The 144179-nt window shown below is 40.1% G+C and overlaps 5 protein-coding genes across 6 annotated transcripts; 1 reads left to right on the top strand and 4 right to left on the bottom strand.

Moving 5' to 3' along the window:
• Window positions 1-60071: 60071 nt before the first annotated feature.
• LOC128358343 (protein phosphatase 1 regulatory subunit 3E) lies at window positions 60072-61485 on the bottom strand. The gene has a single exon (XM_053318588.1). The coding sequence runs from the start codon at window positions 61194-61196 to the stop codon at window positions 60288-60290; it is 909 nt and encodes a 302-aa protein (XP_053174563.1). The 5' UTR covers window positions 61197-61485; the 3' UTR covers window positions 60072-60287.
• A 3384-nt stretch (window positions 61486-64869) lies between these two features.
• Window positions 64870-73197, bottom strand: atmin (ATM interactor). Its single transcript, XM_053318091.1, has 4 exons — window positions 72962-73197; window positions 70149-70274; window positions 68687-68886; window positions 64870-68583 (listed from the first exon to the last, which is right to left on the bottom strand). The coding sequence occupies exons 1-4, from the start codon at window positions 73190-73192 to the stop codon at window positions 66798-66800; spliced, it is 2343 nt and encodes a 780-aa protein (XP_053174066.1). The 5' UTR covers window positions 73193-73197; the 3' UTR covers window positions 64870-66797.
• A 1778-nt stretch (window positions 73198-74975) lies between these two features.
• cenpn (centromere protein N) lies at window positions 74976-78706 on the bottom strand. The gene is made up of 10 exons (XM_053320964.1): window positions 78465-78706; window positions 77985-78030; window positions 77824-77883; window positions 77302-77375; window positions 77005-77178; window positions 76787-76888; window positions 76129-76183; window positions 75882-75991; window positions 75604-75727; window positions 74976-75117 (listed from the first exon to the last, which is right to left on the bottom strand). Exons 1-10 carry the CDS (start codon window positions 78633-78635, stop codon window positions 74996-74998), a joined length of 1038 nt encoding a protein of 345 aa, XP_053176939.1. The 5' UTR covers window positions 78636-78706; the 3' UTR covers window positions 74976-74995.
• Window positions 78707-82145: 3439 nt separating this feature from the next.
• cmc2 (C-x(9)-C motif containing 2) lies at window positions 82146-84161 on the top strand. Of its 2 annotated transcripts, XM_053319151.1 has the most exons (5): window positions 82146-82399; window positions 82674-82747; window positions 83108-83178; window positions 83272-83343; window positions 83463-84161. In XM_053319151.1, exons 2-5 carry the CDS (start codon window positions 82711-82713, stop codon window positions 83544-83546), a joined length of 264 nt encoding a protein of 87 aa, XP_053175126.1. In that variant the 5' UTR covers window positions 82146-82399; window positions 82674-82710; the 3' UTR covers window positions 83547-84161. The 2 variants fall into 2 exon arrangements, with proteins under 2 accessions (XP_053175126.1, XP_053175134.1); XM_053319159.1 differs by lacking the exon at window positions 82674-82747 and having other exon boundaries at window positions 83062-83178.
• Window positions 84162-89115: 4954 nt separating this feature from the next.
• On the bottom strand, window positions 89116-117314 carry LOC128357093 (chromodomain Y-like protein 2). Its single transcript, XM_053317338.1, has 7 exons — window positions 117082-117314; window positions 101814-102414; window positions 96860-97077; window positions 90795-90967; window positions 90490-90700; window positions 90196-90339; window positions 89116-90107 (listed from the first exon to the last, which is right to left on the bottom strand). The coding sequence occupies exons 1-7, from the start codon at window positions 117103-117105 to the stop codon at window positions 89949-89951; spliced, it is 1530 nt and encodes a 509-aa protein (XP_053173313.1). The 5' UTR covers window positions 117106-117314; the 3' UTR covers window positions 89116-89948.
• Between the last annotated feature and the right edge of the window lie 26865 nt (window positions 117315-144179).

Genomic DNA, 144179 nt, shown 5'->3' with positions numbered 1-144179 from the left:
TCTGTCTGACTGTAATGTGCAGTGTGCCTGCATGCCTAAGAGTAAGCATGCTGTGTGTGTGTGTGTGTGTGTGTGTGTGTGCGTGTGTGTGTGTGTGTGTGTGTGTGCAAGCGCCTTTATGTCTGTCTGTCTGTCTGTCTGTCCACCTGAGGCTGGAGAGAATTCCCTGCTGCAGTTTTGAGCAATGATGTTTGTAGCACAAAGTGTGCTGGGAGCCAATCAGAGCAGGGCATCCAGCTGATGACAGAGCTTTTGCAGACCATGAGTGAATGGAGGGTGGAGAGCAGCCGAGCACGTGTGTGAATGTGTGCTTGTGTAAGGGTACCTGTGTGTGTGTGTGCGAGTGTGTGTGTGTGTGTGTGTGTGTGCAAACTAAGCACAGATTCCCAGTGGTGACTGCTCTGTTCTGCATCAGAGATCAGACAAAAACACTTCCACACATGCATGTAGAAAAAAAGTGAGTCATAGTGGCACCTGGTGGAACGAAAAGAAAAGCAGAGAGGATATAGATGCTGGATAAGATGTGAATCACCATAGGGAATATGTACACATTTGCAAATGTCACATCATTAGCTGTGGAGTAACACTGGGAAAGAGCGAGTCTGTCTGAGAAAAGTGAAGACACACACGCACGCACGCACACACACACACACACACACACACACACACACACACACACACACCAGAAAGATGAAAAAGAAAGAGGATAGGGAGAGAAGAGAGAGGAAGGGAATGAGTGATGTTATGAGTGAGATGAGTGAGTCCAGACTCCATCAGCAAACAGATGTTCAGCCCAGTATATATATAGGCTGTGACACTGTCACTGTAAACACACATTGTTTCCTCATGGGAACTGATCTCGCTCATGTTCATCTATTTAAGGCTTTGTAATCCCCCAAAATTTTACAACCGCTGTTCATCACAAAAGAAAATTCAACCGAATGACCCTCAGGGGTACATCAGGCTCAGGGAGTGAGGCTGTAATAGGTGGTGACCTGGTGGGTGGTTTTTGGGGGGTCTGGTGAAGGTTTAAGGGGCCAGGGTCAGGAGGGCATCTAGGGTTAGCGCTGAAGTAGAAAGGTCTAGTAGAAACCAGAGGGTGCTGCTGGGTCAAAGTGCACCCACCAACAGAATTAGTTACCAGTGCGGCACAGACACAAACTGAGCATGTTGCAAAGTGGACCAATAAATATACACCTCACATGGTGGAACAAGTCCAAGGAAATTCATATTGGAGAAAGGGAGTACAGTACTGTAAGTGAGAGAGATGAAAATCAGTAACTGTGTCAGTGATGTGTAATCTGGACCAATTTACTTCCATCTGCAGCATTTTACAGGTATTTACAGGTGTTGAGTCTGGTAATGATAGTGTTCTTTCCAGACCAGTTATAGCAGTCAACCTAGACATTTACTGAAAATATCAGCAAAGTAGAGCTCTCAGAATGAAGATGGCTAAAAGATTTTCTGCATGAGAGGGGGCCCAAATACAATATCAGCTGCAGGGCTTTAATTGCATATAGTGTATTAAGTTAATATGGCACACAAAGTCCAAGTGATTAGAGTGTATCCACATGAAGCTTGCTTGGACCTTTTTCCTGTGCAATAGGAGTCTAAGTCTCTGTGTCCCTACCTACAGCTGCTCTCTTGTAAAGAACTGTACATACCGTAAAAAAATCTCCCTTCTCCAAACAGACAATAAAGGCTAGCTAGCCCCAGGACGCGGCACCATTCACACTTTAAAATAACTAGCAAAGAGCTGTTTAAACAGGACCAGGTTACAGCCCCTCATAAAAACAAATGCACACAGGAATAATTGTATCGACACGGCAACCTGGCAGCAAAAAAAGAAAAACCCTCTCCATGGGGGGTACAAGGATGCTACGCCGAAGAGTAGTGGCGGTGTTGAGGGGTGGAGTGTGGAAATGGTGGGAGGGAAAAGGAAAAAGGGGGGAGGAAGAAAAACAGGTCCCACAGAGCTACCGTGCAGGCGCCAGCAAAGACAGCGAGGGTGGAAAGGAGGGGAGGAGGGGAGGAGGGGAGAAGGAGGGGGAGAAAGACCCTGGTGAAACTCTCAACAGATGCGTGAAGCCCTTGTCAGCATTCCTGCTAGGTAACGCAAGGTCAGGAGCAAGCAGGAAGACAATATGAGGACTATTTGGGCTCCCTGAGCGCCAGATGTGTTTTAATAAGACGGCTGCCCTCCTAGCTAATAAGGTCAGCCTCTGGCTCCAGCCAGACGAGCAAACAAGTAGACTCTTGGCAGGAATTCAGCTCCAGCTTGGCACAGCCTCCCTCCCTGCTTCCTGCCTCACTCTCTCACTCACTCCCTCACTCTCTCTCACACAACCTCAGAGAGATCGAGGGAGGCCGACTCTTTCTCTCTCTTTCTGTGCGTGTGTGCATGACTCACTCCATCTCATACACCCGCCTTTTATTAGACACTTCCCTTTTTCTGCAAGGGGAGAGGGAGAACTGCTGGCTAAAATCTGGAGCCTTTGAGAACATCTGTGCTTGGGTCGTGCATTTACGTGCACACACAGATGCAAGTGCACACACACACACACACACACACACACACACACACAGGCATGAACACACATTTTGTACCCAGTTCCCCTGCTGTCAAGTTCACACTGCTGACTACCTTTTACCATTGAAAATAAAAAAAGCCATGTTAATAGATAAGTAATGAAAAACAAAAATTAGTTGTAAAAATAAACATTGGACCAATAAATCTGACTTCTCCAGGGAGGAAAATAAAGAAGAAGCATTGGCGCCAGAAAGATTGGCTTGCTCTGCACTGCAAGGGAGGTGAAGAATGAGGAGGAGGAAGAACAAAAAGATTTAGAGTTAAGAGTGAGAATGAAGGAGACAGAAACTAAGACTAAAAAAAGAGAGATCAAGAGTGAGAACAAGGAGTTTTGTCAGTTCTGGTGGAGGTTCTGTTTACACATGCTGCTGCCAGTTGATCATGGGGTATAAAAAAGAAAGCCAGTGACAAAGCGAGTCCAAACAATGTCTGGCATTTAATTTTTTTTAATTGGCCAATAATATTGTTGAGAGAGAGAGAAAAAAAGTAATGGATCCAGAAAGTAACTGGAACCATTGTTCTTCACCAAATTAACTTTCTAATGCTATCATTAAAAAGGTGCCATGGGAATTTGCGGAGGAAATGTGATTGAGGGGATGTCGTAAGCAAAGTGCCAAGAATTTCACTTCCAATAAGACACAAACCTCTCACTCAGTTATGAATGTAGGAAAAGAGTTTGCTATTACATGCACTGCTGTAGATACACTCACTACACACACACACAAATTTTACTCCTGGCTCTGTCTCTTTCTCTGCGGCCCTCTGAGGTAAAGTTGACGTCATCCTCTGCCTCACACGAAATCAGCCCATCAAAGACAGACTCTCTCCTAATGGTGCCTGCAGTCCTCAAATATTTACCTCAGGGCTGGGCCACACGATACCACACACAGGAACTCTGGTCCTTCATACACATGGCCTCTGCTCTCACTTATTGCCTCCTATTCACACACACCAGGTTTACACACATGATCAGCAAGTGTTTAAATATGTAACTGACAGAAAAAAGGAGGAAACGCTCAGATGAATTTCACCAATCTTTGCATAAAAGATATTCCCCTTTCATTGCACTTTGTATGGACTGTGTAGGTTGCACAGCATTGAAACAAAATTACATCAACTTACCATTACCGGTAGGCATACTAGATTACTGATGAGACAAATAATCAGTATAGCAATATAACCCGAACCTCCATAAAACTGCAAGCATCTCATAAATTCAATATATGATACATTTCTGATTCAAAAAAATAAAGTTTCCCTCTGAAGTTAAGCAGAAGTTGTATTGGGGTGATAAAATAATTATTATGAACTAAATATTGTGATAATATGATATCATGTGTTATGTTACCCTCTGATTCTGTGAGTGTGTTTATCAATTTGTCTCTGTTTGTTGGACATACGGTTGGACAGATGACCATCATCCATCACTGGGTTAGAAAAGGTTTCTGTTTCAGAGGTTACACCTTCCTGTGTTAATGCTAGCAGACAGGGAACATTTGGCTAGGTGTAACTTGAGATGACCTCGTCACACTGAGCGAGAGGTTACAAGGTCAGCAGGCCTTATCGTTCAACAGCAGGCCCTGTTTCTGCTCCACACTGACCCCTGCTACTCGCTGACTCTCTCACATACACACTTACATATGTGTACATATACACATACATGCACACACATGCTCAAACACAAATGTGACTGTGTTCCCACGGTTGCAGCAGGTCTACAGGTTGACGTATAGCAGCTTGTAAAGCAAAGCTGTCAGTCAGTTTTAACAGCCTATCACAGAGATCCAACAGGACCACAGCCATGCATGCAAACATAGGCCACTGACCGACTCAGCAACACTTCATAAAAGCAGTTCAGTCTTCATGCGCACTGACTCAGCTGAGTACAGGAAAACAGAGAAAGACAGCTTTGATCTAAACTGACAGATGCTCACGCTCAAGATGCTCCAGCGCTCAAACCATTGTCATATGTGTGTGCACACAAACATGAAAGCTCACAATGTCTTCCTTACACAATCACAAGCTTATACATAACCCTGAACAACTTTGACACCTGTGGAGCTGTACAGTGTAGGAGCCAATCCAAAGCTTGCTATTAGTCCAACACTGAGGACACATGTTCCATATTGAGTGGAAGTCCAACAGCGTCTAATCAGTCCTCGGCCAGCGTCAGTCTGTCTGAGGTGCTGGTTTGTAGAAATTGCTGTGGTTACCACTCTCCTCAGGCAAACCAACAGGTGGACAACTGGCTCACAAAAAACCTCATCTGTCCTGGACCAATCATGTAGTATTATCATATACACAGGACAGAGGACAATAATGTCTTATTAATGTCATTCCCTAAAGTATCCACAATACACACGGACCACATGTTTTTGCCTATGGTCACAATGTATTCACTGATCCACAGAGGTTTGATCTACTATTGGATAGTAGATCAAAGATGACACTGGGTTATTTTAGTTAAAAAAGCATGTATGGTAAAATACTACAAGGACTGGTAATAAATCACACAGAACAAAGTAATGCACTGCTAAAAGGATACAATATCTGACTGGTATTACAATTACAGTTTGCAGTTCAGATGTTTTCTACATGGCTTTAACATAGATACAACCTTCTTTTAAAATATATGCACAGTATATATTGATTACAGGGTGGTTTAGCAACTGCCAGGCTTCCCTACTATAATATCAAACTGCTGGACACTAAGAATTCAATAGGCACCTTTAATTTCTACTGAAACTAACATTGTGTGACACTACAGGTTATACGCAAGGACATCAACTAAGAGTTGATTTTGTTTAAAGCTGAAACAATAAGTCAATTCATCAATGAATCAGTTAGTCCGGCAGACAGTTCCAGCTCCTCAAATGTGACGATGTTATGTTTTATTTCACTATATATGAAACATTTTGCATTTTAAGTCATTTTGAGATTTCACCCTGGGATACTGGACACAGTGATGTTCAGTTTTCATTACTTTCTGGAATTTTATCAACCACACAAGTGGGGAATTAATTAAGAAAATAATTGGCAGACTAATTAATAATAATAATAATAAAAAAAACTAATTTACTTTGGATATATTGACATATTTCTTTATCAAATTAAAACAGAAACATATTTCCAAAACTAAGAAGAATATACATATATAATGAGTGGACATAAGCACACTCTGCTAGTCTTAGTAATAAGACTAGCAGAGGCACATCTGTGTCAGCTGAGTCCAACCTCCAACCTTCCCAGATAAATATTCATTAGCAGGCTGCTAAACCACCTGACCTGCGACCCACTCACTTCCTCTCCTCCAAGGTTATCAAGGAGCAGAGCTGCAGACAGATATGAGGCCTAAAAACGAATTCTATCTTCTTAATTGTCTCCTTTTTGTCCTTTCTGTTTGATGTATAGCTTGTCTGCATTTGAAGTCGTTTCCAAGAAGACGTGTGCAGTTGCAGAGAGTGAATGTCACACAGAAAGAACCCCCAACACATCACAGGAACAATAATTGTTGATTGCAGTAGCAATTTCAATTGGATGAACTAATCTAGCCCCTGGTTCTATAGGATTCAGCACAAAGGTAGCATAATGTAGTTCTTTTGTCTTTCTAAAGCTATGGATGATCATCAGTCTAAAGCTATTGTACTGTCAATTTAGCAAACTACCACACTGTGCAATTGGTACAGTGTGTGGTAGGTATTATTGTTCAATCGTCATCAGTCAAAATATATAAATATATATAGAGGACTACTGTATTGTCATATATATATATATATATATATATATATATATATATATATATATATATATATATATATATATATATATTTATCTTATTTTTTTATTATCTTTTTTGATCTAATGAGTGTATTATTTACTACATGACACATTAAGAAGGTTACAGAATTATTCACTGGATCACGGGTGGTAGACAATTTTACCATCTCTGTCTGAAAATGTTAACCTACTGCTGGTGCTGTAAGGGGAAGTCAGGGGATCACCAAAGTCATTAAGATTCATCCCATGGGAACCACAAATGTCTATACAGAATTTCATGGCAGTCTATCCAATAGTTGTTAAGATATTTCAGTCTGGAATAAAGTGGAGGACCGACAGACCGACATTGCCATCCCTAGAGCCATGCTGCTAGCATGGCTAAAAACCAAGACTTGAAAACAATGGCTCTATTATTTTCTGGAGTGATTCTACTCATATGTTTTAAATATCACTGGATCTCTTAGTATTTGGACATGAGCTATACTGAAACTAGGACTACTGTATTGTCATGATCATTGAATTGATCTATTTCATAGATAAAGGCTTCATACCATAATATATCATACATTTACATAGTATGAAGCCCATAATCCAAGAAAGCTGATTAATGTTCTGTAAGCAGCTGAAGCCTCTTATCCTTAAACTCTTTCAGGGTTAGACAACACATAACATATCCAAGGCACAAAAAATACTAAAATAACCTATCTTTCGTTAGAGGAAATAAGCATCTGTGGCAAAGCACAGTGGCCCTGGCAGTCCCCTTAATTAGTCATAGGTACACATTACTCATATAAGAATGTCCTGTCCCACAATGTACTGCAAGGGTCTAGTGGCTACATAAAAGTGACCTTCCTTAGTCTATCTAATACAATACTGCAAGTAATACTGGTAGTAGAGTTTAGAATCACAGTTACTGAACTGTAAAGGCCACTGATGGAACTGGGAAGAGGATAGAAAAGATATAAATAAGCCCATAGAGAAGAGGAAAAAGATGAGGAAAAAATACATGAAAGGAAAAAGGGTTTTATTGATAAAAGAAGAAAAAAATAGTGAATGAGGAACATGTGAGATGTTTCTTTCAGGGTAATGTTGAGAGAGAAGAAGAATTAGTCATGCAGTGAGGCATACAGACACAAAAGGACAAACACATTACGCATCAGACACACACTCAAACAATCCCTTTTATCTTTGGCCTGAGTTTGTTACAGTCTGGCAGTAACCTGTATGTATCCTAAACAATATACAGATATGGGAAAAAGCCTGGTCAGGCTCTATAAGTTGACAGAAGCCAGAAAGTAGAACATTTAAAAAAAAATACTAGCTGGATTACGCTGATCTTTTGATTATGATACACATACAAGATTTGATATTTCTTAAAACAGTGGATGAAAACGTTATAGAAAAAAATGAACAAAACAAACTTAGCCTGAAAAATCTGTAAATAAAGTTATTGATTCTATACTAGATATTGACATAATTGTTTTCCCAAACCTCACACATTCTCAGAAACTCTGTCTCTGTCTGCTTTGATGTCTGCTGCTTCATCCAATTTAAACATGACCTTGAATTTTTGTTGCTGAACTCCATGTCTAGAAGAAGAATATATAGAGTAGGAACAGACAAGCAACAGGCCAAAGAGTGAGAGATAAGGTAGAAAAACGCGAGTCTGACTTATAAAGAAGGAAGTCAAGAGTTATCACCTGGATGAAGTACACTGATGTGACAGGACTTGTTGTCACATTCACAAAAAGAGAGCAAGAGCAGTGAAATCAACTGAAACATACTTCATAAACCAACTTGTGCATCATCTGCATGTGTTTATGCTGTAGAGTTCCTTGTCTTATCCAGCGTGAAAAGCAAAGTGTTGGTCATATGGTTGTATTCAAAAGCCCTCCATGAGAATGGACACCTCCTCAGTCTTTAATGCCCCCTCCTGAGGTGTGAGATCATGTCTGCACCAGGGACGTTGCCAACAGAACCGAGCAGCATGCACAATGTAATGCACCAATGTGTGTGTGTGTGTGTGTGTGTGTGTGTGTGTGTGTGTGTGTGTGTGTGTGTGTGTGTGTATGTGTGTGTGCGTGTGTGTGTGTGTGTGTGAGTGTGTGTGAGTGTGTGTGTGTGTGTGTGTGTGTGAGCGTGCATATGTATGTAAGCATGTGTGTGAAGCAGATGGGAGGAAAGAGAGAAATAAGAGAGGGGTAAAAGGAGAGTAGCGACAGAAAGTCTGCAAGAGTGTGTGTGTGTGTGTCTGTGTGTGTGTGTTGGAATACGGGGGCTATGAGGGGTTGGAGGCAGAATGGAGAAGAGAGGGGGAGTAGTGTGGTTAGGCATCCAGAGTCAGTGAACATTTTTCTGGCAGGCCCTCTCTATGCTCCTGGCTGCTTGCCCAGCTCTGAAGCAAACTTAAACAAACTCCTGTTGCAGCCATCTGCTGGGCCTGCGGGATAAATCACAGCACTGCTCTACTCTGTACTGTTCAGCCACACCACTATCAAGTTACTGTGTTAGCTAGCGTGCTCTCACACACACACACACACACACACACACACACACACACACACACACACACACACACACACACACACACACACACACACAAAGCACGCTCACTCTTAGGCATGCAGGCACACATTACAGTCTCTCTCTCATCCACACACACGCAGACACACACACTGAGCTACGCGTCAGCCTGGAGCCAGGGCCTGCCATGGGGCTCACACCACCAGGAGAGGCCAGCAACATGTGGCCCCGCTAATACCACAGGGATAGATGAAGAGGAGGGGGCGGGGGGAGAAGGGGGTTGCAGAGAGGGGAGGAGGACTGAGGTGATGGGGGGACAGGGGAGAGAAGGAGAGAGACGGACAGAGGACAGAGCTGAGAGGAGAAGAAAGAAAAAGAAGAGAGAGAGGAGAAGACCTCTGACACCTGACTTGAGCCAAGTGCTATTTTTATAGCCCCCTGTAGAAGAGAAGAACATAAAAACATCTTGAACCCCTCTGCCTCTGTGGGCTTTCATAACAACTTAAGCATTTTATAATAGGGTTCTCTTTAAGAAGGGAACACGGGCTTTTAACATCTCATTCTTCTCCCAATAATTTTCCTGGTAAAGGGGTTTCGAACCTAATATATTGTCCTCCTGTTCACTACTATTAGTCTGGTTAAGACATACACTGTCTCTATAACCTTGCCAATAAATCTTTATACAACTTCATGTTATTGTCATATAGAGTACCAGTCAAAAGTTTGGACACAATTTCCCTTTCCATTGAATGAAAAAGTGTGTCCAAACTTTTGACTGATACTGTAGACTCATTAACAGTCCAGCTGTGCAGGTTAAAACTAAGCTGGTGGCTTACCACTCTGGCTACTTCACTGTAGCCTTGAGGCAGTGCCCTGCACATATACCATGACTTGTGCATCGCTCCACATTGCACTCAACTATGGACTACTATGGACTATTCCCTGTGGGAAATGCCGCCGACCAAGTTGGTGGGTCGTATGTTAGCATACTGGTATAGCCTTGGATTAGTTCAGGCATGTTTTCAATAAGTTACAGACATAATCAGCGGTGGTGAACAGCTACATGAAATCTATATTAATAACATGTCAACAGTGCAGATGGCATATTTGAAAGGGATAGCAGGAAAATAAATAATGGCAAGCCTTTGGGAAGTATCTGTGGTCTCTATCTGTCACACAGATGGAGAAACTGTATTAGCTGATTTCTGACTCATAGGATGGTCATGTCAGTGTGGGAGACTCTCACCAATGGAAACTTTTCACAAAGTCCCAGTAATTCCTAACTATGTCTGTCTGTTTGTGTGAGCTCATGCATGCATGTTCATGTCTATGTGTGCATGGCCAGTGAGACCATCTCTATTGATGTCCACACCCCCTGGCTAACCTTTCTTTGTTTGCAAGATGCTCTGGATTACTACCAAGCTAACTAGGCAACTGGATCACAACCCCAACTAAGGCTTTACCAAGGGTAAAATGTCAACCTCTAGCATGTCAACTACATACATACATACATATAACTAGTACAAGTCATAAGCACCATCATTATGTGTTCACATTGAAAACCTATTTTTAGCACACAATGTGAATTGCTAAACATTGTTTGTATATTGTGTGTATATTGCTAAATGTGTCATGGCTACTGTTTAGTTTGTGAATTGCATTCTATCACAGTGTATTTCTAGCTTCATGAGAGGCTTGGTCCAAAACTCCCTCCCTGTCTCTTTCTTCCCAGCTGTCCTGGGGCTGGCAGGACAAGCTGAGTATGTAAGAGACCAGGTGGCTGGACGGCATGTGGGGGTGACTGGGTGGGCGGGGGGTCAGGGCCAGGAGGGGATGCTAATGGAGGGAGGGAGTAATCCAAGCAGAGAATGTCTTCCTCAGCCAAAATAAGGTCCCTGAAGATGACCAGTAATGCAAATCATTATCTCTCCTGTGGTTGGCTGACAGAAAAGAGGGTGAAGCTATCTAACGGCTGGTTGGTTGGAGCCAGTAGTGGCTGAGTGTGTAGTATATTTAGTCCACTACGGGGGGCTATTTTGGCTCCAGCTGACATTTCCAGTTGTCCTGACAACAAGGTGAGAGTGAGTCTTCCCTCTCTTCATCCAGTTAGAACTATCAGCAGAACAGAGAGCAACCAGGAAGGCAGGAGAAGGGTGGAAGATGCAAGAACAGAGTGGGAAATGAAGAGGAACAGTCAAAGAACCAAGAATGAACAAACTCGGGAAGTCTGAAAGGGTGAGACTAATGAGAAGCACTTAATAGCAATGAATAATATCCAGTCAGCTGAGAGCATACGTTACATGTTAAATGTCTGGCAAGGAAATACATCTGCTATTAGCTACTGTGCTGCCACACACTCAAGCTGTGTCCAGGTGCAGAACCACACACACGCACACACACATACACAGCTGTGGCACAATCCAGCTGCATTTGCCAGCACAAGAGCAAACACCTGCCAGTGCTCCCAACCACCTGACAGACACACATGTGCACACACACACACACACACACACACACACACACACACACACACACAGATTCACACACACTTGCAGCTGTTCTGTATGTAGATGATCATCAGAGATTACATACAGTATGTGTGTTATGTGTGTAAGTGCAAGTCTGCAAATGTATGCATTTATAAGTGACTGTGGGTGAATGTGTGTTATTGCCAGAAGGCAGCTGGCAGCAAGAGGAGCTATAGTTCACATTACACTCTGTCCTCTATAATTACAAAAGTCAAACCTGGTTTACTACTGTAAAACCCAGACTCCTGGGCTAGTAAGACACAGCCGCCTTTATTGCATCACCACACTTCTGAATTGGCCTCTTGCCACACCATGCTAGGCAAAAAAGCTAAATTTACCACAAAGGAGATATACAGTACATAGAAAATGTCTGTGAAAATTCTAAGGATGTAATTCATGTGGTCAAAATACAGTTATTACAAAAAAAGATACATTGACAGTCTTTGAGAGGCTTCTTTTGTTAAAAAACGGTCAACTCCAGCAGTTGCCAAGGATTTTCAACTGTCATATATCTCTTGCTAAACCAGGGGGAGGACAAGAGATAAACAGAAACACACACACACACACACACACACACACACACACACAAAAGAAAGGGATCAATTATCTTCAGTATAAGTTACAGAAGTAACTTATACTGACAGAAGTCGAACCATGAAGGAAACTAGGACATAGAACAGCTGCTTAATGCTAAAACTAATGTAGTGGAGCTAGCTTAAAATACTCATTGCAATGAAATAAATGCACAAATCCTCACCTCTTTGAATTGACTAAATACCATACGGTGGCCGAGACCCGCCATAGCTGCAAATAAAAGTAACGCTGCAAACAAAAACAAACCCTGCTGCAAATAAAAAGAAACGCTGCTGCATATAAAAGAAACGCTGCAAATAAAAAGACACACCGCAGCAAACAAAAAAAACGCTGCAAATAAAAACAAACGCCGCTGCAAATAAAACAAACACCGCAGCATATAATAAAAAAAACGATGCAAATAAAAAAAAACACAACGGAAGTGAATTACCGGGGACTGTTTTGCCGAAACACCGGAAGAAGAAACAACAACAACAACAGGACTACGAATTGGAAAACGAACTTGTTGTATTGTTAGCTTCGGCTAACACGGGGAGACCACCATAGACATATAAATGTCTATGGAGACCACTAACGAGAGTGGAAACAACTCACGGCTACATAGTTCCGGCAGCTTATTACTGTCGTTGTTGTTGTTGCTTGTACGTGTAGGTCAGGAAAAGACGTAAAGGGGACCGTATATGGTTTGTTATTTGTGTTATTACGTTACGTGTTGGACTAAATACATGGACATATTGAGGAAAGTATTTCGATGTTATGGAAACGGATTTCATATTTCACAAGAATGGATACTTGGCGAGCTGTACAGAAGGTCCTGAGTCATAAGATGATCGTTGTGGATAAAGGGAAGACTTTGAAGGTATGTAGAGATTATAGCTGTTTTTACTTTGGCTGAGTGGCTGAATACTATTACGGCTGTGAGCAACCAATATAATTCGTGAGTGGTCTTGAATGAATCAGGACAACCTATGCTTTCTAATGTACGGCATGAATAAATATGTTTAAGGGTTGGTGTTTAAAACATTCAGAAGGACTTGTGGCTACCTCCCAACCTACGACCCGTCCCGTAGGCGGAACAGTGTGTTTTAAGTGTCTGCAGTTCCGATCCTCATCCCCATGTTGGCTGAAACAGACAAGTCACCCTCAAACATGCTGAAAACCATATTGACTGTGAGGACACAGCTTAAACTTCACATTAATCCAAATAATTATTGTTACCCACGCCTTACATTATTGTTATCATGATTATTAATGATACAAACAACAACAACGACAGTAATAAGCTGCCGGAACTTTGTAGCCGTCAGTTGTTTCCACTCTCGTTAGTGGTCTCCCCGTGTTAGCCGAAGCTAACAATACACCGGCATTCTCCAGTTCAACTTCAAACCTGGGGCTACATCGCCTGACCAAATAACACATTAAAAAGTACATGTAGCGACATTAAACACTACCATTTTCACTTACTTTCTAGTTCGTTTTCCAATTCGTAGTCCTGTTGTTGTTGTTGTTTCTTCTTCCGGTGTTTCGGCAAAAACAGTCCCCTGTAATCCACTTCCGTTGTGTTTTTTTTTATTTGCATCGTTTTTTTTATTATATGCTGCGGTGTTTTTTTTTTGTTTGCTGCGGTGTTTCTTTTATTTGCAGCGGCGTTTGTTTTTATTTGCAGCGGGTTTTTTTGTTTGCTGCGGTGTGTCTTTTTATTTGCAGCGTTTCTTTTATATGCAGCAGCGTTTCTTTTTATTTGCAGCAGCGTTTGTTTTTGTTTGCAGCGTTACTTTTATTTGCAGCTATGGCGGGTCTCGGCCACCGTAATTTTTTAATAATACATTTTACATGAAGATATCAGTACCTACTGGTAATGTTGGTTCTCCTGATGTGCATCTTGGCATCAATTTGTAAATGACTACTTCATGTGAAACACATTCATTGCTTTTATAGAAGTATGTAGCAGGGCTTGGCTGACTGAAATTGTGATTTTCTAGTTTTAATTTGATTGCGATGGCAAGCAGTAAAACCAAATCCAAGCTTCAAAGCATCCACAGAACACTGTTCACCCTGTCTACTCAACTACAGGTGGATATTAAGTTTTAATGAAGGCAAGATTGTCAGTGTAGGAGCCTAAATGTAATGTGAGTTAATATTTGGATAATAATTTAAGTCCATATGTGAAATGGTGATTTATGTTTATGCTGATAAAAAAAGAACGATTTACAGTATTTACAGATTAAAATGTTGACCGTTTGTATTTACACTAAGTAAGAAGTTAATAGTTTAATTCATTGCACTTAAAATATGTGTGTGGATAATTTAAAATGTTTAAATTTCTCACCTGTATTGTTTTCGTGATATTTAGGAGTACGTTGTGGCTTTCTAGTCATTTTGCATATTTCATGGACTTTGTTTTTTACGTGAGGATCTGTGTGGGTGGGGTTACCTGTGGAGTCATTCGGTCAGGCAAGAGTTTTTATTGTCGTTGGTGTGGAGTACAGCGAGAGAATGATTAGAGCGTCAAGCTAAGGCTTCATTAATTAGGAACCTACAATCAGAGAGAATTAACAAAACACTATCAACGCTTTCTCTGATTTTCACATCCACACCATACAATTTGATGCCTGCCATCCACTGGCCTATTATGACATCAGCTCAGGGGAATATTGTATAGATTAAAATATCAAATTTGAGAGGAAACCAAAATGGCTACCTAACATATTTTGTACAGATGACATAATGTATCATTTTACCTAATAATATGAGACAAGTCAAAGTGTACTCATAAAAGCCAAAGTTCGCAGTAGGGGAAATGCAGGAAAGTAATGCATAAATGAAAAGATCCAAGTCTCACGGGCATTTTCAGTTATTTTTGGCTAATTAGATCTATTTTAAGTTTGAAGCTGGTAGCTGAGCACATACACTAATAGAGATCATAAAGGTCTAAGTTGTCCAGGTGCAACAAAACGGACAGCATAATAAGGAGATGTTAATTAAACATTGTCTGTACATACAAACACAATACTAAAAAAGAAGTCTATTCAGCAAAAATAAGTGAAAACACTGGTGCAGGTAGACCATGGGGAGCTTGAAGCGCTGAAGCCAAAGTGACACAGTGTTTGAGATCCAGTGGCCCTCAAATGCCACCAGGCATGAGCCACAATACTATATGTATAAGGTGAGGGTTTGATAGGTGGTATTTGGACACTCTTCATGAGAGGAAACAGCAGGATGGAGACAGATGACTTTTAGGCAGAACTTTACTGTACCTCCCGGCATGAGAATTCAACAACAACCACACTTCCTTGTCTCTAACTCCCAGGTGACTAACCCAACCAATCATAAGCCAGGAACGACCTAGACCTAGGCAAATGTAACTGTAATGAGGTAAAAAATCCGAAAAAGATTCAAGAGACAATTTTAACTGTTTCAAAAGATGCTGGTGTACCTATCTGAATCTGTAAATATGTAAATAATAAAGCACAAATATATAACTACATATACTGTTTACTGCATAAACATTGTAAATATGTTGCTGGTAAATTAACTCAAAAATAAATCTTACATATGTTTTTCAGAATTTATGATCAGACACACCTGTCCATAAACACTCTGCAGTGCAAGGATTTTGTACTGAGCATAACCTATATAAATAAATGTTTTAACAGGCAGTCAAGGCATCATTGAAGTATAACTGAAATATCCCAATAAGGTGTATTTTGCCTCATACACATGTAGTCATAACTGGACATTTACCAAAATGGTTAAAAGACTACATGGATCACACTGGATGAATATATGTTCACATAATGCTGAAGTGAATTTTTGAAGTCAAAAAGCTAAACAGGTGTGACAGAATTCTATATAGGTCAGTTCTCTGCAACTTGAACTTTGCTGACCCCAGGTGCTGCACACAAATCGATATCCCCTCTCTGCATGGCTCTGCAAGGTTAAAAGGTCAGTATGCCTTCATCTGTCAGTCACAAAGTGAACTGCATCCAGACCTCCAAGGGTCCACTGTCAAGCCCCCAAACTCCAATTTCCTTCTCAACCCCCTTGGTCCCCAATCACATAAACGCCTTTTACTCAAACAAACAGAAACCAACCTAAGGGCAGCAGTATGGCACTCTAATTCTCTCACAGTACTGGCCACACCATCATTCAACTCTTTGCACTCAATGGCATTCCTCTCTGTAAAAACACCACACAGGATGTAAGGAAACGTTTTACTTTGATTCAGTCCTTCTCTCTCCCTCCTTCTTCTGCTTGCTCTTATTGATTGCCTGCCACAAAATTCAGCCTATTATAGTACCTGTTATACTCCTTGGCATATTTTTATCCATTTGGGCTAGGAAACCAATGAACATGCCTTTTGGGTTAGTCAATATTGGCAGAGTTGACAAATTACCTGCATGTGGAGTTCTAATATTTGTATGTTCACATCCTGGGGTTTAATTTGCATTTAATTCACTTTACAGATTCTCACTTGATCAGGTGTTTCCCATCTCTGCCTGAACACTGCTCTCTGTCTATTTCTGTCTCTCTGCATTTCCTGCATTGAAATGAATCTACAAGAAATCACAGCCACACACAGCAATGTGAAATTACCAAATTACTACCTAATCCTTAGTTGCAGGTCAAATGTTTTATAAAAATAATAAAGGGAAATATTTTTTATTTCAAATTTAGTCTAATAGATTAAATATTCAAGCAAAAGATAACATTAAACAGCTAACATTAAGTTATGCTGACTAACCACCTAAGCTAGTATATTTTTTGGTATGTATTCAATTATTGCCAACAAACAATTCCAAAATGTATACAAAATATACTGGAGTAGCTAGAAAGGCAGTATTACTTGCCATTTTAGCAGCAAATCCTCCTTATCTCTATTTTTAGCAAATTTGTATGCCGTCTTTGGGTGCAGTAATGAACCAAACCAAGTGTACAGGGGGAGGGGAACCAACTCAAGAGTGATGAACAAATTTCTCTGATATATTCAGGTATAATCATATTGAATACTTATTCTGTTGTTTTACCACATGAGATGATTCTATATAAAATTGCTGTTGTTTCAGTCATCATACTACATTGTTGGTGAGGTTAAGAACCCCCCCGCCGCCCCACCACCCCCCATTATACTTTTTGTATAATCAATTTTAAAACCATAAAGCTTTAATATTTGTAAATACTTCCCAAAATAGGAAAAGAGAAAATGTTTTTGGCATGTGCGCTAGGTGAGCAACTTCAATTATACAGAACAAAGGCCATCTTGAAGCCTGGTTTTCTAAATACACCAATGACAGTGTGAGCAAGATAGCAATAGTTAAGCTTTTCAAATTATGCTGAGGGCCGTGACATGGACAGCTCAAACGTCATCTTTGACCTTACAGGATAGGTCTGTCCTCTTAAACATTAACCAGGACACACCAGGCAAAAGGCTAGTGGTACAGTAGAGAGCTATGGGACAGGTCCAGGTTGTTACGGTGTCCTTGGCTCTACCTCTGAGGAGCACTTGTACTGCATGCACATAGCTCTTTGCAGCATTGAGACATAAAAGATGAAACAAAGAATGAAATGTTGGCACACCTCCATCTCATCTGCTCTATGCAGAGTCTGATCTCTCCATTCAGATATGGGCAAGAATGCAGTACTGAGGGATGCTAGCGGGAAGAGATGCGATTAAAGCTTAGAGTGCTAAATCAAAACCCACCTCTAGCAGCTTTTAAATTAAGCCCCTCAAATGCCAGAGGATTCCCTGTGAAACGCAAGGCTGTCTGTCAGACTCCACTGCTGGGAGAGGAGAAAGCACAGCTGTGGGAACTTTACAGGATACACGCAATATGAGTGGTTTTGACCAAACACACACACACATTCACTTATACACACAGGCACGCATAAGTGCAGCTCACACCATATGTACAGACCTCACAACCTCACATGCTTCAAATTAAAACTATTTTAATAGAATGCCCTGTCTCGATAAAGTAGGCTAACATGCCAACATACTGTAATATTTCCCCCTATGATGAATTGATAAGAATGGGACCCATTCCTGTTCTGTCTTCCTCTCGCTGCAATTTAAATCCCATTTACCCCTTCAACTTCTCTCATCCTCCTACTCTTCTTTTCTCTTCTTCTTTTTCTTCCAATAATTCACTCAGGATAATTTATTTCTCTCCCTTTTCAACTTCACATCCTGATTAGATGCGTAATTTGGCCCTCACCCCTTCTTTCACTATAAATCTTCCTTGGCGACGCTGTCAGTATGCCGGCATGTTTTTCCCGTGACAGCAAATACCTCCTTTACAGGATATGGGCTATGCAGTAAGAATACAGTCTATCTTCTACACAAAGCACACGTCTATGGCAAACACACAAAATCTTGCTGAGACATGAACACAAAATAAGCAATATATACATTCGCATACACACATAATAAAGCGTTTTTGATATGGTATCAACACAAGAAACATGAGCTAGAAAATAAAATGTTTAAAGAAACACATCCTTACACATTGTGGTTGATTGACTTATCGGAATCAGTAATATTTGATTTATCCCAGAGGAGAAATTGGGTCATGTTACAGTTGCTCACAATTTGAAAGAAAAATAAATACAAATATAACATTACATTATGAAAAAAAGAGAAAAATAAGAAATATGTAAAAGATGTGCTTTGTATATAAAAAGCAAGATTAGTATAACTAAATAAGAAACATTGGTTGAAATATACAGTAACAATATAGTAATAATGCAGTATAAATATTAATATACACCAGAGTATTGCACAATTGAATTATTGCACAAAATTATCATACTGTTAAGTCAGTATTGCACAGTTGAAAATATAAATGATAAATTATGGGGCTATGAAGCTGCTGACAAGGGTGAAATAAGTCCAAAGGACCTGTCTATTCAGGCTTAGAGTGTCTGTCTGACACTCTGAGGGAGGGTTTGAAAAGTTTGATGTTAACAGGCAGGAATCACCTTCTGTATCACTCAGTGATGCATCTTGGTAGAATGAGTCTTGCACTGAATGCACTCCTGTGCTTGACCAGCATGGAATGGGTAGGAGATATTGTGCAAGATGACAAGTAATTTAGAAAGCATCCTCCTCTCTGTCACCTCCACCAGAGAGTCAAGCTCCACCCGCACAACGTCACTGGCACTGAGCATCAGTTTGTTGAGTCCACTTCCCTCAACCTACTGCCCCAGCGCAATGAGTCCACTTCCCTCAACCTACTGCCCCAGCGCAATGAGTCCACTTCCCTCAACCTACTGCCCCAGCGCAATGAGTCCACTTCTCTCAACCTACTGCCCCAGCGCAATGAGTCCACTTCCCTCAACCTACTGCCCCAGCGCAAAACGTCAAACAGGAGAGCACTGGCCTTTACAGACCACATTCACAACCAGCTCCTTTGTCTTTGCCACATTGAGCTGCTGATGGATCTGCTCACACCATGTTATAAAGTTTCCCACCACAGCCCTGTCCTTAGTCCTCTCACACTTACTGGTAAATCCAACTATAGAATTATCATCAGAGAACTTCTAAAGATGGCACAACTCTGTGTGTTAACTCAGAGAAACCTGTCTCTGCTCTTCTAACAGGTCAACAGTAATCATCCACCAGGAACACTCACTCAGGAGACCATACAAACATAACCTTTCATGTGTGGATACAGACAGTTTGTGTGTACTGTCGCTGTATACAATTATGTAGTATTTATCTTTGCAAGCCAAGACTACAGATTGATTTATTTACCGTTTTAGTCCCTTATGTCCTTGTACAAGCAGAAGATGCACTGTCTTCTACAGAGAGACTGTTAGTTTTGTCAGGCTTCAGTTAAATGCATCTGTATCAGAGACATGTAATCAATCCCAATCCTTAAAACAACAAAGTTATGCAGTTATGTTTCAGTTTAAGAAACAATTGTGATATAATGTGTTTACTTATGGGCTAAGAATTAGAGCATTCCATCTTTGTCCACCATGTTTTTTTTCTTCTTGCTTTTCTTATTTTACTGAATTACATTCTACAGCAAGAGCAAGAGCATCAAGTTACCCAATCAGCGACTGTTCTTCTTACTACATTCAAATTAGGTACAAGGACTTGTGCAAGCATAAAGTGCATCAGCAATTCAATGTTAAAAAGATTATTTGGTAATCTATTACTATTGAGATTGGAGAGCATTAAAAAAAACTTTCAACTGCTCCCTTTTGTACCCCATAAATTGCTTTCAGCTAATCTAGTGCAGATTCATGGAGGATACAGGTTCATAAGATCTCTCTCTCACAGAACCTTCGCTTAATGCATATTTTGTCTTCAAATGCCAAGTATTCCCATTGTAATCTATCATTCTTAACTTTAAATGGGAATGCATGAGGTAAATTGTCACCTAATGGATTTTGTGTTACACGCAAACTACTTCCAGGTCATTGCATCTGATGAATAACACACACATCTGTTGGTGCATAATGCGTCAAAAATTAGGTACAAGGGCTTGTGTCCCTAATTTACATACTCAAAGGCACTTCAAAAGTGCAAAATGCTGGCAGTCTCCTTATTAATTTTGACATCCTGGCTGCCCTCTACTGTATATCATCTCATATAGCAGAGCTATGATTAAAATAATATTTAAGCATAACATACTGTTCATATTGTAGCCCTTTATATATTTATTTATTTATTTATCTATCTATTTTTCATACATAAATACATCATCAGTCATTAATAAATGGGTGATTAACCCTCAAACAACCCTTTAGAGAGCAGAGTTTGTATTCAGTAGTTTTACAATATTTGTTTATGAAGAAAAAACATTGACAATCACACTGCATTGTGGTCCCACATTACCAGCCATAATGATTTCATTAAATGTGAAGAAGGCAAAAACATTTTTGAATGGTAATTTATTTGGGTCAAATTTAACCCAAAACAGCAATCTACATACAAAATGTGTAACAGCTGTACAAAAACAAATAAATGTTGTATTTCTATTTGTGTTTATTCTGGGTCACTTTGGGAAATATCATAAAATCATCAGACTAAAATTACATGATGTTCTCTGTGTTTTACTGCTCTCAAAAAAAAAAAAAAAACAGGTCAAATTTGACCTGAACAATATGCATGGGTTAATATAACATCACTATGCATGCAAAAGTTTTATACATCTAAATCAGTGGACATCTGTTTTACTGCAAGTGAAGGACTTGCTGACCAGCACTACCCCTCCCTAGACGCCAGCTGGTGGTCTATACTTACACACCTGTCAAAGGTCATGTCCAACATACTAATTAAACACACGGCAGCAGAACAGAGAACATGATAACCACCCATCACTGTGTGTATGGGGTGGTATGGGGGAATGAGGGGGGTATGACTTAAGTCACTTTCAGGGACACAAACTAGACTTAAGACCAGTTGATTGGGGAAAGCTTGTTTAGCTGTCCCCAATTTGATAAAAAGCTGATTTTTGGGTCAGTGGTTAAGGGTGGGGTAAGGACTAGGTTAGGTAAGAAGTGTGTATGGTTATGGTTAGGGGAAGTCTCCAGGACCTCTATGTAAACAACCCCAAAAGTGTGTGTATGTGTTTGTGTATGTGTATGTGTGTGTGCGTGTGCTTGTGTATTTGTGTGTGTGTGTGTGTGTGTGTGTGTGTGTGTGTGTGTATGTATGTGTCACATTTAACAGCTTCTACAGTGTCTTGTGGCAGATCTCATTTCATGGGCTAATTCATATCTTACCAAGCAGGGTAAACACACAGCACAGCATCATCCACCGTTTTTCACACTTCACAAGATAAACATTCATACATGCACAATAATGTTAACACCATAGCGGGCAGTATAATACCCCAAACCATGCTGTCATTCTACCCTTGATCAAAGCTTTAATTTGTCTCTGTCTTGGATATGTTTCTATAACTGGGACTGTCTCTGCTCTGCTGCTTTGCATTTTGGAGCACTGAGGGAAACAGCTGTCCACATGAAAAACCGAAATAGAATAGAATAGTATAACATTTGTCTACATGTACAGTACGTGTGTGTGTGTGTGTGTGTGTGTGTGTGTCTGTCTGTGTCTGTGTGTCTATGTGTTTATCTTTGTACAGCCCTCTCCATCAGGCACACACAGTGCTAAAGCAAACCAGATGGGCACTCCCTCCTGACAGCCTGAACCCCAGCGATGACAGACCCTCTCAAGCATAGAGCATGACACTAGAGGACAAAGCACCTGTTCCCCACAGGCCTGTCGCGCCTCCCCTTCCCCACAGAGACACACAAACATACACTGACACTTTCACAGCCATGAGGTCATTGGCTCACTCAGGCCAAAACTGTCTGTGCCACCTGCAACACTCCTAGTCTAAAACGATCACCCGAAACCCTGCCTGCCCCAACACTCCCCCTCATCTCACCCACCAGTCGTGTGATGCCTCAGCTTTGGTGGGCAGAAAAGCTGGTCCCATAATTACATTCTATATTAGGAGCATCCCCTCACATATGTAGATCATAGTCTGTAGATCATAAGACTAACAGCGACACTGTTGCTCCAACCTCGTCTTCTTCGAGGGAGACAGCTGGTCTGAGTGTGCAACATATTGAGGTTGCTGTGTGAATGGCATCCACAGATGTTCTTCACGTGTCCTGCATGGCTGGACAGTCAGTGTCTGTTTGTGTGAGAGAGCTGTTCACAGGGCCAACTGGCTGTCTAAATACTCCTCAGCTCTTCATTAACACATCACCATCCTCATTTGCCCCTCACTGGCCCCCCATATAACTCCACAGTCTCCACCTTCTACTGTCTGGTATTGATCATCTGGAAAAAGCAGGGTTCTGCTATCAGCTTTTTAACAGCAGGAAATGTGTTTTATGTGTATTGTTGAGAAAAGAGTGGAAAGAAAGAAAACTTTAGAGCCAGCGAAAAGGCAAGAAAGTGAACAATGACAGAAGGATCTCTCTTCAGAGGAAGTCTGTAGTTGCACTGTTCCCTGAGCCAACCCAACTGGACCACCCATTCAAGCATCTTCACTTGTCAGAATCACTTATTACAACATTAACATGCAACACTTTGTCATGAATATGAATAGAAACCATTACTACACAAGTGTTGTAATGTACAAAGTATTTAGTCCTAAACACAGATCAGTGCCAAATTAGCCAAATATGGGCAGAATTGGAGCCAGAATGTCCTCAGTTTCTGAGTGTGGGGGGGCTCCCCTAAGGTTCTCTCCTGAGGTGAGATGAGTACATTGTCTCGTGTCATCAACAAAGATTAATGATCATTGATTATCAGAGTATTATACCTCATTAATCATGCATATACTTGCAAATGCTTAAATATAGTAATGTTTTAACTAACCTACATAATTATATGCATGTTTTTGACCAACAGATAAAGCTATCCTGCTGGTATAATTTTTGGCAACGTTTAGACTCCATTAATAGCAGAATGTCATGCCAGATGTTACAGACATCACAGGTTTGGGTGGATGAGGCTTTTCACTAAAGTTGTGATTTTTCATGTTTGGGAGAGACAAATTAAATGATTTGATGAATTTTCTGGCTATGCATCATGGGCCAATTGATTTTGATATGAACAGATAGATCAGTGAGTCATGTTTCTCGTTATGATGGAGACTCTATCTCGTCTATCTTGTATCTTAAGTCATCCTTCACACCAAATCATATCTGGGAACACACTGAATAAATAAAGTAAGGAAGAAAAGTTAAGGATAGAAGAGATTTACACTGTGTTGGTCTAATTCTCTTATTACCATTACACTAAACTATCAAGATTAAAATGACAATATCACGATATGTCTTCTATGTTTTAACTAAATCCCAATTTTATAGATATTTGAGGGATTAGACACAGAAGTAGCTAATGTCTTGGGACGAAAAGAGGAGTATACATTAAATAAATGTAACAGATATAGTTTGTACTTTGTACTAGTTTATTTCTGTGTTTGTGTTATGATATTGTCATTATCAAATGAGATATAAGATATATATGCTTGTCTGAAATAATTTGCTTGAAAATACTTGTTCTACCAATACTCTTTATGAGTCTCAATATCGTTCATACCCTAAACAAACTGTTCAGCACCGGGTGAGACATACTCAGTCATGCTTACTCAAATAAATACACTCACACACACAGCAAACACACACGCTGGCCTTGCCCTTCAGATCCCCATAGTTTTCCTCTAGTGTTTACAGAAGTGAGTTTGATGAAAATGTTTGTCTCATCATTGTTCATCCAAATTGTGTAGACACCCCACAAACACACACATATACCACCATCCCCACAGCACCAAATTAACTGTTCAGACTGAAGCCTCTTCTGCAAAATAGTAGAATCCACTCCTCCACCACACAGTCAGCAGTTTCAAGGAAACTAATGCATTTAATGAAACACAGTGAAATTGCCAAAAGAACAAAAAGCACTTTGATTATTTCCTTGACTCATTACTTTATCACAGCAATTCCACTATAAAAAAATGTCAAAGTCATCCCTTTCCATGTATGACTCAAAGGTCATACCAGGGCAAACACAGTCTGCGCAGCACTGCCGGAACATGGGAGGCATGAGAAGATGATTTGAACAAAGCTTATCCACTGAGTTAAATTTAAAAACAGGAAAAAAAAAATCAGAGAAATCTTTAGGTTGAGTGTCTGGTTGTGTCATGTCAAATAAGACAGTTTGTTTTGCTCTTACCTTGCGTCTAGCCTTTGGCGAGGCTGATTCTGGTTCTTTCCTCTCCCCGTCTGAGGCTCCATGCCCCAGCCTATCCCTGTCCTGCTGCATGCTCTGTCCCACCTGCACCATGGCCTTACATTCCACACATGAGCCAATTACCAGCCTCGTCCCATCATCCACCAGGAGTGTCCGTGTGCTGCGTGGTGCATACAGGAACACAGGTAGCCTGGCCACAGTGACAGTGCACAGCCTACCTTGCCTGCGCAGCTCCTGCCTGCAGAAGAAGCACACAAAAGCCTCACAGCTGTACTGGCGGGCCCAAGGGGATCTGGGTGGCTGGGGGTTGGCACTGGATGAACTAGAGGTAGAAGGGGTAGAGGGACCCAGACCCTTGCTCTCATGCTGGGTCCACTGAGCATGCAGGTCATGGTAGCAGAGGGCACAGGCAGACACCAGGCCTGTAGCATCAACTGGCTTGGCACCGGAAGCAGGAGGGTGGACGGTGAGAAAGGGGAAGAAGGGCTCCCTCTCCCCACAACGCCCAGGTGGATTGACATGCAGCTGGTACTCTCCCCCTGAATTAAGCTCAGCTCCACACAGGTAGCACACTGACATGGAGCTACCAGGCCGTGAGGACACACCTGTTTGGGAATGGGCAGGTCCGGACCCCTCGAAGGCCATGGCAGCATGGTACCTGACCAGGAAGGAACTAACAGAGGTGATGAGGTCTTCACTGAGGCTGAGTCGATATGCACTCCAGATCTCCTCCAGGATAAAATGACACTGAGGGCAGCAGTGCACACGTCCATTCCTCAACTCCTGGGCATTCGGTGGGCAAGGTAACATGTTGATGAAGGGAAAATACATCACACCACGGGACTTTCCAACACCAGCCTGTGCATATGCTACTCTTACATCCCCTCCACACTCCTGACCACAGAGAAAACAGGCCTCGTGGGAAGCTTTAATTTCAGGTTGACACTCCATTGGCTCTAGGGGTTTCCCCTCCTGAGGAGTTAGCTGGGGAGGATGGAGAGCACTGGTGGCCTGGTTGAGTGGTACTACATACAGGCGCTGAAGGACAGGCACATCCGCCAACTGGAAGCTCTGCCACTGCTGCATGAGGGAGGTGTGACAGCTACCACACACCAGGGTCGTACCTGCTGAACTGATAGGCACTGCTCTGCGGGGGGGAGAGTGAAGCCACAGGAAGGGAAAGAAGGGCTCACCTTGTGCCCTCTCCTGCTTCTGAACACTAACTCTAAAACACCCATCATTTCTGAGCCCTGTCCCACAGATAAAGCACACACAGCCTTCTGGACTGGAGTCTGCAAAGTGGTATGGTTGGACACTCTTTCTTGCTGAAAGATCTCTGGCAGATCTAAAATGAGCTGATGGGCCTGTTTTGCTGTTATATATGTCCCTGTCATCATCACTTGTAATGTTAATCTCATCTTCATCGGAGCTGTCAGAGTTATTTTCCATAGGAGCAGTTATGTTACATTGACTAGTGACAGTAGTGCTGCCAACAGATGACAGCGCAGCATTGGAGTGACCGTCACTTCTTCCACGGTATAACAGCAATGGATGTCTGGAAGAAGCACAGCTGTTGTCGGCAGCACGCTGGATCTGACACGGATCCGCATGTCTGACATTCCCCTCCTCCAGCCATCGCCTGTTGCGCATAATGACCCCGTTGTCTTGCACAGGTGTGTCAGAGCGAGGACTGTCATAGCATCGCTGAGGGAATCTCTCTTGGGACTTTGCCAGAGACTCTGATGATTGACAGACATTATTAATAATTTTAGCACCCCGTCTTGTAGGCAGAACACTTTCCGCTTTTGGCGATCCCTGCGCCCCATAAACTCCCACCGGGTAGCGGATTGCGCGCTGTGAATCCGGGCTGTTTTTAACACTGATGACATTGTTTTTCCTGCTACTGTCTCTCGGCGATTTGCCAGATGCTCTAAGACACTTGTCCTTGCCCACACCGGCTCTGTCGACTAAATCCATCTCCTGGTCTGACATGTTCTCGTTCTCGGAAAAAGATGAGAAATCAGACTCTGCGCCCCCGTCGTAGTTCTGGCTACTGCCACTGATTCTCCTCTCCAGATCATAAGAGATGTTCCATTCCTGTGGGACCCGCCGTGAGTCACACTGGTAGGGTCTTTTCAACCAGTACATGCGCTTCTCAATGGGCGTCCTGCTCCGCTCGAAAGAGTTCCACTGCTCCGTCAGAAAGCAGTGGCACACGGCGCACACCAGCGCATGTCCATCCGGGCTCACTTCACACGCACCCGGGGCTGGCTCCTGATTTTGTAGGAACGGGAAAAAGGGAAACGACTCTTTTTGATATGTCACTTGTAACCTTATTTCCTTTCCTGGTGTAACTCCGCTTCCACATATAAAACAGTGAACCAGTCCTCCTAATCCATTCCGATCAGTCCTGGAAGTGTTGCCGGGCAATGGGCTGTCCTCGCCGGGCATAGCTGCAGCCATGAGTCGGTGTTTTCGAGATAAGGGTGCCAGTTCCTTGTCACGGGGGGAGTTCATTGTTTTTAAACACCCAAGACTAGGCTACATGGCATAACATCAAGAGTTAGGTCATGCTCTTGGTCTTTACTTATCTCCAGGTCAGGAAATCATGCAATTAGTCCAAGTTACTCACTGGATGATAAGATAGACGATGGTCCATTGAAACGATAGCGTGCAGCGAAGGCAGCAAACCGTTAACTGTTATCTTTCACGGAACGGGAGAAATTCACTCAAAACATCCACAAAACAGCACAGAAGTCGTTGTTATGTGAAGTCTGCAGTCCGCATGTTTGCACTGGAAGTCCGTGGGTATATGACAGAAGAACTTGGGATCACGGGTCGCCTCTCCAGCGAACTTTCCTGCCTGCGCTCTGCAAAGTTTGGCTGCTACCTCGCTCACACTGTACACAGCGCCATCCCCAATTCATGGGACCCGCTTCGACACCCCAAAGGCAACCTCCACCCCCTGCCAGCCCCCAGTAATAATTTTGCAGAGATTATGAACACACACTGTTGCAGTAGCTGCCCATGCGTCTGCTTACTGATCATGCACAGGATGCCACAGTTTAACATCCACAGGGGCGTATATTTAATACAGCGCAGACATCATCCCCATACAAAACTTCAAAAGTCCTTTATATTAATCAATAACAGACCATGTTGGAGCGACCATCTGTTAGTAACGAAGTGTACCATATGTCATTATATTATAAACTTGGGTATGATTTTTGAACGATTTTCAGTATTTTTAACCCCACAGCCTTTAAAAAAAAAAAAAAAAAAAAAAAAAATCTGCATTCAGTGACAAATATGGATTTTGCTCATAAAGTGCGAGAATTTACGCAGTATCACACTGAAGGCATTTTTTGTTAGTTTTTGTTGTTTATCAGAATAATAATGGCTAACTTGTGTTGTATTGTACATCAAAGTAGAGGCACAGAGCAAAAGATTTCTTAGCAACTTGAAGTTGAATATGTCATTATCTCATATCCATGCCTCCAGCAATTACTTTTGCTTCATATTGTGTAGTGTGCTTCCTTTTTTAATTTACAGTTAACTACCATATCTAATTTATTAGATGCTTAATAACTTGATTGATTGATTATTCAACCTTTGCCACACAACTACTGCAAAGCATTAACGATAAAACCAACTGCTTTTTGAAAAACAAAACTGTGCCACAAAACAAAAGATCATTCGAAACAAATCTTTAAAAAGTTTATTGAAAGGCACCAATCAAGGAAAGGATATTAGACAAGGCACTGAAATTTCTGCTGAGAGATGTAAGGAATTCATTTTAAAAAATCAAAGAATATGGCCTAGTGGTGCATCTGCCTAAAGCAAGCTGCCTGAGTGTCGGTAAATAAAAGGGCAGACAGAGGCCACTGCTGACATCTCTCAAAGACTGTCTGTGGGAGGCACTTTGCATACAACAGTTGACCTGGTGCTTCACAAGTTGCAGCCTGACAGCATAGTAAAAATGAGAAAGCCAACATTGAAGAAAGCTCACATGACAATCCGACTGAACAAACCTGACTCTAATCCATGCAGAGGAGAGTTCTGTGGTCTAATAAAACCACAACTGTGCTTCTTTCCATCTCGCAAAAGGAAATACAAACAACCCGAACACCACACATCAGCAGAAACAAACATCCCCCATCTTTAGGTATGGTGGTGGCAGCATCATGCTTTGAGGACATTTCTCTGCAACATGCTGTGGGAGGCTTGTGCAAGTGGCACAATTAATGCAGCAGAATTCCAATCAATCTTAACAGCAATCCTTGCAGTTTGCATGGAACTTCGGAGAATTATTTTTGAGCCAGACAAGGACCCCAAACATAGACCCAAAGTTACACATTAATGATTTTACAACAATAGTGTCAGAGACCAGAATCTGTGGCAAGGCACACAAAATTGCTGTTCACTTACAGTCAGTCAGTCAGTCAGTATGTCAGTCAGTATGTCTGTCTGTCTGTTGCTGCAGGCCTATACTGAAACACACTGAATATCCTCCCTGACCCAGACACATACTACATACAATATTCAATACAAATCATGCTGGTACAGCAGTATCTTAGACAAAGAGGAGACCACAAGTTCAGTAATCAAACACTCACATCATTTAACAATAACACGCATAAACAGTTATGTCTGTCCGTTCCACTGTGCGCTGCCCCTGGCCCCGTCCACTGTCTAGTGACTCACTGACGTCAGGCACCACATCTTTCTACCTCTGCACCCTCCACTTTATCCCCCTCCCATTTATCCATTATCCTCTTCATCATCACTGCTTCCCCCAAAGACAAATTAAGCTTCCTCCTCAGCTCACCAACCTGGAAGGTTTTTAATGGCAGTGCCGAGTCTCTGGGTACCTCAGTGCCCACACAAGATCTGTTTTTTTTTCTCTTCAGCATGGCAACCAAGCAAAAGAAAAAAAGGGCATTCCTGAGTGATGCTGACCTGTTTCTACTGACAATTCCCACAGAGAGAGAGACAGAGAGAAAGTGGGAGGGGGTGAGAGGGAGCTCGAGCAGATAGAGCAGAGACAGTATAGCCTTACAATAGAGTATATCAATGTAGATGTCTTGTTATTCCATTCATGAATTCACAAATTCATTTAATCACGATGCAAACTCCAATTACTCTGCCCTCACTTTAAGAACACATAGTGAAACACTAATGAGGTGCTGTCAGCATAGATTTACAACACTGCCTTGCAGTGACAGATCTTGGTACTGCATCATCTGGGAAATCCCCCTGTGCGGCCAGTTGATGCTCATGCAGGCAGATCACAGATGAGCAGAGGAAGGGAATAAAAAAAAGCAGAGTAAGAGAAGGATAAAGCATAAAGAACTGCATCCCATCATCTTTCTTGTCCTTTTTTTCTTACTGCTATTTTCTTTCTAATGTGTGTTTGTGAATGCACAATCTGGAGGCAAGGACCACAGACATCATAGATAAATCTGAGGGGTCACAATATGGTTACAGGGATAAAAACATACTATAGATTGCTGTTTCTTGTGAAATGTATGTGTGTGTGTGTGTGTGTGTGTGTGTGTGTGTGTGTGTGTGTGTGTGTGTGTGTGTGTGTGTGTGTGTGTGTGTGTGTGTGTGTGTGTGTGTGTGTGTGTGTGTTTCTTGTGAAATAGTGGGTGCTTTTACCTCTACAGGTGTCTTCAATTTAACTGTCTTAGAAGGGAAAATCACTATTTGGTGGAAGTCTTCACAACCTATATCCACACTAAAGCAATAATGATTCACACTCCTACTTAATTTCACCATCAAGTTTGAGAACGACTGCCCTTCTGGTATATGTTATCCTTGTATGTCTCTGTGTCTCATGTGCTTATCAATCAGTATCAGTGCATTAGAGTCCCTGCCTACCTGTAGACACACGTCATGCAGGTATTTTGATGTGGCACTAGAAGCAAAATTTACAAACATGTGTAAACGCATAATGCAACACGCAAATGTCATACACTCTATGTATCATAAACAGTGGCTGATGATTTGAGTGCAGAAATCCTAACATGATCTGTGTAAGTGTGTTCAGACTTTCTCAGATTGCATAAAGGGCCGTTTTGTGTAATGGTCTGTTTGTGCACATTCAGAGTGACTAAATACAGATCTTATGTGAGTCAAGATGTCTTACTCATTTTGCACTGTATGGAAATTACTCTGCTCTAACAGACCCTTCAGGCAGAGAAGAGAGGAAAGGGAGATTGGAGTAGGGGGGGCGACGAGGGATCTGTGTTGAAGGGGGGGGGGGGGGGGGGGGGTGGATGATTTGAATAAAATCCTCTTGTTCAGTAGTGTAGGGCCTCCAGGAGTTTTGTTAGGAGGTGATGACAGGGGCAGGAGGAGGGCACAGACACTGCTCAGCACAGTGTGTTTTTGTGGGTGCGTGTCTTGGAAGTGGATGTAATAGCACCTGCCTCATACAGGTCATGTGACAATCATCATGGGGACTTGTGATGTGCAAGATGTTTGCCCCTGATATTTGAGGACTGAGACAGATACAACAGGTCAAAAATGCACCTGATCCCACTGTAGATGATAAACTACTCCCTGGACTCTCTGTACTCAAAAATCACTGTATGTGTACAATATGTGTGTGTGTGTGTGTGTCTGTTTTTATGCCTTACTTATGGCATCCAGCATGTGTCTTTGCTGTGCTTTTAAGGCCATATGGGAGGGATTACTTTATAGTTTCACCACAATACTTAATTCTCCAACAGAAAGACCTCCTGGGAATTGGACATGTCAGTGAGAGGGAAAGCGGGAAAATACATGTATTCAGAAATACACTTTTTGTAATCCTCCAGTATAACAACATTTTAAAATATTCAGGATATATATAGTATTTATCAAACTGTAAAATTATGCATAAAGTATCCTGAAACTGAACAAGCATTTACAAAACATGACATCGAGCACATCATCAAATGCAGAAGAAGCTTTAGCAAACAATGTATCAAGCTTAAAGGTCTGTTGTGAAGATTCCATTAAGATACAGCAACATAGCCTAAACCAGATTTCCCACGCTCAGTATTTACAAAACCTGTGTATGATAAGTTCGTTTGTTTGAGAGCTTTATCCTCCCTTCGACAAATTAGTTTAAAACTATTTCTCCGAGTTTTTCACAGAGACAGGCAGAGCAGTACAACAGGTATAGATGTGCAACACTATTCATTTTCAGTGGACCCCTGATCGTTATATCTGTGGTTCGCTTTGCCCAACAAACAGAGCAGCTGCCAGTGTAACTGTCTTTCCATTCTTGATAAATTTGATACTGCATGACCTGTCCTATTTGGCACAACTTATCCTTCTACATAAAAATGTTCAAGTACAAAAAGAGATGTTTGCTCTTATTATGCCTGATTAGACCTCTCCCTGAGGACTCTTTTACTTGACACATACAGCTCCTTCCTTCTTCCTTCTTTTTCTGTTTATCCCTTACCCCTTTCTTCCCCCTTTTCTTCGTACCTCTCTTTCTTTAGTGTTCTTCTGTTGTGTTGTTTGGGTCCTCTTGAAAGAAAGATGTGTCAGTGTTGCATCAATATTTTACATCAATTTAAGTCATTGATATAGACAACACTGTAGTAATTGTTCATGGGTATGGTTTGCCAAGTAGAGCATGACTGTGCATGACAGAGCTGAAATATGTGAGTACACTCTGCACTGTATTTGCAGTTCAAACTTCTTTAGTTTTAATGATAGCTCTAATTACTTTTACTCTGATGGAAGTGGACTGGGAGCAGGAAGCCATGATGTCTAGGAAATTGTTATTGGCTATATTGAAAGGTTTTTCAGTCCTCAAACACATGGTTTACACATAATAAGCAACACTTCCCACTTGACACAGTGGTGAGAGATCTGCACCAATATGCCCAGACATAATTCATAAGCAAGAACTGTTAAATTCAATTGTGAAGAAAAGCCACCACATGCCTATTTTGATTAGACAATTACTACATTTCAATTTCTGTTTGTTGCTTCTTGGCAACCCATTACACCTGTGCTTTTTCTTACTATTGCATGTAAAAATGTTTGTTAAAAATATTCACAACAAATCAACCCTGGTGATCATTTCTGTACTCTTCAAGGTCATCATGGTGGTGAAGTGTGGAATTTTTAGATGAGAAATGAAAGCAAGTATCAAGCAAATGAATTGGAACAATCAAAATTTTATAATCAATAAATGTTAAAACTTAAAAATATACAGTATATATATTTTTCAAAAGAGATACATGGAAGAAACAGAGATTCAGACAGACAGGGCATGGATGTTGTAAGATAAAAGGCACTGAAAAGTGTCTACTTAGGTTTAGAAGTCTATTGTGTTTATTAAGGTTTAGCAGCGGCTGATACCTTTTGATGCCAGAAATAACAGCTATGTTTTGCTGCCAACCTCAGCTCTGTATCCTGCCAGGCAGGAACTGAGGGTGTACATGCCATTGCAGGGAGGTGACAGAGGAGGTAAACCAAGCCAAAGTGTCAGCAGTTCAGTTCCTGGATGGAGAGTCATTACTGTGGCTGAGAAACAGGTTACAAATAGTACACATTGTTAAATAAAAGAATACAAAATAATTCTGCAGATATTCAAGGTTATGAGGTAGATAAAGGCTGAATTCTTCAAATGTTGACACACAGTGACTATAACATCTCAATATCCGGTAAAGAACTATTCACTTCATTATCTAGTGTTAGCAGCAGTGAAGCATGTTACAGAGAGAGAAAATAGAAAATGGAACCTCTGGGGAGAAGCCTGGACTTTCTCCTTGTTGTTTATTTATTCATTTATTTCTGACGGATCTCTTCCCTCTTTGCAAGGTCAGAGGTGCATCTAAGGAATGTGTTTCCTCTGAATAAGGAAAAACTAACACATCCAGCTCATACAGTGTAGACTGGGCCACAGTTCATTCTGTGTCCTGGGCAGTATTCCACTGCTTAGTTAGATGTTTAGACACAGTTGTTCTACAAGTTGAGTAAACTGTAACTTCTAATCATTAGGCATAAACAAAAAGCATTCATTTATACTTACACTACTATCTGCAGTAATCTCAAACTACGTTTTGCTGAGAGTACTCTCCACTACACAGTCCTCGGTGCACCCAAAGATTGTAGATCTTACTAATCAAATACAGTCCTTTGCCATGAGCTTATGACGTTTGGGTCAGAGAGCTTCTACTTTCCCTTGTAGCTAACCCCGTCACAGCTGTGGTTGACCTCTCCCCTCTTTCCCATAGAGGCATAGCCTGACTGGAGCCTGTGTGTGTGTGTGTGTGTGTGTGTGTGTGTGTGTGTGTGTGTGTGTGTGTGTGTGTGTGTGTGTGTGTGTGTGTGTGTGTGTGTGTGTGTGTGTGTGTGTGTGTGTGTGTGTGTGTGTGTGTGGGTGGGTGGGTGGGTGGGTGGGTGCATGTGTGTGTGGGTGGGTGGGTGGGTGTGTGTGTATGTGTGTGTCCCCTCAGTGACACAAGGTTCACCTGTACTTGTCAGTCATGATGAGGCCCCTCCCAGGGTTCAGGCTCTAGAGGCCCTCCCATCGGACATATTTCTGATGAACATTCCTGTCTTCTCAGGTCACCAAGACCCAGAGAAGGAAGACTCCACCAGAGGAAAGAAGACGACTAAGAAGTGAACATTTTCGGAAAGTAAAGGGAGCAATGAGGATAACATAAGAAACCAGAAGAGACAGAATGGCCTTAATGGTGTTTCCCTGACGGGTCATCAGACATCTACATGGAACTAGAGAACCCGGAACACCTGTTCTGGTAGCAGATGTCAGCAAACTGTCTCTCTCTGGGCTTCTACTCTTGGTTATAGAATGATGTCCTGTAATGCATGTATAGTATGTTCTAACAGCATAAGAATTACAAGAGTGAAACATTTGGATAACTTTTTTACGTTGCCTTTGTTTAACCAAGAAGAAGTGGTGAGAATTTTTTGTAGAGCTATAATATGGCAAACATTCCAACTTACAAACATACATACACACACACGCATGCACACACGCAGACATACAGACACACACACATACACACACACACAAAAACACACACACGCAAACACACACACGCAGGCAGGCTTTGTAGTAGCAGGAGTCCTTCAATCTCCAGTCCCTCCCTGCCCCGGCTCTCTGACACATCACTCTCTTCCACTCAGCAGCAGCAGCAGTAGCAGCAGCACTAATAACCCAAAAAGTAATGACAAGGATGAAAACACAGGACATCAGGGGCAAGAGGAAAGGCCAGTTGAATCCGGGGATGGTGCTGCTCGTAAAGAGACGCCTGGAATAATGGGAAAGGAATGTGTGGTAACGACTCCCCTGAGACCGGCCCAGCCGAAGGCCCTCTGGCTCAGGAACAACAAACGGGAACGCTTGAGGAGCGCAGGGTGCACACATAAGGGCTTTAACAGCACCCCCCCTCTACATACACACACAGATACATACACACATACACACAGATACACATAGATCCACACAAACACACACTCACCCCCACCCCCCTTTCCTGTGCCGACCTACTGGAGTCGGCTGTTGTTGTTGGCTGCCTGCCGCCTTCGGAAGAAGCGCGCCCTCAGCCTCTCCCTCCTCTCCCTCTCTTCACTCCATCCTTCCATCTCTCTCACTGCAAGCAAGCTGCCAGGGAAATGCTGATGACATGACATCTTCGCAGAGGTCCCTGGAAAAAGTGATTACCGCCCACCCTCGTCCCTATCAAATAATCCTATTCCTTGTCTACAACCCCTCCTTCCAGTCCATTCAGCACTCAATATCCACCACACCTCCCTCTCTCTGTCTCTCCATCTCCTTCTATCACCCCACTGTCTATGTATGTGTGTGTGGCTGTGTGTGTATTAATGTGTGGGCGTGTGCATGTGTATTCCTCTTGGTATTAGCAGCTAGACCACTTGTCCTTTGCCCTCGAGAAAAGCCTTTATTCTCAAAACCCCTGGCAAACCCATTTACACACATGCCGTGGCAGCTGTCGAGAGCCAGTATTTTCTTCTCAGATTCTGCCCTTTAACCCATGTAATCACATGGATGTGTGTATATGTGCGTTCTGTATGTGAGTGAAGTGTTCCAGCCAGGTAGGAAAGCCCCTCGTCTCCTATTCATTTTGCTCTAGTGAACAGAGGTGATGTCTGATACATGTACACAACTCAGATAAAGAGTCTTTAATGCCTTGTATGAACATGTGGACACACACACACACACACACACACACACACACACACACACACACACACACACACACACACACACACACACACAGAATCTCCTTCCTCTCATGGCTTGACTGGATTCCCGGGGTGTGTTGGTCACGCGAGGAGCAGTGTGAGTGTTGAATGTGAGCCAATAGTCAGAAGAGGAGGAAAAGTTCAATAGGGAGGAAGGATGGAAGCAGTTTGGGTCAGAGCCATCTTTACATACAACCCTTTGATTCACCGCATGTTCCCTGTTGTCCGAACCATTAAACCGCGATGAACTCTGAAATTCCAGAGGATGTCTTGGAGGACAGTGAAGAAACAACTGTGCTGTGTACTCATAAATAAAAGGAAGTACGTTTTTTTATTGTGAAACTGTTTATAAGTGTCATAATTATGTCCAAGCCAAAGTGTGGTTTCTATCACAATACCACAATATCCTCACAGAAGTTTGATTTTCTTTAAGCATTTTTTTTGTTACTACTGATTGGGCGAATGATCTAGATCCATTATTGCCACACAATCCTTTGTTGCTACGGCTGCCAAGTTCACCACCTTAATTTGAGATGACATTTATTTGTTTGACAATGCATGTAACTGCTTTAAAATGTGCACTTAGTCACTTTGCCCCATCCCACCAGTTGTTTTTTTGTTGTCAATTGCGGAAATCAAGTCACCAGTATTATGCATCTCCAGAGAGCAAATCTTTTCCTCTCACATCCTCCTCTCAATCTCTCTCTTCTCCTGCTTTCCTCCATGACAACCGCTTTCAAAATCCCCCTTCCCAAGCCGTGCTGGGCTAAGGGCCAGGGTCTGCTTGAGAGCAAAAGAAGATCTATTCTTTCCCTGAGACAACACAATTAGTCATTTCTTTTCTTAAAACAATCTTTGCAGGCAAGGTCATAGTGTAAACAGAAATAGAAAAAATAGAAATTCTATCAAAGATTAGGGGGAAGCAGCAGAGAAACATTTGCAAACATGAAACTTTTTTTAATTTAAATTTCCATAAAACATGCCATCTAAATCCACCTAACCATGTCACTCATGTTTAATCCAACTCAGCGTTCTACTCATTGATGTAAAATATAATTAGAAACTACAGGCAGACAGGCATGATAGTTTAGTTTTGACATTAAGACAAGCTGACATTCTTTTATAATGCTCTCATATTACAAAACACTGTACAGTATGCTGGATTGCGTCTAAATTGTTAAAAGAAGAGATTATTAACATCTTCAGCAATCCTCAGTAGATGTAAATGTAAATGGTGCTTGATTGATAAAGTCTGCTGTGTTGCATTTGCTCCAGAGTTGGTGTCATAATACTGTTAGGGGCATTTACTGATGTGTATTTCTGCAGTATGAATCAGTTATGTGGTTGTGCATCTATTTCTCTGCACAAGTGTGTGTGTGTGTGTGTGTGTGTGTGTGTGTGTGTGTGTGGTACATTGCTCATCCCCAGATGTGCCAAGCAGGGGGCCACATAACTTTCCTTCGAGCTAAACTGCAGCCAGGCTACTCACAACAGCTCACACACAACTTCACCCTCTACCTGAAGACAGAAAGAAAGAACCAAAAAGTGAATTCTACTCTATGAATTAAAGTTTCATCTAGTACAGTAAGTGCATGTGGGGTACTTTGTGTGTGTGTGTGTGTGTGTGTGTGTGTGTGTATGATTGAGCACATGTGTGTTTATCATGATGCCTCACCTCAGCTCTCCCACAGCTTCCCAGCAGCTTCCCGAGGATGAAAGCGAGTGAAACCCCAGACTAGTGGGGCTCCACAGCCAATTAGGATTGTTTATTTAGCCAGCCACAGCCGCCTAGCAGAACAGGAGCACACAGCCAGCCACACAGCCCTGCAGGGGAAACCTCTCCTCTCTCTCTCTTTTTCCACTCCTTTAAACTCCTTTGGCTCCATCCAGCTCTCTCTCTCTTGCTTCTCTCGCCACCCTTTGCTCCTCTTTACCAATTTTTATTACCCTTCAGCCACATACAACCTTTCCAGGATGTTCTAGAAGTCATAAGCTAATAATAGTGATCAATAAGTCGGAGATTCTTTGGTTTGTTTATTCTGCAGTTTGCATGTTTGTTTTGGAATGTTGCTGCTAGTATTAGTGTCCATAATCAGCCACTCACACTGAACCTAAAGCACACACACATGCACACATAGGTTGGATCATACATTATTTTCTTTCTCTAACTCTATGATATTCATCTTCTGGTAACATAATAGTCTAGTTGTGGTAAAACTTGTCATACAGTGTTGCATTTCCACGCAGTCCAGCATCTGCATTTATCCAATCACCCATTGTTGGACTCAGATCATGACAGTACTGTGGTTTGTCTCTGTCTGAGTTCTACTGATTTCTGACCAGTATAAATCCCCCAGCCTTTTGTTAGATGTTTTCCCTGCTGAAAACTGACGTGGTGAGTTATCGCTGTACAGGGGTTCTCACGCATATTGGCGCTAACCAAGACAGGACTTATCTATAGGAAGGAAAAGAAAGAGATGATTCCAAAAGAGATTCCAACAAACTTACGCATACACACACCTGCTTACCTGACCAGAATATCACCTTTCCCCCACCAGGTTTCCAATGCCCCTTCCTTCACATCAGCCATGCCCCTGTGCACGTTTTCCCTGGTGAGCTCACATTCACATAGGATTCAAAGGGGGAGAGTAGCCATCAGCTAGCATCCTCTCCCTCATCCATCACCATGATCAGAGCTTTACATTTTCTCCCCTTCCCTTCTTCTCGCTCTCTAGCCAGTGTCTCTCCCTCCATCTACTTTTCTTTTTTTCCTCTTCTTCTCATCAGCACAAACTTCCCATGATGGATTGGCTTGGTGACTGAAGCATGAGGGAGGCTTTCGTGTTGTGTGTGTGTGTGCATTGGGGTGTGTGTTAGGGGGTACTGGAGAAAGACAGGGCAAAATGGGAACATGATATCCCACTGTGATACATTTAGCTTAGTGTGAGATGGCTTCTCCAAGGAGAAAGATAATTCTTCATTGAATTAGCCACTCCAATCACACATCATAAATTCTCTATACACACACGCACACACACACACACACACACACACACACACACACACACACAAACACATTGAAACAGACTGATTGGGTTTGAGGCTGAGAGGTGTTTGTTCTGGAAAAAATCATCTGCTAGCTCTTCGATGACTAAGCCAACCCCCCATCTGAAAATACCAAAAGATTTCCTTGTGTTTTTATACATACACTTGCACACAGTAACACACACACACACACACACACACACACACGAATGCATACATAAATACAAGCACACACAGGCGCCTGGGGCTTGTGCTTCCAGGAAAGTGGAAAATGTAAAAGGATCTTTGTGTATACCTCTGCACATGCCTGCTTTGCCAGGGCTCCTAGATAGCTGGGGAAGTACCTGTTTACTCCGACACACACTCAGTAACCCAATCAGTGTGTCGGACAGGTAGTGAAAGGCCAAATGGGTTGCGCATCCCTCACTGGGAAATAAGCCAACTGAGAGAGTTCACTGTAAGGTCACAGAGCAGACAAACAAAGCCCTGCGATTAAGAGGGTCAGCATGCAGACAGAGCAACAGCAATGTACAGTGTTTTAGTCACAGAGCTGGAAACGCAGATGTAACTGAAAAAGTTAGTAAAGTGAATTGACACACAAAGTTTGAGAGAGTTTGAGTGAGTTACTTTTCTCATAGAGCAGCTCAGTTCAAAAATAAAGGCCTGTTCACTGTCTTGTTTCACATGGGTGCCTGTGGTTTGGGTCTGTCGTGACCACAGTGCATGTATGTGTGTGTGTGTATGTGTGTATGTGTGTGTGTGGTTGTGTTTCCTTCCTCCACCGTCACTCAACACCGTGGGCATGTCTGTGGAGGTTATTGAAACCAAAAGCTGAATGACATCATTTTCTAAGACCTGACAGCTATTTGATGAGTAAACCTGGGCAACTGAGAATTGGTGAACAACAGTGTTGACTAATGTGTCTGCATGCATCATGTGGGTGTACTGTGACCACCTGAACATGTCTTCTGCTATACATTTTGGGAAAGAAAACAAACACTTTGGTTTTGTGCAATAATTGTAATATTATTTTCATTTTACACAATTTATAGATTGAGTTTTAGTGTAATTTGAAATGTGCAGTTAAAGCAATGAGCAAAATTCATAAACTTTCTTCAGCTGCACTTGTAAGGTGCGGAGGGTGAAATCAGCTGCATTTTGAACTTCCTACCTGATTAAAGAGCTATTTCTCTTATATCAATAGGGGGGCAAGGAGGACGTAAACCAGGATGAAGATCTGAACATTATAGCGCAACAATAGTCAATTAATTGATTGACAGAAATGAATCACCACATATTTTGATGATCATGTAGACTCATTTTACAAATTTAAAAAAGTCTGAAACCAGCTTCTCAAATGTCAAGTTTCTGGTTTCTTTAGTCATCGATCATAATAAATGAATATCTTTGAGTTGAGTGCGTTGCTTTGGGAAACAGTTTTAGACATTTTTCTCCGTTGTCTGATTTTCATAAACCAAACAACTAATAAAATAATTGAGAAAATAATCGACAGTTGGTTGATTATGAAAATAATCACTAGTTGCAGCCCTAGAATATTGATAATCATGAAGTTTTTTCAGTTCAGTTTTTCAGATTTCAGTCTTGGTTTAATTATTTTAACTATCCCCAAACTTTCAAAAAGACTTTGGATGACTGTTTATCCTTCCTTCAAATTCATAAATAAAGAATGAATTAAGTAATATTTGGTTCTTTTTGTATTTGTTGCTAATTTAAGGCATTTGTTCACTTTACTTATCATCTTGAGCTTTACTTATCATCTACAATCTGTTTTACAGATTAGTATATAGTGTTGCTCTTACTGTCAAAATAAATATGTATTTTCAGATGAGAAAACTATGGCAAGCTAATGGAAATGTAATAATTTCCAGTGAGTCTAGTGACCTTACTATGAGTGAAAAGTTGGCTCACATTAAAGGCTGCTCACGTAAATGATAAAAAGTTGGTTTCCATCAACAGAACATTCAGTATGTACACGTAAGACCTCATCTCTGTGTTCTCTGTGTTGTCTGGATAGATAATAGGTGGTCATGCACAATCAATCTCCCCAATTCACCCCCTGTTAAAAGAAATACTTCTGTCTGGACTATGTTTGGTATATCGCAGTCTTTCCTTCACAGTCTCTGTCTCTCTGACTTACTGTCAGGTTGGCAGAGCTGTTGCTGGACTGCCGACTGGCAGGGCTATTGTTTTCATTTCCCTTCCATTAAACACAGCCTTGGGAGAAAAGAGAGGGAAAGTAGGAGAAAAGGGGAGGGGTGGGGAACCATCTTGGGAGGATCTGTTGCTACTAGACAGCATGTTTATCATAACAGCTGCTGTCCACAGGGGAAACTTGGCAGAATACATCAAAGGCTCATTCACAGCCCACCTCTACCATCTAACACACATACACACATCCATGAATACAGGCACGCACGCATACACACACTTACAGAAGGACATGTTACGCTCTCATTCAATGTCAAAATATATTGAAAGATAAAACCCTATAAAAGGCTAATTCTCAGGTTAAAGGAAGTTATGTTCCAGCCTTTATTACCTAAGCTCTCGGCAGTGAGGTCTGTTTTTACGATTGTTCTGGTTTTTGTGTAAATGAATTAAAGTTCCATTTGAGTGGCGCCCCTTGTATATGCCAACACATTCTTCAGATTGAGAGCTGAGCTGGCCTCACTTCAACACATCCCTCTCACAGACTCTCGTTAATAGGCAGCAGTCCTTACAATCCCTCCCCTAAAGACAGAAAGAGAGGGAGGGTAGGGCAAGCCAATGAGAGCGTTTTTATACAGCTATTTTACCAGACTTCTCAAAGGCTCAGAGGATGAGGTTACATTTTATTTCCCTGTAAAGTTTCCCCCTGCGCATTACGGAGAATCCAATCATGTCACTCTGCTGCCATCGTGTGGCCGAGAGCAACAACTACTGTACCAACTACCCATATTCCAACTACGGATTGAATAGTTGTAAGGTTTGAAGGGAATGTTAGATTTTAGGGAATGTTAGCCACAATTTTTCCTGATTACACAGTGTCAGACAAATTCATGGATGTCCTTCTTACCTCACTGCATTCACTTTGAATAGCATTAAAATAATGAGGGTAACTTCGTACAACACTATTTTATTTTACATCGCTTTATATTACTTTCATCACTAACAATACTATATTACTATTATATTGTTATCATTATGTTTTATATATAATATATTATTACTCTATTTGATTTAGATTATTTGTTGATCATGTACGCTTGTATTTTAATGTTTGTATATATCAAATTATAACGTAATACATTATAATATTATATATACTTATTTAGATTGCACTTGTTAGTCATACCTGGCTATACCTATATACTTATATATAGTATATATTGTATGTGGTCACCTCTAATTTATCTAATCCTTTTATTTTTCACTTTTTTTTTTTCAAAGTGTTATTTAGATGTTTCTTGACCTCTCAGTCTGTCTGTCAATAAAGTAAAGTAAGTAAAGGATCAAGTAAGATCAATAAAGTCTTAAATATCCTTTTTTAAAATAACAAATGGTTTTAACAACAATGTAACTGCTACAGTTGTGTGCTGTCTTTGTACACAATCCCATAGACAACCACTTACTGAAGTATAAGAATTATATAAGAACTATAAGGAAGGTATCCATAAGATTGTCTATCTGGACAGATAAAGGTCTAATTCCTATGAAACTAAACCATATTTCACATGAGAAATAAACAAAAGGGCTTTCTTCTTCATGTTAACTGTGCTGCTTTAGTTAATTCACAAATCTGGTCATATGATTTGAGAAAATGGTAAATGATAATGAATCTCTTTTGCAACTTTATCCAGAAAAGGAGAGAGTTCTGACTAGATATTTAATATACATAGTGATCATTTGCAGCTGTGAAACACACAGAACGCAGAACACTTCCATAATTGCTATAAAACATGCACTGTCAAAAAGTCAAAATGATACAAAAAAGTATTATATCACATTCTTTCCATTAATTTATAGGCTACAACCAGGTTTGTTCATGTGAAACGCATGGAGCAGAGAATGAATCAGGCCAAGAAGAACTGTATCTGTTGTCCTTTTGCTCTCTATTGGCCTCCAACAGATGGAAGACAGACAACTGCTGGTTGACTCCACACAGGGCCCAAAGCTAAGAAAGACAGAAAAATATTTCTATTATATTTTGTCATGTTTGTGTGTGTCAAGCTACTGCAGATAATATATTGCTTAAGATTCCACAATGTATTTATATGACCCCTAAATACATGTTTTTAAAAGTCAGGCGAACTTTGTCTGGTCAGAGAGCAGGAGGTCAAGTAGCAGAAGAAGGAGATGCTTTAACTACTTAATGAGCCCTTCTGTTATTTTTAGATGTTTTCACACCACATTGATTTTACAATGAATGAATTTCAGCCAAGCTGTTAAATTTTCAGTAATTGCTTTCATGCTGAACGTCTTTGTTTTTGCAGGAAAAGAAACTGAAGACTGTGATCATCCTGAACCTTCTGGAGAGGCATAGTAAAAACACTAACAATATGGTAAATGTGATAATAGCAGCCGATTAGAATGTCACAGTTAAATTCTCTGTTTGTTATTGAACACAAGGACACAAGCAGAAAATGGTGCATGTTTACAAACACAAAGACGCACGGGCACCTCTGCACAAATTGCATCCCACCTTATTTAGCTAAAAATGTTCCCAGTGAGCAGAGTTTAGAGTACTACAGATAGACAACACAGACTCATATGGGATGTATGAGCAACTTTAACTGTTACAGGTACTGACTGAGTGTTGAGCATGTAACACAGTTTAAATAAAATCATATGAACTGAATAATAATGACACAGCGAGTAAACTAGCGTTGTTGTTTGTTGTATTGTCGACCTTTGTTTACCCAGGAAAGATTTGATGAGCATGTTCCATGCCCTTTTTAACAGCTTGCTTAAGACTAACTCGGTTACAAACATTTATACCTGGTGTCCCATTCCATCCTCAGTCTTCTATTAGGATTGAACAGCTACATAACAAAAGAGACAACTTGAATTCACTTTAGCTGTTTTCATAAATTTATTTTGCACAGATTTTTTTCTTTGATCATGGATACAGTTAAAGAGATAGATAGAGATAGACAGATTGATGCTGTCTTGTCTGATCCTTTGTAAGTAAGAGTCCACAAGCACACACACGTATTGATCACTTGGAAGTATTTAAAATATGAATTGCATTTGGGATAAAATTTCCTCATCCTCTCAGTGAACAGTTGGTTCAGAGGTTTAAGGTGAACAAACTATTTTACTATCTTAGAGAGCCTGTTCTTAGATTGGCAGCTCAGATGACCATACCAGGCTGGGAGATGACAGGTTAGAACACTCTCTACAAGACTATTGTACACAACTTCTAATATCTTCTGGTTGATACTGAGGCTGCGGAGCCTTTTCAGAAGAGTCGTTGTGAACATTTTAGAAATAATTTTTTTCCCACATTAATAACAAGCTGGCTGCTGTGGCACCATGTTTAAGTTTTTACCATGCCAAAATATGCAGAGTCACTTTTTTGTAGAAGCCCAACTAAGGCCACATCGTCTGCATATTTAACCAGTTTAAATTCATTGTCATTGATCGTAGAATTATTACTAAGAAGAGAGAAAAGCACAGGGGAAATAATACAACCTTGAAGCCAGCCTGTGCACACAGTGAGCACATCTGACATGCTCCCATTGACACACACCCTCTGCAGGCAGCAGGACCGAAAATCTCTGATCCAGAGAATCAAACCCTTATTAATGTTAAAGCTGTGTAACCTTCTAAGAATAGATGTCTTCATGGAGTTAAAAGCAGGGCTACAGTCCACAAATAAGACCCTGGCATATTGTTTAGGATGCATCAGATGTTTTGTGACAGTGTTAAGGAGAGTCATCATCTGCTCCTCTGTCACTCCTATAAGCAAACTGGAGAGGGTACAGCATGCTGTGCACAGAGGTGGTCAAGTAACCATAAGCCAGAACTCTCTCCATTGTTTTACACAGTATGTGTAATCATTAGGTGTATGTGCCCCCTGCTTCTTTGGCACAGGCTTTATTGTTGAGCATTTCCACATTTTAGGTACAGTGGTTGTGTCGAGAAGGAAGATAATGAAACAGTCAAAGACAGCTTTTAACTGCGCAGCACAGTTTTTAAGAAGACAGGCTTTTCAGACCGTCTGGGCCAGTGGTCTTATTTGGATTCAGTCTGAGAAGACCTGCAGCAACATCCTCCTCTTTAATGACAATGGATGGTTATGCTGGAAGGTTTTTTACATATTAAGTCACATTCTGGTCTGTCATCCACAGTGTCAAAGTGTTCATTCAAGAAAGATGATGATAGGCTCTACTCTGTAGGAAACTGGGGGCATATGATTTCAGCTAGATAGCTTATTGCGATTGAACAGCTACCTAAAGTCAAACTCTTATCATCATTTTGTTTCCATTGACTTTAGTTCCCACCTAAATACAGTAAGTTTCAGTCAGTTTCTTACAGTATTTACCCTTCAGCAATAAATATATTTTATCAATTCATCATGCTGGTTAGTCCTACAAGTGTCATAAAGTAACAAAGCAAACAGTAAACAATAATTCCTGCACTTGAGTAAAGTTGTAATATAAATATACCATAAACACAGTAAAGCTCACATGCAGATCTTTGAGGATGCACACAAACATACACTAAAACACACATACATGAGCTACCTCAGGAAGGCATCAGTGTGCTTTGTCACACCGATGTAGGTGTGACTTTTTAGCTTTTTAGCTAGTGGTCATTATAGCTTGACCACTTTGTTAATGATTAATGAGATATATATTTGCATTTAAAATATACCATAAGGACTTGGATATAATTTGAATATCTACACTTGTAGATTTTCCAATAAAGCGTCTGTATCAGTATGAATGGAGTATAGTGTATTTTATTGTCTACTATCTGTCTTTTGTATGTGTTGTTGAAATCCTCTCCTCTGGATTTCTCTCTGCTGTCCCTGAGGCTGCCCAGCTGAAACAACACTGAGTGGAGGACTCTTAAGAGCCCCGCTCTATCCTCCCTCACACACTCACACATCACCGCCAAAATCATAACCCCTTCACTTATCTCCTGCCAAAACCTCTTCCTGGCACGGAAGCGTCGGTTATGTTTGACAGCTGGTGTGATGAATTAGCTGAGATTTACGACTTCATTGTTTGTATAAAGGTCTGCACTTCTCTTTGAAAGCAGAAAAAGAGACAGCTCCATCACCATCAGTATGGTTAATCTGCTGGTATGACCATCTATTCAGACCTGGGGTCTCACCTATGATGAAGCAGGTCACTATGGCAACAGTGGAGTCTTTGGAGAGACGAGAGCAAATGAAAAATTGACAACGGAGAAAAGGAGAGAGGTTAGCACACCTGGTGAGAAAAGAGAGCAGTGCATTCAAAGTTGGTGATGAGCATGTAACATGCATGCATGTTAGCTATAAATCACTACGTGTGTATACTTTAATTGTTTTTATTTGTCTTGCATTGTTATAGTCACACTGGAATTATACCTATACTAACTTTATTACTTATATTATCTATATATATTATTTCACTTTTTAATTCCATGACCTATTTTATTCTACTAACTAATATTATTATTTACATTATTTGTGTAATTTATTTCCTTAACATTGTCATTCATGCCAGTAAAGCCTATTGATTTGAATTGAATTGCATTGAGTGTCATCGGCCCTCAGACCTGGTGATTATTACAGTCAGGGTAACATACACACAAAAAACAGACACACATGCACACACATAGGAAAGACCAGATGGAGTCTGAGGAGGTGAGAGGGGAGAGAGAGTGCAGTCCTTCAGACAGATGGAGGCAGTGATGCGGTTTCTGATGACGGGGCCCCAGAGACAGGGGCAATCGCCTGTGTCTCTCTGCTGCCAGCACAGTCATATTCTTGGTTTTGTTCTCTTTAATCTGCCAACCTGTGGAGCCAGACAGATAAAGACACATTTAGAGGGTTGTGCGCAAGAACACAAGCCTTCAGATGGAGCATCAACAAAGTCCCATTCATTAATCTGACTTGCGCTGAGGGTTTTAAAAAGGATTTTGGTGTGTGAGGGGTTTGTTGTGTTGGAAGAAAATGTGGCTTTTGTAATATCAACGGCAATGTAGGTGTAGCAGGTCTTCTGCAATTTAGGCTATACTGTATACAATATGGACAGGAGACTTCATTTAGTGAACATTTAATTATAATCCTTCATCAGCAGATGTTACAGGTGGAGGATATGATGATATTTGGGAGTGTATGTATGGTCTGCAAACAATAGGCCTATAACAAACAGTAACGTTAATCACCATGGCAACAATGGCATACAATGTAACTGGAGGTCATCGTGTAAATCATTAACATTCAATAAACATAAGAATTGACATCAATAAACATTACAATTTCCCTCAAAGTAATATATTGTGTTAATGGTGATAAAATAAGTTAATAACAGAAAACCATTATAAACGTTATAGAAATGCACTAGCATAATGCTAACGAGTGCTATAACTGCCGTTTAAATTCTATAAAAGCCGTGAAATTTACATAAATCAATAAACAGGTTATGGTCAAACAAACAATCATTGAAACATCAATTGACATAACTTACTTATCATTTAAGGACGCACATTAGGGAAAATAAAGTTAGCCGGCTTCATGGCGTGGAACGCAATAACCGGACGGGGAGGAAACCATGGCAACAACAAACTTAGGTTCCGCCTTCAGTCTTTCTAACAGTAGGATTAGAGGCAGTTATTAACAACAAGGCTGTTGGGTATCAACACACAGACTATGATTTGTCTCCCCAAAAACAGTGTCTCTGAAGTAGATGAATTCTGAGAAGCAGCAAAGGTTATGGCAATATTGTTGTAACATCTTGGCACTAGAGGGCAGCAGAGAGTAGGTTCCAAACCTGAAGAGTGAGAGTCACCATATGCAAACTCTGTGCACACATGCATAAAGTACATCACTTTGGTTCATCACACAAACATACTTTGTCCTACACGTGTGCACGTGCTTTAAAAAACCCATCTTGATCACATGAAGGACTGCACTCTCTCTCCCCTCTCATCCCCTCAGACTCCAGATAGTGAAGTGAATGGAGAACTACAGCATAATTTCTAAGTCAACTATCGAAGAAACACTTGCACTCTGTATGTATATATGTATATTGACTTATTGTGTGTTTTATTTTTCGCTTGAAGTATTTACAGTTACTAAGAAAGAAAAAAATAGTCATCAGCTTCATAATCATAATTCTATGTTTTATAGTAAACTAACAAAATTATTAAAATGAAAATATAATTAAATTGCTGCATTATATTAAAAATTGTTCCTAATATTTTAACATATATGAGTGGAGCAAAATATTAGGGACACTTTTCAATGTAATGCACTCTACCTGCAGCTACTGCGACTTCAATAACAAACATAGAATTATCACATTAATAAAAATGTCAACAAAAATGAAAAAATTACGAACCTGAAGGCACACTTCTGCACGTACAGTGTGTGTGTTAGGTGGGGGAGGGGGGGGAGTGGGGGGGGGGGGGGTTCAGTGTGCATGAGTGTGGAAGTTTGCATGAGCGGCTGAGCTAAGGGTCACTGGAAGCGTAAGACTACAACACATCCAGTCACACATTCGCTCCACGTGACCTGCCACTGGGAGAGACTCAGAGACACATAAGAGAGCACTTTAGGATAGAAGCCAGACACACAGAGAGGTGTGGGAGTGCAGAAACATAATTATTTCATGAGACCTGTTGTAAGCGCTCTGCACCCAAAGGCAACAGGGAGCATAGAGATGTAGCCACCAGGGTGAAAATGATACGATTCGGGTTACCATAGGCAGACAGAGGAGAGAAGAACTGAGAATTCTCACACACAGAGATAAACATACGTACACTCACAGTATTTGCCATGCATGAATGATGCTTTCTACTTGATATACATTGCATATCTGAAAGGAGAGGCGGAGGCTAACAAGCGAACGAATATTTATAGTGACAGCAGTCACGTTTTGCTGAATCACTCACGCGCCCATGCCCTGCTCCTAAACAGCAGACCAGGTTTTTATTTGGAGATGAGAGTGGGGGTGGGAGTCATTGACATCATTCCCTATGACAGAAGCACCCATGGCACCCCTGCAGGGTTGACAAAAGGGAGGAGGGAGAGATGAGGTGTTAAAGTTACCCCACTGAGCATATAGGAACACACTGTGAGAGACAGACTGGCTTCTGTTTCAGACACACTGGAGAGACACACAAGGCTTATGTATTTTTTCTTAGCATTGTTGAGGGTGACATTCTCTAGCTGCTGATGATTGTATTCCTTCTTTCTCTCTCTAGTGTGCCTTTATCCAGTTACAAAGATATACACACAGTGTATGCTATAACAGCTTGTGAACCAGATCGCTAATCCAATTGAATGGCTTCACCCACAAAGTCCTAGGGGGACGGAAGTCTGGCCCAGCATGCATTGTGCACAACTACCCCTACAACAAACTGATGTTCAAATTGATATTTCATAGAGCAAAAAATGTAAAGTCAAGACAATTTCATTCACTCTCCCCTTTTCCTTCATTCATCACAGTATTTCAGCCACACCCATTGGCTCCTGCTCATTCTTATATTCCCCTGCTTCTTCCTGGTTCACTTTTTCCAATTCAAGTGAATCCCAATACTATACAGCTCATCTCAACTATATCCAATATTCAACCACCACCTTCTACCCACACCACATACTGGTAGTTGGGGTTTGGCCCATTAGTTCTAAGGGAAATCTATAGCTTATAATTATGATTTTGGCCATAGTGTGATTCCAAATTTGCAACAGTTAAAGTCACTTTCCAGTTTCAACATGACAAGTTCCCCATGCGCAAAGTGAGATCAATAAAGAAATGGATTCCTGAGGTAGTTGAATTTGACAGACTTGCACAGAGAGTCTTAAACTCAAATCTATATTATTATTAATAAAACTAATACTTGGATGCCCACCTGCTTTGCCCCACATACATTTGACATTCACTTTTATCATCAATGTGTTATACCCATAAACTTGTCCCTGATTATTCTTCAGGTACATTTAATCAGTTCTCTATACCACTGTGAGGATATGAAGACCCATGCGGGGCACTGTGTAACAGTTTAACACACCACACAGACCACAGAAAAACCAGCATTTGTCATCTATCTTGGCGTGACAGACAGGCCATTTTTAGAGTGGCACTGGCAGAGCTGCCAGCTGGGAACTGATGACGTTTGATGTTCCAGTGATTCCTCTCACCACATGGCCTTTGAGTGCTTCATTGTGTGTGCACTTGAATATGTGCTTTCATGTAAGTGCCTAGGTACCCAAGTTGATTTTTCCACCTGTTTGTCAGTGTGGTGCTTTCTGTTTCTCTGTTTATCCATCGTAGGTCAGTCTGATATGATGCATAGCTGATGGAAGGATGGAAATGCTTTGCATCAGTGGATTATTTATGAGTATTCCTCTGGCCCAGAGTTCTTCCATGGTGCCAGTGGGAGAGATTTACTGTGTCTGCAGTAGTCTGGGTGCTCATTGCATTATTAGAAAACCAGATTCAGTCCAGAAGGACAGTGGGGGAATACAGAGGGAGGAAAGATCGTGAAAATGTGAGGAAGAAAGAAGGAGCAGCAAATATAAATGGACAAATACAGATTAAATTATTGGAAAATATCGTAAAATGAACTGGATGAGTAACAGATAAGAGACTTAATTGGATATTAAATCACTTGAGCATAGCCATAATATGAGAACAGTGGAGAAAGAAAGAGGAGAAAAGAGAAAAAATAAAATACAATGAGGGTGGAAATGTTATGCTGTACCTTTTGTTTTATTCAGAGCAATATTCCCTAGTGCAATAACTCCTGCCATGTTCATATGGAGCAGAACTTTGGTCGTTTATTACATAAGGTCTGGTAGATCTGGGAGGTCTGAAAGGAGATCAGCAGCATACTAAGTAGTAATGGTAGAGAGTGCAGCCTACAACTCTATTGATTCACGTCTCAAACAAAAGACTATTACATTTCAGGAGACTTTTAGAGTCATTTCAGTTTGTCAATGTTAGAGGTATTCCATTTACTGTATATAAAATAACATCTATTACAGACTAGCATGCCATTGTATTGCATGACTGCTGTTTCAGTTTAAACATATGCATCGGACATGTGCAAGCATTAAATCCCCTGAATACTTAGCTTCACATCTTAAGTATTTCTCTAAAAAAATAAATATCCCAGACCTAATAATCTGCAATCAATCAATAAAACATTTTAATTTTTATTTAACACTCCTAAACTCAGCTAATCTGCTTTACCAGGACCTGTTATTCGTTGTGTGGCTGTTAAATTGTGATTGGTGCACAGACTTACTTGGCATCTTCTTTTTCTAAGTCCCGCCTCTTTCAAACCAGTGGGATGTGTGTTATGAACTGTTGAATTACCCAAACACAGAAGCTGATTGATTATCCCACTTCTACTAGGAGGGATTCAGTATTGTTTTATTTCAGAGGTAAACATTGTTTAAGTTATCCTACTTACACAAGAAATATATTGTCAACAAATAAATAGTGTTTATTAGAGAATAAAATTATTTGTAGTATATTAAACACGTTAGTCCCACCTTTAACTGACTTCAATTACATATTGACAATACTTTTGTATTTTTTACTTGAATGCAGGACTATTTTGTATTTTTATTGTGCGGTGGTACTAGTTTGCCTTGAGTAAAAGATCTGGGTTCTTTTTCTACCACTGCCAGAACCAATAGGTTGAAAATAAGGCATGTTGAGTTTGGCTGAGTCGGTCTTTGTCTTTTTCTCTTCTGAGACTAAGCTGATATCCTTGCTTACCTGACATCAATTAACACTGTAAACTGACAAAAAACAATGTGCCCTCACGAACAAGGGGACACCAAAAAGTGTATTACAGAAAAGAACAGGAAAGCAAAATACACTTTTAGAATTAAGAAGAAAAGAAAAGGGTTCTCTGTACATTTTATATCTTCCACTTAGATTGAATTAAGGAACGTAGTAAGTAGGTTGGTCAGTTGTTTATTACTCTGGAAGCAGTTTTGTTTTAAATTACTTAGAAGCTCATCCGCTTGGAGTGTGGTATGTAGTCATGGCACATGGCCAGAGTTTTGTTGTGTAAGTATTTCCTATGAAGTGTCCTAATCTAGTTCCTCTACCATGTCTAAATATGGTGTCTGAGTAAACAAGTCATCTGTCTTTCTCGTAAACAAACCTTTTCAATCTTGTGTAAAATTCCACTGAACTTTCTATACCAACGTTAGTGTTGGGAAACAGTAAAGTGTTCCACAGATACTGGTGCTATTTTTATCTAACCCTTGTCAGTGTTTTGCCTGCATTTAATTTGATGTGTAGCGCCTTTATATGAGATTGACCCCAGTGCTGAGACCCCGCCCATCTTACGTCCCATTCTTAAGGTCCTGATTGGAGAGGTACAGTTGTCCAATCCAGCTGAAGTCATTTGGACTGCCAAATTATATTTCCTCAACCAAGTTATCAGTCAGCACGGCTGTGATTTGACGTGGGCAGTGCACCACTGTGTCTGTTGTTCTGTCTGTATTAGATAAGTGGTAATCCTCTGTATAGACTGAACTTTAATATTAAAATGAAATGGCCTCTCGGGAGATCTGTTCAATCTCCATTTTGTCGCAGTGTATAAGTTCCAGGTCCAGGGTGAGGCATTAAACCATGTCTCTGTGACATGACTTTAAAGCAATGATAAATGCTCCATAAACATACACTGTGCAGTGCAATGATTATCATTCGGGGCAGTAAGGCAATAAGTACAACAATTTCTCACATTCTGTTAGGTATACACATATATATTTGCCTTTACATTTTCTCTCAGGAGATTGAAACAATACATTTAACTGTATTAATAAGTATGACAATGGTGAAAGATTTCCTGTCTTTTTGTGAACATCCAGATTTACGATGGGACAGTATCGCATGTACTTTTCTATCTGTCAGACAGTTTTACAAGTGCAGCGCAACGACCCTGCCCAACAACATGGACTCCAAAACCACAGAAAATCCTGATCTGACGGAGAAGATGGCCAGCAAAGAATTCAAGTGGGAGCAGAAATACAGAAACTGCTGAAAGACAGGCAAAATCAGTTTGATGATCAGATATCTGTGCATATCCACACACTAGAGATCAAGAAGATCATAACACATTGTAAGGCAGAGTATGACCAAATGACTGCATTCTGGATGAAGGAGAATGATAAGATGCCCAAGCCTGTATGAAGGAAATTGCAGTGCTGAAATGTTCCTTCCACAATACAGTGAGTGAACTGAATGCAGAGTGGGAAAGCAAGTGGTCTCATTAGGAGAAGGTCCTTGCCAAGTAAAAAACTCTGCAGGAGGACTTAGAGAGAAAGATGTGCCAGCTCACCCTTGAAAAATATCATTTGACCAACACAGTAAGGGACAAAAAGAAGGCTCTGTGTGGAGAGTATGTGCAAGCTGAGCCAGAAGGAAATGACCATCAAGCAGAGTGAAACAGAGTTGACAACAAAATATAAAGCTCTGAAAGATAGGCTCAGAATGGAGACAGCAGCGAAGCAGGAGAAAGAAATCCAATAAATAGAAGATGAGTGGCATCAAAAGGCAAGCTGAACAGAGGAGGGGGTCATGCTCCTGACTCAACAAAATGCTGAACTCTAGGTGCGTCACATCAGCTGAACATTTTTATTTGAATACTAAGCTTTTGGATTCTGACATTTGGTTTCAGATTTAACTTTTGGACATAGCAACTGAATTGTATGTTGCTGCTGAGAGACGGAGGAGAGGGAGAAGAAAGAAAAGAAGAGGAAGGAGAGAAAAGAAAGAAAAGGAGAAGGAGTCCTGGGTTTCAAAACATTTCACAAGACACAACAACATTTCAGGAAAGAAATTTCATTCGTAACCTGAAATATGTTGTTTTGTGAAATATTGCTGTGTTTTGACCCTTTGACCCTTTTGACCCTAACCAAACTGTTAAATGAATTCACCTACTCAGTTTGAAATGAAAGATAGTGTCCTACAGGTAAATAGTGTGTATATACTGTATGTGTACTGAATAAATATATGGCCTTAAAAAGAAAATTGATATAAAAGAGACAAAAAAGTGATAGGAAAAGTTGATGGGAGGAGAAAAGAAGTGTGAGAGAAAACAAGAAACATGGACAGCAGGCTGTTTGACAAAGATTTAGTCTGACTCATGCCACACCTGATTTTTACCTCTGTGAACAAATATGTAAGCACTGATGTGTAAGATTTTATTGTGAGGAAAGGGGTAAAGTTAAGGTTTATGCATGGTGTGCAGATTGCAGTGAGTGTTCAAGAGTGCCTTTTCATAGGAAGATTGCCTGCACACTGACAAAAAAGTAGAGGAGGCTCTTAAGATGCAAAAGTATACATATATTTCATGTACCAAGTAGAGGAGGAACATCAGTAGTTAAAGGAATAAAGGAGCCATCTTAGTTGCCAGTGTGAAGAGGCACTTCAAAAAAATTCAAAAATGAATTTTTCAAAGTTGTAAAACATCATTTAGCTAATTAATTATTCAAGTCCAGTGCTGACTGAGCGAAGTGATGACTGTACCCTACACTGCAGCCCTGGCTGCTGCTGAGCCAGGATTAATCTCATGGCACAGTATCTCACGGAATGCTTCATATGAATCATTTAAACTGAAATCATGAAACCTATGTGCATCAACTTGGCCACATTATTACAGCCAAAGGACAAATTTTGAATGGGATGAGAGAAGCTGCGCAGGTGGGATGAAAACAGCTCTGTGGTTGCAGTCTCATGATGCCAGATGCCTCAAGGAGAGAACAACACAACATTATTTTCACATGAACACAGCAGTTATATAAGCAGCTGTTGTTCAACAGCATGACAATACTGATTAACACCATGTGGTAATTACAAAGACACACTTTTAATGTGTGATTTTAGCATGTGATTGGATGCACAACTATATCAAGTGAACTGCTGTAATATGATTGGTTGATGTTGATGTATCTAATGTGTCTCATCACCAGCTTCACAAAAAATAAAATGACATTCACACAAATGTGTGCAGTCAAACTGTGAATGTCTTCATTTCCAGCTTCACTACTTACTGACACTGAATATTTTATTCTCCCTTTTAATTGTATACTGGAGAATAATGTATGAATCACGCTGCTGAGTTGTTCTAATCATAGAATTAAACTGGAATCTAACAGCAGCCATGTAGATTGACACAGACTGGTATTAGGCTGGCATGCAGAGCAGCTACAACCTTTCTGGGTGCCTTCAACACAGCAATAAGTACGCAAAGTTCAACTACACCTCCTCTGACTGTGGGTCAGCACAGCTCTGTCATCACTGCCTTAAGTTTACATGAAGATTAGGATCATGTTCCAAATCGGACACCAAAACCCCCCAATACCCTCACACCCACACAACATATACAACATGGATAACATATACCTGCCACACACACTCACACAAAGCTTTAAATGCAGCAGACTTACTTCATTGTGTTAAATTTTCAAATAAAAAAATACCTTTTTGTCTGATACTGGAGGTTCTTCAGACCCATGTGTCAATAATATATTAAAGTGCCATTATCAGCCACTTAATTCTGCTAATGACAGAGTTGGAGGCTTTGTTGACAGACTCAAGAGGTTGTGACTTTATTTAATTGCTTGTCAGTTTTCTTCCAGCGTAATATTTCTTCATTGAGCTTTGCCAGTGCTAATTAAAGGAAAAGCTGATATAAAGGAAGATACGCAGACAGTCCCTAAAGTGTGTGATTGAACTGATAAAACATAGGTGATAGGTGTGATTGCTCTGAGCTGATTAGAAGAAAACTAAATGAGTGGCTGCATTTAAACTCTTTACTAGAGGCATAATATTGTAGCTCTTTATTAAAAGTCATTAAGCCTTGAGAAAATAACTGGGTTTTAAATGGGTTGCAACCAACATTGAAAAAGGTCAAACATGATGTGTTATCATAAGCATTTTAAGTGCTATTTTTATTGTTGTCTGGTCAAATGACAATGTGCCTTTGCTCTGCTGTCCTGCACCTCTTCCTGCTTCAGACCCCTACCCCTCCCTTTCAAAAAAGAGGGGGTGTGGTGTCTGAAAGTAATCGATTCAAGGACATGTCTAGAGTCATGGTGGTGGCTACAGGCTACTGCAGTGTGCCATTTTATGAATGAACATACATACGTGCAGGTCTGCAGTCACATGCTGTACATGTGCTGTATAATAATAACACCTTATACTGTAATACTAGAGAGTTTTGCTACTGTCTGAGGGATAAGATTTTGGAATAAGACCTATGATTACACTGTTATGCAACAGATTGTATTCAGTGTTCATATTACAAGTGGGGAGAAATTGAATAAAGGTCATGGTGATAGTGAGAATAATGTCCTATAATAAGAGTATTCGGCTTTCATCACAAACCATTTTTATTAACCATTGTTTAACAAAAGACAGGTTAAATGGGAATCTAAACAAAAATAAATGTATGTTTCAGCTGTACATGCAAACATGGGTAACATTTACTGAAAAAAAGGTAGACAGCACGCAGAACAGATTAACACAGTCAGTTGACTACAGATGTCACAACAAAAAAAGGGATGCATAGGATTAACAATTGACAATTGATTGAGAGCAAACAAAGAAAAAACATCAGTGCCATACAGAAGCTTCCCTCAGTGAGAGAAGAGCAGTAAAATATGACAAAGAAAGTTAAACATACGGTTAGTAGCTAGTCACATGAGAATCCTTCATATACATAGAGACTTTCAAACCTGCCCCTTTCCTTAATCTCACTCAAAGTGCATTAGACCCGCTTTCATTCAGGCTTTTCAGTATCAGCTACAATCATAAGTCGCACACCACATGTTGTCATATGTCAAAATGCATTTGATGTTGCTTACCTTGCACAGATGTGTCCCTCATCATTCTCCAAACATTTTCATCTGTCTGCAAACACATTTTCTTTACAAGCACTTGCCACCTTCCCCCTTTGTTTTATTTTTTCTCAATAAACACTTGCTTTAATAAGGCGATGTACACTTCCAGTTGTGTACAAGGTTTCCAATGTATTCATTTCATTTAGATACACTGCTCACATTTTGGTACAAGGGAGAAATCCACAATATATTATCTTAATATAAAACATTGTCTTCTTGAGACAAAACATCACAATAAGTGGTACTTCCAATTCTATCATCAGCCTTATTTTAAAAGACTTTGAAGAAATAAGTGTGCTTTTGAGTTTGGGCAAATATCTTAAAACCCATCTTCACAGGATCATCAGAAAACAAACTTTAACCCATCACATCTCTCAATTCTGCTTTCAAAATGATTCAAAATACACATAACATAGAACAGTATAGGAAGACATTCAATATGAAACATTAACACATTTACATACATATTTATATATCAGTGAGTTCTGATGCTAAATGTTATGTGTACATTGAGATGAAAATCTAAGCAGACCAGAAGCCCTTCATTTCCTTAATGCTAGCGATGCACCAATAACAACAGCAGAGTGGGAGAGCTTAAACTGAGTACTGGTATTTTATCATTTCCACACTCGCTGATTCTTACATCATAGATTGTAATTTATGGGAAAATGCAGAAAACATCATATTCATATTTGTGTCAAGCAATCACAGACTATATTGTTAATTTAACATAGCAAATATGATCAAGGCAGCCAAATGTTTAATCTAAAAGTCAAAATCTCTTCTGGCAGTGCTTAATTGGTATTGATGCATCTCTCTATGCATCTGTATTCTCAGTCTGGATAATTAATGCTTTCTGGTATTGCACTGCATGGATGCTTGAAGTTTACATAGATCAGAGCAGACAATATGCACATACCCACTGATTAAACAATATAACACGTGTTAAACTCTGCCATGGCCAGACTTTTTACATCCACAGAATATTTCAATAAACAGATGAAAAAATGCAGCTCTGTACATGATGAAGCTAAACTACTAGTGGTGGCAAATGTCACATCAGTGCTAGCCATCTCATATTTCGGCAAATCTATTCTAACAGCACAAAAATGTAACATTGCCGTCCCAACACAAAATATGTCAGATTTAGAGACAAACATTTCTAACAGCTTCCCAGTGGAACTGCTCCAAAAACTAAGTGATTACAGGAATAGTCTTTATCCACATCCCAACCTGATGGCCTCATTAAATGGAGAGCCTCCCTCTGAGGCCATGATGATGTAAACAAAGGCCAAAGTGATGTTCAGATTACAGTCAGGCTGAGCCCTGGAATTAAAAGTGCCTAGTCTGCTGTACCTCTTCTTGATACTCAACTTTCTACACACCCAAAAACATTGATGATATTATAACACTGGAAAAAGCATGACCAAGAACTGCATTTAAATAAATTGACATTTCTACGACGTGCAATGCTGTTTATCTTGAAGACTGAATACATGATTACAAATGATGAGGAGCAGATTTGGAAAACCACTCGCTACTGAATTGATTAAAAAAGGCATGGATGTAACGTTAGCGGTTGGCTGGTTGTATAACACCAGAAAAGGCTTTTGGTATGAAAATAATGCGTCAAATAACAGTTTGCCATTTTAGGCTGGATAATACTGTAGCTTAATTGGCGAGTCAGGTGGTTCAAATCATTTTGGTCATGTGGGGTGTAAGGAGCAGCACTATTTTTGCACAGTGTTGGACTGAGGTTGATATCATATACTCTTTTCAGTGGCAGAAGCTGGTTGAACACAGTCAAAGGTGTAATTGCTACTTTTCTACAGACAATGCGTGTTCAGTGGAAAACTGAGTTACACACTGCAATCAAGAACACAAATGAAAAAAGGTTTTGAATTTGCATATGTACAATAATTATTTTTCTGTTTAAATGTATCTGTTAAAAAATACTCTCAAAACATGATGCCCTGAAGAAGAAAAGGTCCACAAGTAATCTGAGGTAAATGTAACCTTGCAAACAACCAGTAAATGTAATTTACACAACTGCACTCAAGGACTTCAATCCAGAAAACAAAACAACTTTTTATCACAGTGAAGTATGAGGGTGCGGAAGCCCATTCTGTATAAATATAGCCTCTATGATTCAGTGAAATATGCATAATCCAGTTACAATGTGGGGGGAATTTCTGAATCATTGTCTTTGGACTTGATACTACCTAGGCCTCCTTGTGGAAGTTTGTTTCATACATAACATTATTTTTCAAATTTGGCAAATATATACCATGAGTGATGACTGGGTGTAAATATAAAAGGCATGTTGATGACAAAGTATGTTGTCCCTGCATTGGAAGCCCACAAGTATAAGGACACTGACTAATCCTCTGTGCCCACAAGTCTTATTTGTAAATTTAATGAAGTTAACCAAGTAATTTATATTTGAGCCAGATGAAGAACATATTGTACAACATTCAATGCACAACCTCCCACATGGCTTGTAAGGGATTTCTCAATAGCATGATTGTGGAAAATCATACATGAATAATTACACTTCTTTTTAAATTATCATTATTATTATTTCTCTCAACTCTGTAAGACATTTTGTGTAAGGTATTATCTCTATGTTTCCCCCAGCCTGCAGGAGACCACAAGAGGAGTATGCTACTTGATTCACTTGACAATCAGCAAAGAGGAAATGCTTTCTGCTTCTCATAGAACCCACAGTTTTTGCATACATGCAAAACAAACTGATAATTTTAACATCACCATGCCACCAAAATACATTTTCACCCTCTCTTGAATGGAAGAGTGATGCCCGACGTGGGCATTGCCGGGCACGTTTTCCTCTGCACGTGTTTCAACATTACATAACATGGACATGCCCTCCCAAAGGGCGCCATGCTGCACTGAGCCCTGACATCAAGGCAAATTATCTAACAGCATCCCTTGCCGAGCATCTACCAAACGCTTATAGACTCTAATCTGTTACCACAAGGGGGCAAATATTCGAAATAATGTAGGGAATAATTTACTGTGTCACAGCATGTGTGTAGCTGACTGGTAGAAATAAAATACCCATTAACAGGCTATAGTCATAATTAAGGTACCCGGGGATCAATTTACGCACAAATTACGCACGCAGTGTGCCACTGCAGACGGCAAAGCTCAGATAAAGTGAATCCATCCATTCTCCCATTCTCGTGGTGGGGACATCTTGAACCTGTGACGCCGCACTTTGTAGTTGTTCCCGTTATTATTGTCCCAGAACTCTTCCCCGTCCACACAGTATTTAATGGCAAACTGCAGTGTACCTCCGTTCTCGAGGTATGTAGGCATGACGATCTTGAAAGAAAACCTGTCGGTGTCACCGTTGCTTGACTCAGGAACATAGCATGCCAAACTGTCCATGAATGTTATCCAGTTGTTTAGAGAATACCGTAAAAAGACGCTCTTTTCGAAAGCCAGATTCAAAACGCGCACAAACCCGGAGAGGCTGAAATCGTCTGTCTCAACGCTCTCCAACATGACTTTCACCTCCCTCACTTTCTGCTCAAAGCCGGGTAGTGTGCCCGGGTTGGTGAACAGCAGCTCCACGAACACAGACTGTGTAGGAGCCCGGGGGAATTTCGTGGCCAGGTTATTACGGGGTAGTTTGGCCAATATGCGCTCCGGCACCTCTGGCTCATCTGTATCATCAAAATGTTTCACCGAGATGAGCTCTAACCCTAGGGAGTCGGCAAATCGGACTTTTTTCTGACTAGATGGACTTCTGCTGCGGGAGATCTCTAACTTTGCTCTCTCTGTGGGTGTGGGGAGCGACTTGCACCTCCGACGCAGGCTTGGACTCTGTGGAGGTTTCAGTAAGAGCTCTCTCCCCCGTGGTCTTTCGTCCACCACGGGGCTCTCAATGGGCTCACAAGTGCCGTTCTTCAAGTCAAAATCTTCCCCATCATCAAGCCGCGGGTTTGCTGCTGCCAGGCTTCCGAAAAGTCCAGCTATGCAGCTGTAATTCCTCGGCAGGCAATTCTTTGGGGGCAGCATGACCACGGCAGGAGGCTCAGACTCCACTTCCATATAACGCAACAGTCCCTGCACTGCAGAACCGGAGTGGTCGTGATGGGGTAGACCGGCGAGTCAAGAGATGAAGCAGTCAGGTGTCAATGTCCCACTCTCGGATAGGTGCTGCTGCTGCGTCATGAGTTGACAATGTGCAGCTCTTGACCAATAAACCAAGCCGTTGTGGTGCGTAGTTAGTTCCTGAAGATCAGTCACTTAAAACGTTTGTATGAGAGAAACTTCAAGCAGTCTGCTTATTGTAAAAATTAGAATAAAAAAGGGCGCACCACCGAGCAGCATCCGTTGCTCTCCTCCACTTTAATGTGGATGCACCTTGTGCGGCAGATTTTGACGTCTTCCGGCTACGTGCAGAAGTGAACGTTGCGAAATGGTTTCCTCTATCACAAGTGATAACTTCCCGTTTGTTTTTGTTTTTTGTTTTTTTTAACGTGTGACATTATTATAATGACTGTAACAGCCCCTAGAAAAGGAATGGTAGGCTATATGAGCTGACCTCTTGAATAATCCCATATGACTGACATTTTAGGCAATTTTTGCAAGACATGCTCATTTATACGGAGTTTTATTCGTTGTATTGTATTACTGGGGACACCGTGTAGCCTAAGTTACGTAACAGAGATGTAATAAATCAGCTGTGGCAGACTGGGCTGCAGCAGCGGTGCCTCCACCCGCCTCCCTCGCTTACGTCACGTCCCCATGCAGCCTCTAAGGGTTGCCATGACGACGGCGTTGCAGCTTGTCTATGAAGGCATTCACCGCTCCCAGCTACTCTTCTATTGGAGAAACTGTCGATCAAGAAGAAGAAAAACACACACTCTCCTCGACAGATAGCTGCTGTTTGGTGTAAATTGTGTTTTCTGATATTGGAATTGTAACACAAACTTAAACAACATGCAACAGGGATTCAGCTTGCTTCCCTTTGGTGAGTGAAGGGCGGTGAAGTAGGTCATGTCAAACTTATTTTCAAGTGTCTAACTTGGCGTTTAAATTGAATCAACTTGTCCGCAGCTAGACTTAAAGAACTCAACATTTCAACTTTTTTGTAGATCTATCCGTGAAGTAACTCACTACGCATGAGCTCACTATACAATGGCGACTTTGGAAGAATTGGATCACACAGCTGTGAATGGATCAGACAAAGGGTTTCCAGAACAGGAGGACACAGATGGGGAGCAGCCTTACAAGACACCGGAGAGGGCACATGTGGATGCCCTTCTGGATATTAGTGAGGAGGACTTCTTGAAAGAGCTGGAGCCACATGAGTATCACTGTTACTCTGGCTGGGAAGAAGCTGTAAGTGAAGTAGTATCTGCTTACTGCCTGCCTTTATTTGATTTAGTTAGTTGTGGGTTTTGTGCTAGTTCCACATATTGACCTAGGTGTTTTCTCTGTCACAGTTTGGGGTTGGTTACAAAATGATATAGTCATATTCAAATAGAGAAGAACACAAATTAAAATGACTACATGCTTTAATTTCTGATCAAGTTAGCAGTATTTTTTATTTCTTTGCTTTCATTTTGATTTAAATAGCTAATTCCCTCTATGTGTGTCACTTTAAATATATCAAAATTATTGAACATTAAATCTGGTTTTGCAACAGGTCCGTGGTTGGGAGAGAGTTGCTCCACTGAGCTGTATACTTCTGCCTCAGAAGAAAGACTGGAAACCAAAGAATAAGGAGCCTGACAACCCAACCCCCTCTGCTGCTGACCCGACAATCCGTAATGTAGACAGCTCAGGCAGCAGTGCTGAGCCCCGATGTGACCCGCGTCTTGGCCCTCATAACAGCTTTAAGAAATTCATGCCATCAAGTCAGCAGATGGGAACCTGTACTCCCACTGCTGCAGCAGCTCTGCAGCCAGATGCACCAGAACGGCCGGTCCTCAGTGCCATGCAGAAAAAAATGTCGCATTTCTTACTTGACGAAAAGATAGAGGAGGAAGGGGCGCTCAGGGAGACTCCTTTACAGCCTCACTATCTGTCTTTAAAATACCCTGCATCAGATATCAGGCCCACTAAGCCTCAGAAACACAACCATCGGCCCAATAATACAGTGGTTCCCATTAAAAACTTCACATTTTTACCTCCAATCATAGCAACACACCTGAATCCACAGAGGGTCAGTGGCCAGCTCTGCAGTGGCAAGAAGGCCCCTGAGGGAGAAACCTTAGAGGAGAACTGTTACATGTTTGATAAGAAGAGTGGCACAAGAGGATCAAGAGTGGACTCTAACCCAGAGCTGCCCAATTACACTGCAAGCCTGACCTCCAAGCACCGGACATGTCAGCATAACCACTACTTCTTGTCTGCTGGAAGTGTTTCTATCCCTAAGAGGTATCAAGTGCCTGTGTCTTCAAAACCTGACACAGTGCACCACAATAGCTACTCAGTGGGCAGGAGTCTCACACAGGCCCTTCATTCTAGCACTGCAGCAGGTGCACAGGCCCATATACAACCAAATTGCTTGTTTTCTTAAGGAGGACTGATGTGACTCTTGCTCCTGTGCATGCTGTTAATCTGTGTTAGGGCTGTGAAATAAATGTTTAAAATGACTGATGATGATTTTCAATAATGCAATTAGTTTAAACTCTGTTTTAACTTGGTAAAAACAACCAATTTATCCTAATTTGTATCACGTATGCCTCAGTCCCACTGCATCATGCAATTTTTCCATCATAATAGTTAAGTTAAGTATGACACCACATTAAACATAATAGTCAAGGGAAGAGAACAGTGAAATGTTAAGATCTACACTTCATTAGGGTCTGTTTTGCTCTGACTAATTCCCACAAGTGCTTTCTAAGCTGTTCTGGTTACCTAGCAACAGTGCAGCTACCTCATAAGAATCATGGCGGTGTGCCTGCCTCGTACTTTCTTCTTCAACCACAAGCAACAGCTCTGTGAGAAATTCAGTATTACACTGTAGCTTGTGACTACGTGATTATATAGACTGCTGCCAAACCACAGTATGTGCTGTCAAGTTTAAGGGTATATAAAAAAAAGTCTGTTTTTATCAGTAAGTGCTTTCTGGCTGTTGTGGATAAGGTCTGTGAATTATGCACAAAAGGGTTATGTTGCAAAACTCTATTGTTTGTCATGTTGGTGTTCAAAGGTCAGCCAATTAGTGGAATATTATTTAAAACTGGGATGACCTTGTTACTTTGCTGTATCATACCTACCTACCTACCTCTCTGAGTTATTTATATGCTGTTGAGTTAAAAAAAAAAGAAAAAAAAAGAAAAGCTGCTTAGTGGCAGTTTTGTTTTGTCTTACCTGAATGTGCATGTAAAATAAAAAGGTTGATGATTTGTCAAGAGCTGCTATATTTAGCACAGGCCAAGATTCAACATGTCAATTCTTAGTAAGATGTCACTGCATTGAAGTGAAAAGATGAAAGACACAATATTATACAGTTTTATATTGTTCTATATTAAGTGTCCAACAAGTTCTCAGTTTCTATATGCAGCACAAGGCGAATAAAATGCAGACTTGTCACTTATACCTTCATCAGTGTGCAATGCATTTTCTTCCCTGAGTTAAAATCGATCTGATATAATTAGGTGTGCAAACTCTTGTGTTGTATTTTTTCTGTGACAAAGTAACAAAGAACACCATGTATTGTTCCAACAGTTTATTAAGAACATCTGTTGTAGCTTCAACAATTAATCAAGGCAACCATTGACTACGCATTTAGGCAACATAAACTTAAATTCTATTAAAACAAATATTTTGTGCTGGGAAAATGTTTGCATGCATTCCCTACAGAGAGAAAATAAAGCACTGTAACAGAAGGCTTCTACGCCTGTAGAGTAGTATCCGGATTAAAGAAGAACAAACTAGAAGGTCTAGTCTCAATACAATAAATGCTGAAATTGAATATGAGTGTCACAAACCATATTAACACAGGAAAATGATTGTGGAAATGTTTGGATGTGGTGCAAAATAGAGCATGTTATACTTCCACAGTGTCAAACTAATTATCTTTCATAAAATGCTGCATAGCATTCTTTTCATATGACAGATCATAAATTTCTTCATAGACACTGTGAAGGGATATAATAGGGGCATTCCAATAATTCATGCAACCATGATGAAAATACCAATAAAGAATCATGCAAAGACCAAAGGATTCCGACAATGTTTTAGTGTTTGTTCATTCTCCAAAACATATTCTAGTATAATTCTAATTACTTTAAAGCAGCAAATTGTCTGTAACAGAAAAAAAGTTAATACTTGGGTTAAGGCACCAACGTAACAAAAATCAACAAATAATCAAGGCTTATAGCTCTATGCTCCCTAGTAGGACACAGTCTACATGGGGTGCCTGTGCTTAATGAGGTAAATCAGTGTAACAGTAAAAAGAAAAACACAATCGAAACATTAAAAAAAGTTTAGTCACTTGTAGAAGACATAATTCAAAGAAAATAAAACCACTGTGTCTGAATTGTTAAGCTTGGAAACTTTGAAGATTGTGACAGAAGATATTCAACAGGAATCCTTTCAGTCAAAATCACGTAATAAATAAATACAACAACTCTCTGCCAAGACAGTAACTAATCCTAGCACTAATCCACTGTGTTTCTGTACAGCAACATTACTGGATCATTTCAGCACAGTGTGCTGCTACTGTATACACTTACACCCAGCTAATGAATAAGTCAGACAGTGACAGCCTAGCCTAGCCTGTTTACTGACTCCACCTAACTGCTTTGCCATACAGGCCCGGGAAAATGAATACACAACATCATACTTCACAATCACATTTCAAATAAAGATGTGCAACGACAGACAAGACTTAGACATTTCATTTTTACTTGTGCCACATGGATACTTTTTAACTGCTGTGAGAAATTCCTTGTTCACTGTTAAAGGGTTTTTCTTCTGGAAAACATAAAGCTGATAGATTCTCACTGGTCAGGTTTTGGGTAGGCTGTGTTAAGGGTTTATAGTTTCGCTACTGACAAAGCAACATCAATGCAGAAGCCGTCAGATGCACAAGCTGAGAATTTATATTTTGTTTTTGTGCTGCTGACCTAGTAAAGGCTTTCATGCACATTTCAAACACATATGTAAACTCAATGCACAATATTGTTTACTGCACAGCTGAGATGGTATTGTTTTCATGCTGTATACGCATATCTGAAACCTTTTCTTAAAAGCTACGCAAAGCTAAAGATGTCATCCTTTTTAACTTCAGAGCTAACATTGACCAAATGTCCAATCATTTTTAACCTGCTAGTATGTAGAAGTGTGTGTCTCAGTGGTTATTACACTGAAATATAAAGAAGTAAAACTGGCATTTCAGACAAGACACATACGTTACTTTATGTGCAAATAAATATGTAAACTGTCAAAGGAGCTGATAAATCATGCCCAATGAGCTAATAAAGTGCGCAGAGCCATCAGGATATATACCTGGAAATGCTCTGGACATGATTCCCCCAGGGGAATGTTCAAAGACATTTTTCTTCTGACAAACCTCTGACTTCTAAGACTGTGGTGCCGCTGGAGGACAGCGTAGACTGCTTCCTCTTTGAGGAAGAGGCAGACGTGGGAAACCTGTACTGCAGGAGCTTGAGCAGCGTCATTAAGAGTGCTTCAGCTGTTGGGTTTCTCAGGGTGCTGAAACAGAACACAAAGCTCCTCACACGTCTGAGTTTCCACGGAGCTGAAGTGGGACTCCATGTTCCACGCAAGGTCTGCTGACAAGAAATCATCCATGACTGTTTGTGTTTCATTGCTCGTCAAGAAGAGGTGTCCAAGGCCTTCCACCTGGCTGGTCACGGTCTGTGTCTCTGTGCTGTTCAACAGCCTTGCGTGCTCACCCTGACTGACAGGTGTCTGAGCAGAGAGGCTTGGGGCAAATGAAGGGAGATCTGTCTGTGTTTCTGTGTCTGAGGACTCAGTGCTCATAGAAAAGCTTGAATGACGCAGGATGCTGCTCAGGGGCATGTGGCTGCCGGCGTTCAGCAGGAAATTGAGGTCAGTCTGAGTTTGAGTATCAAATAGCTCCAAGTCACTGGCTTGGGTTCGACTTGGTCCCTCGCTTTGGTCCAGTTCATCCATCAGGAGGAAATCTGTCTGGGTCTGGATGTCTAGAGACTCCAGCGGGGTGTCACCACCCAGCCCTCCCAGCTCGCTCTCCTCTGTCTGTGTCTGGATGTGCACAGCGTTTAGGAATTCTTCGAAGTCAAAGTCAATTCCACTGTGTTGCTCCTGAACAGAGCCCAGACCTGACCCACATCCTGCAGACGCCTCTGTGAGCACCTGGTGGCCTGACATGCTGTCAGACAGAATGTTTTCTAGGTCATTTAGCAAGGACATAGTTTGGGTCTGGTTGTCTGCCATGTTGTTTGAATTGAGCTCATCAGTCTGCACCCCAAAACACATGCCCGCTGCTGACTTGGAGTCCTCGTATATACTGCTTCCTCCAGCAGTGAGAGGGTCATCTATGTCCACAGCTGTTTGGGTGGAGACACTCAGGGAGTCACTGCCAAATATGTCAGAACACATGATATCCTGGTCCTGAGCCTTCTCTTCTGATTGTGGCAGGGTGAAGCAGGTCTGGGTCTGCCTGGTTCTATATGGGGGCGCAGATGAGGAGGAGCAGATAATTTGATTCAGGCACTGGCTTTCTGTCTGAGCTCCAATAGTGGATGTGGCTTTGGCTCGGGATGAGAACGTCTGGGTTTCAACACTGACTGGCAGGAGGACTTGGGCACTCACACTGATGTCTGTTTGGGAGCAGGACGACACTGCTGGCTCACCCACAGAACATAAGCCTATCCCCTCCCCGACCCCCACCCCTGTAGGCATTTTTGACAAGTACGATTTGTCTGTCTGTATGTTGGTGGAGGTGCTCCTTCCTCGCTGTGCTCCCAGGCTGCTAGCAGAGTCCTCTGTGCCTGCAGCATCGATACTGACCTGCACCCCTGTGCTGATGGGTCCCAGGCTAGAGCGAGAAGTAGGCATGCTGTCTTTGAAACCCAAACTCTTAGCATCAAGTTGGGGAACCACAGCTCCCGTGGTTTGTGGCAGGAGATGAAGGGTGCTGACAGAGCCTTGGCTGTCTACTGCCAGCACTACAGACCTCAGAGCCCCACTTTCTGTGGATGGAAGGAGGACAGGCAGGTGGGCCACCTGCATCACTGGAACACTGACCAGAGCCATCCTGGGTTTGGGTAGAAGCAGCTTCTGCAGGCTTTTACGGGGGTTGTAGTTCTGATTGACAGATTCAGTGATATGAACAGTAGTGTCAGAAGAGAGATAGCCCTCTGACAACTCTTTAGTAGCAGGCATGATCTGGCAGGTTGACTCACTGGTCTTCACCTTCTCAGAGCCACTCAACAATTTCTCCATCTTCCGCTTTTTTACTGGTGGAATTCTGAAATAAAGCAACGGATAGAGAATAAAAGCCAAAATTAGGCTGACACACCAACCAAATGCAAAGTTTAATAAAGACCTATTTAGGTAATGCTTATACATGCCTGTGTTCTGTAGGAATCTCATGTCCTGTCCTGTAGATATGTGAGAGTAGTGCAGCCCTGCTGGCATAGGGGCAGCCACATGTACATTGGTAGGTCCTCCCACAGTCCTCTATGTGCCTCTTTAGGTCCCACTCTGTGCTGTAGCCATTGTTGCACTTTGAGCACTTGTGTTTCTTTTCTGCATGCATCTTCATAAAGTGCTAAAAAGAGCAAAGAAAATGATGTTTATGACAGCTTTAAATGTGTTTAACTAACTGACACCAATAAAAAAGAATAACTTCATAGAGTACACAAAAAAGCAACGAGTCAGCAATTCAAAACCAATTACATACATTCCACTGTATTATTACAATAAAACAATGTTAAATGTAAAGTATCGTTCATTCAGCCTTTGTTCAGCCTTCATTTGAAAAGGATTTGACCCATACGGAAAAAGTAACATTTTAAAAAAAACTTAAAAGGATAGGTTCATAGATTTGCATGTCTATCTTATTCTCAGGAATCAAAATATTAATATCAAAAACAAACTGTCCTACACTATCCTTCCACTACAGCACAACTGGGAAACTCTGTTTGGGGAAACAAAAAGAGGGAATTTTATACTAAAAAGAAAAAAAATATTAAAAATATCCCCTTGATTTTAACTACGTCTGGCCACTGCAATAACCTTAAGAAAAACAAGGACATTTTTTAATAAAATGAGGACTGTGGATTTTGTCACCTATCACTTACATTGAAAATGCATTTGAAAGAGATCTTTTAATGGCCAGTATTAGTAGGAGGAACTGTCACAGCAAGCAAAACCTTTTTCAATCGTCATATGGACAATTTACTATTGTTTTAAGACTGACTTGATTGTGAATTTATCCTAAAACAACTACATCACTCAGTATATTACACTTTTGATCAATGTGTTAAGAGTTTTCCATTACTTTGCATTCAAAGTCTCTGAAGTTGGTTTAATTGTTTCTAGTAACAAAGGGTCTCAGCTCTAAGGGAAGGGTTATATATCTAATATAAAGTTCAAGTAGGTTAATAAGACAAAATCAGGCTTGATTTAAACATTGCTTCCCTTACTTTGCAAAACTAAATGTAACAAATAAGTACATAGATATACATTTACTGAATTGTTATGTACATGTGTACATGTATGTATGTACATTGTTATGTAATACTGGTATCCGATACCTGATCCACCGATTGTCACAGATACCTGATCCAACTATATTTGTCAGTAATGGATCTCTATCTAATCTCTACATGCAAACAGTTAGTATTAACATGTGGCAGTATTATTCTATTTGGTATAATATACACTATTACATCATTCCTGTAAAATGGGTTTTGTAACATATGTGGTGCTGAGTAATAAATTGGGGGCCCTTCCACAGGATTGAGACCTCAAAATTTTACCCTACTGATCACATGGATAGAATTACAGTTCACTGAAGGAAAGACTTACTTGTTTAACCAGTGAGAACTGAGAGAAGGGTCTGTTAGGCCCCCTGGGACAACCCTCAATGGGGCAACAGTAAAGCTTCTGGGAGCCCTTCATGTCCTTTCTGATTGTGGGATTCACAATACCATCCTGAGGGTGACAGTGACAGAAAGACAGACAGAGGACAAAGCAGAGATATATTTGCCTTTTAGATGTTTAACTCATACCCCTTATACAGAGTAGCTTGCAGGGTTAGAGAATGCAGTGATTTAAAGATATTGTACAAGATCAAGCAAAGTGTCAAGTTATTACTGTTAATCAACCAGTAAAGCAGGCTCTGCTTTACTGGTTGAAATGGGAAATAATGGGCTTGGCAGTCATTCCTATCACAGTCCCTTGGTAGTCTTGTTAAAGCAGCTGTCAGCACATTGTATTATTAAAATTTCTTATGAATGATGATGAATCATGACACCTATTAACAGAAGACAACATCTACACTGAATGTGCGTTGCATAGTGAAAACAGACAAAGCCATCATGCTCCAGCAGCCTTTTAGTGGTCAAGGTCACCTCCATCTGCTGCACGGCACTGCAGGGAGCAGAATGGCTGGTTTATCATATGCCGTTAGCATAAACCAACATATTTTGCGAACAATTAAAGACCTTGCAGTCAGCTTCAGCTACATCATAACATACATCATGACAAATCGACATTATGTGTCATTTGATATTGGCTGGCTATAAGCCCAAAAGAGGGAGCAAGTCAGATTCACTGTCATAGGGCTTGTTCTGTACACAAGTGCCCATAAAAGAGGTTAAATTCCCTTTTATAGGAGATTACCGAATACAATGATGAGCCAACAAAAGTCTAATCCCTCCTTTCTGTTAATGATTAAGCCAAAAAATAACAGTAGTATTATTAAAGTAGTCTAAACTATGCTGAATGTACCACTTCAAACAAAATCCATCAGTAAGAGACATGAAGAATGACTGATCAGCAAATATATTACTGTTGTGCAATGAAGCAGTGGAGCCAAGGCAGCATCCAAGTGGATGTTACATAAACAGATATAATGTCCCACATGCATCATGCCTCATTCTTGCAGTCGGACTTCATGAATAATGCAGAGGGCATACAGAGCGCTTTGTCATCACGTCAATGAGACATGATGACAAACTGCTGCTGGCAGAACTTTAACATAACACTGAACTAAAAATAAAAGCTCAATCTCAGCTTTTCTGCTGTCACTGATGCCATGCTGCTTGCTTTTTTGTCTCTCTTTACACTTGTTACAGGCACAATCTGTGATTAGCCCCAGATTAAGGGAGCTCTTAGCCCCAGAACCCTTTCACACTGGCACAACCCAAAGTCGACTAATGGCAACTTTTTGCCTAGGGCTTGCTGGCCCTGCCGCAGAGCAGTCTGCGGCGTTATCTCCTGAAAAACAACTAAACATGGGGCTAAAAGGTGCCAGTGTGAAACAGAGGTAAAGTAAATATTAGTTGCATGTTCCAACAGGCATTTAACCTAGGGCTGAGGGCGAGCAGAAGTGCAGTGTGAATCCAATGGTCCTGAGCTTAGGTCAACCCTGGGTTAACTAAGTGTGTGTAAAGGAGAAAAGTTATCCCAGAATATGCAGTGTGAAAAGCCCCCAAATGTGGCAGATATCTGCTTGATCTGACTAATTCAGACTAGTGAAGAGATATTTGCACAAATAGCCAGTAGGAACAGCAATAATGATTACATCAAGGAAACCTCTTTCGGTGTTCATGTGGGCATGTGATGTGACTGTTGTTTTAAGACAAACTTGAACATTTTTAATATGTTCTTTAAGGGAACCACAAATGTAGTAGAACCCCCGATCAGCCAATTAAGCAACCCTCTGGCTGTGCCACACTTCTAAGACCTCATTCAAATTCTCACATTCACCTATTTTAAACAAAGAGTTTTAGTCTATTGCGGCACAAAAGGCAGCCTTCCCAAGCAAAGAATTTTATTCATGGGGGAAAGACAGAAAAAGTCCAGTGAGGACATAAAAACCACATTCAGAGGTAGACCTTTGTCCAAATGCTTTGACTCCTTCCACTTTACTGACTATTAAGTAATGGTGGTAGGCTGTATAGACAGAAAATCAATAGTGCAGAGAACCTTATACTGTACAACACAACATCCAACACAAGGTGGCTTTGGATAAAGAGGGCTTATCCATGGGTCGCTGCTGGGACGCAGGTTGGGGCTTGATCAACCCCGGCCGGGTCACCTGGGCGAGGGTGTATGTTGTGAGACCCGAAACACCTGTTGACCCCAGGTTACAACACTGATGCTGCGTCCCAGCGCATCCAGGAGATGTTTCTTGAAAAATACTATACAACACAATGATGAGCAGATTTCTCTTCTCACAGATCTCACTTCAAAAGCAGAACGAAGCTCCTGCCCTTTACTATTAACGGTCAGCTAGTCGACATCTATAACAGAGGGGCTGCAACTGTATCGACCAACACAGCTGGCAACAGTCATCACCGCATGTGAACCAAATCATTAATTGATCATATGAGTGGCTAGTTACAATGTAGCTAGCTTGCTAGTGAGTAAGCTCTGAGATAATGTTACAGGTAAAGCTTCATTCACACAGTTAACTTTCACTTAACGTTAACTACGACGTCGTGTCATTTGCTAAGCATCACTACATGTTAGCTACAGTGCGAAGTTATTGTGGATGACTTGCGTTTTTTCGCCCAGTTTGGTGACAATGTTTTCACTGAGTTAGCTAAGTTAGCATCACAGTTACATGCAAACTCTGAACCACAGGAGTGTTGTCAGGTGTTCTCGGCGTTTACCTTCACTCTGTGCGACTTGACAAGATGCATGTTCAATGCAGGTGTGTTGGGGAGAATCTTGCCACATCCCTCCACGGTGCAGAGGATGTTTGTCCTCACTTCTTTGGTCAGCTCCGTTATGGTGGGCTTTATTATTTCCCGATTCTGCGACAGAGGCTCTTCGTGACATTTCAGACTGTCAGTCGATGTGTTATCTCTGTTATTCGCCTTGGCCGTCGCAGAGGCAGCCATGTTTCTGTGTTGACAGTCCGCTCAATGTTTGGCAGAGAACCCATACACTGAAAGAACCCAGTAGCAGCATTGAATGAGATGTGTCATTACGTCCCTCAGCTTTGCCTGAAAGGCTGCGTAGCTGCTTCTCTCCGCTGAGAGAACGTCTGGGACGAGCTGGACATTGCGTCACGTCCGGTGTAAGAGACTTCCGTTTTCCAAATTAAAGTCCATTATCAGCCTTATTTTCTTTTATCTAAGCATCGATGTCTGTGTAGTGATGGGGTTTAAAATGACTCATTACACACAGTCTATGTTTTAAGCTGGAGAGTACTTATAAACAACCTCAAAAATCCCACAAAAAGCCTTTGAGGTATTCTTTGTACAGACTTCTGTGGTAGGAAATGCCAAGATTTACAAACGCTATCCAATTTAACAATCCTATAGCCTAGCCATAATGGAGGAACATAGGTGATATTAATATAACCCGACCAAAATATTGGCTGTGCCAGTATTATCGTTTAACAGAACTATATAGATGGGTGACAAATTAAAGGAAAAACTGGTACAGGTCTGAATTCCTATTGCAAATCAATACAAAGTTGTTCTGAGTGATCACCTTTATCCTATGATGAAACATGTCTGTCCTGATGGGAGTGGTCTCTTCCGGGATGAGTGTCTTCAACCATAGGGCACAGGGGGTCACTGAATGGTGATGAATATGAAAATGATGTGAACCATATACTATGGCCTTTGCAGTCACCAGATCTCAAACCAAATGAACACCTATGGGAGATTTTGGACAGACATGTTAGCACTCTCCACCACCATTGCCAAAACACCAAATGAGGGAAAATCTTTTAGAAGAATAGTGTCCATCCCTCCATTAGAGGTCAGAGACTTGTAGAATCAATGCCAAGGTACATTGAAACTGCTCTGGTGAAATGATGTGGACCAACACCTTTCTAAGACACTTTATGTAAGTTTGTCACCTGTCTGTAGGCATCGTATGTCTGCCTCTACATAATAGAACTACAGAAGAGCTGCAACTAATTAAGAAAGTGTTAAAATGTCCCACTTAATACATATCTTAGTTTGTCAAAAAAAAAAAAGGTCTAACAGCTCTATGGGATATCCTATAAAATGAGGTGTAGTGGGTGGGTGGGTGGGATTTTAAACCAGAGACTAAATTTGGAAGATGTCATTTGGCTAACTCAGCCTGCAGCAACCACATGGTCATATTGGTTAAACTTTGACATTATTTGCTCCATCTAGTGTTAGGAAGGGATCTTGTCATTGCCAGTATGGACAGGAGAAACAATAACCGTGACCAATAACTTCCAGTTTATATATGGGAATGTGAGTATTGTTTTAAGAGATTTGAAAAAATGTGAACCCATCCTTTTAATGGTTCATGCACACAAAAGAGTTTAAATGAACTTTAAAACTTTAAAACAAGGACTGTAAAGGATCTTTCACCAGTCTATCCTCCGCAACACCTTCATGTAACGTGGTACCTAATGAAAAATACTTCAAGAATATTAAAAATCCTTCTTTAATATTCAGTTTGGACATAGATAACATTTAATGAAAGTAACATTGTACTACTTGACCACCAACAAAAATGACAATTATGTTTTTATCCGGAAGCACATAAAGACAGAAGAGAGCATTAGATTATAATCAAGTCCAGAGAGCCAGAAATCTTCACAAGATTTAACAAGATGATCAGTGACAGACTGGTAAAAGCAAACCATTAATGGATATGGTAGAAGTGAGAACAGGCCACATTGTGAGTCTTTTAATTTAATATTCTGTCACACATTAGCTTTGTGGTTGGCGCTTTTGTGAAGAGGGTCCAGGTCCGTTGTCTGTGATGACAAAATAATTCTTTCCTTTTAGGGGAATAGATGAGAGCAGGGGTGTAACAGGGGTGGAGGCAATACCTGCAAAAATATAAAATTGCATTAAATGGGTTGAACTGAATGCTATAATAAAGAAAAATTGACAATTGACCTTTTAATATTTGTGTGTTGGAGGGAGAAAAAGATGCCAGAAAATGTAGAGACAATTATGGGAACTGAGTTGTACCGCTTGTCTTAACTGGTAACCCAATTCATGCCTTGTTGCTTTCACTATTACCATCATTGTTTAAACCGGCACTGGTGAATCTAACTAAATCTAAATATTCTGAGGATTTTTTTAAAAGTATGAAGGCAGGTTCAGGGACAGAGGGGTGAATCAGAATGCAATAATATTGTGAGAGCTTTGCAGTGTGGATTCTTCTTCCACAGCGTGTGTGCGCCCTCTTGTGGGTATTTATGGAGTTGCCAATAGTATGAAATATTCCAAATTGTTTTGATTTACATTAAACAATATTTTACATGTACATATATACAATTTCCTTCCTAAGACAAATTATTTCTTGGTACCTGACGATGCACAGTGTCTGAGTGACTCCAGGAGATTGTTGCTTGCAAATTTGACAACACATCTGAAGGGCTCCTCCCGCTCTGACATGGTCTTATTGGTGTGGTCTCTGAATTTTGTCTCCAGCTGAGGAAATATTGACAAAAACATAATTCAGATGATCAGAGAACATTGTGATACTAAACTTTTGTATTTTTGCACTGATATAATGAGAGAGAAAGTTATGATATTCAACTTCTTCTCAACAAGCTCAGTATTTTTAAAGCATGCCTCAGGGTACCTTGTAAACTACAGACTGTAGTTGAGGTAGCATCCCATCACCAAAGGCCTCACAAGCCATCTGACACCTGTTAGCTGCAGACACTGCTTGTTCTCTTTCTATGTGTGTGTCTGTAAACACAAATAAAAACAAATAAATAAAATCACAATTAAGAATTAAGCTAATCAAACAATATTAATGTGTGACATAATACAAACATATTGAAGTAAATGTATTAACATCAAATTATTAAATAAGAAAGACATACTTGAGACCGTTTCATTTTTTTCTGCAAGAGGGCTGGGATACTTTGTGGGAAACATCTAAACACAATAGAAGTGTACAGGAGACTTTAAGCCAAAATGCATGCAAAGCAAAATTCACAATTTACATTAGGTCTTTCTTTTTGCAATCATGACTATCTTCCACAGGCATTTCATAGCAACACATTTATCAAGGGTTAGAATTAGTACACTGTGCTACATGAACTGTGACTTTGTGTGATCAAAAATATTTTTGTTTTGTTGTGAAAAGTAAAAAGACTCAAACTTGAACCAGGAGGTAGTTGGCATTTAGAATATCTATCTACAATATCGAAGTAATATCTATAACAGAGTTCTCCTTTCATGACTTACATCCATAAGGGAGGACACTAACTTCTATCAAATCAGGTCAATACCTTTCATTATGCTATTATACAAAAACATAGAAAAGCAAGATTTTTTTCCCCCCAGAATAAGAAACTATCCAGCACTGCACAGGATTACAAAGTTAAATGGGAGACAACTTTAAACCATTTGTTCTAATACTTAGCAGCAATGTCTAATGCAATTGGGGAACAAGCACACAAAGCTTTGTATGGCTTGTGTTAGACAGAGAGAACTTGAAAAAGTAAGAACACAGTCTTGTTCTTTTGTCAGTCTCACCTGTTGATATTGCCTCATCAGCAGGTCCCTAATGGCAGTGAGATTCCGTCCACTGAGGTTAGCATCCTTAAGAGCTTGATATCTGGTGGCCAGAATCAAGGCCTGAAAAGAACAGCACACTGTTGAGATGATAGAAAGGTAGGGGGGAAAAAGAGGTACATGCAACATGTACAACAGTGCAAGCAATGTCAAGGATTAAATGAAAACCTGTTGGTCACCTGGGATAACAGGGGCTTTTGCTTCAAAGCCAGGCCGGTCACATAAACATACGGAGTTTGAAGCTGGTGAACAACATATGTAGGTTTCAGGTGGTTGGGCCGAGAGAAGCTGTCTCCCCACGCAATCCGAATCCATACAGCTTCATCTGTGTGCTTCTTCATTTTGACAGACACCTTGAATGCAATGTCAAAGCAGTCTTTTAACATTTAATTGTAAACACAGTGAAGCCCAGAAAATGTATTTCAATATAAGCACTAGGATTTCATATTTTATGTGAGGAGGAATATCTGGCTTACGTTTTTTACGAGTTCACCAAGGTGAGATTTAAATTGTTCCTTGAACTTCATCAACTCCACAGATTGAAAATCATCTGGAATACAGAGAAATTAATAAGAATGAATCAAAAGTGACACAGATTATAATCTGTTACATCCACACTGCAGAGCAAATGTTTGAAAATATGAACAAGATACACCGAATTCAATGACAACATGGGTTTGAATATTCAACTAAATTTAAGAATAATATTGTTTTAAATTCCCTAGAACAAACAGATGTGACACAGCCATACAATACGTAAAAAATGTCAAGATGTCATTACGATGTGACTCATGGTATACCATTCTTGTTCTGATGGAACATGTCTGAGTAGTTGTGCTACTTTTATAGTATAATAATTTGCCATGATGATCCAGACTCCACCAGGTTATTTGACTAATAAGTAGACTTTCAGCAGTCATCCCACCACAGCTGTAGTTTGATTAAAAATAAAAACTGCAGACTCGTGAAAGCAGACACAAATCATTCGTTTAACATACCTTCTGGGTCGATGAGCTGGAAGGCATTCCACATCCCCTGGTTTGGATTGCCCATTACGTCTGAGAGACAATTAAACCAAAGCGACACAGGAGGCATTACTGGATTGATGGCATGATACAATAATCTAACAAGGTTGCACTCACAGTTTCACTTGACTTACATATCATCTCAAGTTCTGTGATGTGCTTAACTGTCCACTCGTTTTCCTGTAAAGAAAAATAAATCCGAATTACGTTGATTTCAAATTAAGTAACAATTAGTGTAAACTAAGCGGTTGTGTGTTTTCACGGTGTTACGGTTAAAAGAAAAACATGTAGTTGTTACATTAAATGTTGAGTGTGTATGTGTGTGTGTGTGTGTGTGTGCGTGTATGCTCCTGTTTGTCTTACATTATGTAAATTAAATGAAGCCAACAACAAGTATTCACGTTTCTTCAAGTTGCTTTTGATGTGGGGGGAAATATTAATTAGCAGAGCAGCTAGCGTCTTATGAGGAATTTGACAATATTTCATCATATAAGAGGGCCCCCAACGTTTACCCTCATTGACAAAGAATAGCTAATATAACTACCAGGTTGCCAGCTGTTTTCATCCCGTGTATTTAATACAACAACTTAAATTTCGGACGCAGCGCCGCGTACCTCACAAACGCCCAGTAGCCTTTCCGTTAACACCCACTTTGGTTGGGTAAAATCCATGGACTGCTGCTGTGCCGTCGTCAAACGGCCCCACTTCTCCAGCGTTAGTTTTAGCATTTGAGTCGGTATCCGTCTTATGAGTCGCTGCAGTAAACGTTTCATGGAGTCGCCCATTGTTCCTCAGACAGTAACGATATCTATTTTTTGTACTGAAAGTATGTTTTTAGTTAACGGTGATTAAGGTGTTAGCTCCGCTCGGGGTGTACTAGCTGGAAAATCCAAACAAACCGCCTCAACTGAATCAACCAATCAGAAGTTATTACAATCTTACGCGCTCCCTTTAGCGCCCTCTGCTGTGGTGGAGTGTCATTACACCTACTACTGCTGCTGACGATACTGAAATGATACTACCAGCCAGGATAGACTGTTTACTGGCTATGACCAGTGATGTGATAAGTTACAGATTATTATATTTACCCTATTTAAAATAAAATAAGTAATGTTCGTATTTCAATAACTTAATCAAAGTAATGTAACTCATTACATTTGAATATGTTTTGATTCGTTTTTTAATTTTCTAATGAATGTTTTCAACTGTAAGGGTAAGTGTACCCATTCCGCCATGGATACTGATATGGCGTATAAGAGAGATAATTTCTTATAAAGCAATATTTATCTCTCCTTTGAAAATGTATTCATTAGTTCAAAAGTCAAAAGTCTGGCTTGGCCTTAATTGATACTGTGATACCATTTACTGTAAGCTCATGTGTGTTAATAACCCTACATCATTATTTATTTACAAAATATAAAAAATATTGTTTTCAATGAATTAGAAACAGCAATATATGCATTCATTAATGTGTTAAATATTTTAAAAAATTAGGGGGAAAAAACCCTCTTAAGTAAAATAATAATAATCAACATTTTCATAAGTAACTGTTATTTAATTACACATTTTTTTCTCAGTAACTGTAACAGATTAAAGTTACATTTATTGATGTATAAAATGTCTGTTTAAATGTTTTAAAATTTGGATAATTTCTCATTTAAACTGAAGTGCTCTAGTGCACTGTAGTTATGGAAGATCATTAAGTCATTAATTCATTAATATATACTTGAATTAAATAAAATAAATACTTAGATATTTTAATCAATAAATAAATGAGGGGAAATAGTCTACATAGCCTATATTAAAGCCTGAATTAATATATAGATAAAAAATAATGCATAATTACATTAATGGATAAGTCAATGTTCATTGTTTCTAATCTATTTTTTTCTACCTATTTATGTATTTTTACATTTCTTCATTTATTTATTTCTGTATTATCTGTATGTGTGTATGATATGTTAATAATGTAGGTGGTTGTTGTAACCTTATTGTATAAGCACATGATCAAACCAGTCAGAGGATAAATATCTTGCAGCTTCTTAACTGACCCATCTCCCCAAAACTTCACTCAGGACTACAGCAGGCTTTTACAACTACTATCTCCATCTCATTTATTTGTCCTGTCCCTGTCTCCAACCACATCTCACTTCCCCCAGTACTGCTATTACCTATTACGTATATTTTTTGATCAATTAATTGTTAAGTCAATTACATGTCAGAAAATAGTGCTGGAGAGTGACCGACTACAGTGCAGGTGGCCACATTCTGATGTCATTCCTTTGTCAATTCAATCAGTCAGTCAAAAGTCAACATGGTGTGCAAAATCTCCAGCACAGAGGAAGAGGAAGGACACAGAGGAAGAAGCGCTTGAGAATGTGATTTAATGATTTGTGAGCTCCAGGCTCTTTGGTGCTTTGATGACATTTGCACAGCTGCAGCTTTTGGTCTGCCCCTTTTATCATTTGCATGTGGTCAAAAGGTCAATTTTGGATCAGCATGGCCTGAAGGGACAGCCTTACAAGTTATCCTGCATATGAATCACCACATTTGTGTCTGACAGGGTACAAAAATAATCATTTTTACCCCTGAGGGTGGATCTGTGAATCTGGCAGGACTTGAAATGCCACTGATAATGTTGTGCATCATAGCTAATGTATGTTTATGATTTTTTAACTGAAAATTTTCCGCGCAAAATTATTTGGAGACTCTGAATTGCCTATAGCCTAAGTGTGAATGTATTTGTCTGACCATTGTGTCTAGACATCAGTCTACCTATAGCCTTGAACAGCAAAAGCACATTAGATCTTGGACCAGGAATACATGCACCTTTATTTAACAGAGCCATCACCAATTCAGATCAAGCTTAACATCTCAGTTTACTGGACCAACCAGCCATGGAAAGAATGAAAACACACTTGGCTGTTCATGAAAGAGAGAAACATGGAATGCCAAGATGTATCAACTTTTGAGGGAAGATGGGCCTTTATAAAAAATCTACTAATTAAAAATATGTTGCTTATGGTGTGGTAGTTAATGTCAACACCAAGTGAAAACATGGGAGTAGCTGTGATGAAGAAACCTGATGGATTAACAAAGAGACATTTTTTATACTGTATTGTAGCCTATAGCCTTTACATACACTGAGTTACCATTAATCCTATCTTTGGGGAGCTTTTAAAGTACTTAAAAGTATTAACTGTTATTCTCTCTTATCTTCCATTTGTCTTCCAGACAAAGGAGTTTAGATGACAGGAGATAAGAGAAAAGGAAACACCATGCACTATAAATTCTCTCATCCCCTCAAATGATAAATATACATCTGAATTCAGGGTGATTAACAGTCAGTGCTTCAGTTCTTCGGAAGATATTATCTTTTATTCCCTTTTTTATACACACACGCACGCATGCACACACAAACACACACACACACACACACACACATATATACACTCCCCTGCCACATCATTACTACTTTTTTCAAGTATATACACTTTCAGTTTTTGTTTACATTGTCAGAAACTAATAAAATGATAAAATATTAATTCTACTTCCACTTTATGTTTATTACTGAGATTATTGTGGCGAACTGGGGTGGATTATAATGAATGGTGCTAACCTTAACCCTAATAGCCCCCCCCCCCCCCCCACAGCCCCCAAATGTATGTTAATGAGTGGAGAAAATATTAGGAACACCATTCAATATAATGCACCCTAGTACACCACCACCACCCATACGACCTCAATAATAAACATAAAGTAGAATTATCACCTTCTTTAAAAAAACTGAAAATGTATAAGCTTCATAAATGTAGAATTTATAGCATAGCTGTTGTGTTGGATTGAATTACATTTTACAGGTGTAACTAATGAAGTGGCCAATGACTATTGTATAAGCCTTATCTGCTATGTCAGTTCTAGGGAGAGGAGATGAAATAGGGAAACACTACACACTATGATCTCTCATTTAAAAATATAATAATATAGTTATAGTTTATTATGTTAACATCACAATTGTACCGTTTAGGCGTGCTTTCGTGCTAACAAATAATCACCTTCTTAAAATAACATCTGGCCAAATATTAAATACGTCCATAAGCAAAAACCAAACCGGACGTACTTTACTATGAAGCCTCTTGTTCCTTCTTACACTTCCGTCATAAAAAGTCCCGCCTTTTGTGAAAAGGACGCATGTCATTCGTGGATCTACGAAAAGAGAAGACGCCAATTCGCTGTTGAAATGTGTCACTCACTTCTCCGTTATAACACAATTACGAAAGCTTCAGGTGTTTACAGCGGGCAGCATGCATCACAAGTTGTCCTTGCTGTTAATGTTGTAGGTTACGTTTCGTATGTCATTATAAGACAGCTTTAGTAGAAATTACAGAGGCATTATAGACACTTGCATCGTTATTGTACAAGACGTAACCCTCTCGAGTTCTGGATATATACAGTGTTTTAAAGGGTTAGCTGAGGCCTAGCAGTTAGCTAATGTGACATTTCACCAAAGTCTGCTGGAACATTCTCAGATGACACAGACTCTCAACTGGTAAGGGTCCTCATAATTACCCACAGTGCTAATAGATATTATATATAATACTTTGAGTATCAGTAGTATGTAGTGTTACATTTCAATCCTATGTACAAACTCAACGCAGTGCCAAGTATCACAACAATTCACTCAGTCTATTTATGCACCCAGACTCTTCCAGTCAAGGCTGTATTGTTAACATAGTTTGAGAGGATTCAGGGTGGTTTTACAAAGCTATAATGATGACTTAATCTGTCACAGCGTTGTATACTCCCCCTCTCTCTGTCTGCAGGTAAGTGTCCATTGGAAAAACACACTTCATCATCACAATGACCGTTCAGGAAGGAGAGGGATGGGGAGGCTGTAGTATCCTTTAGAAGACACGTCCTTTTGCATTAGTTAAACAAAGTGTATGCAAAGTAGTGCTGAGGCAGTTAACAGAGTAAGTGAAGAGTGGTTTGATTGATTGCTGAAGTCATTTTTCAAGCAAAAAGGCTAAACGACCACCAGTCCCAAATTTTCAGATATGAGGATATTCTGCTTTTCTCTGCTTTTATATCACTTTCAATGTACTATCTTTGGCTTTTACATTGTTAGTCAGGCAGTCATGTTGCTACCAAGTTGCATATCTTAAAGTTCACACAGCTCAGTCAGTGCTCCTCTTGTTTGTGGTTTTTCAGTATTGTTGCAGTGTTACAGTAAGCCCTTAACTCAGCATGCACCCTGACCTGTCGCCTCACCTGCACACGGATGAGTGTAATGAGCTAATAACTCGTTTGAAGCAGTGCCACACAGAGGTACGTAACTCTCTAAAATGTCATGTTGCTGTGTGCTTCATGTGCACAGACAGACAAAACAATATAAATCTTGTTTATTCTTCTCACACTCAGCATAATGTCATGAAGTTCTTTGGTACATGTAATGATGTGGACCGTGCAATGCGCCAGTGCCTGAAAAAAGAGGTGAGAACTTGACAGTTAATTTTGGCACTTTGTGAAGAAGGCACAACAAGTGTTCCTACCACTGGCCTTTGGTATTTTTTAAAAATCAATGTTGTCTTTGTTTCCTCACAATCCAACAGAGACTGGAAAAACGGGAGCGGAGCAAGCAACATGCGCTTGAGATGAAAAAGAGGCTGAAAGAAGGCCCCAAGGAGCAGATCTGAAAGACATTTCACTGTAACCTTGCCAGTTTAAAGTATTCTGGTTTTGGGACACTGAAACAAGCACAGTGCTGTGTAACATGTCTCTCTTACTGTTTTTGGGTCAAAAGAGGGGAAGGGTTGTACCAGCTGTCATTTTGTGTGGCTTATATTAGCACTGACAGATGTAACAGACAGAATGTAAATTAACAGTGTCTGTCAATATGAAATATTGACAGACACTTGACTTTCTGGCAGCAGAACTTTAACAGAAAAACTGCAGCATCTAGTACTTTGGCTTAAAAATTACTGTCAGGGATCATCATTTATTTCCCCTCAATTTGCAGTACGCTGCTGCTCCATCAAAGAGATAAGCTGGTAGCAGAACCCTTTCATCTGACCGTTGTTAGTTGGCAGGACACCTCAGGAATATGCTGGTACCTGGTTTATTCATGAAAACAATGAGAGTCCATTTCAGAGATGTGTGTGAAAAAGACCTAAAACAGAATGACCAGAGGCTGGATTACTCTCAGTGTGACATTCACCCATTGTTGTTTGAAAGTTTATTTGAATCAGGAATCATATTGATTCGTGACAGGTTTAATTTCTTTCAAATAAAGTGTGATTACTAATTAATAATTTTAAGAATCTGTTCATGCTTGTTCCGATATCTCATCATTGCGACTTGCATATAAATGAATGTGTGTTACATTTAAGCCCTTGCCAAACAAGTTCACATGATGCTTAAACCTAGCCTGGTTAAACCCATGCTCTCTTTTCAGCGACATTCCACTTCGCTCAGAAAGTTAGCATGGCTACCCTGACAAAATCTTCACCTGAGATAGGGAACCAATCACAGAACAGGGAGGCAGACTCCAGACAATGACGACCATAGAGCGACTCTGTTTACATCCAGCATGGCGGCCATGGAGGTTCAGCAGCTGTTCAAAGCAGCAGTAGATTGTGTGCTAAATACATTGGAAGGCAAGTTTACTTTCAAAATAGAACAAAAACTTGCACTGAATGATTTTTCCTTCATAAACAGGAAGTGTTCACGCTGCTCCCTACAGGCTCTGAATATGTCATCATGTATCATTGATATGATTGGCTGTAAGTTTGTCCAGTAGTGTACAGAAGCATTTGATCAACATTTGTTGATCCCCGCCTCAAATACGAGGAAATGAACGGCTCCTCGTCAGACCCTACCTCATTTGTGGTAGGGTCTGGCGTTAGCCAGGCTAGATTAAACCTACCACTGCCAGGTAAATCACATGGATGAACACATACTGCATCCTCTATGGGCATAGATATATTTATAGTACATAGTGCAAAGATAGTACATAAAGTGTAAAGATATTAAGGGAATCTAAGCTCAAATGCCCACATGCAAAGATTTCAAGTGCAACACATTTATCAAATGAGCTGGCTCAGGTGTCATTGTTTGACCTTAGAGTGAAATGTAGTACATGTTAACAAGTTGTAGTGGGTGGGTGGGAGAGAGGTTTCAAGAGTTACAAATCATTTTTGAGCCTGCTGTAGTTAGTAACGTTTAAAATGTCTTTTTCTCTATTGTTCTACTTCTAAAACTCCACAAAAAAGGATTAAACAGCCTCCTGCTTGCACAGTCCACTGTCCAAACACTAACTTTTAGTTAAGTTTAAGTAAGTAAGCACCATCAGACCTGTTACTATTTCCAGCAACAATAGTAAGGCACCTTATCATCTCATAACTTAACTGAGCAAATCAATTTAAAAAGATTCATCCATCCATCCATTTTATGTTGCTTATCTGGGTCTAGGTAATTATATCGCTAGGAATTCTACACTGCCTGGCCAAAAAAAAAAGTCACACTCTTAATATTTTGTTGGACCGCCTTTAGCTTTGATTACAGCATGCATTCACTGTGGCATTGTTTCAATAAGCTGCAATGTCACAGGATTTATTTCCGTCCACTGTTGCATTCATTTTTCACCAAGATCTTGTATTGATGAAGTGAGAGTCGAACCAATGCGCAAAGCCTTCTCCAGCACATCCCAAAGACTCTCAATGAGGACTCTGGTGAACAATCCATGTGTGAAAATGATGTCTCATGCTCCCTGAACCACTCTTTCACAATTTGATCCTGGTGAATCCTGGCATTGTCATCTTGGAATATGCCTGTGCCATCAGGGAAGAAAAAATCCATTGATGGAATAACCTGGTCATTCAGTATATTCAGGTAGTCAGCTGACCTCATTCTTTGATGGAATAACCTGGTCATTCAGTATATTCAGGTAGTCAGCTGACCTCATTCTTTGATGGAATAACCTGGTCATTCAGTATATTCAGGTAGTCAGCTGACCTCATTCTTTGGGCACATAATGTTGCTGAACCTAGACCTGATCAACTGCAGCAACCCCAGATCATAGCACTGCCCCCACAGGCTTGTACAGTAGGCACTAAGCATGATGGGTGCATCACTTCATCTGCCTCTCTTCTTACCCTGATGCGCCCATCACTCTGGAACAGGGTCAATCTGGACTCATCAGACCACATGACCTTCTTCCATTGCTCCAGAGTCCAAAATTAAAGCCTTTTTTTCCTATTAGCCTCACTGATTAGTGGTTTTCTTAAGACTATACAGCTGTTCAGTCACAATCCCTTGAGTTCCCATCGCATTGTGTGCGTGGAAATGCTCTTCACTATTAAACATAGCCCTGAGTTCTACTGTTGTTTTTCTACGAGTTGATTTCACCAAACGTTTAAGTTTGGTGAAACGAAAAACTAGAGTGTGTGACCTTTTTTTTGGCCAGGCAGTGTATAAAGCTGGCAAGTACTGAAAGAAATGTGATACTGATAATAAATCATGTCATCTTGCCTAGTGCTCCATCACACACTCATACTTAAGCTGGCATAATCATGAAATGGGTATTGAATTATGTGTGGTTTTCAAAAGGGTGACTGTCAGGCTCTTGGTTAAGGAGTATGACCCTCCTGTTTGCACTTTTGGTGTGTTTCTCACATGATCCAATGTTCACATTTAGGTCAGGTGATGACACCCGAGCCAGCTCTATTTGCTGAGAGAAGACTGATGCAGTTGGAAGCTCTAAATCATAAGCAAAATGACCCTTGAGCTTGAATTAACAATATATTATTCCCAGAGGAACAAGAATGGATCATAGCCAAATGTGTTAATAGGCTATACAACTATCAGCATGCAATTCTTTCCACTGGGATTGGGATAAGTGTTTTTCTTAAACTTTTCAAAGAAGGCTACAACAACAAAAAAATGGTGTACATATGAGAAGCAACTTAACAGGAAAAGAAAATGCCTGTGTCTTAACAACTGCACAGTGGTTACAGCATATCTGAAGCTCAGTCCTTTCACATCTGTTCAATTCTTTTTCAAATGTATTTGTTTCCCTTTACGACAGAAAGTTGTGTTGAGGGTCTGAGTTCTGGCTAAGGTTAAGGTAGCTAACAGGAAAGACTAGACCAGAAGACTAGTTAGTATACTGAGAGATGTGAAAAAAACCATAAACCACCGTGTGAAAGTACTGTGTCTTTATTTGAAGCAGCTCACTCTATCCATCACAATGTATGGATCAATCTTTGACAGATAGTAAAATTGTAAGGCACCCTAAGGTGTGCTTTGAGACAATATGGGGAAGAAAAACATGAATGGTGAAATACACATTCTGTACATGGGAAAAAACGTACTGTGGTTATACAAGACAAAAACCCCACACAAACCTGTCAAAATTGTTGTAATTTGTAATAAATAATGGAGGAAATATGACTAGGCGTTACAAGCCTGATTTAGTTCAATATGTACACACTTCAAACATGTTGAGGTGGGAATTTGGACTAAAACGGAAAACAAACGTTTTCTATTCAGTAATAAAATGCATTTTTCTATCTCTGGTGTCACATTGAAAGTAATCTAATATTATACAAATTCAAATAAATAAATCAATAAATAGATACAGACCCTTGTCTTAACGGATCAATGTGATTAACGCTCAGCAGATCTAAGTGATTTGCATTCAGTGATTCTCTACAGTTGCCACATTACACAGGTCCTTTTCAAATGTCATACCAAACAGACAACATTAGTAAGAAGTGAATTTAGGGAAAAGTCCCGACAGCTTCAATTTATACCTAATGAACCTATGAACCTGCCAAAATACCTGTGAGAACATGGCCTTTTTTTAATTTTGTGACTGAATCACTGTTGTGTAGCTAATTATATATCTGGCAAGTTTGGGAAAGATCAGATGCACGTGGATGCAATTTCAAAAGGTGGTATTTTTCATGGGCATAAGTGGAAATGTGCCATTTTTGTTGAAAATGTTGGAAAATACTTCATCAAACCATGAATTATTTCATGGAAACTGCAATGGCCTCAAATAAATCTGATAGAAAATTGTTAATGGATCATCTGCTCACACCGATTAACCTTCGTATGACAGAATATATTAAATGATCTGACATGCCTTGGATAATTTGCAACAAAAAAAAAAAAAAACTTAATCTGAAAATGTCAGTTGGAAAGGTAAACATTCATGTGACAATAGTGTTTACACATTTTGGTTTTGAAATTATATATACATATGGTGTATAACTAAAGAGAGTCAGGGTGCCTCTGGAGCAAAGAAAACCACATGGCACTGCACATCCAAACAGTTATCTCAAATAAATAGAAAAATAAACTGCAACATTTCTAGCAATACTTACAATGCTGGTACAAAACCTACCCTGAAATACCAAGGTAATGTGACAGGCAGCACATTCATATTTACAGTATATTACATGCAATTAGTTACACAAAACAGCATTGTCTATATTATCTCTATCTTCTGTACTGCATGTGTACAACTGCAAAAATGGACAAATATCTTCTGAATATTACAAAACAGTTTTCACAGACCTACATTTTTTTTGTTGTCGTTTTGGTAAAACAAAATAGATCCCTAAATATAATACACACCAAAATATAAAACTCCTTGAAACGTTGAATCATCACATGCAGATAAGGACAACGTCGACTCCAGATACACAACAGCTGCATTTCCACAATATTGATAACTGACTATTAGTGCAGTCACATTTTACTTGAGGACCAAGCAAGAATCATCTCTTCTGTGTGTTTTAAAAACAATACACAAATGACTGTTAAGAAATACCAACATGATCTGTTTTTTTTTCCTTCTTTTCTAAAAAACCAATCAAACATTTCACAAAATAATGATCTGCGGTGATAAATGGAAGCAATGTTATGTGTCCAACATTTTGAAAATGACATACCGCAATACTGCATGTACGGCTACAATGTAGTCAAAACTAAATGATGAAATCCATTGCTAATCCTTCCATGTGATATGAGTCACTACTTTATTTAATCATCAGAAGTCATTTTGTACTTAGTCCAAAATGCTACTTGATTAAAAATGGACACTATTCACACAAGACCTTAATTTACTCTTATTTTTCTGATTTACAAAAACTACTAGGTTTATTCCAAAGTGAAAGAAGTCTCCACTGAAAGAAAAATCCTGACTTCTGAGATTTTATGTGTATAAATAAAACTCCTTTGTTGCAGGTTGAAATAACTAAAGACATATGGATGTTGACAGAATGAGGATGATATTTCATGTATATCATCAGACAATTTTAATCCTGTTATTGGTGATTATGTACTTAAGTGAGATGATGAAGATGATTAAGATGTTGCTGAGCAACAAGATGTTTGTTCTATTTAATATTGACTTTTGCATTATGAACGATGAAGTGTGTGATGCAGTTACAATGACAAGTGTCAGTATTTCATGACATTTTATGTTATCTCATGAGATAACATGCTTTGAGCAGACAACCGCTTTGATTTGCTAACATTTATGAGCAGTTTTCTAACACTTTTCTTCAGTCAAAACAGAGAGAATGGAATGTGCATTTTAAAAGGAGGAAGAAACCATGTCCTCATGCAAACTTTGGTTTACACTTCAGATCAAAACAATAAGCAACTAAAAGGGAATCCTGAAAAATGCATCTTATATACAGAAAGCAACTCTTTGACACACTTTAAATAAATATATATTAATATATATTATCATCACTTTATCATGTGCTATCAGACATACATTGATTGCATACATCCTGATGATTAAGTCTCACATTTATACAGAAACACTCTGTACCTCCCTCGAGAACCTCCTTCAGTGCTTATTTCAGCAATGCACATTTGGCCCTTTGCTCTTAAACTTCTTAAACAGAGAATAAACATCTGGACGGTTATGGGTCCAATAAAAAAGTTGCTTTACAAAAGATGATCATGAAGGAATTGTTGGTAGAGAAGCAAGCAAACTCAACTCCAGGTTGCCCTCTGCTGATGGATTCAAACAAATGCCCTCAATGCAACTTCCTTCAGTTTGAGATAACCGTGGATGATCACTTCTCATATGCTTTGTTATGCAGATAACTGAAGAGTGCCTCTAGTCCTTTGGTTGAACACCACAGCTGCTTCAGCATCTGACACTCCTTCTCATTCACCTCCTCTAGAACAGACAAGATGATGCTCCTCACCAGGCATTTGGACTCTTCTAAAACCTTTTAAACACAGACAGAAAGGGGAGAGGGTCACTTGGTTATATTCAAGAAAAGGCTTATCTTCTGGTTCTTGTAGCTCAGGGCTTACCACTGCATTGCAGGATGCCATTTCTCTTACACGTAGCATCACTTCTTGGTTAAATGTGGTTGGCCAAAAGACCTGTGACACCAGACCTCGACTGCATGCTTCTTGCGCTGTGAGTTTTCTCCCACAGAACAGCATCTCATTGGCCTGTCATTTGGGACAGAAAAAAGGAACAATTAAGAAAGTTTTTTTCACACTATGTCACCAATCTTAAGATCTTAAAGCGAAAGATTATAAGAGAAATCTGATTAGATTAAGTAAGATTTTGCCAAAAGCCTTGTTATTCCTGGGACCCACCAGAGCTACACCCAGGATCTGAGGAAAGGTATAAGAAGAGCAGCCAGATGGGGTGAGGTGGAGGGCTGCACATGGAGTTTGGAACCAGGCCCTCTCACTGGCCCACACCACATCACACAGGGGCAGGATGGAGGCCCCTAAGCCCAGAGCAGGCCCATTTATTGCCACCACGATAGGTTTCTTGAAGTGGATAAATGCCAACACAAACTCCCTAGAAGAGTTACAAAGCTATTAGTACTTACTCTGTCAAATCAAATGACAAGTAGAAAGAGAGTTATGTTTATATTGGAGAATTTCCTTCTTACCGTACAGCATCTGCTATGCGGCTGCTCTCTTTTCTACGGTCAGTGGATAGACGCCCTATCAGGTAGGACGGCTCCAGGCCGCTGCAGAAAACAGTCCCCACAGAGCTGAGCAATAATAATTTACTATCATCAGCAGCTGCATTACCCAGAGCCCGACACACTTCTTTCATGATCTAAAAAGAAAGACGAGATGTGTATTATAAACCTACCTGACACAGGAAGAAGCACTGAATAGCAAAGAGATAAAATACAGATATTCAATTATGTCGGATTGTTTTTATTGTTTACATACAGAAATAATGACTGAACTTCCCATTCCTGAAATGGTGATAGTTTATGGAGACTGAAAAGTACAACTACAATACAAATGGTTCAATTAATGCACCTCAAAGCCAGAGCCAGTCAAGAGACATCAATTGAGGGGCCACGGATATTCAGTGTCCTCTTTTAAGGTGTAAGATTTTAGTCCCACGTATTTCTTCAGTCTTTCTGCAAATGCTTCTTGTTTGACAATATAATTATCCTATTTTATCATGGCAGAAAAAAAACACATGATCATTTTAACAAAATGTAGTCTAACCACATTCCATTACAAATAGTAGCATTTATTAAATGGTATTATACATTTTAAAAACTAATGATGAATGTGTTGTTAATGGTATTCACTGGCTGACATTCTAGTAACTGCTTCAAGTGACTTTAAAGCAAGCATGCTCCCTAGGAATGACAACTTCCTTCAAAAAGTCATTTCTTCTGCTGAATTCAAAAGATGAAAGGCAATACAGTGAGATTTTGTTGAGAGGATTTTGTTAAGTAGTTAAAGTTACACTCTGAGCAGTGGCAGAGTCCAAGTTAAATGTTTACCTGATAACTTTTTGCCTAGCTTGTTTTCTTGATAACCTTCCTGCCAGCAGCAACTGACATGACTGTAAGTTGACAGCTGTAGTATGGGATACATAACAATATCAAAGAAATGTTGTGAGTGAATACTTTGACAAACTGGCTCAGGAGTGTGACAATGAGGGAGTCCACGCAAGAGCATATAATATTATTTATTAAACTAAAGTAAGCAAAAGTATTATTTATTAAAACTAAAGCTAACAAAACAAGGAGTTTAGAACAAAGTACAAAATCAAAGATGATGCGGGGTGGATGTCAGTAGAAGGAAAGGAAAGAGTGCCTCTATGGGCAAGCTTTAATGGCTTGGCAGGGTCGATGAACCATAGTACACTAACAACCCTCTGCTCTCAGCCAACAGAAGGCAGTCTCTGAGACAGTGGGAAGGCATCACACTAACACTCTTAAGATAAAGGTTTCACCTTGACATCTGAAAAATGCAAAGTTGTTACAGTCAGTTGGTTTTGGTTACCTTTCTTCAATTCAGAATGAACAATTCTTCCCAATAATCTCAGAATGGCAATCACATACATCCATATCAATAAATGACCAAATACCTACAACCACTGCCACCTAACTCACCAGATTTGAATCCCCACCTAGAAACCTTGGATCCTGAGGAGCACTTCTAAGGGTGAGTACACAAACCCATTAAAACAGACAGCCTTGTAAATTGGCAAGTAAATAGCCATGGCAACACTCTGTCATAGCTGTATGGCTTTTCCTGCACCTTTGAGATGAATCTCCAAATGGTATAAAACAGTGAGGTAAACAAAATAGTTAGGAATGCTGTCAAGATGGAATGAGGTTCAGCCCCTGACCCAAAGTACACAAGAATGTTGAGGTCAGAATGAGTACCAAAGCTTATCAGAAGTGTCCAACAAAGTGGTCTGCAGCTAGACAAAGTAAACAAACTTCCAATCCTCCATTTAAGACAACAGCTTCCTCACTGCCAGACTGCCGTCCTCACCTACCATACTAAAACTGTATCACCTGCCTAGCTTTATAGGTTAGGCTCTGGGATGTGACAAGGTGGGAATCAACACAAGAGTATATTTAAAACAAATATTTATTCAAATTAAAGTGCAAAAGCAAAAATTAGCAAGATTATTATCATCACTTCATAATTCAGCTTCAAGTGTTAAGCCTTTGTCTGAGATGATGACGCAAGGGTCAACATCTTCACACAGCCAAATTATTAAGTGGTTGCCTGGAAACCCCAAACCCACAGCACTGCGATGTCTGCAGTCAATCTGCACACTCTCTGTTGTTGTATTTTAATCAGATTATCACCCATGACCCATATTAACCATTCATCCTCAAAGTGAACTTAATTCTTTGTGTCTCATCCAGCACATAATCTGTCCCCAGTTTTAGCTAAATGTGGTGTGTATATGAATACAAGGGGAAGTGATGGGCAGATGCTGATTCTAGTCTGTGACACAGACACGGGAAAGAGGCGTTGTCTCCACTAGTAGACATACAGGGTGGTATCCACAACAAAGAAACTTGCAACAGCATGCAGCAGCTCTAAAAATGAAAACATCACCTCTAAAGATGAGTATAAGTCATAAGTGAATCTATCTAACTGGAAGGTCTTACATATTTTCCATCCATCAAGTTTCTTTATCACTAATCTCCTTCGTCTTGAGGGGAAGCTGTAGCCTATCTCAGCTGACATTGGACGAGAGGCGGGGTATACCCTGGGCAGATCGCCAGTTAATCACAGGGTTAACATATAGTGGTTAACATATAGTATAGAGAAAGACAACCATTCACACTCATTCACATTCACAACTGCATATTTTTAGTAGTCTGAGGGAGGAAGTCAGAGCCCCTGTTGAGAACATGAAAACTCCACACAGAAAGTCCCTCAGTGGGTTCAAACCCACAGCCCTCCTACGGTGAGGCGACAGTGCTAACCACTGCACCACAGTGCTGCCCTCCCAAATGTTTTGTGTGTTTTTAAAACCAAGAAGGTCTAAAGGGCCCTTTTCAGTTAGCATTCTTCACAGATTTCAAATGCATTTTTTATTAGACTTTTATTATTGGGTTGACCCAATAGACCCTTTTTAGCTCTGACTTGGACTTTTTTTAATGAATTAGTTCATTAAATAGACAATATGATATACCACAGATGCCTAATAAGAGAGATCAGGATCTAGGTAATTTCCAAATAGATTACCTAAAAAGTCATAAATGTGTCTTTTTCACTCATATGTTATCACTGATCATTTCAGGAGTCTCTGAGAAGAAAAACAAATGGTGTTCAAAAACACTTGTTTGGCAGTATACTCAGGAGAAAAAAGTTACATTTGTGAGGCCTGAAATGTATCAGAAAATGTAAGAGTTCATGATTTGGGGGACTTCCTCACTTAAAGCATGCATTGAGTGTTTTGGATGACAAATGTACAGGGATGTTTTAAAGGTGTTTCAGCTAAAGCCATTCAGTGAGCACATCCATAGACTCTCTTGTTCCTTCAGCTTCAAAGACCAAGAGACAGGGAAGGAGATACCAGAGCCGTTTGATAAGCCCACAGCTTACGGGCTTACTGTCACACATGAAAGTACACACACATGTGTACACACAGTTTAGGCCACTTCACTGTTTGTGAAGTACAGAGAGTGCTGTGCACATGACACTGTATCAAAGCCAGAACCGCCCCCTGTGGAAGATCAGAGACGAGGTCTGCAGCCTGAGTGAAGGAAAATCTAGTTTGCTTTTTGAACCAGAGGTGGATGACTGTGATACATGCCATTATTTGTCTCTAACCTCACTAATACATTCGTGATCAATGATGACAGTACAGACTGAAGATGTGTTATAAATTAAGAATGAACTACTTCCTATACATTTACAATCTGGTGTCTGATCTGGTTACATGCTTAGATGAATTATTCAATATCTTGCTTTCTTTCCAAGACTTTGGTGAGAAAATAGATGCCATTCTCACATCTGTATGCTAAATATGAAGCTATCAACAGCAGCAAGTAAGCTAAGCTTAGCATAAAGACTAAAAACAAGTGGTCTGGCTCTGTCCAAAGGATTGAAATAGTACAGTAAAGGGGGAGTGGTATCAATCTTCTCATGTACTTCTTGGCAAGGCATATTTCCCAAAATGTCAAACTATTCCTTTAAGTGCATCAGTACTAATGAATTACAAATATAACCCTGAATGAAATATGGTCTTTTCAGTTTATTTGTGCCGAGTCAATATCAGTTAGTAATGAGTCAATGTAAATCAATCAAAAGCCAGAGTTGTATGTGATTTTTATCATTTGCTAAATTTAAAGTGTTGATGGATAATCCCAAAAAACATTTGTCATTTTGAAAGCTTAAAATATAACGGCTGGCCCTGTAATGCGGTACAGTAAATCTCTAATAACAACTTTACAAAATTAAACTGAAAGTTATAAAATGGCACAGCAGTCCATAAAAAGGGACTAAAAAGGAGCAGGCTGGCAAACATTTATAAGTGCAGTTCCGGAAAGCTTTTGCTGGACTGTGTAAGCTACTGAATACATCTGTAGAAATTAGCAATGGACCAGCTTGATGCTGATTGAAGTGTGGCAATGAGCAACCAATCACCAGATTGAGGGTGATTGAAGTATGGAAATGAGCAACCAATCACAGGCTCATACATCCCTGCAGGCAGCCAAGACTAAAGTGGATCATCACAGTGCAAGAAGCTACAGCACCAGGGCAGAGAGCCATGAAACTAAATTCAGTACAGCAGATACACATGTTCCACACTTATTCAACATCATTTTTTTTTAAAAACAGAGCTGTATCTTTAGGTCCAATATTGTAAAATGTTAAATAAAATATGACAAATTATAAAGTCCCACACATTCCTACATCCCTGTCAGCATAGTGATGTATGATTCCAGCACAACTCTTGCATTAGGATGCAGCCACCATGTGCTGATTTTGTGGGAGGGGGATTTGATTGACATGAATTCACAGGTGATCGACAAATTGCTGAGGAGACTGTGAGCAAACATTTGAAAACCCTGTGAACCCTGCTTGGCTCAGGTTATGTGCACTAAATGTCTGTAGGGTAGACTCAGCTAGCATATCATCATACCTAATCAAAAGAACTTTATAAAATATAACAAGACATCCTATTTACAATGAAATGGCAAGATAGCAATTTATTAAAAATCTACAAAAATGAATAGTGTTTTCCACTTATATATAATAGTTTAAAGGTAAACAAACATGTCTTTGAATAGTTCTGGCCTTGTGATTCAGTATTTGGCCTTGTGATGGTCCTGTATTAAATGTAAATACATGTAAAGACAGATGAACACAGTTGCATAATATTGCTCTACTTGCATTTAGAGTATTTAAATTCTGATTACATACTGTATTTCTTTCACATCAAAAACAAACAGATGTTAGCCATCACTAAGTCTTCTTGCCAACAGTTTTCAGTCTGTCTGAGCCAAATTAGTTGACACTAATTGGACAAAACTGAAAAGTTAGCTCCAACATAGCCTATCCCTATCCCTGTCTGTTACTGTATGTCTACATAGTAAGCAGCAGAGAACATTTGAAATTTGTTTCCAGTCCAATTCTCTTCAAGAATAATTACATACTGCTCTCCTCCATGAATCATTATATTCATAATATCCTCACTAGTTCAACATTTTTCTGCAATAACAGCAGATGGTGTAATGCTGGATTACATGTAACCCTAATTACTGCACTTGTAGAAATCTTGTTTAGCAGGAGACAGAGGACGGAGCCCAACAGCTATTTTATTGCCTTTATAGCCACACACACACACACACACACACACACACACACACACACACACACACACACACACACACACACACACACACACACACACACACACACACACACACACACACACACACAGAGCAATGCCCTGTGGATTCATGCAGCTAAGCATCTTCACACCTGGCAGCTGTCAAATAAAACCACAGTTTTCTAAAGTTGTCTCCTGAAAAGCTCCCCTGGAGCAGTTGGGGAGTTAGTGAATAGCTCTAGGGATCTCTACAGCAGTCACTGAGGAAACCTTATTCATTTATTTTTTCCTAACAGAACTCCATGGCAACTGAGATACAATCAAATTATTGTAGGTTGTGATACATACCAGAGATCATGTATAAGCATTGGGACAGTGAATGTAGCTAACCTCTGGTGTCAGAGCGTTGTTGTCTGTTGTTTGGCTGGATAGCAGGACATGCGTGAAGCCCTCCTCCTTTCTGACCACAATGTCTCTGAATCGACAGTTGCTCTCGTTCTGTCGCACGTTGTACCTGAGCCGCTTGTCGAACACATAGCCTTTCTCCTCAACCAGCTTCCGCTTTACTGAGCTGGGCAGATGCATCTTGCCATTGGCCAGAGGTGAGCCTGACACAGAGAGAGGGATGACAAAACAGGTCAATCAGTCCTCTGAGACTTGTCAGGATATTAGACACCAAAAACATGAGCTAAAATATTCATTTAAAAGCTGCTTGTTTACATTTAGATATAATCACACCCTCTGTCTTGGCATGACTTCAACTGTAATAACACTTGATTGTTTCATTGCAAAGATTTAGGGATGCCAGACATACTGTAGCTTCCTAACAGTCTGTAGAAGTAACACAAGAACTCAGATGAGCAGACAAATCTTGAGATTAACCATATTTTTAACAAGGTAAATGTATCCATCAGACTTTGCATACATGTCAAATGGAAAAAAAGAAGTAGCACTGCAAAATCTGATGATTGTTTAAAATGAACACAATACAGGGGAATAAAGTTTAAACCTTGACTTTCATTTTTACTTCAAGAACCAGTGGTTTATATAATACAGTTAAACCAAGAGACTTCTTAAAACCATATAGAGCTTGATTTGACTTGGTATACAGCATGTTTGTGTATCTGATGCAGAACAGTGGAGACAATTTGTCTGGAGTGTAATGACTCATTGAGTGACAGCTGGAGGAAAATTGCTGGCCCTCATCACAGCACTGGCTCCGCAGCACTATGACCGTGTTTTTCTTTACTGTCATAATGCTTTTTTTTTTTTTTGCTTTTTTTTTTGCATTTCAACCCAAGTGTGGGTGTAACCAAAATAAGTTATTTCAGCAAATGGACATGTTTACTTTGACCGATAGAGGTGTATGTGTTGCTTTCTGTGTAACCCTACTATGACCTTCCTCATATTTTCCTCCTGACATTTTTCTGTATATTCCACAAGCAGCTCAAAAATGTTTGCTGTATGCAGGCTGTCCTTGAAATCTGTGATTGTGAAGTTATTGCAGCAAGAATATATTATAGAATATATGATTGTATTTTACTATATACTAAGATACAATCAGAAGTTTCAAGCTAAGTTTTGGTCTTTCTTTTTCAAACACAAGTTGTTTGTAATTGTTTGTTGTTTGTAGGAATTTTACTTTGTACCTATTTTCGGCATTGCTTTAATTTATCATTGAACAGCTTTTTTCCATAGTAGATTTACTTCTGTCTCAACATCTACATCTGGCAAGCATGTTACTAATGTGCCAAGATAGCTTTCACCTGTTTCTGTGTCATTTGATGGTATTCTCTCAGCTGGATGTCTGAGCTGCAGTGGGATTCTCTGAATTTCAAGTTTTCTTGACACACAACACACAGCTGAATTTTCTTGCTATCCCAAGTTTCACATTTGAAAAGTGTCAACATCATTTTTAGACCACACAGAAACCTTCATTTATTCAAATCAAAAAGCTGTTTTGATTCCTAATATGATGATATGATACCTAAAATGATTAGATCAAACCTGAGCTACAGAATCCCACTTGTACACTTTGATACGCTGAATTAATCAGAAGAAAGAATCCCAAGTTATGCAATGCATCCTTATCTGAGATAATCTAGTGATGTTGTGGAATAAAATAATAACCTGCAAATAAGTCATACATCACTCCAAAACACAGGCATGGCTTTTCTCACAAACATTTAAGCCAATGATCTGAAATATGAAAATATTAATTGAACAAACACTAAAAGCTGGGTCTGTAACACAGCAGGTGAGTCTGACATGTTGCTGTCAGTAGAGACTTTGAGACAAAATAAGAGCCTCAGTCTGTGTTTTAGCAGTGTGTGTTTTCCAAGATGAATTATGCAGTAAAGAGGCAGAAGCAGGCAGTCCTCCAGAATCAGTAAAACTTGACCTTTGAGTTGGTCACTAGTGGAAATAGACTGAATGGGGGGGAAAGGCAGGTGTAACTTTTTGTAGTGTTATGAAAACCCATGGAGGTGTAAAAGAATAATTTCTTTTAGAGTTATGATAAATTATCCATCAAGCCAATCATTTAAGATGTTAAATGCTAGATGACTTTGTGACAAGGCATCATCCAAAACACAACTATTTAAATTACACTTGCATTTTCAAAATTGGAAACTACAGTATTTCCTCTAACAGAATCATCTGGACAAACAAAATTTGATTAACAGTGATTCCCAAATTGAAGAGCCCGTTTTAACTCAATTATACAGCGGAAGACCATAAACAGAGGTCAGCTTGGATAGATGAGATTTCCTATGGTACAGTGCTTCAACACTGTTTAAGGATGAGCAGCTCCCTGAGCCAAAGAACATTCACCGACACATCTTTATACATGTGACAAAACTGCTTGACAATTCTGGAAAATTAATGGATGCTCTGTGCTACTGGTGGTACTGGTAGCTAGCTAATTGTCACACTGTTCAACATGACAATTATTGTGGCAAAATTAACATTTGCAACCATTCTGTCTTCACTCATTATCCACTCTCACAATTTCAGACTTTCTTTTGTGTTCCTGCAGACTATCATTGATCCTTATGCTAAAAAAAAGATGGGATTGACATCACTTATATGTCAACTCTTCTTCTGTGGTGAGACAGCAAAACTGGATGAGCACATTTAATGACATTCATAATCAATCAAACAGGCATCTCGAATTTCAAAATCTTGCTTGTATTGTAAATTCACTAAAGCTGACATGAGATTTGATACCTTCTTGTTGCTACTATTTTAGCAAATATTCTCAATCCTCTTCTACATCTGATTTTGTGACCTTGTGTGCACATTTTGCTACCAGTTGACAGTCACAGAGACATCCTCTGATAATGGATGGAGCTGAGAGAGCTGAATGAGGTGAGCAGGGTAGTCTTTCGAGGATTAGGAGATTAGTATACATAATAGCTGAGAGAGTGATAGCCATTAGGTTTGGTTGTTGGCCCCAATGTTATCAGATAGAGAAGCTCTCTGATGAGGTCTTACAATCACTAATCAACTTAGTGAACAGCTGGTTATGGGACTTTCAGTTTTCATGTTCATATTCTGGTGTGCCTAAACCTAAACCACAACCACAAGTTAAATACATTGACTTACATGAGTAATATTGCTAAAAGTAACAAAACACCCAAACCAAGACCATGTGCAAACATTCTGTACATTTTGGGTGACAGAACAGAGCAGTAAAGGTTTCTGACACACACAACAGCAGCAACAGCACAAATCCCACAGCAGGTATTATGGAGGAGTGAGAATGAGAAGATTCCATGTTAATTCTACAGCTGATATTTAATTCAAATATGGTTTCCTTCCATTACCATCTAGATTTTCTGTTAAACAAGCGGAGATGACTTTTTGAAAATGTATGTAATGATTAACTATAGAGGTGCAGTCTCTGGACTGTGACCCAGGAGTGAAATTCAAAGGTGTTATCAGCTGCTTCCTTATAAAGAACCACTGTAGGAGCTTTAAGAGCTGTGTGTCAGCACAGGCTTTCACAGAACAGTGTGGATGCTAAAATAGACTTGTCTTCATGAATGATACAATCTGCAGTATCACACAGCAGGAAACACTCATCATGGAAATAAAATAAAGTATCCATCAAATAGATAATGGTGCATAATATAAACCAAATCAGTTATATGCAGGTAATTTCCTGTTATGTTAGCAAATTGTCAGTACCTGCATAATAATGTATTCATGCAGATAAATTAACACTGCAACAATTATTAGTCAGTATTTGTTTATCATAATTCTATCTAACAATCTGTGATGGCTGAAAAGCAACAAAAAACTGCAGTCCAAAAATGCCAGACATGTCTCCATTACTTAGTCTGTCCATCAGAGAGCACTGACAAGCTCAATTTTAATAGAAGACAGTTATTTATTTAAACATCCAGCAGATACGGAGCAAGATTATCATTCATTTGGAGTTATGTGTGTGTGTGTAACTTAATGAATGTACCAATGAATCTAAGTCCAATATCCACTTTGCTATTACTCTTATCATGGCACAGGATGTACTAGTAAAATCTAATTCAGTAAGATAAAAGTCTAAGAGATTCAATCACCCCAGATCCTTGTGGCCACTAGCTGTAGCTTGGCAACAAAAGCAAAACTACAAATGTGACTGTGGCACTGTTTCCCTCTCCACCAAGATCATGAGATGAATATATGACACTTTATGGTAGCTAAATGCTCCACTATGTTACCAGTTGCCGTTTGGTGCTGGGTATATAGTATGCAGTGAGTTTTTAGAGCTTTTATGTTGAGAAAAGCTGCCAAAAAACAATTATGGAAGTGAATCAAAGTAGCAAAATTGCAGGTCAGAACAACAAGAACTGAAAGATACTAAAAAGCTCTCTGTGGTTTCATCACTGCCACATACACATAAGTGAAAGACATCTATTATTAATACAAACATGATTTGACAAGTTTAATGATAAAACACTCATAGTCTGCTGTTAGTAAGATGGTAAATCCATGGAATGTAAAAGGTTTAAAAGATGACACAGTCATGAGTAATAAACCAAGAGTTTGTGTTTAGTATTGTGTTTAAAAACATTAAAACTATATTTAAAATGGTTCAAATGTAGTGTATTTCACATTGTTCTTTCAATTATTTATTGCTGTGTTTAAACTGAGATAGTGTATCAGTGACCTTCCATCTCTTCCCACATACCAAGAGGAAATCAGTTTTTTTCCTCATTCGAATAAACGCTCACACTCAAAAAACATCAGCCTATCACTTGTAAGAATTATATTTCAAATGTCAAATATTGTATTAAAAAATCCAGTTCTATTTTCCATTTCATTCAATTACTTAAAATCATACCTAGTTCACTGGTGAATTTCTGTCCAGTGGTATCCATGTCTCCTAGATCCCCCTCCACTCTGTCTGAGGACAGTCTATGTGACCTTGCTGCCGGCCTGTACACGAGCGGCTCCATCTCTCCATTCTGGAGTCCGTTATGAGGGTTCCTCACTGGGGCAGCAAAGTGAGGAGGAGCCTTGTAGGTCATGGCTTTGCTCATTCTGTCCCCTAAAGCATGCTTCCCATGTCCTACACCCACTCTCCTTTGTTTCTGAGTGGGTCCCGGTCCTGACCCTCCACTTCCAATCCCTAAAACAGTTCCGCCTCTAACCCCTACAGCTGGGCCACAAGTACTTTTCTTCTTTCGGGCTTCAGACCGAGCTTTGGAGATTTCTGTGGCAGATGGGTGGCTGGTCATAAGGCTCCCTCCGCGATTTTTTGGAATTTTGGGCCGTTTGTGTGAGTGCAATCGCAAGCTATTGAACTGGTCGATGAACTCCTCACAGTGCAGTAGATGGTGCTCTGGCTCCCAGGTGTCCTCTTTACTTCCATAGCCCTTCCACCTAATCAGGTACTCCCATTTACCCTTCTTGTTCCGCCTCTTGTCCACAATCCGCTCCACCTGAGGCAGCAGAGAAATACACTATTAGACTCTACTTCAATGGCAAAAATACATTTTTAATATACTTGAATAAAATAATTAAAGAAATAACACAAACTGTGCATACAATCTAAATCATGTAACAAAACATAAATAAAACAGATACAAATGACTGCATATGCCAATAAACTGATAAAAGGACAAACATATTTTTGAATTTAGCATCAACACATTAAATGATTTCTTAAAAACATTAACTTTACTATTGTGAAAATTATTACATTCAATGTCAATGTCAATACATGTTCCCTATTTTGTTCTGATAAAAAAATAATACAGCATCTGAGGCCCTTCATATGATTTTGTATTGCTGAAACTCAAATGGAGACTGGTTTCCATGAGTACATTCATGAAACATTCATGTTCCCCAGAAAATGAACCCTTCCACCTTATATATATTTTATATTTTTTTATGTTGAATTATATTTTGAGTGAGGGAGTGTCTTAAAAAAAGGTACAGTTTGTGACATGTCAAGTTTAAGATATGAGCTAATTCCCTGTAAGAGGAAGATAAGACACCGGAGTGGAGCTGAGATGAGCTGCAGGCTGCTATCATTAAGAAAATTTAAACAGTGGCTTTCTGAGGCCAAACCAACACTAGCAAAGCCTCTCTACTTTCAATTGTATTAGGTCAGAAGAGGCCACAAGGCACTCGAAAATTGACACAAGCATTATTACATTACATACATAATTACACAAATTCTTCAAAACCTTCAATGGGAGAAAATAGTGATGCTAGTTTGTGTGCTGTCATATAAAACATTCTTTCTGTCTCTTTCTCTGTCCGCTAAGTTTGTGACATTAATTTAATCAAATAATGGATTACATAAAAATGAATACATACATATGTTTCACTTTAATAAAGTATTGTTTTATCAACCACAGAGCCATGACATCCTCCATCTGATAAAAAGCTAACTACTACTACTATCAACGGACTTCACAAAATATGTGTTTGACTAATCACTTAAATGATTGGGGTGTGAATCACTTTGATCTACTTTGATTGCATTCAGTGTGATTCACTATTCAAAAGGTGCTGATTAGACTCAAGGTGCCATTTCAGGGTAATAAGCTATTCATTCAACTTAATTTGATGAAGAATGGACATGCCCCTTTAAAAGAGACCATATTTTGGCAGACCAAGCTCAGGCTAAATGCCAGTTTATACTGTACAAACATTCAACAGGTGGACTGAGAGTCAACTCCGATGAGATTTTGACAAATATTTGGCTTTTATTGAGTTGTAATTATTATACTCTATTGTGACTGGATATCTTCACACCACTACAGTACCCTCTGTGGATGTCAATTTCCCAGGTCAGAGTTATGTGAATAATGATCTAAAAAAAACTTTGATGTATTAATTCAACCCATCGCATTATTAATCCTCAAAATGTACAAATGAATTGAAAAGACACATCTCAGTGTAACATGGAGATTTTTGCTTTTTGTTTGGTCTGTTTTGATTTTTGGTTTTGACATACAACATACAACAAGTGTCATAAAAAGAAAAAAACATCACACATTACTTCATTCTTTCAAAATAAGAGAAAAAGACAAGAAAAACCTACAGCTAGAGTATGTTAAACACTCTGCATACAGCTTTAAGCAGCATGGGTTTGAGGCCATGAGACTGTTAGTTGGAAGGTTTCAACAGAGGCTTTAATGCAGCTGTGGTAATAACTGTTCGTCTTGTTCTCAGATGTGCCAAGCACATTAACAAGAATAAACAGCCTTTGATGGGTGAGCCGCAGGGGTGTCTCTGAAATGAACAGACGATGAGGATGCTTATCGTCCCAGACAATGTCACACTTAACAGCATTGCAGAGAGACACACGCAGAGAACAGAAGAGAATGGAAGAGAGAACGCAGGGTAAACTTCCTTACACAGACTAGAGAGGTTTACAAACACTTGATGCTGACATGAGCTGGCAGAGATTGAGTGAATATGTGGATATCCTGCCTCAGCATCTCACTCCAACCATAGAATATACACTGATCTGTTACATGATGCTTTATAACAGAACTGTATTCATCACATAGGTAGGACTGCAAAATGTATCTGAAAAAAAAAGACTGCTATCTCAATTCAGACTATAGCAGCAATGACTATTACCTAGATACGCCAAATATATGGCTCTGATCACTATTCCTAAAGGAATTAATGCTTCATCATATTATGTTACCTGCTCTAACTTTACACTAATGTTAAGTGTTGAACATCAGTCAAGGTAAAAATATGAAAAATCCTTCATTTTGAGACCACGGCTGATTTGTGATCATGCTGAGCTATGGAATCATACAAGAGTGTTTTTAATGAGTAATTATCATGTGGTTACAAACTATGAGTATCACACAACAACAATGACAAAAAGCAGTGTGTAGTGGAGTATATTGTTTGAACGGTCTGCATGAAGACTATAGATTACAATACTTTTTTTTTTTAATTCAAGAGTCTGAGCAGAAATACACTTGATTATCATCTTAACCACAATTGTGCAGCCAAATTCTGATAAATCATTAGCAGCAATGTTGACATGATGATAAAACATTTGTGCAGATTTACAATAAGGCTGGAGATACTCGCACCAATTTGATCCGTGGGACTGAAAAGTAGACTATTCAATACAGACAGACATTCATGGTTCCCAGCTGGTGTTTTCAAATGACTAGTGATCACCTAACATTTTCTCTAGTGCCACCATGAGTTTGACATCTGTGGTTTTGTGTGAATGTTTTAACAATTACTGGGTGGATTGCAATGAATTAACATGCATGTGTCCCTTTGGATTAACTGTAACAATTTTAATCACTCGATTTTTCATTGATCAACAAATATCCAAGTATGTATATATTTTGGTTAATAACCAAGTACTAATGACATTCCTATCAGCCTCAGCTGTACTATGGTTTTATGCTAATTAGCAAATGTTAGCACTCAGAAAAACAGCATAGAGGCACCTGCCAACGTTCCCACTGATCAAGACTAATTCATTTCTGAAGTTTGACATGTTGCCTTTACATCGGAGTGATCAGAGAAAAAACATGTTCAGGTGCCAAAGAAGTCTCTTGTTTAAACATTTGTACAGTAAATTACTTTTAGAAGTGGAAAGCAAATATGATTATCCAAACTTCCCATTCTTAATGTTTATTACATCTTGCATTGCTACTTCCTTGTTAAACTTTGTCCAGCTGTACTAACCATGGTTGTGTACGCACACAGTTTTACAATGTAATGGATGTTAATGCTGTGATAGATATTGTGGGTGTGTTCACTTTTGGTTTCAATACCAAATAAATGTTTGGTTGAATGGTCATTCATATTGGTTGCCCATCGTAAAGCTGGGGACTATGTCATGGTCACTGACAGGAATGATGACTAAAATACTCAGTCAAGACTGGTATTTGAAAGAAATAAAAAAAAGTTTAAATGCAACACTTTCTAAAACTACTTGTAAAATGTTCCACATCATGACTGCCCTACCTGAAAAATATTTATTCTGGATGTAAGATATAGTTTATGAGCTATAAAAGGAAATCATGCTTCTAGTCTAGTTCAATATATGTGTCAGTTTTCCTGACAGTTAGGACATATAGTGAAAACTTGCACATAAAATATTTGGATAAGTCTGAAAATAGTATTCATTTTTGTATTTTGATATGTCTTACAGTCTCCTATGACTGAATGGCAAATTCTACATAAAATGCACAAAAGGAGTTGGAGCTAGAATTTCCGACAGAACTGAATGGAAAGAAAGGTAGTCTTAAAGGGTCAAAACCACAGCAACAACATTTTGTGAGACCAATGGTATGGGTTTTAAGGGCTAAGGGCTCATTATGCTACAGTTTAGAAAGAATATTTAAATATTTGAATGCACTGTGGAATTTGTATTAGAGCCAGTTAAATTTGAAGGCAGACACTTCATGAGCGTGCAGAGGTAGTCTGACTACAAGGAGAGGGATTTAAGCAGGAGTACAGGAAAGCTGTGCAAGCAACAGCTGGGTGCAGACAAACAGTTATGAGAAGGAGCAGAGCAAAACTACGCACAAGCGGGGACAAGTGTTAGGGCAAGGTTTTGTGGGAAAGCATACTCTCAAATTGAGAGACTATGCCCTTGAATAGTTCTGTTGAAGGCAAAGGATTATAGTGTCTTTGAAGGGGAACTCTGACGATTTTACACATACCAGTATGTTTACAGGTCTTGGGTAGTAATGCTGCATATGAAAAAGGTAACAGTCTTTTGTGGCTTCAAACGTGCTTGAGTTGCATAAGGACGATGCATTGGATAATATCGGTGTGATGATTTGACACTGAAGAAGAATGCATGGAATTAAAAGTAAAGTGCTTTAAAAGAGCTCAATCATAATCACAGGAGAAGAGAAGTGTTTTTAACCTGGATTTAAAAATGTTCACAGTTGGAGCTGATTTCAGTTCTGCTGGTAGTTTGTTCCAGTTGTGTGCAGCATAACAGCTAAAAGCTGCTTCACCATGTTTAGTTTGAACTCTGGGCTCAACTATCTGACCTGAGTCAGTAGATCTCAGAGCTCTACTGGGTTTATATTCTACTAACATGTCATTTATGTATTCTGGACCTAAACCATTCAGTGATTTGTAGACCAGTAGCAGAACTTTAAAATCTATTCTATAGCTGACTGGGAGCCAGTGTAAAGACTTGAGAACTGGAGTAATGTGCTCTGATCTCTTTGTTCTGGTTAAAACTCGAGCTGCAGCGTTCTGAATGAGATGCAGCTGTTTAATGCTTTTTTGTGGGAGTCCAGTCAGAAGACCGTTACAGTAGTCGAGTCTACTTGAGATGAAAGCATGAATCAACTTCTCCTGGTCTGTTTGAGACATAAAACCCTTCACTCTGGATATGTTCTTAAGCTGATAGAAGGCTGCTTTGGTGATTGATTTGATATGACTGCTGAAGGTCAGATCTGAGTCTATCAGCACGCCAAGGTTTCGGACTTGGTCCCTAGTTTTTAGAGAGAGTGACTCGAGATGTTTACTGACAGCAATTTTAATTGAAGGAAAATTTGGTTCATCCAATTAGTTACTTGCTCTAAACAGTGACACAATGACTGTATTGGACTATAGTCATCTGGGGACAGTGCTAGGTATATTTGCGTGTCATCTGCATAACTGTGATAGTCTACATTAGAATTCTGCAGAATTTGACCCAAAGGCAGCATATTTAGACTGAACAGAAGGGGTCCAAGAACTGACCCCTGAGGAACTCCACATGTCATAGCCACTCGATGGGATTCATAACTCCCAATGGTCACAAAATAACTCCGCTCTTCCAAGTAGGACCTGAACCAGTCTAGGACTGTTCCGCTGAGTCCTGCCCAAGTTTCCAACCTGTTCAACAGTATACTGTGATCCATAGTGTCAAACGCAGCACTGAGATCCAACAGGACCAGAACTGACACCTTGCCTGAGCCAGTGTTCAACCTTATGTCAACACTCTAATAAGAGCTGTTTCTGTACTATGGTTAGGTCAGAAGCCTGATTGAAATTTGTCAAAAAGTCGACTGGAGTTCAAGAAATTGCTGAGTTGATTAAAACCCACTTTCTCAATGATCTTGGCTATGAAAGGAAGATTTGAGATAGGTCTGTAGTTGGTTAACATGGAAGCATCCACCGTTCTCTTTTTTAAGAGTGGCTTAATGGAAGTTACTTTTAGGGGTTTAGGAAACGTGCCTGATTGAAGTGACCTATTTATTACTTGTTGCAAATCTGTTTGGACAGAGTTCACAATAGTTTAAAAAAAATCTGATAGCATTGTGTCAAGACAGCATGTTGATGGTTTTAGATGCTGAAACTGTTTCCTCTATGGTTTTTTTGGTCAACTGTTTTAAATTCTGACATCGCAGTTGAGTTATTCCTGGGAGGTCTTAGGAATTGTGTCATTTTATTGTTTTGTTGATTTGTGTTGATATTTAACCTTATGGATTTTTTCACTGAAAAAGCAAATTCATTGCATTTTTCTGTGGAAAGGAGTTCTGGAGCGATCTGTTTAGGGGGTTTGTAAGCTTAAAGTGTAACTGTCTAGTTTTGAGAGCTTTAAAATGACAAAGACTTTGTTTGTAGAGGTCAAGGTGAATTTGAAGTTTATTTTTTTTAAAGATTTATTTTTGGCCTTTTTTGCCTTTATTCAGACAGTCTGGCAGAGAGGCCGACCGGATACAACGAGAGAGAGAAGGGAATGACCAGCAGCATAGGTCCCTGGCCGGATTCAAACCAGGGATGCTGCAATTTTATGGCATGCATCTAACCACTCGACCACCGGGGCACTCCTTATCACATTGTTTTTAACCCATTATGAGTCTTAGAATGATTTGGAAGTGAAACCTTCCGTTCACGTTGATCACCGTTATCACAGTGGATAAAAGAACATTGCAATTGCATGGCTAGTCACTGTAGAGTAGAGAGTAAACTTTATCGTCTCTAAGGGGAAATCTATCTTGGGAATGGTGCTACAGTCTGTTGTTTCACATAAAAATATCTTAAAAACATGAGGGAAATAAAAGAGAGTAAAATAGTTATGTAAGAAGGTGCAAAGCCTACCATCACTCATTACAGAGCAAATGAAAGTATGTTAACACCATGACTGCAAGAAATATAATTAAAGCACAAGTGTTTTCACTCAGATCTACTGTGCTAGATTATCAGAAGTATACAAGCCTGAACATTCACAAGATCAAGCATTGTGTGTCCCTTTTGCAGGCAGTGGATTTGTGAATAGTGAAAATCAGGAGATTCCTTCTGTTTGTTGATTCTACAAAGAAAGATGGTTGGAAAGTTTCGACAGGGGGTTTAATGCAGCTGCAGTAATAACTGCTCATGTTCTCAGATGCTCATAGTCCCAGACAATGTAGGACTTAACCACGTAACAAAATAGCAGAGCGATATATGCAAAGAAAAGAAAATATGGAAGGGGATAGACAGAGAGAGAGGCAGCATAATACACAAACCAGAGAGGTTTAGTAACACTTGGTGCTTAAGTATGAGCTGGAAGAATGGAGGTGGGCATTTTCCATGAAAGATGTTGTAAAAGACTTTAATGTGAATGCATCATGGTCCATCAGGGATGTCAAGATGTATATTTTACACCCCAACATCAACTGTCAACCACTGGGTGTGCTTATCATTGAAAGAGGACACACCTCTGACCACACTCAGCAATGATGCTGTTTCTGCACCCAGCATCTGCACCAAAGAACAAACTGCTGGTCTTATGTCTCACAAGAATCAACAATATCTAAGCTACACTGACAACTGTCCAAAACCAAAATCCCTGGAAAAATCCAGCCAATGCTGTGACTGAGATCCAGTGTGGTATTATGGTATAATGGATCTTATGGCGAGACTGATTTCTCATGTTTATACATCACGCTTTGTGCAAAACAATTACAAAACAATTTCAGAAAAGCTTAAGATTTTCCCCAAAAATGCATTTACATTCCTTTTAATCTTGTTTACAGCAGGTCCACAACTATCAAACCAAAACCCATGTGTGGGCCTAAAACCTAGCTCAAAGGGAGGACCCCATATGCCATCTCAGGGAAACTCAATACTGTCAAGTAAAAAGTAGCAGCTAAAGACACCACGTGTCATCACTGTTACACATGTCTGTCAGGAACCTCTCCAGGCCAACAGTACGGTAAGCAATGGCAAGCAACGCAGTGTGTGGACCTGCTTGTGGAACTAGATGAGTTAGAAGATCATTGAACTCCTTAGGGTTCAACCTCTGGGAACCATGAATATCTGTGTCAAATGTTAGCATAGTTAAAACAAGATGCAAACTCAAGCAGACTTTCAGAGTACAAGAATAATACAAAATCATTATTTTCAGTTTTGAATTCACAAGGATAGTGAAGTGGATTAAAACCTCCCACCTTTACAATCCATTGCAAGCTAAATCATTCAAACTAACCACAGCCATTATTCTTCGGGAATGAAAATACAAACTTTTGCCAGACACCTTTCAAGCCTAGAGGAGGTGAATATTTCATGTTCAAAAGCCTGCTCTTCCAAATCCAATGTTGGCTTAAAACACATAAACATATCAAGTGCTGAAGTGAATTAGAAACCCCAAACTTCTCTCTAGCAATACAGCTGTACTTTATTTTCATCAGATATTAGACTCCATAGATCATTTTCTTCTTTTAATGTGTGCAGTGCTGTTTCAGTGTTGAATGTACTGAGTAAATTAAGTGAGCAGTGAGTAGTTCTGAATAGCTACTGACTCCAAGTTTTGGTTAACGGTCAGGGATATCCTACAACCACCCCATGTTTAGATATTACAGTAACATTACAAGGGTCTCTGTTTCATTCATTACATCACTTAGCTATAGCAGGTCTATTGAGTTATACAACTATGTCAGACAAACAATGTTTGCTAATTCATTTAAAACTTACACTTTACACTTGACTGTTCCTGATGTGTTTACTAGGAGGTAGAAAAAGACAAAACAGGGTGTTGTACATCGCACTGTACATGTTACATTAAAATGAGGAACTGCATAGTAGGACATGCACAAAACAGCTCTGGCTTAACTTTTTCACTTTCTTTCCCTGCATTCACATGCTGACACAAATACGTGTTACCATGGTTACCACATTATGCCGTAAACATATACTATACTGTAAATTGCCTATAGATTGCTCCCCTCCTTTGACAGAAGGAATTAACAGCAGTTTCATTTTCAAATTCAGGCCAAAATCACACATATACTGTCACAAGATCCCGATCCAGAGATTGCTTGGAAGCAGACTGGGAGACTCATCTATTCAGGTGATCTTGTTCCAGGTGTTTAGCCTACACCAGAGTTTGATTGACAGCTTTCACACCACCCTAACTAACCGAACTAAATGAACAAAAGCACAAGAGCTCATTTGAACCAAACCAAACCTACGGAGCTCTAGTTGGCTTGGTTGCTTTTAAACAATCATCAGCACAACACCAGACACACTTGCTGAATAAAAAAAGATATTTGGAGGTCAGGAACCAGGCCGTCTTGCTCTTTCTTTTTAAAGTATAGATTTTTTCATAGTGCTTTCAGTGTAGGCATAGTGAGTGAGCAGGAGCAGTAGATGGATGTCTTAGAAAAGCTACATAAAGTGAGTCATCAGATTAACCAAACTCCCAGCTTCACAGAGTCCTTTTAGAAAACTATGAGTGATGTCAAGATGTTCTTCCTCATTGAAAACATCCAAGCTTATTCTCAGCTAGTGACGGCCCAGTGTGTGTGTGCGTGAAAGCCTCCTGTATAAATGTGAGCTGCAGTGACATTTGGAGTCATCTTGTTTTTATTTTTCTAAAAATATATTCAACACATCCACAAGAAAATTAATGGATGGAGTGGTAAGAAAAGGGAGGAGGGATTGTATTGCATGTGGGTGAAATGTTAATGTGAATGAACATTTCTGTGACCCAGAGATTGAACTGCAGGCCGTATGGAATTATGCATATTACTCCTACCTACCTCACTCCACAGTTTCAAGACTTTGAACTCGGCATCCCAATGCTTTTGTAGCCTGGAGACTGCAAACATATCATATGGGATGAAACATTGCTAACTTTTCTGTATATTAACTTTCCCACTACAGACAATGGAACACTGGACCTAGTGTATGCAAATGCAAAGGATGCATATAGTGCCACAGCTCCTCCTCCCTTTAGCAGATCTAATCACAACCTCGTCCTACTGATACCAAAGTATGTCCCTCTTGTCCAACAGCAGCCTGTATTCACAAGGACTATTGGGGGGGGGGGGGGGGGGGGGGCGGGGGGACTTAAGACCCTAATGAGGCACTGCAGGACTGATTTGAGTCTACATACTGGGATGTGCTGCCACATCAACAGCACGACAAACTGCATCATACAATACATCAAACTCTGTGCTGGAGAGGACTGTATGCTGCTTCCCTAACAACAAGCCCTGGATCACCTGAGACCTGAAAGTACCTCTTAATAAGAGGAAGCCTTCAGGTCTGGGGTCAGGGAAGAACTGAGGAGTGTACAGCACACCCTAAGGTTGAAGCTGAGGGGATGAAAGGACTCCTACATGGGGAAGCTGGAAGCCAAATTCAAGCAAAACAACATAAGAGATATGTTGCCTGGAATGAAGGAAATCACTGGGTTCAAGATGAAAGATTGACAGTGGGCAGCCTGGAGAGGGAAAATGAGCTAAACTGTTTCTTCAACAGGTTTAGTTGACAGCCCTCAGCTCCAACCCACAGATCACCCACCACACACCCAGAACTCCACACAACGCTTTCGCCCTTCCCCCTTCAATCACCCTGGTGAGCTTCTTGTAGGGTTTTTCCATCAGCACTTTCGGCCATGCCGAATCAAACCATGCTGCGTTGATTTGTGTTTCCATTACTAGTTTAAACATGCTGAGCTGCGCCCAGAAATTGACCGTCTCCGGAGTCAGGCCAAAGCATACCCAACCCACCTCCAAGTGGCAGTGATGTCTCACTGAGCATGGCCAATCCATGACAATATCCTTCTCCTTCTTCTCCCCCTCATCTCCTGTCTGTGCTATAGACAGAGAGAAAGCTGTTTTTTAAAGTCTCTGTGTGTTCAGCTCTCAGTACTTTTGCAGCTTATACTTGAATCTTTGTGGTTTGAAGTTTAGTTTCTCTCCTGTGTTTCTGTTTGTACTTTCAGATATCTGCTTTATTTTACCATTTCCTGATTGCTTTCAGCCGTATCAGAGTCATGTTAAGTTACTGCTGATGAAAACATTTCCTGCTGCTGCTGCTTCATATTAAACACTTTCCACAAACAAACCAAGGGAAGGCCTTTATTGTGAAGAACTTGTAGGATGTGAAATGCCACCGTTTTACCATCCTGACTTTGACCGCTAGTCACAGCTGTGATATATACAGCTTGATGCTTTCGACAAGCATGTCATCAGTGACTTCCTTCTAGGTGCTGGAGAGGCTGATCTTTGCCAAACGTATTTGACGGTGAAATCATCGCTGGACCCTCTGCAGTTTTTCTTCCAACCTCATCTGGGAGTAGACAATACCATCATCTACCTGCTGCAGTTAGATCTGGATAGAGGCACTTGTACTGTGAGAATCACATTCTTTAATTTCTCCAGTGCATTCAACACCGTCCAGCAACTGCTACTGAGGGAGAAGCTGCCAGCAATGAGGGCAGACATGACCACTATCTCCTGGATTACCAGCTACCTGACGAGCAGACTGCAGTTCACCTTGCACACCCCAGATTTTCAATACAACTCCAAGCCATGCCACATGAAGTTCTCTAATGACTCTGCAGTGGTTGGGTGTATAAGTGATGGGCAGGAGGAAGAGTACAAAACACTGGTCAACAATTTTGTGGAGTGGTCTGGAAGAAATCATCTACTTCTGAATGTGGCCAAGTCCCCATTGATGGTGATTGACTTCAGATGGAGGAGGATGGCTACACAGCCCCTGTGTATTCTGGAAAAAGGATTTTGGCGTGGTGAAGGACTACAAGTACCTGGGCGTCCACATGGAAAATAGACAGAAGACTGGAAGACCAACACTGAGGCTGTATATAACAAGGAGATGAGCAGATCCTGTTTCCTGAGGAAGCTGAGATCCTTCATTGTGTACAGCAAGATGGTGGAAATCTTTTCTAAGTCTGTTGTGGCCATTGCACTGCACTTCACTGTAGTCTGCTGGAGGGAGCAGCACTGGAGCCGGTGACAGCAACAGACTTAATAGACTGATTAAGAAGGCTGACTCCATAATTTGCCTGCAAACCAGACACCTTTGAAGTTTGGTGGATAGCATCCACTATGGATAATCCTGACCACCCTCTCCACAAACTACCGAACAGACAGCAGAGCACTTTCTCTAACAGACTGGTTCAGCTTCGCTGTCACAAGGACCAATACAGGAAATCTTTCCTGCCCAAAGTAATAACTCACAACAACACCTCACTTCTGTGTAACAGAGAACTCTCATAACTCTCAGCTTTATAGTTTCTGTCTCGACCAAACTCCGCTCTGTTTTGCTCCTTCAGTAATTTTGCTCATGGTGAATTTCCATATATTTTTACTTAAAATTTAAACAACTCTGCACACCTGTATGCTGTAATGTATCCAGCATATATATATATATATATATATATATATATATATAGTGTGTATGCTATGCTCTTATATTGAGCTATTTCATTTTATTTTTTGTTGTGTTTTTGATGTGTACATTTACAATATATTTACTGTTCCTGTGCAATGCCTGGATAACCTGCTGCTGTAAGACAAGAATTTCCCAGTTTGAGATTGATAAAGTACATCTATCTATCTATCTATCTATCTATCTATCTATCTATCTATCTATCTATCTATCTATCTATCTATCTATCTATCTATCTATCCATCCATCCATCTTATGGTGCAGTGTGGAGAATTTAGTGGCATCTAGTGGAACAGACTTGGCAGAAATGGAATATAATATTCAGAAGTATATTGTAATTAGTGTGTAATCACCTGAAAATCCCTGTCATGTTGACCCGCCATGTTTCTACTGTAGCCCAGAACAGACAAATGAAATATTGGCTCTAGAGAGAACCTTTTGTGTGTTTGTCCTGAGTTTCACAGCACCGTAGGTTCTCCTGCACACTTGGAAAGGGAGGGGAATGGGGAGGGGGGTGGAGAGTGGTATTCAGCTGGTTGCAATCTGCAACATCACTGATAGATGCCACTAAATCATACACAGTGCTGCTTAAACTGCTGAGCTGTCATAATTGTCCTATACATCAAATCCCAAGAAACAACCAATAATGACCGACATGGAACTGAAGTCTGCTCCAGTCAAACAAATACTTCTATGTAACATTATTAACTAGTTTATTGGTGCTGGCACTCACAAATAACTATTTTAAAATCCTTACTTGCCATCAACCCCAACAATGGTAGACCACTATTCTCCCTACATCCATTTGTTTTGGTAGTTTTCAAATCAAAGTTGTACCACACCACAAAATCCTGGTCAATTTATCAATCTAAGTCTCTAAAGAGGTCTGTCAGTAGCCCCACAGCAGCCCCAATAAAACATAGTCCTTAACCAAAAATAATCAGTTGGGAAATAAATAATAACAAATCAGTAACCTGTTCAGCACTGATCAGTCAATCAGCTCCACAGAAAACTAATCAATTTCCAGAGCCTACAGGGTAATAATACAGGCAGCTGCTTTCACATCAAATCAACAGTCTATGTGGAACAAACAGCATCCTCAATCTAGAAGTAAAACAGAAAAACAAAAAGGACAACATTGCTCACTACTGCTACATTGATATAAGAAATACAAACAAAAAGATCTTGCTGCTCAGTGTCAAATCTTAAGTCAATAATAGACACAGGGCCTAAAGAGCCAAAAGACGTTATTATGCTGAAATATGGACTTAATATTATGATTCCATATTAGTACTCATATTGTAGTATATTGTTTTGAACAACAGTGTTAGCCAAAACACATGAACAGGTGAACATTTGGGAGAGCAAAGGGGGGAGAAAGGATAAGTGTGGGGGGTGTTTTAAGGATATTTTATGGACCTGTGTCAAGTTCAGTTCTTGTCATTATATTCCAAATTAGATATGTTTCCAAATTACAGAACATTAATGGTAATTAAATTAAACAGGACATAACTAACTGCTTCTAGACTTACTTGCAGTATTGTCTTCTAACTGATGTCCTTTTTCACTCATAAGACATTGTCCATGCTGTGAGTCGATAATGTTATCTATATGAACACTCATACTTGATCCCCCCCCCCCCCCCCCTTTTTTTTGTCATGTGAATTCTGTGACATGTTTAAAACGTGTTATTTAGTTTTTTGTTTAATTATATCCATTTCAAGCCCCCCGTTTTCCTTTGTCACCACCATGAGCTGAAACATAAGACACCATGTCATCATAACAACCCCCTAATGACACCAAGTGACGGATTCAGTAACGCTGATGTTGAAACTTGTCAACATGCAAATTCTGGCACCGGTTCCAGAGTGATGTTGTGTACGAGGGCAGAGTGACCTTCCTGCCACCCATTTGGGCAACTTTTACGCCCAATACGGTCAGAGTTACAATTTAACAAATTCACACATCAACCATGACAAAAAAAAAAGCTCAAACAGACTTATTTACACCGCTCGATTAAAAAAAACAAACTCATGTGTCATGTTAAATGCCGAACAGCCTAAGAACATCGCTGTAAATGCTGTGATGACTAAATATCTTTTAACATGTATGCGCACCTTCAGAACCATCACTCCGTCTGTAGCTATTCACCATGTCCGTCCGCTCAGCGCTGCTGTCACTTTACCACGACTTTCAACTCGGCGACAGGCTGAGGAGTTCAGCCCGTAAAATTCATCTTGTCTATTTACCACAACCGCGAAGAATCGTATGAAAGTCTACCAGAAGCGACAGAAAGTAGAAGCATACATTAACCAACCTTGTATTCGCAAAGCTTGAGAAGGGTTAGTTTCGTCTGTTAAAGGGCTTAGGACACCGCTTTTTACATACACTACGCGACGCCCTCCCCTTTACTTCCTAATTCCATTATTCGTCAATATTACAGAGCATTTTCCTTGGACATGATTTCATCCTACCTCGTAAAGGTCTCCTGAAGCCATACTGGGGTACGGACTCCGGCGGCGCGGCGTTCTTGCCTGCCTTGTTAGCTTTTTATGGACCCCTACTCTCGCTGTTTCGCCGAAAGCCCCGATAGACGGGAATTAGCGAGCAGCCTTGTTATTCTGAGCAATCCGCAGTAGCCGATCAGCAGACAGTGTCAATCGAGCCCGGCGCTCTGCGATGGATCGTTCCACACTTAAAACAAACAACCATCGGGGCGGTGCTGTTTACCCAGAACCAAGTGGAGGACTGAAAATTAGTCCCCGACAAGAAAGCACAGCCTGGCAGTTTGCATGCGCCCTGCTCCTCTCAGCTCTGTTGCAATCCAACTACTCAACAGGAGATGATAGGTAGATGTCTTGTGCTCAAAGACACCAGCTGAAACAGATCCCTCTCTATGACCTACTCTACCTGTCCACTTTACTGTCAGGGGAACACCTGAAACATCCAGAGGAAATGCATAGTTATAAATAATAACGAAGTATGAGTTGCTGCCAAATAAGCTGCCCAAAATACTTATTGGTGTTCATGCTTACACCTTTTTAACTGACCTGTACAATATCACAATATTGCCTTCACTTTGACGATAACCATAGTATTATAATTACAATGTATGAATGATCAAAATAACCAATAACTATGTAACCAAAGTACACATATCCTTGATTTCCATTTTACACTCGCCCTGTTGCACCTGCTAAAATGATCTAATCCAATAAGGAGACAAATGGGGGGCTTATCGACATCATATGTGTTGTACTTAATGGCATTGTGGTATGTAGCCTATAGATTAATCTGGTAAGTGCATCACACTTATTGATTTTTTTTATGGCTTTGAAATGATGAAATGCTGCCCTTGAAGTTCTTCATAAATTAAATTAGATGTGAAGCATGAAAACTAATGGAATTACTGAATAGATATATGAAACTAGAAAATACATGTATTACTATTAAATTTTAATTTTGTCATTTATTCATAATTTCCACTTCCCACACACGGTCAACCAAATTAAGGAACCTCTGGTCACTACCACTCACATTTAAAATAAAATATGCTCTGAAATTCATATTTGTAAGAGACAAAATGAAAGAAAGTTAAGGACTGATTTTGACATTCGGTCCTGTGTCTTAGAGCATGTACATGGAAACAAGTTTAGCCTATTTAAAATTATTGATGCTAAGGCTGGGTAGAGGCCCCACAAGATTTGGAGCATAACTGTTCCTCTGTGTGTATGTGTGTGTGTGTGTGTGTGTGTGCTAAAAGTATAATTATCTGAACATGGTCTTTTAATAGAAAGCATTTGTTTTGATGTAAAAACAAATGCCAGAGGAGATTTCAGCCATAATTCTGGTTGAATGCTCATTTTGTCATTAAAATGAGGGTGCGTAGATAGATGTGAAATTTACTTCCTAGAATAACTTATTGCATAGTAACAGATGTGAGCTCAATTTTGATTTGCAAACATGTTGGAAGTTCAAGGGTCCAATTGTTGAAGTTGCTGACCCTAATGCTTTAGGATATATTAATTATTTTTTTAATTATAATTACCAAAAAGAACTGAGGGATTTTGTGTGTGATGCTGGACATTTTTGTCCACTTTCCAAAATATTTCATGATGGATCTAAAAAAATATAAGAAATAATCAGAAGCCTGCAGTCACTACTGGATGTATTTGAAATAAGTGGTCATCACTTCCTAGTACTCCATCATATCACAGAGAGTATTTGAGTCCATAATACAAGTACAAGTCACTTAAAAACACTGAGTTGGGAGTTGTTCAATAGAGTTTGTGTATGTGTCCCTGTGTGTGTGTGTGTGTGTGTGGGGGGGGGGGTTGTACTCGAATAGATTGAAAAAGGAACATTGGGCTCTCCCTAGTGCACCACAGAATTCAAACCTGAGGTCTAAACCACTGAGGGATCATGCAGTTTTTTAAATTTAAATCTGCACTACCATTTTTTCATTACAGAATATACAGAATCTTTGCCATGTTTTGTAAATGGAAAGCAGCACATAGTGTAGTAATGCGGGAAGGAGGATGAGGATATGGCAAAACAGGAAGTGCTGTCCCAATAGATTTCAGTTAGCAGTAGATCAGGAGACAGTCAGCTACATACTTTCTCCATTAGGAAAAATAAGATATTTATTACAAAAAGAAAACACAACAATAATGCCATACGTTCACGGTTGACACCTATATCACATGTTGGCAGTGTGTTATGTTTCAAATAATGCAAGTATATATGTGAAAGAGGGAAATGACTGTCTTCTCTGCTATTTCCCCTGTCTTGAGTGTTAAGCCGGTTACTATTATCTATCATGACGTGAGGGGATTGTGACTTGCTTGTCATTTTTAATAATTTCATACACAAGGTACAGTGTTAAAGACCCAGATCAAGCATATATTCAAAGAATATTCTTAGATTATATTGAGTTTCCACCACTGAAACAAGTGACATTTAGTTGACATAGATATTTTTCATAATAACAATGTATCAAATGACAATGTGCGTAATGCGATGTTCGCATATTATGTACTGTCTTGAACCTATAGATAACGATTTTTTATAACTTTTTTTTTTTAAAAAGCCGCTGTACACTACCTGCTCAGCACCAAACAACAAACAAACACAGTTAGCAACTAGCCAATGGACACAATGGAGCATTTGGCAGCTAAAGAGCCAGATATTTCCCTCCATACAGGATCCATACAGGTTTTATGTTTGTAAAACTTTCCTTAAGCCAAGAAAAGCTATTTAAAAAATCTGTGATGTGATTACAATGTAAATTCTATGGGCTAGAGAGGAACTCGCGGGCAGAAACACTATTGTGCATAGTCAGAGGGCTGCACAACGCAGAAGCAAACCCAGGAGCTAGGAACTTTTTTCAGTGAATGTGCCAGCCAAGCAGTTAATATTGGACTGAATGGGCATTAGTTTTGGTTCGGTACCCAGCTGTTTGAATACATCCATGATGTTTCCTAAAAAGTGCAACACATGAGTTTAAAAGATGATGATATATCATACTGTGTATCCCCTTGTTATCTTCCACACAGATGTCACTAGTCTTCCTGGAGTAATTAAAAGCGTACTGTATCCTGACATTAAATTGTATGACAGATGCTAAATGAGGCATATTTGCTATTTTTAGCTTTCAGGGTTCCTTTTAAAAACCATCAGCAGTTAATTATCAAATAAACATTATACTTTTAAGTGTTGTGTATTGCCCATTCATCATCATGTTATAAAGCTTAGATGTTATACCATAGTGGTGTGAAGAAAAATTACATCTTGTAGATGCAAAATTTAATGGACTATAGCACTTAGCTGAAATGCAATTCAACATTTACAGTATATTTATATTTTATTGTTTGTGACGTTTTCTGAAGATTTTGACAAATAAAATTGAACATTATGTGAAACTAATCTCAAGTGAATAAATCTAATGACATTTGAGTTATGGTCATGTAAAGGTACCCTCCAAAGTTTGTATCCACGAGTAGAGCCATAGAGCAATGTTTTTATCAGTCATTTAAAAAATAATGAGCTAATATTACAGTTTTGAAATTCTTCCTTTAAATAACTCCAGTTGCAATACCACCACTCAGGCCTCAAACCATCCACTCTATAAGCTCTGTTCTCCTTGCTGTCACTGTAGTGATTCATTCTTCTGCAGCTGCTTTCCTCCCACATGTTCTGGCCAGGAGGACATCTGGATCTCTGTGGTTTACCTCCCATGTTGCTAACTATTCTCTCCAGGTAGAGCAGGAAATTGTCTTCTGTGCATACTAACCACCTCCCACAAACTCATACTTGGGTGTGTCAACTTTGCTGTTTGCATAATGTGTTGATTTTATCATTACAGACTTACTATCATGAAAGGGCAATCAGAGTGAGAATGTTGTCCTGCATAGTTCCACTCTGCAACATGTCAGCCATATGGGTTGACAAACAATTGTTGAAGGAATAGAATGTGTAGACAGCAATATTAGAATAGTTACATGATATCAGGACAACACAGAGTGTTAACAGGCAGATGAGGGAGGGAGTGGCTGAAGGTCAGGTTAGGCAAAGTGCTCTCGGCATTGTATAGTAGATGGCAGTATAAGTATATATGCCACTGAGTGTGTATACAGTATGTGTGTATGGACAACAGCAACATGGTTTATATCAGTCCTCTCCTCACCATGTGTCATCTGCCCAGCTTTTCCTCATTGAGACTTCTACACCTCATCCAAATGCTGCTCCTGGCTGCTCTATATTTTCCCCAGTATGCCCAACACAGAAATCTTAAACATACTTCAGACCCCATGAACATTAAAGGGGACATATTGTTGTTCTGTAAAACGTAATATAGCCAAGCACTATTGTGGGTTTCCCCCGGACCCACACACTTCCTGTTTCTGGCGCAAACGTGCTTGCAATGTACTGGCTTGTCCTCCTTTGTTAACATTAAGTGTGATTGTCAACATAACATGGTGTCAGAAGAAAAACGGAAAAGTAAAGGACAAGGAAAAATGAACTAAACCTGAAAAGTGTTGAAAGAAAAAAAACGGCGGAGAATATGGACGAAAGAGCAACGTCGTCAAGTGTAACAATGCTGCCACAGTTAGCAATGCCACCACAGCTAGCGCCAATACAAAAGAATGGCAGAGATGGATGAAGCGTTTTGAACGCTACAGGATAGCGTTGGGCAGAACAAGCAATCCCAGGAGTGTCAGGTGAATGCTTTCATGTATGCCGCCACCGATAACGCCGAAGATATCCTGAATGTATTGCCCCTGACGGAGGTGTAGAAACAGTCATACCAAGCAGTAACGGAGGCTTTCACTGCACACTGTGTAAGCAAGGGGAATGTCATCTTTGAAAGAGTGTGCTTCAACAGGAGGAACCAAGAGTCCGGTGAGAGTGTTGAATCTTTCATAACTGCAGTGCACACACTGGCTGAACATTGTGAATTTGGAGCTCTGAGAGAGCAGCTAATAAGTGGTTAGGGTTAGGGTTAGGGGTTAGGTTCACAGTAAGAAAAGAAAAGTTTAGAAAAAGCCATGACAAGAGTGAGATAGAGTGCAGCAGTGAAAAAACAACAGCCAGTGTTACGTGGGACAGAGCAGACCACAGGACATGTTGAGACAATACACAAAAAGATCACCAGGGGGCAAAAGGCAGTGAAAGCAAAAACGGACACACAGTCATCAGGATGCAGCAGGTGTGGGGTCGTGTGTCATGCTGACGACATAGTCGCATCGGCGGAGTTTGCGGGGAGGCAGGGGGGGCACTGCTAGTGGCTGAAATATATAATATATTTTGAGCAGTCGTGACATGGCGTTGTGACACTAGAGACGGTTTCCCTCTCATTTACACAGGACGCAAAAAAGGCGTTTACTTCTACATTAGGTAAGACACGTGTTATTTAATATGTGTAGGCCTATACTGTATATATTTACGACCATACTGTAACAATTGTTGCTGAGCATTATCTAATTGTGATAACAGAGTTTAACTTTATGGTTGGCTGCCAGTGTGCTTCAGTTGTGTGCGATCATGTGTGACGCGCTGTGTAGTTTGGCTTTATGTGTGTGTGTGCGCCCGCGTGCGTGAGAGCGCACAGACAGGTGTGAGCACATTCCTTTGTATACAATTTAAGACGGAATTGGTTCATGGCGTACACTAAATGTTTTAAAAGGACACATGGAAAATGAAAGGCTAACAGTAGCTATAAAACAAATTGATATTTTAACAGACTTGAACTTCATGGTTGGCTGGCAGTGTGCTTCAGTTGTGTGCGCTCATGTGTGATGTGCTGTGTAGTTTGGCTTTATGGCAGACTTGGCACTGTTGTCTGTTACAATGTGTATATGTGTAATAGCCTATGTCACAGAATAGTTAGCCTATATTGCACAGCATTCGGTGTGGACAGCAAAGGAATAATTTCATTGTACAGGGAAATGTGTTTCCTTACTGTGCACGTGAATAAACACTTTGAATCTTGAATATTGCCCTGACGTTTAAAAATGTTTGCCCCCCCCCAGCGCAAAAGTCAAACTCTGCCTATGCATAGTCGTGCATGGAGAGGACATGCAGCAACACAACGAGAGACTGCATCGGGTGCTGAACAGGCTGAGAGAAGAGGGGCTGACCTTGAACGAGAAATGTGAGTTTGCCAAAGACAACATCATGTTCGTGGGGCACGGGGTCATAGCAGATGGTGTGACACCGGACCAAGGCAAGGTCAAAGCGATCATGGAAATGCTTGAACCAACCAGAGTTGAAGGGGTGAGGAGAGTGATGGGGATGACCAACTACCTAGGCAAGTGCTTACCCCACTGTGCCTCATATACCTGCCCAATCAAAGATCTGCTCAATGAAAAGACTGAGTGGTGCTGGGAAGCGCCACAGAAAGAGGCATTTCAGAGACAGAATGCTGAACTGAGCTGGCCCCATACTCACCAACAGCTGAGGCATGCGTATCGGCTGATGCCTTATCTTATCGCCTAGGAGGCGTCCTCAGCCAACAGCAGACAGATGGAAAATGGAGGCCGATAGTGCTCATTACCAGAGGTATGTCCGAGGCGGAAAAATATTATGCACAGAACGAGGCTTTGGCTGCCACGTGGGCTTGTGAACTCCTGTCACCATATCTGCTGGGACTGAAGTTTAAGTTAGAGACTGATCACAAGCCTCTGGTGCCACTGCTGAGCACGAAAGCACTGGATGAGCTCCCTCCGAGAGTATTAAAGGATAATTACCGTTTTTTACAACCTGGACCTTATTTCTAGCATAAAATACAACCATTTACTCACCCAGACAACTTTGGTGTCATTTGGAGTCGTTCGGACGAAATTAGCTTGAGTGGAGCACCGCGTATATCCGTATAATGCGAGCACACGGGGCACCGAAGCGAAGCCTCTATATAACGTATTATCTGCTGCAAAACTAGTTCATTTCACCAATATTTTGTTATGATACGTTAGTGCTATTCCCCTCCGAGCCCGTGGTGGAGTGTGAGGCCAGGAGATACGTGTCTGGATGTGTCAATAAACGTCTGTATCACAACACTAGGATTTCCGCTCAATGATAAACTGGGCTGTGGTAGAGACGTTCGGAAATGACATCATCCAGATCAGAGGTTAGTAGGTCAACCTACAGACCCTGGATGTTGATAACATCCAGATCTGGCCCCGTACTGGCCAGAAAGAGAAACCCTGACCATGGTAGGTGCTTCTCAGAGGCCAGAGAATCGCGATTCCCCACTGCATGAGACAAGAAATCCTCCAGAACCTCCACAACGGCCACCAAGGCATTGTTAAGTGCAGAGCAAGGGCACGCTGGTCCGTTTGGTGGCCAGGACTGTCTGTCCAGATCAGTCAGCTTGTGGATAACTGTAACATATGTTCACAGCACCGGGCAGAGCGCTGAGAGCTTCTGCTGACCACTCCTGTACAAGAGAGGCCCTGGCAAAGAGTGGGCACCGACTTATTCTTCTGGGAGAAAAAGATTTATCTTCTCATAGTGGACTATTTCTCACGCTACATTGAAGTAGCCCATCTCAACATAGCCTCTGCCAACATTGTCATTGCAGCTCTGAAAGATGTATTCAGCTGTCACAGAATACCTGAGACAGTCATGTCGGATAACTGGCTGCAATACAGCTGTGAACTCTTCAAAGACTTTGCCACAGAGTACGGGTTCACACATATTACCAGCAGCCCAAGATACCTGCAGGTGAACAGAGAAGCAGAGCATGCGGTGGCTACCGTTAAAAGGACTGTGGAAAGGCGGAGGTGAGAAACTAAAGGCTTTGATGACATATCGAGCCACACCACTGGAAAGTGGTTTCTCCCCTGCACAAATCCTCATGGGGAGACAGCTGGAACAACCATACCGCAGCTCCCAACAACCCTGCTCCCCCGATGGCCGAACATTAGAGGATTCAGGAAGTCTGAAAAGAGAAATAAAGAGAACCAACAACATAAATACAACCTGAAACACAGAGCCCGCCCCTTACCACCACTGCAGTCCGGTCAAAATGTGTGGCTCCCAAGAGAGGAGAAACAAGGGACTGTCATTCAACAGGCCACAACAGCCAGGTCGTTATTACATTATACACACTGATGAAGGACAATTAAGGAGAAACCGCACACACATGCGCACACTACACCAGCCACAACCTCAGACAACTCCAGAGATACCTGTGGCAACCCCACAAATACCCAAAAACACACTGACACAACCAGCACGCCATATGGGACAACTTCAGGCAGAGTGTCACACCCTCCACAGCGTCTGAATTTGTAAAAAGAAACTGTTCTGAGAAAAAAGGAAAAAGAGACTGCAAGCCAAGCATTATTGTGGCTTTCCCCCGGACCTGAGTGGGAAATCTATTTCTTGCTCAGACTACAAAGTTACATTCCTCATTCCACCTTGGAACCATTGTTCCTCTTTTCTTCTTTTGGAACTTTTTTCTTGGTTATAGTCTTAGATGCAGCTGACCATATTACCTTAGTTAGTGAGCTATTCCCCTTGTCTCCCCCAATCTCATTTTCTACCACTGATATTTCTGTATTCACATTTTTCAAATTCAAATACAATTTCTATCAAATCTGCCCTTTTAAAATGAAGCCTCAAGGAGAAGTTGATTGTATCCTCAATCCTTTTTATTGGCACATGATCGCTTCCCATTGTATTCTGATCCATTGTTTCTCACCTGCTCATTAATGCCAGTTCTGCTGATGTAGTTGTGTATTTATAGAGGATGAAATTACCGGGCTTGTTAATATGACTAGATGGTTCTTAGCTATACAATTTCAAAACTCTTCTTACTTCCCCATAAAAAATCAAAGTCCCCTACCCAAACTACTGGTATCTTAATTTTAAGCATGAGTTTCTTCTTATTTCTCATGAAGTGATTGTCCCAGGATCAGTCCACACCTCTATACAATTCAATTCTGTTTTGATTTTCCTACCCCAGTACCCCAGTATTACAAAATCTAATGTTGGTTTCAACCATGTCTCCTAAATGCATAATATTTATGGCTTGTATCTAAATTAATCTGAAATCTTTTTCCTTTTTTCTTCTTTTTTAATTTGTGCCCATTTGTCACTCAACTTCCACCATTCCATTTCATAATATAAAACATGTATGTATGTAACACACTTCCTGTTTCTGAAGTAAACATGCTTGCAACGTAATGGCTTGTCCTCTGTCTCATCTTTGTTAACATTAAGTCTGATTGTTAACATAAAAATCGTGCACATTTCCAGGTCTATATTTATATTCTGTCACTCTACTGGAGCATCTTTGAATGATTTACAGTTTAAAAAAAACACCTTTATGTAATTTATACTGGCCCTTTATTCAGCCCCTTAGTTCAGCTTCTGTCTGAAACAGGATGTTTTAGCTCGTCACAGACGACTCTCCAGCCACTCGGGAGGCTATGTCAACAATCCACGGAACAAAATATAGTAGTAGGATTTTACTACTTTTTCTTATTCTTCACTTGAAATGTCAATTTCTCAAATACATCCGAACATATTGGAACTGAAATCCAACCCAGAATATGAGAGTGGGAAATCTTAGCAACAACCAAGGTTGTGGAACAGACAGACATTCATGGGCATATGCAACGAGCAAACATCAGCTTGTCTGCAAGGTATAGAAAACCATTGCAAACAAAGCATTCAGAGCAATATGAAGCCTGGTGTTTTGTGTTGCAGCAAGCATTTTTACATAAATTAACCTAAAGTTTTGGAATTTACCATGTTTAGCATAGATATCTGGCATCATAACAGTATATAAAAACAGAACATCACAGAAAGGATGATATCCCTCCTTTAAGGTTCCACTTTGTGGTTAAGAATGATGTCTTAGGGCGCACTCACACTAGGCAATCATACCGTGCCTAAGTACGTTTGCCCCCTAAAGTCTGGATTATTTGGCTAGTGTGAGTGCAAGTGTACCGTGCTTGAGTACTGGTCATTTCAAGCAACACTAAATGCAATGCGGAGACATTATACATATATGGGTTCCCAATCCGATCATTTTTTGTGTATTATTTTATCATTATTAAGGCAAAAGAACTCAATTTATGTCCATCGACATTATAATGAATAGGCTATAGGCTTAATATTAGTTTGCATCCAGCATGCTGCGTGGACTTCATTACATCTGCTGCACCGCTGCTACCACAATTATCAAATGCTAAGTTTATTGTCTGTGACTGTGACCCTCATAAAAGTAATTTTTTACAAATCTGCATTATATAAACTAACGAAATTCGGTAAACTAAGTGATTTGGCGACTTCTAAGTCATTGAACTAAGTCTTACTTTTACTGGCGTAAAGAGTTGAATCAGTACGTCTGCTTTTACTAGAGTCTTTTTACACAAGTATCTAGTACTGCATACTACACAGGCATGACTCAGAAGAACATGCTTGCACTTTTTAATCATAGTGCGTTGTGTTAATTGATCGGCTGTGTTGTGTTTTACCAGTACACAACATGAAAACACACACCTGTGCATGTTTTATGAGAGTAAACAGTCTATGTTTTAGCGCAACGCATGTGTCGGAGGCAACCGTGCTTGAGTGCACTTAGGTTTGAGGTCATGTGAGTGCGGGCCAGTGGGAGACAGGGGAGGGGGGACATTTGTGCTTCAGCATGGTACGGAACAACTGGCCCTAGTGTGAGTGCTCCCTTATAGGAGAAAAGAGTTCTTGCAACATGGATGGCTTTGTCAATCAAAACCATATTGGAAGTTGATTCTGTTAATCATCAACAAGCAAATCATTGATCAACAATCTATTTTTTTTCTGTCAATGTGAAAAAAATTATGTCAATTACCATTTGAATTTCCAATGACAGAGATTGAAGAGGTTACCCTTTAAATTCACGCCCACCATAAACGTGATTAGCATTCCACTATGCTTCAAGTCAACAAACATCACAAGGTCTGAGTCATGCAACTAAATTTAAGATGTCCACAAAGATCCTGGAATAATTTTAGTTGTGAATGACAAATACATGTTGTTTGTATGGACATATGATATAAGAAGTTAACCTTGACATAATCATAGACATAATAAGTTCCCATCAAACTTTGGAGCCCAACTGCTGTTCCCCTAAATGCTTTACATAAGATCATACTTGATCAACAACTTTTAAAGCATTAATGTTCTTTCATGTATATGGTCTGTACAGATTTGCATAGGCCTGTGAATGTCCATTGCCCCTCCAAGCACCATTTCTTATTTTAAGTCTTATTTTTTATGCTGCACCATGACAGTATAGTGAATTAACATTCATGACTTCTTGTCTGAAGTCTTGTTCCTTTCAACCATATTCAATATTTTCAAATCATGTCATGTCAGTCATGCTAGCTACTTGAGTGTTGCTGAGTTGTTATTTTTCTGTTTTAATATAGTGAATAATCTCTCCACTAAACAGCAGCTGCCCAGTCATAGGTTTGCAACTTTGGTTTCTATCTAATAATAAGGGCAGGGGTGTCAGAACATGCAGCAGTGGTATGTTTGGGGTGGTATTAAGAGCAACATTCAGTATTCAAATACATTGAGGTGTGGTGTCATTTTCCTCACCGCAGCCAGGGAAGTCAGTCCTACACAAAGCATGAAACATAAATCAAGAGTTGGTTCAGTACCACAAGCAGCCATGTCAGTTGTCTATTTGATTGTATGCTAAGCACTGATAACACATTTGTTACCACAATTGTTTTACCTGTTTCCTGTAGCAAAAGGGTGTGGCTCTTCTTGATGTTGTCTGGAATATGCAGATTAGATTTCCTCTACTGTCTATGTTCCTTTTGACAGTTATCTATATGTTGTTATTGCTCACTACTGCACAGATATTCCAGCAGTTTCCTTATTAAAGTCCAATTATCCGGGTTGAATAAAGTGCGCAGAGAAAAAACTGTTTCTCTAGCTGCTCCCAGGTCTTTGAACAGCTTCCTTCTTTGAAGTGAGTAATTCTTGCACTGGATCAGGATGTGTCTTATTGTCTCTTGAGTCTCTTCGCACTCATATTCGCCATCTGGGTGTTTCGCACTCAGAGCGAGCCCACTCTTAAACCTCAACCTGGTTATGACAACTGAGTCTTTTGTTTTGCAGGCAAAATTGCTTTTAGCTTTTTCACTCGTCTGTATTGTAAAGTAAGACCTCCCCTTTTCTTTTTTCCCATGTATTCTGCCCAGTTTCAATTATGAGAGAAAAGTGAATTAAAGTAAAAAATAATTGTTTACTATACAGATGATATTGCTGATTAAGTTTTTGCTAGTCTTTGGTGTTCTGATGCTACAGGGAGCTTTTGTAATTGAGGAACACCAAGATAAATCTCCCCATGCAGCCCTGCAGTCATGACACTGGTGGCGGCGGCTGATGTTTTCTGCTGAGACTGATAAGGCTGATAAGGTTGATGAAGTGATGAAGTGATAAATCTGCAAAGACTGGGCGTTGATGGGGAGGTGGTGGGGAACGCCTAACATCAACATGAAAGCACTAAGGCAGAGAGGGAGAAAACATTAAAAAAGACAAGCATAAGATAATAGGCTGACAAGGGATGTGTGTTGCTGTGCTATTGGTCAGATGTGACCAGCTGATGTGAACAGCTGCTAGCTCAGTTGACTGGCTGAGCAATGACAACCAGGAAATTATGAGTGAGCATCTGTGAGGGATGGGAATGAAAGAAAGTTTGAGAAATAAAAGTACAGACCTGAACATTCACCAAAGCTCCATTTCTTTGATGTACTTGTTTAAGACTGTCCATATAGTATGGCAATTTGTGCTCTATCTTCATGTAGGAATATTGGCATTTGTTAAAAAGAAACCTCATCTGGGCATCAGGAGCAAGCACTAACCCTTATTCAGTTTGATGAATGAATTTCTCTCATCTTCTTGTCCAACCAGTGACCTCTATTGGCTGTGCTCAAAGAAACCACAACAACTTTTTAGGCTAAATGAAGACATATTAATAGCTGAATAAGGCAAACAAAGAAAGAATAATAAGGCATTTAAATGATAATAAGATAAAATAATAAAGAAAATCGTTTAGAAATTCAGTACGCATAGATCAACTTCAGGTTCTTGGATTAGCCATGATGGTACAACTGACCAACAGACTGGAGGCCAAACATTAATATTATTAACACAGATTTCTTCAGCCTTAAATTTTAAATTAATTCCGAAGTTTGTTTTGGCTTTTCTTGTGCTTCCCTGGAATTCGGAATGTTGATCTCACAGGCATTTGAGATTTGATCTCATGTTCATAAAGCGCGTGGTGCGTGTTCTGACGGACCTGTAGCGTTTCCTGGAGGGCAGCAGTTCAAACAGGTGATGGGCAGGGTGAAATGAGTCTTTTAAGATGTTTTGTGTCTTCTTCAGGCAATGGGAGGTGAAGATGTCATCTACGGCAGGTAGCTCTAGTCTTATGATGTTCTGTGCAGTTTTTATGATTCTCTGCAGGGACTTTTTGTCTGCTGCAGAGCTGCTACCATACCACACCAGGATGCCGTGAGTGAGGACACTCTCAATGGAGCAGCAGTAGAATGACCTCAGGAGCTGCTGTGACAGGTTTATCTTCCTGAGCTTTGTCAGGAAGTACAGTCACCTCTGTGCCTTTTTTTTTACCAGTGCTGTGGTGTTTACTGTCCATGAGAGGTCCTCTGAGATGTGTGTGCCCAGGAATGTAAAGCTGGACACCCTCTCTCCATTGATGTGCAGTGGTAAAATGGACATCCTGCTTTTTCCTGAAGTCAATTATGAGCTCTTTTGTTTTTTTTGATGTTCAGAGTCTCATTATTTTCTGTGCACTACACTGTCAGCCCCATACTTCCTCTCTGTAGACCGAATCATTGTCTTTTGTGATCAGCCCCACCAGGGTCGTGTCGTCTGCAAATTTAACTATGGTGGTGGCTTTATGGGATGGTGCACAGTCGTGAGTGTACAGAGAGTAGAGGAAGGGGCTCAACATGCAGCCTTGTGGGGCTCCTGTGCCGAGTGTCAGAGTGGAGGAGGAGTGGGGGCCCATCCTGACTGACTATGACCGGTCAGATATCTTGGTGAACAGTCTACTGGGTAGGATTGTATTAAATGCAGAGCTGTAGTCCACAAACAACAGCTGTGCATATGCCCCTTGTTGCTCCAGGTGGTGCAGTACAGTGTGGAGGACATATGAGATGGTGTCGTCCGTTGATCTGTTAGTTTTGTATGCGTATTGGTGGTGGTCCAGGGTGAGTGGCAGAGCAGCCTTGATGTATTGCAGGACCAGTCTGTCCAGGCACTGGGCCTGTAATCATTGAAGGTTGTTATAACAGTCTGCTTTGGGACTGGAACGATTGTGGACGTCTTCAGGCAGGTGGGGACAGTACATTGTATCAGAGAAAGATTGAAGATATAAGTGAATACATCACTTAACTCCATAGCACAATCTCTCAGGACCCGCCCAGGGAAACCATCTGGGCCAGCTGCTTTCCGTGATTTGATTTTACGGAGTGTGCGTCTCACATCAGCAGACTGGATGACGAGTGCCTGGCTGTTGGTGGCTGGGGCTGGGTCCATGGTTGTCACTGTTCTTTCTTCTTCGAAGAGACCAAAGAACTGGTTGAGCTGCTCTACCGCTGAACATTGATAACTGGTCTGTTTGATGGAGTCAAAAACAAGGAGATGTGGTCAGACTGACCCAGATGGGGGAGAGGTAATGCCTTACGAAGAGGCTTGGGAGCGGGGGCTTGTGCGGGTCGCTGCCTAGCCTGGTTTGTATCCTGGCATAGCAGCCTCGCTCCTGCTTCCTCTCTCTGTGCTGCCTCTGTCGCTTTCCAGCTGGGAGATTGATACATGGAGGTCTTATTAGCCCAGACGGGATGTCATGTCTGGGTTGTTCCTGGTTGAAAAATACAGTTTCTGGGCAGCAAACCGATGACAAGCAGTTTGTGCCGACTGTATTTTACATATGCCAGTGCAAACATGGCACTCAGTAAAAAATAAATTGTTAGTAAACTAATTAAAGTGTACCGATATCTAGAGTGCTGAGCCGCTGCATGTATGTGCACCGCCATCTTGAAAAACAAACACAAGTCCTTGGGCCCAGTTGAGGTTTGTCCTCCTCATCCAAAGCCATTGACTACAGCGCGCAGCAGTCCTTGATGTCTCCTTGATGGTGTGGCGCAGGGCTTGACTGTGGATCCCCAGCTCTTTAAGGAGCCTACTAGTGGATGTTGCAATGAAACCGCTGAGCAGACTCCAGCCTTGCTGCTCTGCATCCACCTTCAGCTCAGTATATCGCAGCTACTTCCTCTCATTAGCAACCTCCCATGGTACTGGCAGTTCTATGAAGTAGACAGTGCAGTGTGTGTTGGACCTTAGTACTGGCATATGATATTGTCTCATATTGATCACTGGCTCCTGAATCGAATCATAACTAAATCGTATTGTGGCAGACTTTGTAGTATTGGCAAACACTGAATCCATTGAATTGATATTATATCATATCATACCCCTAGTAATTACTATAAGACATGCTGGCCTAGAGGAGGTTTATGTGGCTGAAAGTGCTCAGAAAGTGATCAGAAAAGGAAAAAAAAGAACCACAAATCAGCAAGACCCCTACTATTGTTTTCAGTTCACACTATTATAAGAGAATATAACACATAACAGTTGATATTGACAATGTTGTATTTCTTAGCTTCTGAGTTATGATTCAGAGTAATGACACAGTGTGAAGGAAATTATATCGTTGCTTTAGCTAGACCAGGAAACTTCAGCCACCTCTGACCCACCACTGAGAATCTCCTTTTATCCTAATGAAAGTGGTGCTCATTAGAGCATGAATGCCGTGGCTAACCTGGCTAGAAATGGCTTTCTGACTTCAAGATTGGAATGATACAAACTCGGGTGTGATGTCCTTCCCAGATCCGATTTACAACTTCTGAGGTAAATGGAACGCAGCATAAAGCTTTGTCTAGCCATGCGCGAGACACCACAGCACCACTAGCATACATAGAAGTGTGAATTCTGTAGTTTCTGCAATACCAGGAGTGTACAAACAAAATATTATGTGAATAAGCAGGAAGTCAAAGATTATTCTTTGTTTCCATTTCCTGTCTTAGTTTATTTATGCCCCATATGATGACTTGTTACAAAAAAGTAATTTCCCCCTTTTTTTGGTCTCTTTCTGACATTAAATAAGAGAAAACTGAGAAAAGTGTGCTATAGGGACACACACAATTAACTAAAATAGAGAGACTGTAGTCTGCATAAAGTTGGCTGGAGGGACTACTCCCGCAGTGAATGCCTAATTAGAAGAATTCAGAGGTGTTTGGTCAAGTTTAGCACGAAAAATGCGATGACGTCATTTCTGGCGCGCATAGCCTGGCGCTGGGAACACATGGAGGAATATAGTGCCAAGCCTTTACACTTTAGCTGAACACTGAACAGATGAGAGTAAAGTTTCACAATTCAGGAACTACAATTTAGGCTATGTATCCACCATGAGCGCTGCTGGTCCCCCCGAGGATTCAACTGGAGGCATCACACCTACTGCACACTGGCGTAGCCAGAAAAAAGACTTTGGGTGTGCACCAGCAAATACTGGATGTGCCAAATTTATTTTCAACAGTGTTACACCTCCACAAACATTCAAAAGAATGTATCTCTCTCGAATACAACATTATTAACACAATATATCCACATGTTGTGTGTGTTCTATCAGTAATAGTCAACAGTAGTTCACAGCAGGTCTAAACATTCACACATGTGAAATGCTCTCAAATAAATCAATAACAAAGTAATAGAAAAAGCACACTTTGTTCTCAAAAAAAAACACTGCAAAAACATAACACACACAGACATTGCGTGCCCAATGAGATGAACATAGTGAAATATAACACACTCATGCTTACTCATGCACTCTCATAGAGCCATAATATATCCACATAGGCATGATCAACAAATCTAACCATCTGAACACAACTAGTATGATGTGTATAGCCTCACTAGCCTGTGTCGGAGGGGTCGTGGGCCTGCTTCTTGATGGAGAGGGAGAAACTTCCTCCTCAGTTGTCGAACTTGTGTCCTGCTGGATGGAGTGGAGGTTTTTTGAAATAATTTATCAGGGAACTCTGTTTCATTAGCAGCAGTTAGCGCTCCCGCAATGCTTGCTGGGCGAGGGGTCACAGTCAGGTCAGTCGGTTGCCAGGTGCAGGTGTCGCAACGCATCGTCTGACGGCAATATTTTTGGGGTGTGCACACCCGTGGCTACGCCATTGCTACTGCACCTGTGTGAGGAGTGTTTTACAAGTTTGGACATAGGGCTAAAGAATGGACATTTGAATGGTGATGGTGGACGCTTCTGCCAAGACAAAGGCGGGCAAAGAGCAACTAACATCTGCTTAAAGGTAAGGAATGGCGAGCTTATTTGCTTTTTGCTGGTTTGATTAGCAGTGCAATGTTTGGTGGAGTTGTATTATCAATGGTTAGTTGTATTTCTTTGGAGTGCACGTGAAGGTGCTAGTGTCAGTGCAACTTCGCTTTGAGAAAAGTGGCAGACTGGATTTGGATGCACAAAGTGCGGTTTTATTAAGAGTTGTTGAAAAGGTTACCAGTAGTTTTGTGGTTTTACTGTGTTTTTTACTTGCAGCTGATGAATGTTACTGGTAAAATCCTGTATGCATCCAGATGTTTGTGAATAATGCTTTGTTTAATGCAGTCTTGTATTGTTATAAGTTTTTGCACTGTGGGATGTGGCCTCTGTTTTCATGATTTTATACTTTAGTTGGACATTAGAGAAGCTTGAGTGTTTCTCAGCATATGTAGGCCTACCTACTGTTCACTGGTACTACTGTGTGTTTACTGCAAAATTGAATGGTTCATATTTCTTGCTATTATATGATTAAAGTTGTATTAAGGTTATTTGTCTTTTAAGAGAAAACTCCTAGGTACACCTGCTGCTTGTAAAGGAAGGAGTTGGCGTATTTAGTTTTAATATTGTGTGACATTTTCTAACTGATGCATGTTTATCTACTTATTGACTGACTATATGGGTGTTATTTCTGCTGCACATTATAGTTACACTTTTCTGTTGATATGCTTTCCCATGCTGGGCACGTGATTTTGCTGCAACCACATATTCAGGCAAACATTTGAGAGCTTTAATTTCTAGGTTTATGCAAAGAACGCAGTGAATATGTGATAGTATGTGAAAGCATAATGAGTCTGGATCAGCACCTAAAATAATGTCTCTCATGAAAGAGTAACACATGGATTAAATGACTGTCAGAACTACATTACCTTTCAAACTTTAATCACCCCCTCAACCAGGGATGGGCAGTACTTTGTAGGTGTCTGAGGATGTCTCACAAAGCTGACAATCAGCAAAAACTAACTGCATGATTAATTTAAAGCAACTTCTAGTATTTATTATTAATACATTTTGTAATATGTATTCCTTCTTGCAAGGCTCATAACTCAGTAACTCTCATCAGTGCATCTCATACAGAGTAGTCAAGTCAAGTTTATTTATAAAGCACATTTAAAAACAACCTCAGTTGAACCAAAGTGCTGTACAGATATTAAAATACAATATAATCACACACAATATAATAATAAATAAAAACAATAAATGAATAGTAAGAGCTCAGTTTAAAAAAACTAAAATTAGAATAAAACAAATAAAAAGTAAAATAAATAAAATAAATAAAAAGTAGGAAGCCAAGGATTCTCGCCTAGCTGGGATTGAACGCCAAGGAAAACAGATGTGTTTTTAATAGTGTTTTAAAATGCTCTACAGACTGTGCAGCTCTAACGTGGAAAGGTAGGCTGTTCCACAGCTTGGGGGCCGCCACTGAGAAGGCTCTGTCCCCCCGAGTAGAGAGTCTGGACCGAGGTACAGCCAGGAGCAGCTGGTTTGTTGACCTTAGTGCTCTGGATGTACTGTGAGGCTGTATAAGCTCTGATAAATAAGATGGTGCCAGACCATTAAAACACTTAAAAACAATTAATAAAACCTTGAACTGGATCCTAAAATGAACAGGCAGCCAGTGCAGAGATGCAAGGACAGGACTGATGTGGTCGCGCCGTTTCTTTCCAGTCAGCAGGCGGGCGGCTGCATTCTGGACTACCTGTAAACGGCGCAGTGCTGACTGGTCGAGACCAACAAACAAAGAGTTACAGTAGTCTAACCGTGAGGTAACAAAGCTATGAATGACTTTCTCCAGATCATTCCTGGGGAGATAAGCCTTTGCTTTTGCTATTAGTCTTAGCTGGAAGAAGCTTGTTTTCACGATTGAGCTTATCTGTTTATCAAACTTGAAGTCACCGTCCAAAATAACACCAAGGTTCTTTGCAGATGGGTGACAGTGAGGCTTCAGGGTGCCAATGGCGCTGTCATAGCCATCTAGGAGATTTTGTTGCCCGAATAAAATAATCTCTGTTTTATTTTTATTCATGGAGAGAAAGTTCACTTCCATCCAAGATTGAATGTCCTTGAGGCAGTCTAATAAGACCTGGACAGAGGCTTGGTCATTTGCTTTTAAGGGCAGATAGATTTGAGTACACAAACATACTCACCAGACAAAGATAGCACATTACACAAATTGTCCAAGGCTGGATTACTACCTGGAAAAACCAGACAACATTCTGTGTTCAGGGTCTGAATGTGCCTGGTTCACTGTGTGTCAAATGTGTTTTTAGCCCTCAAGAAACTAAGGGGGATGGGTACTACATTATTATCTGATTTGTGTCAAAATATAGTTTTGTCAGATATAAAACTAAATGTTTCTATTGCATGTTCACCTAAAAACACAATGACTGGATTAATCCCATCATGTATACTTCACTGTAGTTTACATGCTATAACACCATTTGTCCTCTAGATAGTGCCCTTCACTTACATACATTGACTTAAGGCTTCAATATGGTTTAGGTGAAGACTGAGGAATGAACTAAAAGGTCAAAACAAGCTACACATTCAGCTGTGTGACTGTAAGAACATGTTGAATATGCATTTATGTAGTGTGAAATGCAATCAGGTTAATTCATAAACAATACTGTGACCTCTTAGTTGAAAGAATGTGAAATGTGGTTAAAAAATGTCAATTTCAAGTACTAAACAAGGTTGCTAAACTAATGTGACATCTACAGTACATACAGCATGACTTCTTCAGAGTATGTCCAGCTGCTTCTAAGACTGTGAATGTCACAGTGTTAAAAGTGGGAGGCTCAAGTAGTCTGGGCTGGAGTACAAATAATATGATAGTGTAGCCCTTTTTATGAATGCAGAAGTTAAGCATATAATATTACCTCTGACTGGAATAGCACGTAGTTGAATGACAAGAGAAACATTTGTGCTGTTGATGGAAGGTTGTTATTCTCTCTTTTTTTATTTAAAGAAATTAGTATAATATGAGTTCTCATAGAATTATTATTACAGTAAAACCTCTAATACTGGTGATGGGCAGCACATATGAAATTGCAATTAGCTGTGTTGAAATATTACTATGACTTGATTTGTAGTGTGTATAGTACATATTTTCTGTTGCTCAGGGTGATTTCACTGAGGATGTAATAGAAAGGGATGATGACATGTCTGAAGGTACATGAAAGCAACATGACACTACATAAAACATGTTTCCAGTCTGGTAACTTGTTTTACTAACTTTTTAGTTTATAACATTCTGCCCGACTCTATGACCTCTTTACTTTCATTTTCTCACACCAATATATTACATGTAGTTTGTAGTTCCCCACCTGATTCTGTCTGCTTGACAGTGCGTTGCTAAGAAGATTATAAAACATACAATACAAAACCAAGCTGTATAACCTCTCACAATGTGAACTAATGTGTCAAGGAAGAATTTGATGTGTCATTCACTAGATGGCAACATTGTCATACCTTACACTGAAAGCATGAGTGTCGTTACATTACGTTTGAAGGATGGTCTGCAGTTGTCCTACACTTCAAATCTTGCTCTTGTTTGTTGTTGAAAGAGGGAAAAGATGTTGCTTACGCACAGAGTTACTCTCGTTTGCACAAGGATGACTCATCACCTGAGTCATCTTTGACTTTCCAATAATACTGAAACCTATATAACTTGAACCATGCTGTTAAAAAGGACGATTAGCAACCGATTAACAGAGCTGTAATCATATATCTGTTAGCAGAAGGATGAATCACCTAGTCCTGTTGTCATATGTCAAAGAACATTTTCACCAGTGCATTTTTTTGTAGCTGTAAAAGATCAGAGGTGTCATTTAATTTCAAACCACATTACATTCTATCTCCTTTTATGTCCTGTGACAGAGTGTGTTCTGAAAATAATGAATCATGTAGAGAAAAACGAATGACAGTTGGTGATCATATTTGGCTTTCACAATTATTGTCAGATTAATGTTGATATCAAACTTGGTTTCATGTTGTCTTTTAAAAACAGGTGCTTTCCCCACTAACAAAACAGTACATTTATTAGGTCACAAATATTATAAAATGGAATTTAAAAATTGAGATAAATGATTGCTTTCCTTCTCTGGACCAGCTTTAGAAAACATTGTGAATTTAGTGTTTGGTGTTGCAGTTTGAATGTGACGTCACTGTCTCTTGCATTAGATTGATCCAAGTCTTTGAAAAGTTCTATGAGAATATGCAATATACATTATTCTGAATTCACATTGAGCTATTCTTAATCAGTAAGGTCAAAATATGTGATCAAAGCCACTTTTTATATCAACAAAAAGTGCTGAAATATGTTCATGTTCCCTACAGACATGTTTTATGTGCCTTCTGCAGGTCAGAGGTCAGGGCAGGTATACTGTGTGTGAGGAGATTCTGTTTATTGCTCAAGATTACTTCCTTATACACATTACACATACCGTTCTTAATATACATGAATTGCCATATTCACAACATCCTGCTCTAATGTGTTGTCAATGACACATTTTTTGGAACAACACTGGCATTTTTGCTTTTTCGTTTTAGAGGTTAAGACTACTGTAACATTTTCTCTATAAAGACCATCAAATAAGAAATGCTTAAATTAGAAAGCACTCTGCTCTCTATCCTTGGAAGACCAAGTTCAACTTCCTGTCCAATAGAGGGCACACAAGTGCTGCTGATATCATTGATGAGAATTTCACTTCACTTATCCACTTGTGCAACCACACATTGTTTTCATGAGATGAATTGAGCTTTTTTTATCCAGCCATTGTGTTTGTAAATTTAGTTTGTACCTCCCTTTGTGTGTGTATTTCAATTCATACTATAATTGCTATTAATTGGTATTCTATGGGCTTGAGTCTAATTATGGCTACTGTGTTTCCATAAACGTGACCCAAACTGGAGTAGGTAATAATATAATTGTCCAATGAGCAAAATGATCCGTAATTCCAATTAGCTGCCATTCTACTGTGCAAGAGTTCAACTCTGCCACATCCAGCTCACCTTTTCAGGTCTCTGTACGGCAGAACAGTAAGGATTAATTATTCAGCTACAATTAGCGTGATGTCAATAGTAATTGCCACCAGTGCAGTGCTCCTCTGACATTGAGGTGGCCTGTTGTGAGACTGAGATTACACCTTTCTCATGTTAAAAAATTCCCCATTCAAATCAAGTTACTGTATGTATTCGCATGCACGCATGCACACACATACACACACACACGCACACACGCAGGGGCATCAATGAAGGCTCTCAAATAATGAACACTAATACACACATATTTACACATACAGAATACACACACAAGTACTTAAGTTAAATTTTAGAATAGTGCCTGTAAAATATGGAAGTGTTTGCTCATTTTTCGTGTAACATTTTTTTAATCACATATTTACTAGACTGCTTGCTGACTTGTTGTAATTGCCAGGAGTCCTTTTCCTTACAAATGTGAGGTTAAGGATGTTTGTAAGGCCAAATTAATATGCAAAATACGTTACTTTTGTTTTTGCCATGAATTGAAATTAGATGCCAATAAACTCCAAAAGCTAACTATATTTAACTTAATAGAACCCCCCTACAGGGTCGCAGTCGACAGCTGTTACATGCAGCTTCTTCATATTGTGTGGTCTTTACTTTTTCTTTATCAAAAAAATGTTAATCCATATTATTTTCTATTTGTAATTCTAAAATGCATTTGGTATTTTGATAAAGTATTCATCATTGGTAAAAATGTGACATGTACAACAATACATCTCTTGCATCTCTTGGGCTTTTGGGAAAATTGGCAATATCTTTTCATGTTTAGTTTTTTGGCCATATGTTTTGTCCTCTGTTCACCATTTTGCAAGCAAAATAAAGTGAACTAAACTTCATCTGCACATTTCCTTTGTGACTACCGCCTCTGCTCAGGAAACCTCAACAACAAATGTCACACTTTAAATGAGCACCTCTGGGTGTACATGCATTAAAACATGACCTTGGAGTTACAACATAAGCTTCAGTTTCCTGTAATATTCATAGATTGTCGATATTATGAAAAGGGTCAACACTTGACTACATGACTACATGAGTATCTCTGTCATGAGTTGAAAGTTTGCTTTCTTTCATGCAAGGTGGACCTTCTTGATTTAGTTTTGGCTAATAAACTTTCTCTTGTTTTTTTTCCTTTTGCCATCACTTGTCATCATGCTGCATCTCCATGTTGTGATCTGAATTACTTATTCTTCTTAAGTTGAAGTTGATTTAGAAAGAATTCTTTTTTAAAAGAGTTTTAAGAGTGTACAGAGGAGAAAGCCCCCAAAAGAATATTGATATAGCACATTGGTCCCCAAAGTGGGGGGCGCGCCCCTGGGGGGGGGGGGGGGGGGTTCAGATCCATTGCAGGAGGGGCGTGGTACGGCTGCAGGGCTAAATGAATGAGGCATGCTTGGACACTGCTAGCAAAACATGGACAAGTTTTTGACTGGGCTCCCACGTAAACGTAAAGCAGAGGATGAACCGTCACCAGATGTGCTCCCAAAACAAGGCAAGGCAAAGACCAGAAAATATGATGAGACATATCTCGCCTTTGGCTTCACCTGTACAACGGTGGGTAATGAGGAGAGACCACAGTGTGTTGTGTGTCTCAAAATACTAGCCTGTGACAGTTTGAAGCCAAACAAGCTAAGGCGCCACTTGGAGACATTACACCCAGAGCACAAAGACAAGTCAGTTGACTTTTTCAGAAAAAAAACTCATACTGCCTTGCTCAACAGTGTCGCTTTACTGAAGCTGCATCCGTGCCGCAAATGCCCTACTCGCTTCGTATAAAGTTGCCTACCGAGTGGCACAATGTAAAAAGCCACACACAATAGCTGAAGAATGAATACTTCCCTGTGCTATGGACATGGTTTCAACTATGCTTGTTGACACAGCAGCCAGCAAGCTAACGGCTATTCCTCTGTCCGACAATACCATCCCCAGGCGCATTTATGATATGTCAAAAGACATTGAGGAGTAGCTTAATGATAAAGTATCATTGCATGAAGCAACTGACAGTAACAAAGACTGTTTACTGATAACGTACGTCAGATTCATTCATGAAGATGATTTGAGGTGGGGGGGATTGCTTTTCCCCAAAAAAGTTCTTGGCAGAGCCACTGCAGACGAACTGTTTAAAATCATTGACACTTACTTGAAAGAGGCCAATCTGGGAGGACTGTGTGGGGATCCGTACAGACGTGGTTCAGGCTATGGCTGGGACACGTGGAGCTCATCAAGCGTGTCTCCCCCAATGTGCAGTGGACGCACTGCATGATACGCCGCGAGGCGCTGGCGTCTAAACAGCCGAGTCCTGAGCTGAACGGTGTAATGACCGACATCATTGCCACAGTGAACTACATCAAAACATGACCTGTCAAATCGCAGATTTTTGCAGCACTATGCAAAGAAATGGGCTCCGACCATACAGCTGTTCTGTTTCACAGTGAGTCCCAATGGCTGTCACTTGGGAAGGTGCTGTCCGGGGTCTTTGAACTGCGAGATGAGATCTGCATCTTTTTGGAGGAAGAGGGCCGTGATCTTGCCCACAAGTTTAACTGTAACAAGTTCCTCATGAAACTTGCATACCTCAGTGACATGTTTCTGAAATTAAGTGAATTTGCAGATGCAGGGAAAAAACACACACCTTCCACATCTGGCAGATAAAATCACATCATTCATCAGAAAACTTGAGATGTGGTAGCATCGAGTGAAAGATGGAAATATTGACTTCTTTGAGAACTTGAAATCATTCATTGAAGTCAACAAGCTGCAGAACACAGTGATCCCATGCATGGAAGCACACATCTCTGCCCTTCACAAACATTTCCAGAGATATTTTCCAGTGCAGGATCCCAAAGAATACGACTGAATCCATGACCTCTTCAGTGCAACACCACCCGCCGACTTCAGCACAGCCGAGGAGGAACAGTTCATTGATGTCACCTCTGATTCAACAATGAGGCTGAAGTTTAAGTCAAAGACACTGGCTGCTTTTTGGATTGGAGTGGAGAAAGATTACCCACTGCTAGGTAAAAGAGCCCTGACCATTCTTCTTCCTTTTGCCACATCCTACTGATTAGAGATAGGTTTTTCTGCAGTGGCCTCAATCAAGACAAAATCCAGATCAAAGCTGGACATTGAAAATGAACTCAGAGTAGCAGTCTCACAACTGCAACCGAGATTTGAGAAGATGTGCAGCGTGCAGCATGAAGCAAGCCCACACCAGTCACTGAAAAGATGTGAGGGTTAAAGGTGTCATTTTTGCAAAACAGATATTTAGGTTTTGGTTTTTTTCCTCTCAGGGAGTTGGTCATGTTTTAAAACACATTTTTTGCACAGAGAAGCAATTTTTGAAAATACTGTTACACAGTTAAAAAAAAACTGTTACTCTGAAAATAATTACACCGTAGTTTGTTATCTTATTATTTATTTTTTATTCCATAAGAGGTCGTAGTTTATTGCAACTTGTAGTTTATTGCAGATAATTTTATTTGTTGAAAAAAAGTTGCAGTTTGTATTCATTACAATGTATGAAATAAACTGCAATGGAGTTTGAAAACAAAATATTTGTTTGTGTTTCAAAACAGGAAGACATTTTCTTTTCTACACAGTAAAAAAACACAGTACACAGTTATTACACACTATTACTTTTATTATTGCCCTTACTGGTCTTGTGGGATTATTATTTTATTTTATTGTCTTATCTTATATTTCACTCCTGTTTTCTCCTGTACACTGCTCTGTGTTAGTGAAAATTCAATAAATAACGTTGTTAAAAAATGTTATTATGCATGGCACAATAGTGTGTAATGCAGTACAGTTTATAGAGATGTCTTCTTCCTCTCCCCTTTTTTGTCTCTCTGACTTAACTTAACCACTTTTACAGGTGTAATCTATTTGACTACAGGAACTACTGCTTTGTTTCTATTGATTTCCATCTGAATTTCAATTGGAGTTAAAGTAGTATGAATCTCATTGCAAATTTTGCACATGCTTGGTTAGTCAAATTATTGAATTTCTGTTATCACAGTCAAATTTGTGCAGCCAGACAGAAAAAAAAATAAAATCCCGGGGCCCAGCAGAGTGGGTCAAGAGACGGAACCGCTACTTTATAAATGAATTGTTGATAATGTTGAACTGCTAATATACTGACTAAGTTAAACTTCTATTGGTTCAGGTCTCTGTCTAACTAACACTATATACTGTAATGTAGTGTGCCGTGTAGATTTATAGACTAAGCTTATGGTGTTTGTGCCGAGGTGTTGAAACTTTGGGGCCAGCAGTATTGATGGCGGTGATAAAGACATGTAATAATGTAATAAAGCCAGAGAAGACAAGGAGCTGTAAGTGGAGATTGGCTGAACAGTGTAACCAGTAATCAGTCAGCTGGGTGAAAAATGACAGGGTCAATGTAAGTGGACAGAAATGGGGAATAAAACATGGGGCTCATGAAGGCTGAACAGACCAGAACAAGAAGAGGGCGGGGGAGTAGAGGTGACCTGTTCTTAGGGGGGACAGGCCTGTCGCATTTCCTGATTACAACCAATAGGTCTCAATTTCACATGACAACGCCAACTACTCATTTGGGGCAGTGTCTGTATTATAGAGCTTATAGCA

This window comes from Scomber japonicus, chromosome 1 (assembly GCF_027409825.1).
Source record: "Scomber japonicus isolate fScoJap1 chromosome 1, fScoJap1.pri, whole genome shotgun sequence".
Classification (NCBI taxonomy): Eukaryota; Metazoa; Chordata; class Actinopteri; order Scombriformes; family Scombridae; genus Scomber; species Scomber japonicus.
The sequence above is the reverse complement of the archived record's forward strand: the minus strand, read 5'-3'. Positions and strand labels throughout refer to the sequence as shown.

Excerpts from the sequence above, each read along its gene's own strand:
- LOC128358343 (XM_053318588.1), bottom strand. The coding sequence starts at position 61,196 with ATGGAAGTGGAGTCTGAGCCTCCTGCCGTGGTCATGCTGCCCCCAAAG.
- atmin (XM_053318091.1), bottom strand. The coding sequence starts at position 73,192 with ATGGCTGCCTCTGCGACGGCCAAGGCGAATAACAGAGATAACACATCG. Across the intron at positions 70,275-72,961 it reads TCAAGTCGCACAGAGTGAAG|GATGGTATTGTGAATCCCAC; the intron begins GTAAACGCCGAG and ends TGTCACCCTCAG. Across the intron at positions 68,887-70,148 it reads AGTTCTCACTGGTTAAACAA|CACTTTATGAAGATGCATGC; the intron begins GTAAGTCTTTCC and ends TGCTCTTTTTAG.
- cenpn (XM_053320964.1), bottom strand. The coding sequence starts at position 78,635 with ATGGGCGACTCCATGAAACGTTTACTGCAGCGACTCATAAGACGGATA. Across the intron at positions 75,992-76,128 it reads AAAAAATGAAACGGTCTCAA|ACACACACATAGAAAGAGAA; the intron begins GTATGTCTTTCT and ends TTGTGTTTACAG. Across the intron at positions 75,728-75,881 it reads TACAGTCTGTAGTTTACAAG|CTGGAGACAAAATTCAGAGA; the intron begins GTACCCTGAGGC and ends ATATTTCCTCAG.
- cmc2 (XM_053319151.1), top strand. The coding sequence starts at position 82,711 with ATGACCGTTCAGGAAGGAGAGGGATGGGGAGGCTGTA. Across the intron at positions 83,179-83,271 it reads TGAAGCAGTGCCACACAGAG|CATAATGTCATGAAGTTCTT; the intron begins GTACGTAACTCT and ends TCTCACACTCAG. Across the intron at positions 83,344-83,462 it reads GCCAGTGCCTGAAAAAAGAG|AGACTGGAAAAACGGGAGCG; the intron begins GTGAGAACTTGA and ends ACAATCCAACAG.
- LOC128357093 (XM_053317338.1), bottom strand. The coding sequence starts at position 117,105 with ATGGCTTCAGGAGACCTTTACGAG. Across the intron at positions 97,078-101,813 it reads GAAATTCACCAGTGAACTAG|GCTCACCTCTGGCCAATGGC; the intron begins GTATGATTTTAA and ends TCTCTGTGTCAG. Across the intron at positions 90,701-90,794 it reads CGCATAGCAGATGCTGTACG|GGAGTTTGTGTTGGCATTTA; the intron begins GTAAGAAGGAAA and ends TAACTCTTCTAG.